Source organism: Molossus molossus, unplaced genomic scaffold (assembly GCF_014108415.1).
Source record: "Molossus molossus isolate mMolMol1 unplaced genomic scaffold, mMolMol1.p scaffold_m16_p_4, whole genome shotgun sequence".
NCBI classification, from domain to species: Eukaryota; Metazoa; Chordata; class Mammalia; order Chiroptera; family Molossidae; genus Molossus; species Molossus molossus.
This window is the reverse complement of record NW_023425377.1, coordinates 77,230,550-77,361,273: the sequence shown is the minus strand read 5'-3', so window position 1 is coordinate 77,361,273 and position 130,724 is coordinate 77,230,550. Positions and strand designations below refer to the sequence as shown.

The 130,724-nt window shown below is 49.9% G+C and overlaps 6 protein-coding genes across 19 annotated transcripts; 3 read left to right on the top strand and 3 right to left on the bottom strand.

Moving 5' to 3' along the window:
• The first annotated feature begins 1,058 nt into the window (after positions 1 to 1,058).
• Positions 1,059 to 13,860, top strand: NRTN (neurturin). The gene is made up of 3 exons (XM_036241812.1): positions 1,059 to 1,114; positions 10,101 to 10,276; positions 13,272 to 13,860. The coding sequence occupies exons 2-3, from the start codon at positions 10,108 to 10,110 to the stop codon at positions 13,694 to 13,696; spliced, it is 594 nt and encodes a 197-aa protein (XP_036097705.1). The 5' UTR covers positions 1,059 to 1,114; positions 10,101 to 10,107; the 3' UTR covers positions 13,697 to 13,860.
• A 2,988-nt stretch (positions 13,861 to 16,848) lies between these two features.
• FUT6 (fucosyltransferase 6) lies at positions 16,849 to 19,966 on the bottom strand. Its single transcript, XM_036282236.1, is given in 5 exon segments — positions 16,849 to 17,039; positions 17,042 to 17,185; positions 17,188 to 17,235; positions 17,238 to 17,526; positions 19,961 to 19,966. Coding segments are annotated over 5 exon segments (678 nt in total).
• A 32,491-nt stretch (positions 19,967 to 52,457) lies between these two features.
• Positions 52,458 to 58,782, bottom strand: NDUFA11 (NADH:ubiquinone oxidoreductase subunit A11). Its single transcript, XM_036241059.1, has 4 exons — positions 58,592 to 58,782; positions 54,059 to 54,151; positions 53,819 to 53,941; positions 52,458 to 52,627 (listed from the first exon to the last, which is right to left on the bottom strand). Exons 1-4 carry the CDS (start codon positions 58,686 to 58,688, stop codon positions 52,515 to 52,517), a joined length of 426 nt encoding a protein of 141 aa, XP_036096952.1. The 5' UTR covers positions 58,689 to 58,782; the 3' UTR covers positions 52,458 to 52,514.
• Positions 58,783 to 59,763: 981 nt separating this feature from the next.
• On the top strand, positions 59,764 to 61,527 carry VMAC (vimentin type intermediate filament associated coiled-coil protein). The gene is made up of 2 exons (XM_036240795.1): positions 59,764 to 59,954; positions 61,071 to 61,527. The coding sequence occupies exons 1-2, from the start codon at positions 59,764 to 59,766 to the stop codon at positions 61,387 to 61,389; spliced, it is 510 nt and encodes a 169-aa protein (XP_036096688.1). The 3' UTR covers positions 61,390 to 61,527.
• On the top strand, positions 59,961 to 66,486 carry CAPS (calcyphosine). 4 transcript variants are annotated; one of them, XM_036240794.1, is made up of 5 exons: positions 65,130 to 65,323; positions 65,396 to 65,494; positions 65,569 to 65,746; positions 65,911 to 66,117; positions 66,193 to 66,486. In XM_036240794.1, the coding sequence occupies exons 2-5, from the start codon at positions 65,412 to 65,414 to the stop codon at positions 66,292 to 66,294; spliced, it is 570 nt and encodes a 189-aa protein (XP_036096687.1). In that variant the 5' UTR covers positions 65,130 to 65,323; positions 65,396 to 65,411; the 3' UTR covers positions 66,295 to 66,486. The 4 variants fall into 4 exon arrangements, with proteins under 4 accessions (XP_036096685.1, XP_036096687.1, XP_036096684.1 ...); XM_036240792.1 differs by lacking the exon at positions 65,130 to 65,323 and adding an exon at positions 59,961 to 59,975 and having other exon boundaries at positions 65,911 to 66,486; XM_036240791.1 differs by having other exon boundaries at positions 65,911 to 66,486.
• A 184-nt stretch (positions 66,487 to 66,670) lies between these two features.
• On the bottom strand, positions 66,671 to 128,650 carry RANBP3 (RAN binding protein 3). Of its 11 annotated transcripts, none has more exons than XM_036281699.1 (20): positions 128,498 to 128,612; positions 106,706 to 106,761; positions 100,374 to 100,562; positions 99,734 to 99,811; positions 96,743 to 96,937; positions 92,016 to 92,052; positions 91,837 to 91,923; positions 89,553 to 89,624; positions 83,569 to 83,634; positions 82,557 to 82,649; positions 81,570 to 81,688; positions 80,348 to 80,467; positions 77,693 to 77,796; positions 77,182 to 77,260; positions 75,720 to 75,822; positions 75,066 to 75,190; positions 71,677 to 71,797; positions 68,967 to 69,109; positions 68,468 to 68,651; positions 66,688 to 68,272 (listed from the first exon to the last, which is right to left on the bottom strand). In XM_036281699.1, the coding sequence occupies exons 1-20, from the start codon at positions 128,595 to 128,597 to the stop codon at positions 68,229 to 68,231; spliced, it is 2,115 nt and encodes a 704-aa protein (XP_036137592.1). In that variant the 5' UTR covers positions 128,598 to 128,612; the 3' UTR covers positions 66,688 to 68,228. The 11 variants fall into 11 exon arrangements, with proteins under 11 accessions (XP_036137601.1, XP_036137600.1, XP_036137602.1 ...); XM_036281700.1 differs by having other exon boundaries at positions 66,691 to 68,272; positions 128,576 to 128,644; XM_036281702.1 differs by lacking the exon at positions 96,743 to 96,937 and having other exon boundaries at positions 66,687 to 68,272.
• Positions 128,651 to 130,724: the final 2,074 nt, after the last annotated feature.

The following is a 130,724-nucleotide window of genomic DNA, read 5'->3' as shown; positions in this document are numbered from 1 at the left end:
TCTGTGGACGGCAGTCGTCAGTCTTAGGGTATTACTTGTCTTAGGGAAAAACTTTGGCTCTCAGTTCTCTGGAATGGCTTTCTCCGGAGAGGTTTCTTTAGCTTTCTAGAAAGAGGACCTGGGGACGGACAAGGGGACCCCACCATCCTCAAGGGGATGGAGTTCTGTGACTTTTTATTGTCCTGAGGGGAATCTGGGCGTCATCTTGGAGCCCCGGATTTACCGAAGATGTGCCGTCGGGGTCACTGGAGTGGGCGTGGGAAACAGCAAATTGAAGGGAGCACTGCTCTGAGAATTCCCTTCAGGGGCTTCCTTGGTGAGGGGACTTCTTAGGACCTTGCTTTGCGAAAGGGGACCAGGCAGGACCCGGGAGTCTGACAGTAAGGTCAGGTCCTCAGTGTAATGAGAGTGTGGGGGTGGCGCGCTGAGAGCCGCGGACACTGGCGTCGGGGCGCTGTCCTTTTTATCTCAGGAGGGACCCTTGAGGAGGGGATGTCTTGGGACCCACTTTCCCACAGCAGCGCTGCCGGGCTCAACAGGGCCCGGGGAAATCGCCGTCTAAGGGGGCGCTGTAGCCCTGGCACCCCTGCCACCTGCGCTCCCGCGACCCCATCGGGCGGGGGCGGGGCGAGGGCGGCTCCCGTCCCGGGAAACCCGAGCCACCGCCCTTAGCCCCACCCCCAGCCCCGCCTCCGTCCCGCGCCGGCCGAGCCGTCCGCGGCGGAGGCCGCGGGAGAGCGCGCCTTGAGGCGGCTCAGAGTACCCGGCCCCTCGTTCTGCCGCCCCGAAGCCCCGCGCCGCGCACCGAGGCCGCCCGCGCCGTCCGTGCGCCCCCCGTGCGCCCCCCGCGCCTTTTGAGCCGCAGGCCGTCCAGGGCATCCCCAGCTCCAGTCCCCGCCGGACCGGGATGGCGGCAGCCCGCGGCTGAACGAGCCCGGGGGAGCCCCATGGGCCGGCCCGCGCCGCGCCCCCCCCGCGGCCGCCCCCTCAGGCCCGGGCCCCCCCAGGCGCCGCGGGCCCAGGCGGCCCGAATGGCGGTCGCAGCGGCAGGGGTTGGGGCCGGCGCGGGCGGCAGGCGAAGCCGCCACTAACGGGTAGTAGGGAGCACCAGCAGGTAAGCAAGGGCAAGCGGGGGGCCCACAGGGGACCGAGGTGGGGAGAGGGCCGGCTCCATAGACTGGAGCCTGGAGGGTTTCTAAGACTTGGGGTAGAACAGTAGCTTCGCTCCCGGGGCCGAGAACCGGCGTCTGTGCGAGGATAGGGTCAAGGGGCAACAGGTCCCCGCGTGGTGGAGGGGCGGGGTGGGGAGGGCGATCTTAATTAAGCGCCTCTCCAAGTCAGGATCTGGGGGGTGGGGGGGCGGCTCCCGGTCCGACGGGGCGGGCGCACCTCTGCCTCCGACCCCCATGTGTGCGCCTGAAGAGGAGTGGAAGCGGGAGGCAGCCTTCGGAATCCCCTCCCCAGCCTTTAGGAAAGAGAGCTGCAGACACCCCTTCTGACTTTTGGTCTACAAGGGGCCGTGAGGGGCATCCGGATCCCGCAGACCCTGGGCGGGGGGCTGCCGTCGCGGCCCAGCTGCGCGAAGTAAACATCTGTCAATGGTGCGTTCCAGCCGCGTTCCCTGCGCGCCGCCGCCGCCGCCGCCGCCGGGGACACGGTGTCCTCCGGTAAGGGCCGGGCTCTCTTGGCTCCTGGAGCCACTTGTTCAGCCACAAGAGGGCGCAAAACCCTTTTTTGGGGGGTGGGGGGCTGTCCTAGGGGCCAAAACCGGATTTGAAGAAGAAGGGGCTGTGCCTTGCCTTCTTGCTTTTTGAAAGAGGCATTATCTTGTTCAGGATAGTCTCAAAATTCTCCCAGGAGGAGTGGTTTGGGAATTAGGATTCTTCTGGCCAAGGAGCTGTAGAGAGTGGGCAGATTTGGGATGGGAGGAGGGAGAAATGGCCCCTCCCAGGAGTTGCTGTCACTACTGCCCCCTCCCCAGGAAGCACCAGCATGTATTGTGGTATTATTGGTCCTGTTTAGGGGCCTGTGGTTACCTGCAAGGCTGGGCCACCAGCCCAGATCCTGGGAGCAGGGCCAGGGGCCTGTAAGGGGGGCATAGGAGGCTGGACCCCTGATTTCCTCACTCCTGCCTGCCTGCCCTGCCCTCTCCCTGCCCAACATCCTTCTCTCTGTGTTCCATGACACTCTTTGTCTGTCTTCAAGTGCCCCAGGCTGAGGAAGCCCCAATGGGGCGTGACTGGTCTAGGCGGATGTCAGTGGAGGGAAGACTCCCAGTTTGCCAGCTTCCCCCCTACCCTCAGTCCCTTGCCTTAAGGCCTTTTGGACACCCCTCTCAACTCCCTTCATCCCAGGACTCCTGAGGATTAGGATTTCGAAGCCACTCCTGGGCCTTCCAGCCTACTGACAGCGAGTTGCAAAGAGCTGGTTCTAGGGTTTGCAAGGAAGAAAACCAAACAAACCCCCTCTGCAGCTGGGCGCAGTGTCTAAAATTCCATCATCAGTGCTTGTCCCTCAAGTTTCAGGCTTCAGTTTTCAGGAAAGGAGCAGAGGTTATAAATAAAGAGTCTAGAACAGGAGAAGGAACCAAACAGTTTGTAGCCAGGCACAAAGACACAATCAAGAGATTGTTTCAACAAATGTTTGTTGGACAGAAATGGTATGGCTGACTGTTTGGTGTCAGGGCTCCTGAGCTCTGTTCTTCAAGGGCAACAAACTTAGACCAAGGGTGGAGCCCAGAGCGGGGAACAAAGGCTCTATCTTAGGGTAGGGTAGTCAGGAAGGGCTTCTTGGAGGAGCATTGGAGCTGGGGCTGTGAAGGATGAGTAGGAGTTTTCTAAGTGGGACTACAAAGGGCATTCCAGTGGCAGGAACTTCACAGGCAAAGATGTAGAGTCAGGAAAGAATAGGCTGGCTGGTTGTGGCAAATCCAGGGTGCCGGGTGAGTATGGGAAGGAGAGACTCTGAAAGGTTAGCAGAGGGAGCTCTGGGCTGGGGCATTCAAAGATAGATTACTTGAGGTGGGGACTGGAAATACAGAGGAGAAAGGAATGAGTCTTTAATGCATGTGGTAGCAGTGGGCCTAATCATCTCTGCTGTGGGATTCCTCTGCAGATGTATCTTGACTGGTCTCCCAAGGTAGGGCAGAGGGACCTGGGGCAGGTAGAAATGAGAGAAGGGAACTTTGCTGGCAGCAGGTGGATCTCGCTTCCCAGATGGAGAAAGTGAGGTCCAGAGAGAGAACACCATTCATGCATAAATAGCTCAGTGTGTTGGGGACCTGGGGCAGCATTTGAACTTGGGGAGATGGAAGAAGTGACTCAAATACCATGGTTCCCAGGAAACTAGTGTTAGGATTTAAGCTGTGCCTGGGGCCTGTGCCTCACTGTCCCTTTCTGTCCATTGACCAGCTTTGTGTGATGTCCTGGCCACTCTCAGAAAACCCACATCCCTCATGCCACCTTCTGGGCCCCGTGCCAGCTGCTCAGCTGTGTGCTGTGCCAGGCCTCATTAGGCTGATCCTGTTATCCTACCCTAGGGAGCCCCTGCCCGAGCTGCCTGCAGGGCCAGCCCCAGACCAGCCTGGTGTGGTCAAGATGGGTGGGAACTTTACGGTTTAGCCACAGAGGGTTGGGCTAGAAATGGTGGGTCCGAAAAGCTGTGGCCCCAAGCTACACACACACACACACACACACACACACACACTCCCCAGCCCAGTCTTCCAGAGAACACAGCAGTGGGTGCAGGAAGAGGGCTCCAGGCACTGGTGGAGAATGGATGACTGACCCTGCAAACAGGTCACAGGGCCCCTGTGACCTCTCCCACTTCATCTCTCTGTACTGTCCCTGGTTCCATTGCTCTAGTCAAACTGGTCACCTTGAACAGGCACAGTCCTGCTTCCCAGCTTTGGTTCCTGCAGATTCCTCACCTGGAATGCTTTCCTCAGATTTTCACTGCTGCCTCCTCTGAGAAGCACTCCTTGACCACTCAACCTCAAAGCAGTGCGCTCCCCCCCCCCCTGCATTATTGCTTCACCTTGTTTTATTTTTTGTTGTTGTTGCACTGTCAACATCCAAATTACCATATTTATTTCTTATTTATCACCCATTGACTTGATTGGACAGTGAGTTGGCCAGGGTGGGGCCCAGAGTAGCCTTGTTCATTCTGAGTTCTCTGCCTGGTCCAGCACACAGTAGGGGCTCCATAAGTGTTTGCTGAGCTAATGTGTTAGGGGCAGAGCCCAGCCTGGTTCTCTGGGCTTTCTGCCATCTGGCCTTTTATTTACTTGGTTCTGCTCTGCTGTGTGTTTTTGAGGAAACCTCTTACTTCCCTGAAGCTCAGCCCCGATTTTTCCCCAAACAGCAGAGCCTATCATACCCTCCCTATGTCTCCTCTTCCCCTCAGCATTACCCCTGTTACCCAGAGCCCAGGAATTGTGGAGGCATTGAGAGAACAAATCAGGAGTCAGACCCAGGTTCAACTGCAACTCAACCACTTATTTGAACAAGTCACTCTACCTCTCCAAGCCTGTTTCCTTATGTGGAAAATGGGGCTAATAATAGCATCTTTTCTAGGGACTGTGGGGAGAATTAAACATATAGAATGCCCTTAGCACAGTGCTTGACACTAAATAAATGGAATAGCCAACATTGCCGGGAGTTAATGTTATTGTTAGAGAGGCCAGATAGTACAGTGATTAAGAATTTGGAGGAAAGGGTTTTGGGCCTGAGGCTTTGAGGGATGAGTAGGAGTTTGCCCAACCACTTGTATTCAGATCCCACTTAAACTCTGTTAAACCCTAAGCAAGTCACTTCACTTCTTTGGACCTCACAATCTACAAATAAAATAGTCTATACCTTGCTATGAGACTTTATGTGTAAAGTACTTACACCAGTAGTGTTGTTTGCTAGGGTTACTGTTAGCTATTATTTTCCTTTTGTTATTATCACAAAGCAACCAGCACAGTCCTCCCCAGATGTCACTCTCTGTCTGTCTACTTCTCAGCTACAATTTGGCCAACACAAACCCAGAGTCCCTTAAGATAAGCTCAGGGGCTGACACTTGATTCTCAGAGTAGCAGGGAGCCAGCAGGGGTGCTAATAGTTGGGCAGCAGGCAGCTCCTTGGTTGGGGGAAAAAAAGGAGAGGCTACGCCCCCACCTCTGGCCAGGACTGGAAAAGTCTGCTGAGAGAGTCTGCTGTGCCTGCCATGAGGCGGTCCCACAGACTGGCCCCCGATCCCTGCAGATGCAGCATCACAACCAGCTGTGCCAGCCAGATGTTCCTGGTTTACCCCCAGATGTGTGTTGCCAGCTCAAGGCTGCCCTGGCCTCCCCATCCCCACCATGGGGTGGGGCTGGGCCCTGGGGCCCTCTGAGGGAGGGGACACATATTTGTGGGCTGCAGAATTTGTTTCTTGTTTTGCAGAACCATTGAGTCTTGCCTTGAGAGAGGTCCAAGTCCCGCCTGTCATAGGGCCTCAGTTTCCCCATCAGTGGACCCCCAGAAGACCCCCCCAGAGACCATCTAGGGGAAAGGAGACAAGTATGGCTGTCCTAGGAACAGGCTCAGCTGCCAAGCCTGGAGCTGTCCACACTGATGGGGAAACAGAGGCAAGGGTGTGCAAGCATGTGTGACTGAGGATTGGGCCCAGCTGTTGCTGTCAGCTGGGTCTGCAGAACTTCACTGAATTAATTAAATGATCCTCCAGATGAGGGAGGGTGAACTAAGTAGTCCGTTGTACAGATGGGAAAACTGAGGCTCAGAGATGGGGAGGAGCACGTTACTCAGTCAGTAAGAGGTAGAGCAGGGATCCAAACTCCACTGTCCGGAGCCCATGTGCTACAGTGTTCACAGACACATGCTCTCTTGAATGTGCCAGCCACCCCCAGTTACTGAAGATGGGGAAACCGAGTTATGGAAGGACCAGGGATATGTTCAGGACTGAGGAAGAAAGGAAGGAAAAGGGTGCACATGGAGGGAGGCATCAAAAACATGGAGACTGCGGAGCTGCAAGCAGCTCATGCCTTTGTGAACGGAATTATTGAGATAACCCAGCCCAGACCGCCCCTCCAGAAACCTCTACTCTAGAAAAGATAGACATATGCTGCAGGGCTTGACAAGAAGGAGGGACCTGTGGCCAGAATGCCAAGATTGGGAGCAAGGAAGGCTTCCTGGAGGAGGGGCTTTAGGAGCTAGAGCTTTGAAGGATAAGTAGGAGTTTGCCCAATGGAGACAGGTCCCAATTTCAGGCCTCGCCCAGTATACAGCAATGAGTGGATTGAGGGAGGGGTCATCTTTCGTCCTTTCTGACCCTGGGAACAAGCATGAAGCAGGTGCCTCCCTGAGGCCAGGAGCTCTGCAAGACAGAGGCTGTTAACCCTGGGAACAGGTATGCCTGGTGGATGTCCCTGGGAAGCTCTGTGGAAAGGCGGAGCCCCAGAGTGTTGCCTGGACACCAGGTTAATGAGCAGCATTTCCTGGCACCACCAAGGAAGCTGCCAGAAACACCCACACACCTTCATCCTGACTGTGTGCTCCTCGGATGCTTGGAAGGACTTAGCTGGTTGTGTGACTTTGGGCCACTCATTGCCCCTTTCTGAGCCTTTCCACCCCAGCCCTAGAGATTATGTGGCCTCTAGCTAGAGGTGGAGGTCTAGCCTCAATCCCTCTTGCTGCAGTTCAGACTGGCTTGGCCCCCAAGAAGGGAGGGTACTCCCTTCCCTTGATAGTGAGGACTCTCCAGGGATATTGTCTGAGGGCTGGGAAAGGAACTGGCGAGTCCCTGTCTGGGCAGTGTGGGTGGCACATGAAATGCCAGCAGGTGTGGACCTGGGCTGGGTACCAGTAGTCAAGGTAGGGCAGTTCTCTCCTGGGTTATTCTGCCTCCTCCATGTCCACGTGCCTCACTCACAGCCCACCGTGTGTGCTGTTCACTGGTCCCCTGGGATCTTTGCAACCGAGGACCCAATGGCACCGAGGGTGTGTTCATGTATGTGCCCCTGTGTGTGTGAGCATGTAGCCAGAATGAAGAGTCACACTACTGTGCGAGCATGGTAGTGTTCAAGTGTGATCATATTTGAGTGTGAGGTAAAATGTCCAAGTGTGAAAGTGCATGAGTGTGAAACACACCAGCACGTGCACGTCATGGTGTACAGGTGTCATGCATGAGTCTAAAAATGCCCAAGTGTGAGTGTGAAACATTCATGTGGTGTGATAATGCTCAAGGGTGTATGTGTGATCTTGTTTGGGTGAGTGTGAAAACATGAGTGTGTGATTATGTTCAAGTGTGTGTCATGTTCAGAGATTAAGGGTGAGAACATCCAAATATGTGATAATGTTGAGTAGAAGTGTGAAGACACCCTAGTGTGTGAGCTTGATTATGTTTGGGTATAAGTGTGAGAACTCCAAAATGTGAGTGATAGTGCTCAAATGTGTGAATGTGAGCGTTCTGATGTGTGTGAAAATGTTTAAATGCATGATTGTGAGTATGAAAACACTGAGTGTGTAAATGGGATAGTGTTTGGGAGTGTGGGGAAACACCCATGTGTGAGTGGGATACAGTGTGTGAAAGAATAAGAATGCTGGGTGTGAGTTTGTGCCCCAAATGTGCTGTGAGGGCACCCACCTCCCCAGGTCTAGAGGCCTCCATTATACAAGCACACCTGGCCCTTCCCCTGTGCCCTCCGCCACACCCGCATCACCCCCTCCCAGTCAGGTCTGTGCCAGAGACAAACCAGTTGGGTGACCCCCTTACAGAAAGACCCATTGTTAACAGATTCTTATCAGCTGGCTTGCTGGGCCCCCTCCACAGTCAGCCCCCCCTGCTTTCCTGTCCCCCATCAGAGCTCTGGTGGGTCTAGCACTTCAAGGCCATGGGGAGGAGGGTGGTTAGGAGGGGGGACTCCTGTGGCCAGGCCATCTCTTGGCTGGTGTCTCATCCACCCTTTCAGGCCCCACTTAAGTCCTAGCAGAGACAGAGGACCACAGCCTGGTGCTGTGCAGGGGCCTTGTTCCAACCTAACGCAGAAATCGAGGCACACCACTCCAAGACTTGGGTGTGAGCGCAAGCAGGGTGTTGGGGTCATGAGAAAGCTGTGCCCACCCAGGTCTTGAGTCTGGATGGGTTTCTCTGCCATCTCCCCCTACCAGCTCTCTGACCTTGGGTAAGTCATGTGACTATAAGCCTCAGTTTCCCCATCTGTGAAATGGGGATTGACTCTTGTGAGGTTGAATGACGATGTGTTGTTTGTAGGACAAGATCTGGCAGAAAGTAGGTGCTCATTAAGAATAAAGGGTGTGGGTTTGGGCATCTGATGAATGGGCTGACCTCTGCTTGCTGCACAACCTTGAGAATGAAATATTCTTTCCACAGCCACAAGGCCCTGCAGGACCTGCCCTGTCACCTCCCCTCCCTCACTCTGCTCCAGCTCCTCCCTATTCCTTCAACAAGCCAAGCCTGGTCCTGCCCCAGGGCCTTTGCAAGTGCTGTGCTCTCAGATATCCAGGCTGGCCCAGGCTTTGTTTATACATCCCCATGTCTGGAGCTCATTCTCTACCACCACCACCAACAGTAATAAAAATTGTGGTATCAAATAATGGCAAGTTCTCTGGGTGACTCCACAGTACAGCACAGCCCATGTGATGTGCGTCGTATTAAAAACCTGCCTTAGAATCTCTGGTCCTTTTCTAGCCAAAGGCCCTCCCTATCTGTTTTTGCCTCGGTTTCCTCAGCTGTAAAATGGAGATAATAGTGCCCCTGTCGGTGGGCTCAGCACTGGGTCTGGTATAGAGCAGGTACTTAATAAATGCCCACTGTTACTGTCTGGTGGTGTAGTCCTGTGCCGTGCATCCAGGCGACCCGGGAGAGTAGGAGAGCACTGTGTAACCACGCACAGCCAGGCCTACACAAATCACAGGCAAATGAAAAAGCAAACAACACGAAAACGAAATACATATCACACGCAAATAACTGCTCTGCGCCTGGGCTAGCAGCCTGCGCTCTGAGGTGCGCGCTTGGGGGCGCCCGACACCCCGTGGCCCAGCCCAGGCGCTGACCCGCGTCCAGCCTGGCTTTCAGCAGTTCTGTGTAAATGTTTACACCGGGCCTGTCGCCAGGCCCCGCGCAGGCCAGCACCAGGCAGCCGGGTGGGGGAATGTAAACGCGGGCTAGGGGCCACCAGGCGGCTGGGAACTGCTCCGACTCGGTGGGGGAGTGGGGGTTCACGAGGGTTGTTAAACACCTACTGTATGCAGTAAGCACGAGGCTCCCAGACAGCACCAAGGGCACTCTCAGGGCAGGGCGGGGGCAGCAGTCTGGGAAGGCTTCCTGGGGGAGGTGCTGGCCTAAGCTGAAACTGAAAGGGGAATAGGAGTAGGGAGGGAGAGATGAGTGTTCTGGATGGAAGCACCGGCTTGTGCAATAGCCTCAAAATGGGTGGTGAGCAGCTTTGGTTCATCCACAGCCCCTTGGTGGGCATCAGTTTATCTATCTGGAGGGTAAACCCAGGCTCTGAAAAGGGGCAGCAAGTCACTCCCAAGGACATCATATGTAGGGAACAAAGTCTCAACTCCAGGGTTCCTGCCTCCCCAGTACTGTAGGGACTATTCTAAGCAGCAGTCTTCTGGCCACCTTTGTCCCACAGTGCCCCCTGTTGGGAATTCCTTCACCTTTCACTCTTTCTCTAAACACACTGGGCTCCAGCCACCCCAGCATCCTGACTGGATTGGCCAACCTTGGTTCAGCCTCAGTCCCTTTGCACTGGCTGTTCCCCCTGCTCGAGATGCCACTCCCTTCTGCCTGGCCAACTGCTACGTTTGTTCAAGTCTCAACTTTCCTCAAGCCTCAGAAAGTACTCTGGGACCCACAGATAGGGCAGTTCCCCTGATACCCATGGCATAGCACCCACCCCTCCTTAGCAGCATTTTTCACAACCATGTTCCATGATTCCTTGCTGAATCATGTCTGATATTATTGATCATTAAGCAGTAGTCATTCAAAATTATGGGCCCCACTGTGTCCCCAGTGCCTGGCCCAGTGCTCCATGCCTGTTTGTTGCCTGGCAGACTGAGGCCATTTGGCTGACCATCCCGTGCCCACAGGCCGAGGATGCAGCGCTGGAAGGCAGCGGCCTTGGCCTCGGTGCTCTGCAGCTCTGTGCTCTCCATCTGGATGTGTCGGGACGGACTGCTCCTCAGCCATCACCTCGGACCCGCGTTAGCCCCGCTGCGCCGGCCACCTCGCACCCTGGACGCCCGGATCGCCCGCCTGGCCCAGTGTAAGCCCTTCCCTTGGTCTTGGGTCAGATACCCCCAACATAGGGGTGGCCATACTAGTGGAATTTGAGGCAGTGGAACCAGGCCACAGAGGCTTTTTTAAAGATGAGGGGAGGAAGGGTGCAAATCCCCCAATGGCCTGGCAGGATGTGTGTGTGGGAGATGGCTCCTGGGAACTGGGGTCTCTTGGCTCAGCTGTCACAAGGAATTAGGCTCTGTCCCTCAGGGGCCAGGGGGCCAGATGGAGATTAGACCTAGGAACTCGGCAGGGTGCCTCCCCTCCCATCCTGCAGAATATCAGGAGGTGGGGGAGGCTGGACCCAAGGCCCCACTGACCTGCATGGGTTGATAGGGACCAAGAAGAGGGGGAGACAGAGACCTAGAAACAGTTAGACATCTAGACATGGGGGGAAAAGACGGATATTGTGAGGCACAGAGGCAGACACAAAGGTGGGAGAGACAGACTTGCAAAGGGCAGTGGGGTAGAGAATTGAAATTCCCACCTGGGGAGCATGGCCACCTGGCCCAACTCCTCACTTGCCCCTGGCGCCTGCCCTCTGCAAGTTCTGTGTGGGCGGCTGGGGTGTGGGTGCAGGCTGGGCGCATGCATGGCGCCCGCAGCTGGGGGCTGTGTGCACACACCCGTGCCAGACCACACAGTCCTTCTTTCTTGTCCTCACAATGGACAAGGGTGGCCTCCGGCACAGACTTCACTTCCATCCCCACCATTTGCCCTTGTAAGCAGAGAAACCCTTCCCAGGACACTGGGTCCTAGAGACCTGGGTGGGGCTCCCAAAAGCTAGCACTCCAGGACCTGGGGACAAAGCACCAACGGTGGAATCCACTGGGAATGGTCTTGGCCCATGGGTGAGTGCCTGCCAGCCCTGTGTCCTGTCCCTGGGACCAGCTGTACTGGGGAAAGGGAGTGGCTGTTGATCCCCCCCAAGGCCCTGGGACTAATGAGCTGATGGTGGAATTTCAGGCTTGGGGCGGCGGGGTTGGTTGGTGCAGATCTCATCTCGTTGCATTCCAGACCCTGTGCACATGGCCAGGCCTGCTGGAGGGATGCAGGGACAGCTATACTAAAAGATTATTCACTGTTTATCTGAAATTCAAATTTAACTGGTCATCTGTATTTCATCTGACAACCCCCCAAATAACTCTCTAGATGCACACCTTGGGGTGTGCACACTAAATGGTGGAGTTTTAGGCACCAAAAGTGAGCCAGGCCCAAATCTAACCTCAGTGCAGACAGTGCTGATATTCCCAGTTTGGCTCCTGGGCTGCAAGAACTTGGAAAAGGCTGCTCACACTGGCCGGTTTGGCTCAGTGGTTAAAGCGTTGGCCTTCGGACCGACCAAAGGATCTCAGGTTTAATTCCCGGTGAAAGGCATGTACCTGGGTTGCAGGTTTGATCCCTGGCCCTGGTTGGGGTCATGCTAGAGGCAACCAATTGATGTGTCTCTCTCACATCGATGTTTCTCTCTCTCTCTCCCCTCTTCCTCTGTACCTTCCACTCTCTAAAAATCAAAATATCCTCCAGTGTGGATTAACAAAAATGAAAGAAAAGGCTGCTCTTTCATCCCTCATTTCCCACCCTCCCAGCCACAACCACAGCGGGGACTCTGCAAGCTGCATTGAGCAGACAGGGATACTGGCAGAGCAGGGCCATCACCTGCCTAAAGCTGTACAAGGAGAGTGGCAGAGCTAGGCTCAGAATCTGGGCTTGTCTGTTTTCTGAGACCTGCTGTGGAAACAAACACCCTCAGGGTAAGCTACTTCTTTTGACAGCCAGGTGCACAAGCCTTAGGGGCAGATGGGGGCTAAACACAAGATATACTCTCCCAACCTGTGACGGCAACCTGTCCAAAGCTGGGAGCCTCCTGCCAGCTGTTCCAAAGTCTGCACTTCTCTCCTGGGGCTGTGGAGTACAACAGGTCCTCGAATAAAGTCATTTCCTTGAACATAGTTTTGTTATAATGATGAGATGCCATAGGAACTTAACTCCTGTTTATATCAATTAGCCTTTGGTAAAATTGGTTTCATTCTTTGTCGTTTCGCCGCAGTTCCGACAATATGAAGTAAGGACTTACTGTACTGGGGCAGGGCCAGCCTCTTAGGAAATAAATTTGGGCTGCAGGATCCTGGGATTCTGTGTCTCTGGGCCCCTCCTGGCAACTGTGGGAGAAGAGGGCTGAACTTGGGCCAAACTTGGGTACTTGATGGAGGTGGGAAGAATGTTGTCTGGGTTTCTCTCTCTCACTGCCACCTGCTAGTGGAGTGGCCTTGGCCAAGTCTCTGCGTTTCCTTACCTATAACTTAAGAATGGCCCTGACAAAGCTGCTGCCACCCCATGGAGTGGGATCCCCCACACAGGCCTCATAGGCAGGCCTCAATGCCTGCTGCTCCTCTGTGTGTTCTGAGAAGCCCCAACACAGTGGAGCAGCAGATACAGGGTGAAGAGTTGTGAGCAGCCCAGGGGCTCAAAGAATTTGGGGCTTTGCTGGGGATCCAGAGAGTGAAATAGAGACTTCATGCAGCTCAGCTAAAGGGTGAGGGGTTGGAGTGGGGGAAGCGGCATTCCAATACTGGTTAGAGGATGTGTCAGTGCCCTGGGGCAGCCCAGCATAAGAATGGGATCCACAGACAGTGTTGGGGGTGCCCACAGGGGCTGAGACACTCAGATCAGATCATCTCATGTGGGACAGGCTGGAAAGTGGTCCAGGGCACCCAGCAAGGGTTAGCCAGCCTCTGAGCAGCTCAACATAGGGCAGGGTCCAGAGAGGGGTGTCCGTAACCTTGGGGGCCCAGAGTGGGGGTCTGGATATGCACCTCTCCAACACCTCCCAGAGAGGGTGCATGGCAGGGAATCTGTGAGATACGCTGGCGTCCCCTCAAGGGTCATTTTTTGCAGGGGAGCAGCAAGGGTGGGGGGGGGGCTCTCTCCCGCCCACCCACTGATTCCCACACCGTTCTCTCCCTCCCGTCCCCTTGCAGACCGTGCACTGCTGCAGGGCGCCCCGGACGCCGTGGAGCTGCGCGAACTGAATCCCTGGGCCTGGCGGTCCCCAAGTCCGCGCCGTCGGGCAGGGCCCCGGCGGAGGCGCGCGCGTGCGCGGTCGGGGACACGGCCGTGCGGGCTGCGCGAGCTCGAGGTGCGCGTGAGCGAGTTGGGCCTGGGCTATGCATCGGAAGAGACGGTGCTGTTCCGCTACTGCGCAGGCGCTTGCGAGGCGGCTGCGCGCTTCTACGACCAGGGTCTGCGGCGCCTGCGCCAGCGGCGGCGCGTGCGGCGGGAGAAGGTACGCGCGCAACCCTGTTGCCGCCCGACGGCCTACGAGGACGAAGTGTCTTTCCTGGACACGCACAGCCGCTACCACACGGTGCACGAGCTGTCGGCGCGCGAGTGCGCCTGCGTGTGACCCTACCTCACCGCCCCGGCCAGACGGTGGCCACTTCCCCTGCCCCGACGGTACCCGCAGTCGCGCCTGTCAAACCCCGCGACAGACTGCCCATGCGCAGAAGATGCCGCCGCGGCCTCGGGACTCTTGCGATGACTGTACAGAGATAAAGTGTGGAAAATCGAGCTGGGTCTTGATTGTGCGCACCAGGGCTGGCCGCCTCTTGGAGGGGCAGGCGGACATGTGGGGAAGTGGTGCCATCCCCACTGGGAAAAGGGGATGGGTGCGGGTGTCAGCTGCAGGGTGGTGGGGAGGTTTCGTTTGCTTTGAGGGAAAGGAAAGATCCAAAGAGGGTCCTGTTTCCTGAGTACAAGTGGGAAAATGGGATGCACGGGGGCAATGTCGACAGGTACTGTCCTTCCCACTTCCCTGCAGACCCCAGTGCTTCTTCCCAGCACGTCGTATCCCAGCAAGATGTGCTTCTGAGGAGGAAAGATGGAGTCACAATGTAGAAGAGGAGACAGGTCCTGCTGGACCCAGGCTCCCCAATGTGTCCCCATCCCCACCTCCACACAATATATGCTCCTGGAAGGGAGAGGGGAGAACTGAAATTGGTAGGGGAAGGTGGAGTCCTCTGCAGAGAACCCCGGACTCCCTCACCCGGCGGGCCGGGTCAGCCCTCACAAGAATGAACTCAAGCCGCTATCTCCCTTTACTAGCTAAAAATACACACGCGCTGTCCATCTCCCTGTGGGGATAGGTCTGGGGAGGGCGCCAGCCCCAAACCGGCGTCTGCTGGGGCAGAGCTGGTCCCCAGGGATCTAGGTCCATAAAAACCCTGGCCGGAATTCGAGGGGGATTTATGAGGAGCCCCTGGCGGAGGATGGAAAAAGCGCTGCGCGGTGTTTAGATTTGCCCGCAGTGTCACCTTGATGTTTGGCAGGCCAAGGAAGGGCGCAGGGTGTTGAGTTTCCAGAGCGCAGGGAGGGATCAGCGGTCCCACGGTCTGAAGAGGGGCAGATGAGGGCGTAGACCCTTCCTCTCCAGCCCCTCAGACTGGGGGCTCCCAAGGGAACATCCCCCTTTCTCCTTCACTATTTCCCTAGACACACACCCCCGCCCCTTTCCCACACATCTGAGTTCAGGATCACTCTCTAACCACCACATCCTTTCCAGACCCAATCCACGTCCAGAATCTGGAGGGCTCACCTCAGAAGCTGCCCCCAAGGAAGATCACCGTGTCAGGCAGGAACATCTCCTAGCTCCCTGCTCCCCAGGGTCCTGGTTGCAGCTAAAGAAACTTGAAGCAGCTAACAGGCAGGACTTACATGGAGCTCCAAAAGCATGTCTTGGTATCCAGGCCCCACCCAGCCAGTGGGTGGTCTGCTTGGAAGGCAGTTTCAGGATGGAGGCTGGCTGGGGTCCCCGCCCGCCCCCGCGGTATTGACTCTGAGGTTTGGGGTGGTGGATTCCTCCATTGTTTGGGCTGACTCAGCCCCGTGTGGCAGAGAGGCTGGAATCCCTAGACACTGCAGAAGCAGAGCCTCAGTTTCCCCATCCTTGATGGCCCTGGGCTTCAAAGAGGGACGTTGCTGAGCTCAGAACACATAGCAGGAAAATTGGCCTTGGAGCATACGTTTTTGGCCCCTGAAGCTTGACTGCCTGGGGATATGTGTGTGTGTGTGCGCGCGCGCACTTCCCTGGCCTCTTGGGACCTCAGCTTCCCTGTCTCCCACCCAGACCCAGCATCCCAACCACAGAGCTCTGGCTTAGCCCACCAAATAATTGAAACATAAACAGATCTGCCCCCACAGACCCCTGGGGTGGGGGTTCTCAGCACATCACACACACACACACACACACACACACACACACACGGCACAGAGATTTCCACTCACACGGGGCTTAGCAGACAAGATCACACCCAGACCCTCAGCCCACGCTTACATGCTCAGTTGTCATTCACACTCAAAACTGCACACTCAGCCCTGGCCAGTTTGGCTCAGCGGTTAGAGCATCGGCCTGCGGTCCGGAGAGACCCGGGTTCGGTTCCCTCTAAGGGCGCGTACTTCGGTTGCAAGTTTGTCCCCGGCCCTGGTTGGTCATGCGGGTGGCAGCCACTCGATGTGTCTCTTCACGTCGATGTTTCTCTCTCTCTCTCCCTCCCACTCTATCTGAACAAAAAATGGAAAAATATCCTCGGGTGAGGATTAAAAAAAAAACTGCACACTCAGAGAGGGGCACCCTCAGTCACTCATTCGAAAATAAAAGGACACAGGGTCACGCATTCTGTCACACACAGCCATCAATACCGATGCTGGTGGTCATGCTCTAAGCCCTGCACACACACACAGTGTCACACTCTTCCCCGCTTCCTCTCTTCGAGGGGCAGTCTGTGCCCTTATGCCAGCCCTGCCACATTAACCCCAAGACAACCTGGTCCCCATTTTCTAGTGTCTCTGGGCCTTGCTCTCCCCACCTGCTTAATGGGCTTGATCTCAAGGGATTTTGCACCTCTTGACATTTGTAGCCAGACCATTCTGGGTTTGGGGGGCCATGCAGGCCATTGAGCAGCATTCCTGGCTCCCACCCACTTGATGCTATCAGCTCACCCCAAGTCTTGACTACGAATGTCCCCAGACATTGCTGACTGTCCCCTGGGGGGCAAAGTTGCTTTGGGGTGAGAACCGCTGTCCTAGAATAAGGGAGGACACATCAGTTTTCATCAGAACATTCCCATCTGGAAAATGGTGCCAATATTGCCTTCCTACTGGCCCCACAGGCAGTCATACCAGTGATAATAAGCGCAAGCAGATCCAGCAGAGCCATCACCAGTGGGAGGACCCAAGGCAAGGCAATGAGTGCCTTGGTGGGTGATGTCCCCAGGAGCCAACATCTCCAGCAGGTGAGACACTTACCCCCCAGCAAGTGAGGCCCCTGGCAGGTAAGGTCCCCAGATTCCTGACAACAGAGGTGCCCAGTAGGTGAAGTCCTAGGTAAGTGAGATCTCCAACAACCAAGGTCTCCAGCAGGTGAGATTCCTAGGAGGTGAGGCCCCAGCATGTGAGACACTCCCTCTGCACCCCAGTAGGTGAGGCCCCTGGCAGATGAGGCCCCAGTCTGACAGCCTCATGTGAACCAAGAGGCTGTGCTGGTCACTGGTAATTGGGCTCCTAGTACAGCTGCCAGCAGGCCTTACAGAACATCAGGGCCCGCCTGAGGTATCGAGGCTGCGGCATCTCCCACCAGCGGAACTAACTCAGGTAGCCAGCGTGGTGTTTGTCCAGCACCAGCAGATACTGGGCCAGCTCCTCGGGGCTCTGGAAGTTGTCCACATGGGTTAAGGTGTCGAGCGGCAGAAATTGTAGTTTCTCCTGCTGGGGCCCAACACCATGGGCATGGTACAGGCCTGCAGGGCATTCTTCCATAGCTTCTCCCTGACGTAGTTGGGGTGCAAGTTCCCAAAAACCAGGTAAAACTTGTACTGGGATAGCCACTCGGTCATGCCGCCTGGGGCAATGGCTTGTGGGAGAGCTCGTGCATGTCCACTTCGAGGTGAATTTAAAATATCTGGTCAAACTCTTTTTCCAACTGGACACTACTCAGGTCACCAGCTCTGTCTTAACTGAGAGTTTGACCCATGCGTTGGCCAGCTGGCCAGGCCATGGCTCGAGCCAGCCACATCACATGAAGATGTCCGAGTCTCTGTGGTAGGACATGGTGAGATTGAAGTACCCATCCAGGGCCTTCAGCAGGCGCCAGTGGCTGGGTGATTCCATATTAAATCAGACCCGGCACTGGCCGGCTGGCCTCGGGGAAGGTGGAAGCTGTGCCTGCGGTCGGTAGCTAACCTCTCAGGGATGCACAGGGCTGCATCCACCTAAGGGGACAGTCAGCTGTGCCGGGCCACAGAGCTGTGGGGTGCTGAATGTCCATGTCCACAGTAGGAGAAGCAGGGGTAGGTTGGGTGGGTGGGGCCCGAGGTGGCCTGGCTGGGTCCCCCCAGAGGATATTGGCCCTGCCCACCCATTAGGAGCTGTGATGAGAGAGTCCATTGTCGTTTAGGGGACCTCATGGGCTCATGGGACACATACAGGTTGGAGAAGGAGCACAAGGCCAAAAGCAGCTGCAACAGCACCCCAAGGAGATCATGGTGCTAGGGACATCGGGTCTTGGCCCAGTCGAGTGGATCCATGAGTCAGAGCAGCTGGGAGGAGGGAAAGCGGAGATAGTATCATTGATAAAAATAATAACCCATGCCTGAGGCACACATGGGTCACCAAAGTTAATAGGCAGGAGTCCTGAGGTAGGCACTATTATGATTCCTATCTTACAGATGAGAAAACTGAGGCCCAGTGACTCAGAGTGAGGACATGGCAGAGCTGGAATTCCAACCAAGACAGTCTGACCTGAGTTCACTTTCTTCCAGCCACTAGGCAACATGACCTCTCTACCTGGGTAGGGGTCCCTAGGGAAGGGGGGATAGGTCCCAACAACTCTCAGGTCCTACCTTGACCCTACCCTTTTCTCAACTTTCACAGACTCTTCCCCAATCTGGGGAGAACTGAGTTGGTTACAAGAGGCTCCCAGTGCTGTGGAGTTGAGGCTTAAATCTGGGTCTCTGTCTGGGCGGGGTACAGGGGGATTGGGTTATAAAGGTTATGTAGGAGCTCACCAGGTTCAGTAGGAGTCAGGGGAAGAATGATCCTGGCAGAAGAAACAGCCAATGCAAAGGCCTGGAGGTGAAAGAGTCTGGCCTGTTTGCAGGGAGAGCAAAGAAAGTGTTTAGGAATGCCAGTGTGAACTTGATTTTATATTTACTTAGTGTCTCACATTTAATAAGTGCTCAAAAACAGCTCTTCTGGGTCTGTGCTGGCTTTTTGCCCTCCATTCCCAGTCCCTCCAATCCCCACAGGTGGTCAAAAAGTCCTCCCAGTCCCCAAACCTCAGACCCCAACCACTGGAGCAGAAATCTATGACCTTGAGTCTGCAGCCCTGGAGCTGCCCATTTCACAAATGAGAAAACTGAGGCCCAGAGAGACACATCTGTCTCTTGCCTAAGTACACACAGCTAGAGTCATTCTGATCCAGAACCTCAACTCTCCCCTCTTAATGTAACCCTAAACTTCTCTCCCACTTTGCAGGTGAAGCTTGAATCTACAACCTGGCACTGCACAATAGAACTTTCTGCGATCATGGAACTGGTCTACATCGCCATCCGATTCACTGGCCACCAGCCCGGTATGGCTACTGAGCCCTTGAAATGTGGCTGATGTGTCCAAGGAACGGAGTAGTTAATGCTCATTTACATTTAAAGATGGATATTCTCTTCTGTAAATTGAAAACAACTTGAAAATAAAAAGTAAAAACAAACCAAAAACAATGTATGGTTCTCAATTCAATGATTGGAAATGTGTAAGTACATTTGGAACACCTTGGATGTGCAAATCTGCTTTTTCCAACGTACATTTTATGGAGTCTACGTACAGATCAAGTATCTACAATGAAAACTGAGTGTTGGCATTAGGTGTGCTGCCATAAAACATACCCTGGATTTCCAAGACTTAGGATGAAAAAGAGAATGAAGATATCCCAATAATTTTTATGTTGATCAAACATTGAAATAATACTAGTTTGGATCTGTTGGGTTAAAGAAAGTATATTATTAAATTTCATTGCCCTGGCTGATTTGGCTCAGCAGTTAGAATGTCGGCCTGTGGACTAGAGTGGTGGGTTTCATTCCAGTCAAGGGCAGTACCTTGCTTGCAGTTCATCCCCGGCCCTGGTCGGGTCATGTGGGAGGCAACCAGTCGATGTGTCTCTCTCTCACATTGATGTTTTGATCTCTCTTTCTCCCTCCCTCCCACTCTATCTGAAGATAAATAGAAAAATGTCCTCGGGTGAGGATTAAAAATAATTAATTAATTTCATAAAATACACTTCGGATTTTGAAAACTTCATTTGAAAATGTGGCTACTAGAAAAATAAAAACTAATTTAAAAAAAAGAAAAATATGAACTATACATGTGGCTTGCATTGTATCTCTATTGGACAGTATTTGTTGCTCTAGAATTTCTAAGAGGGGGAAACTAGTGATAGGAATAATAATTTATGTAAAAACTGATCTGAGTATTTCCTTTTCTTTTTTTAAAACTATATTATATATATCCCATCATCATTTATCCCTCCTATACCCTCCTCCATCTCCACCCACACCCCTCTGTCCCCCACAATCACTACACTACTGTTCCTGTCTATGTGTTCTTTCTCTTTTTTGCTCAATACCTCCATCTCCAGTCCCCAACCTCCCCCTCAAGAGCTGTCTGCCTGCTCTCGATCTATGAATCTATCTATATTTTGCTTGTTGGTTCAATTTGTTCATTAGATTCCACATATAAGTGAAATCATATGGTACTTGTCTTGCTCTGACTGGCTTATTTTACTTAGCATAATGCTCTCCAGGTCCATCCATGTTGTCCCAAAGGGTAAAATTTTCTTCTTTTTTACAGCCAAGTAGTATCCCATTGTGTAAATGTACCATAGCTGTTTTATCCACTCATCTAGTGATGGCCACTTGGGATACTTCCAAATCTTGGCTATTGTAAATAACGCTGCAAGGAACATAGGGGTGCATGTATTCTTTTGAATTAGTGTTTCTAATTTCTTTCAGTAAATTCCCAGAAGTGGAATTACTGGGTCATAAGGCAGTTCCATTTTTAATTTTGTGTGTGTGTGTGTGTAAATCCTTACCCAAGGATATTTTTTCCATTGATTTTTAGAGAGAGTGGAAGGGAGGGAGGAAGGGGGAGAGAGAGAGAAACATTGATGTGAGAGAGACATTGATCAGTTGCCTCCCGTATGCACCCTGGCCAGGGCTGGGGATAGAACCTGTAACCCAGGTATGTACCCATGACTGGGAATCGACCCATGACCCTTCAGTGTGCAGACTGATGCTCCAACCACTAAGCAACACTGGTCAGGGCTATTTTTACTTTTTTGAGGTATCTCCATACTGCTTTCCACAGTGGCTGCACCAATCTGCATTCCCACCAACAGTGCACAAGGGTTCTCCATTCTCCACATCCTCACCAACACTTGTTTGTTGATATATTGATAATAGCCATTCTAACAGGTGTAAGGTGATACCTCAATGTAGGGTTTTTTTTTTAATAATTTTTTTTCTTTATTGATTTTAGAGAGAGAGAGGGAGAGAGAGAGAGAAACATCAATGAGAGAACATCAATTGGCTGCCTCCTGCATGCCCCCACTGGAGAATGGGCCCACAACCTGGGCATGTGCCAAACCGGGAATCGAACCGGCAACCTCCTGGTGCATGGGTCGATGCTCAACCACTGAGCCACACCGGCTGGGCAATACTTCAACGTGGTTTTAATTTGTATTTCTCTGATTAATGATGTTGAGCATCTTTTCATATGTCTGTTGGCCATCTGTATGTCCTCTTTGAAGAAATGTCTATTCAGGTCCTTTGCCTATTTTTTTAAATAAACATTCTTTAAAAAATATTTTTATTGATTTTCAGGAAGGGAGAGGGAGAGAGAGAGAAACTTTGATGTGAGAGCATAACATCAATCAGCTGCCTCCTGCACCTCCCACTGGGGACTGAGCCTGAAACACGGGCATGCGCCCTGACCAGGAATTGAACAGCAACCTTTTGGTGCATGGGACATTGCCCAACCAACTGAGCCATACTGGCCAGGGCTGCCCATTTTTTAAATTGGGTTATTTTTTGGTGTTGAATTTCATAAGTTCTTTATAAAGTTTGGATATTTACCCCTTATCAGATGTATTGGTGAATATGTTCTCACATGCAGTGGGTTGTCTCTTCATTTGTTGATGGTTTCCTTTGCTGTGCAAAAACTTTTTAATCTGATGTAGTCCCATTTGTTCATTTTTTTAAAAAATTTTATTTATTTTTAAAATCATTTTTTATTTTCAATTACAGTTGACAATCATCATATGATGTATTACCAGATGTACATCCTAGTGATAGACATTACATAACTTAATAAATCGCACACCCATCCAGCATCACACCTAGTTATTAGAATACGGTCAAACCTCGGTTTTTGAATGCCTCCCATCTTGAACAATTCGATTCTCAACCTGACAACCCTTTCATGCTAATACTTGTATGATCAGTCACACGTCTCTAAGGCAACAAACAAAAGAGAGAGTGTATGAGTATGAGTTAGTTTACCGCTGTTCAAGCTCAGAAAATTGTGCTGTGAATATTTTTGTGGTTTTGATTTTTTTTCTGCTTATTATTAAGTTTTCATTTTTTACTGTACATTTCATTTCCTTTTTGTTTTATTTTGTTTGTTTTTGTTAATCCTCACCAGAGGATATTTTTTCCCCACTGATTTTAGATAGAGTGGGAGAGAGAGAGAGAGAGACAGAGAGAGAGAGAAACATCGGAATGAGAGAGACACATCAATTGGTTGCCTCTCGCATGACCCTGATCAGGGCTGGGGATTGAACCTGCAACCCAGGTACATGCCCTTGACCGGAATCTAACCTGTGACCCTTCAGTCCATGGGCCAATGCTCTAACCGCTAAGCCAAACCAGCCAGTGCTCCTTTCCTTTTTGTTAAATTTTCATTTACATTTCATCTCCTTTTTGTTTTTAAAGTGTTTATTTATAGATTAAACAGTACATTGGACATGTACTGTATATAAGAAAGATTAAAACAGACAATCATTTTGGGGTTCTGAAATGGATTAATCCAATTCACATTATTTCTAATGGACAAAAATGTTTCGGTTCGAGAACTGAGATTCCACTGTATTACTGACCATATTCCCTATGTTGTACTGTACATTCCTGTGACTATTCTGTAACAACTAATTTGCACTTCTTTTTTTTTTTTTTTATCACCCGAGGACATTTTTCCATTTTTTGTTCAGATAGAGTGGGAGAGAGAGAGAGAGAAACATTGACGTGAAAGGGACACATCGAGGGGCTGCCACCCGCATGACCAACCCGGGCCGGGGACAAACTGCAACTGAAGTACGTGCCCTTAGTGGGAACCAAACCCAGGTCTCTCAGGACCGCAGGCCGACCAATTTGCACTTCCTTAATCCCTTCACCTTTTCTTCCTTCCCCCAAACTCCTCTCCCATCTGGTAACCAACAAAAAGTTATATGTATCTATGAGTTTGTTTCTGTTCTGCTTGTTCATTTTATTTCTAGATTCAATTGTTGATAGATATTTATTTATTGCCACTTTATTATTCATCTTTTTTATCTTCTTCTTCTTAAAGAACTCTTTAACATTTCATGTAATACTGGTTTGGTGGGGATAAACTCCTTCAGCTTTTCCTTGTCTGGGAAGCTCTTATCTGTTCATCGATTCCAAAATGATAGCTTTGCAGGGTAGAATAATCTTGGTTGTAGGTCCTTGCTTTTCACCACTTTGAATATTTCTTGTTACTCCCTTCTGGCCTGCAAAGTTTTATTTTGAGAAATCAGCTCATAGTCTTATGGGAGCTCCCTTGTAGGTAACCAACTGCTTTTCTCTTGCTGATTTTAAGATTCTCTGTTTGTCTTGAACATTTTGCATTTTAATTATAATGTGCCTTGGTGTGGGCCTCTTTGAGTTCATCTTGTTTGGGACTCTCTGTACTTCCTGGACCTGTATGTCTGTTTCCTTCACCAAGTTAGGGAAGCTTTCCGTCATTTATTCAACCAGATTTTCAATTTCTGGTTCTCTCTCTTCTCCTTCTGGCACCCCCATGATGTGAATGTTGGCATGCTTGAAGTTGTCCCAGAGGCTCCTTATACTATCCTCATTTTTGGATTCTTTTTTTTTTATCCTCACCCAAGGACATTTTTCCACTTTTTGTTCAGATAGAGTGGGAGGGAGAGAGAGAGAGAGAGAGAGAAACATCAATGTGAAAGGGACACATCGAGTGGCTGCCACCCACACGACCAACCAGGGCTGGGGACAAAATGCAACCGAGGTATGCACCCTTAGCGGAAACTGAACCCGGCTCTCTCTGGACCGCAGGCCGTCGCTCTAACTGCTGAGCCAAACTGGCCGGGGCTCGCTCGCTCTCTCTCTCTCTCTCTCTCTCTCTCTCTCTCTCTGTCTCTCTCTCCAAATGGCTGATTTGATTCTTGGCTTCACCTGCTCTGCTGTTGATTCCCTGTAAATTATTCTTTATTTCAGTTAGTGTTTCCTTCATTTCCAACTGGTTCTTTTTTATGCTGTTGAGGTCCTCACTAAGTTCCTTGAGCAACCTTATAATCAGTGTTTTGAACTCTGCATCTAGTAGATTGCTTGTCTCCGTTTTGTTTAGTTATTTTTCCAGAGTTTTGTTTTGCTCTTTCATTTGGGACATGTTTCTTTGTCTCCTCATTTTGGCCTCCTCCTTATGTTTGTTTCTATGTATTAGGTAGAGCTGCTATGTCCCAGGCTTGGTAGTGTGGCCTAATGTAGTAGGTGTCCTGTAGGGTCCAGTGGCATAACCTCTCTGATCACCCTAGCTGAGCACCTGAGGTGTACCCCACATATGGACGGTACACCCTTTTGTTGCAATTGAGTCTTGATTGCTGTTGGCACATCAATGGGAGGGATTTACTCAAGATCATCAGCTGCAAGGACTGGCTGTAACCACTGAGGACTGACCTCTGACTACCTTGGAGAGTCAGCTATGCAGGGGCCCCCCACACAGAGCAAGACTTACTTCAGCAGGACTCTGGTACCCACTGAGTCTGCCCCTTCAGTGTGTTGGTGGTGGAGGTGGTGGAGTGGAGGTGCTTCAATGCGGTCTGAAGCTGTCCACTGGGTGTGCTATCTCTGGGGCTTCCGGAGAGGTGAGACCAAGGTCAGCCACGCCCTGTGTTCTGCCCGGCATAAGCAGCCATCTGCAGGTATAAGCTACAAAGAGATCTGCAGATGGCTGCTTGTGCTGGGCTTGGAGGTGCCCAGGTGAGGCCATGCTGTGAACCAAGGCTGACTGCTTCTAGTGCCAGGCCTGGGGCCACTTCGAGAGGTATGGGGTTCGCTGAGACCAGATGCTGCTTGTTTGAGAGATTTTAGGAAAATCTGAAGCATGAGCCAAGACAGGCCATTCCTATAGTAAAGCCACTGGAAACAGCTTGGGTGGGCCTGAAAGTTGGGTGGGGCAGGGTCTCAGGGAGTCCCAGGGTGGGGCAAACTGTGAGCCAGGTTGATGGAGACTCAAATATGGTGCCCGTCTGCCAGCTCTGTAGGTGAAGGGTTCAGAAAAGAAATAATGGCCTTTGTTGGCACTTCTGTCTAGGAGAAGGGTGCCCCTCTAGCTCTCGTCCTGATGCCAAACAATTCAGTTCCTCCCCTTATGTCTCAGGTGCGTTTCTAGATGCTGCCCCTGTGCTGGAGCTCAGAGGGAGTGAGTCAGAGTAAGTCTGTGTGTGGGCCCTTTAAGAGGAACTGCCTGGGACTGCAGAAGCCTCAGCCTCCCTCAGTCTCAATCCCTGCTGGGTTTTTCTTTTTCTTTTTTTTTAAATCCTCACTCGAGGATACTTTTGAGGACACTTTTTTTTTTTTTTTTTTATCCTCACCCGAGGACATTTTTCCATTTTTTGTTCAGGTAGAGTGGGGGGGGGGGGGAGGAACAGAGAGAGAGAAACATCAACGTGAAAGGGACACATCGAGTGGCTGCCACCCGCACAACCCCAACCAGGGCCGGGGACAAACTGCAACCGAGGTACGCGCCCTTAGCGGGAACCGAACCCGGGTCTCTCAGGACCGCAGGCCGACGCTCTAACCGCTGAGCCAAACCGGCCAGGGCTGAGGACACTTTTCCATTGATTTTTAGATACAGTGGGAGGGAGGAAAAGAGAGAGACTGAGAGAGAAATATCGATGTGAGACAGACACATCCATTGGTTCCTCCCACACATGCCCCAACCCAAGGTATGAGCCCTTGATGGGGAATCAAACCCACGACTCTTTTGTCTGTGGGCTGGTGCTCTACCCACTGAGCCAAACTGGACAGGGCTCCCTGCTGGTTTTCACAGGCAGAAGTTATGGGGACTTCTCTTCCGAGCACTGGATCCCTGAGCTGGGGGGCCTGGTGTGGGATGGGGACCCCCTCATTCCTCAGGGAGGACCTTCACAGCCAAGGTAGCCCTCCTGATTTAAAAAAAAATTTTTTTTCTGCCCTGGCCGGTTTGGCTCAGCAGTTAGAGGGTCGGCCTGCGGTCCAGAGAGACCCGGGTTCAGTTCCCGCTAAGGGCATGTACCTCGGTTGCAGTTTGTCCCCCGCCCTGATTGGGTCGTGTGGGTGGCAGCCACTCGATGTGTCCCTTTCACGTCAATGTTTCTCTCTCTCTCTCTTCCTCCCGCTCTATCTGAACAAAAAATGAAAAAATGTCCTCAGGTGAGGATAAAAAAAAAAAAATTTTTCTTTATGGATTTTAGAGAGAGAGGAAGGGAGAGAGAGAGAGAAATAGAAACATCCATGAGAGAGAATTGCTCTCATGGATTGACTGCCTCCTGCATGCCCCCCACTGGGAATTAGGCCCACAACCTGGACACGTGCCCTGACTGGGAAACAAACTGCCGACCTCTTCGTGCAGGGGTCTATACTCAACCAGTGAGCCACACCAGCTGGGCCTGATTTTTATCTGCTATACATGGGTATGGGACCAGCCCGTCCACACCTCCGTCCCTCCTGCCAGTCTCCATGTGGCTTCTTTAATTTCGTGCTTGTAGGACTTCCATTCAGCTCCATGTCAGGTGGTTCTGAATGATGGCTGTTCTGTAGTTGAGTTGTAATTTTATGCTGTTGTGGGAGGAGGTGAGACTGTGTTTACCTACGCTTATGTCTTGGCCGGAGGCCTCCATTTTTTCCTTTGTTTCTTTCACCCAAGGAGGTATATCAGAAAAAATATTGCTACGAAAATGTCCGAGATTTTACTGCCGTGGTGTTCTTCTAGGATTTTTATGGTTTCTAGTGTAACATTTAAGTCTTTAATCCATTTTGAGTTTATTCTTGTGTGCAGTGTAAGAAAGTGGTCTAGTTTCATTTTTTGCATGTATCTGTCCGATTTTCTCATGACCATTTATTGAATAGACTATCTTTAATTCATTGTATGTTTTTGCCTCCTTTGTCGAATATTAATTGACTGTAAAGGCAAGGGTTAAGGGTTTATTTCTGGGCTCTCTATTCTGTTCCATTGATCTATATGTCTTCTTTAAAAATATATATATATTTTTTTCTTTATTGATTTTAGAGAGAGGAAGTGAGAGGGAGAGAGAGACAGAAACATCGATGAGAGAGAACATCTATTGGTCATCTCTGGTATGCCCCCTGACTGGGGATTTGGCCCACAATCTGGGCATGTGCCCCGACTGGGAATCGAACCGGTGACCTCTTGGTGCATGGGTTGACGTTCAACCACTGAGCTACACTGGCCGGGCTAAAAAATATATATATATATTTTAATTTATATATATATAAACATATATATAAACATATATATATATATATACACACACACACACACACACACACACACACACACTTTTTTTTTTTTTTTTTTTTGGTGGTACGTGACCCTTAGCGGGAACTGAACCTGGAACTCTCTGGTCCGCAAGCCGATGCTCAACCACTGAGCCACACTGGCCGGGCTAAAATATATTTTTATTGTTTTTCTTTTTTTAGAAAGAGAGGAAGGGCGATGGAGAGAGATACATCAATGTAAGAGCACAACATCAATTGGTTGCCTCCTGGATGATCCCCAGTGGATTGAGCCTGCAACCGAGGCATGTGCCCTGATCAGGAATTGGACTGGTAACCTTTTGGTACATGGGACAACGCCCAACCAATTGAGCCACACTGACCAGGGCTATGTGTCTGTTTTAATGCTTGTACCATGCCATTTTGTTAACATGGCCTTGTAGTGTAGTTTGATATTAGGTAGCATGATTCCTCCAACTTTGTTCTTTTTTCTCAAGATCACTGTTACTATTTGGGGTCTTTAGTGGTTCCATATACAATTTTGGAATTTTGTTCTAGTTCTCAGAAATATGCCATTGGTATCTTGATAGGAATTGTGTTGAATCTGTAGATTTCTTTGGGTAGCATGGGCATTTTTAAAAATGCAGAAGTGCTTTTTTTGTTTATTAAATGTACTTTTATTGAATTTTTAGAGAGAGAGGAAGGGAAAGAGAGATAGAAACATCGATAGGCTGCCTCCTGCACGCCTTCTCCTGGGGATAAAGCCCACAACCCGGTCATGTGCCCTGACTGGGAATCAAACCAGCTTCCTCTTGGTGCATGGGTTAATGCTCAACCACTGAGCCACACCGGCTAAGCTGGACATTTAATGAAGTTAATTCCTCCTATTCACTTATTTGTATCTTCTTCAATCTCTTTCTTCGGTGTGTTATAATTTTATGAGTACAGGTCTCTTACATCTTCAGTTAAATTTATTCCTAGGTATTGTATTCATTTTGAAGCAACTGTGAATGGGATTGTTTTTCTAGTTTCTCTTTCTGGTAGTTCATTATTGGTGCATAAAATGCAACTAATTTCTGGATCTTTATTTTGTATTCTTCTACATTTCTGAATTCATTCATCAGCTCTAGTAGTTTTCTGGTGGAATCTTTAGGGTTCTCTCTATATAGTATCATGTCATATGCAAATAATGACAGTTTTACTTCTTCCTTTCCAATTTGGATGTCTCTTATCCTTTCTTCATGTCTGGTTGCTGTGGCCAGGACTTGCAGTATTATGTTGAATAAGAGGTAAAAGCAGACATTCCTGTCTTATTCCCAATCTTAAGGGGAACACTTGTAGTTTTGCCCATTGAGAATGATGTTGGCTGTGGATTTGTCATATATGGCCTTTATTACATTGAGGTATGTTCCCTCTATTCCCACTTTGCTGAGAGTTTTTATCATAAATGAGTGCTGGATTTTAGCAAATACTTTTCCTGCATCTATAGACATGATCATGAACTGTAATTTAAAATGCATCGACCTACCCTGGCCAGTTTGGCTCAGTGGTTAGTCTCAGCCCTCTGACCGAGGGGTCATGGGCTCCATTTAATTTATTAAATATGTTTTCATTGAACTTTTAGAGAGAAAGTAAGGGAAAGAGAGATAGAAATATCGATGTATGCAATTAAGGTCACTTACATGGGTTGCAGGTTCAATCCCCGGTGCCAATAGTGGTCACACAGGAGGCAACCAATTGATGTGTCTCTCTCACATCGAACTTTCGCTCTCTCCTCCTCCCTCCCTCCCTTCCACTCTATCTAAAAAATCAGTGGGAAAATATCCTTGGGTGAGGATTAAGAAAATAATAATAACAAGAATAATAATAATTAGAAAAGTAAATAAATAAAAATCAATAAAAATATAGCCTTGGCCCTGGCCAGTTTGGCTCAGCGGTTAGAGCGTAGGCCTGTGGTCCGGAGAGACCCGGGTTCGGTTCCCGCTAAGGGCACGTACTTCGGTTGCAGTTTGTCCCCGGCCCTGGTTGGTCGTGCGGGTGGCAGCCACTCGATGTGTCCCTTCATGTCGATGTTTCTCTCTCTCTCTCCCTCCCACTCTATCTGTACAAAACATGGAAAAATATCCTCGGGTGAGGATAAAAAAAGATATATATATATATATATATAGCCTTGGGTGACGGTTAAAAATATATCTCATTACTAATTTTCTATATTGATTACACATTGAAATAAATCTCTGGATGTATTGGGTGAAATAAAATATATCATTAACAGCCCTGGCCGGTTTGGCTCAGCGGTTAGAGCGTCGGCCTGCGGTCCTGAGAGACCCGGGTTCGGTTCCCGCTAGGGGTGCGTACCTCGGTTGCAGTTTGTCCCCGGCCCTGGTCGGTTGTGAGGGTGGCAGCCACTCGATGTGTTCCTTTCACATCGATGTTTCTCTCTCTCTCTCTGTTCCTCTCTCTCCCTCCCACTCTACCTGAACAAAAAATGGAAAAATGTCCTCGGGTGAGGATAAAAAAAAAATATATATATATATATAATATATACTAATTTTACTAGTATCTTCCTATTCTTTTTAATATGGCTGTTAGAAAATAGAAAATTGCATAGTATGTAGCAGAAAAAAGTTTGGTGGTTCCTCAAATAGCTAAACAGAATGACCACATCACCCAGCAATTTCACTCCTAGGTATCTACCCAGAGGAATCGAGAGCAGGGACTCGAACGGATATTCACACACCCTCGTGCACAGCAGCATTACTCACAACAGCTGAAAACCGCAAACACCCAAATGTCCATCGAACGATGATGGACAAGCACAATGTAGTTCATCCAGACAATGGAACAGTATTCAGCTTTCAAAAGGAAGGAAATTCTGACACCTGCTGCAACATGGATGAACCCTGAGGACATTATGCTCAGTGAAATAACCAGTCATAGACGGTCATAGACCAGTCATAGACCAGTCATAGACGTATGTTTCACTTCTATGAAATGTCTAGAATAGGTAAAGTCATAGAGACAGGAAGTAGATTAGAGGTTGCCAGGGGCTTGGGAGGGTTGAAAGGGGAATGGGGAGTTTTTGCTTACTGAGTACAGAGCTGCTGTTTGGGGTGATAAAGTTTTGGAAATAGCGGTGATAGTTGCACAACAATGTAAATGTACTTAATGCTACTGAACTGCACACTTAAAAAGGATTAAAATGAGCCCAGCTGGCGTGGCTCAGTGGACATCGAACTAGCCCACGGACTGAGAGGTCTCAGTTCCATTCCCGGTCAGGGTACATACCCAGGTTTCAGCGCAATCTCCAGTAGGGGCGTGCAGGAGGCAGCCAATCGATGTATATCTCTCACATCGATATTTCTGTCTCTCCCTTCCTCTCTCTCTAAAAAAAAATTTAATAAAAATCATATTTTTAGCCCTGGCCGGTTTGGCTCAGCGGTTAGAGGGTCGGCCTGCGGTCCTGAGAGACCCGGGTTCGGTTCCCGCTAAGGGCGCGTACCTTGGTTGCAGTTTGTCCCCGGCCCTGGTCGGTCGTGCGGGTGGCAGCCACTGGATGTGTTCCTTTCACATCGATGTTTCTCTCTCTCTCTCTCTGTTCCTCTCTCTCCCTCCCACTCTACCTGAACAAAAAATGAAAAAATGTCCTCGGGTGAGGATAAAAAAAAAAAAAAAAAATCATATTTTTAAAAAATGATTAAAATGGCAAATTTTATATCATATATATTTGGCCATAATTAAAAAAAAATAATGTAATATGTCAAAAACCATTGAATTATATGCTTTATTTTATTTTATTTATTTTTAAATATATATTTTATCGATTTTTAGAGAGAGGGGAAAGGAGAGGAAGAGAGAGACAGAAACATCAATGAGAGAGAAACATCGATTGGCTGCCTCCTGCACGCCCCCTACTGGTTGGGGATCAAGCCCGCAATCTGGGCCTGTGCCCTGGCTGGGAATCAAACCAGTGACCTCTTTTCTTTTTTTTAATCCTCACCCAAGGATAATTTTCCATTTATCTTCAGATAGGGTGAGAAGGAGGGAGAGACAGAGAGAAACATCGATGTGAGAGAGACACATGGATTGGTTGCCTCCTCCAGGGCCCCAACCATGGCCAGGGACAAAACACAACTGAGGTACATGCCCTTGACTGGAATCAAACCTGTGAGTCATTGGTCCACAGGCTGATGTTCTAATGGCTAAGCCACACCGGCCAGGGCTCGAACTAGTGACCTCTTGATGCATGGGTCAATGCTCAACCGCTGAGCCACACCAGCCAGGCTGAATTGTATGCTTTCAATGGATGAACTGTATAGGATGTAAGTTACATCCCAGTGAAACTGTTTCAAAACTTGACATCAGTGGCTGGCAGGCTCCTTCGATGGGGTGGAGCCGGTGTGAACCTCCAAGTGCAGAGTGGAGGACCTGGCAGGTGGCCTTGTGTGATTAAAAGGGAGCAGGATGTGGAATTACATGTTCACACTGATGTTTCTGGAAAGATGGGCCTCCGGGGAGACGGCGCAAGGCAGGCAGGGAAAGAAGGCTGAACTCTGACCACCCTCCACTTTGTACAGTAGGGCTTTTGGGCTGCGCACACAAGGTTAATACATAGAAATGTAATTGAAATGAATATAGTTTCTCTTTTCAGTTGGGCTTTGGGTTTATAGCAGCCCCTTCTAGGAGACATGGAGGCCCTTGGCAGTGACCTTGAGGAGCACAGACTGGGGGTGGGGAATGGGAGACCAGCACTGAGATCCCACCCAAGTTGAACCCAAGATATCCAGAAAAGGACTGAAGAATGCCTCGGTGAGGAGACACCACAAAGATCAGGGAAAAGCCCTAAAACTAAACAAAATACCCTCTGCATCCCAAGTCCTCTTTTCCCACCAGACAGGGGCAGAGAAAATCCAAACTTGGGAAGGATGAGGGCGCTCGGGTGCCACGGGGTCCAGGAAGCAGTGGGGCTGCTGATCCAGGACTTTCCAGATAAATGCTCAGTTATTATCTGGCAACTTCCCTCACCTCCCTCAACCTCCCTCCACCTGGTGCCCAAAAAGACCCTTGGGACTGCAGCCAGGAGGCCTATCCCAGGCGGCATCCGATGCATTTGCCCCAAGAGCCTTACCTGGGGGTCAGTGTGTGGATATAGCAAGCAGCTGACCAGCAGGTTCAGCATTGAGCACAGCTGGTCTCCCAGGGTGTGGATAAGGTGACACTAAGGAGAAGAAAAAAATATACCTCTAGCTGCAGCACAACTTAGTCCAGCCGTCACACCTGCCATCAGGTGATCGATCCAGGGTGTCCTTTCCCAGAGGCCAGGACATCATCCAAAAGCAAACTGCGGGACTCCCCTAATGGCCATTGTAAGGTCCGATGGCGTGGTGCAGAAAGCTGGGGACTGGAGTCACCATCCTGGCCTCACCTGTGGCCTTGAGCTTGTGTAGCTTTGAGCATACCATTGACTCATCCATAAAGTGAGAGGGCTGATCTAAGCTGCTGCTTCTCAAAGGGGGTTCTATGGAGAGGGGAGGCACCAGGAGTTCCTTGGGGTGGGGAGGGACAGCAGAGCTGAGTTTCAAGCTTCCCACCTTCACTTCCACCAGATCCCACCCCTCGTTCAGTCCCTCAGTCAATGAGCATTCCTTCGGTCATGCTATGTATCAGGCCCCAGGTGCATTGCCAGGAGCAAGTGGGTGAGACAGACAACACACAGAGGCTCACAAGTGGACATAAAATTATAACATGCACAAAGTGAGGAGGGTGTGATCTGGTCTGGACTTCCTGGACATGGGGTCTGTGAGCTAAAGCCCTGCGGAGTTCTCACAGCAAAAAGAGGGAGGGAGCCCTGGCCAGTTTGGCTCAGCCGTTGGAGTGTTAGCCCGTGGACCAATGAGTCGTGGGTTCAATTCGGTCAAGGGCATGTACCTCGATTGCAGTTCATCTCCGGCCTTGGTCTGCATTGTGCAGGAGGCAGCTAGTCGATGTGTCTCTCTCACATTGATGTTTCTCTCTCTCTCTCCTTCCCACTCTATCTGAAGATAAATAGAAAAATATCTTGAGTGAGGATTTAAAAAAAAGAAGGAGGGAAGAGCATTCTAGGCAGAGGAAACAACCCATGCAAAGGCCCTGAGGCAGCAAGGAATGGAAGAATTGGAGGAAATTCAATATGGCTGGGTGTTCATGCGCAGGAGATGTGGTTGGAACCGGTATCAAGGCCACGACACATGGAGCCACATCTGGAGTATTTCACACTAGGGCGATAGTGAGCCGTGCAAGGTTTCAAACAGAGCAGTTTGTTGGGTGGGAGCAGAGGCCAGGAGGCCGGAGAGAAGGAGGCTGCTGCAGGCAAATCAAGGCCCGAGGTCCAGCCCCCAGGTATCCCCACTTCCCTGTTCCCAGACAAGCAATCGTTTCTGTGAGGATGCAGTCATGCTGCCAGGAGTCCCATCCGCATGTCCAGACAGTCCCAGGCCAGCAGAGGTCCCAAGAGGCTGGGGGCCTTCCAGGGCAGGGCATTTACAGAAAAGGCTGACCCAGACCTCATGGCTCGCTCCTTGGCAGGTGGAATTATCTGGTGACTTATTAAAATATAACTCATGAAGCTGTCAGTCTTCATGTTGCTGTGTCCTGGGCCTATGGCCAAGACTAAGCCTTCTTCCCCCAGCCACCCTGCTGATACGGAACCAAGGTCCGGAGACGGGGTCTTTGCCACAAGTTACTCAAGGGGTCTCCGGCAACACAAGCTACTCTGCCAGGAACACTCTTTGCCCCCTGCCACCTTGTTAATGTCCAGTCATCTTCCAGGGCTCAGTACAGGCCCCTCCCCTACAATGCCTCCCTGCCCTCCGGGCCAGATCAGGCCCCTCCTCGGGCTCCCACAGCTGCCTGTGTGTCCCCCCTCAGAGCTTTGGCTATTCTCTGTCACACGCCCTGCTGGGCTGTCAGCCCTCTGAGGACAGAAAAGCTGGAAGAACAAGAGAACTGGGAAGAGAGGATTTCAAGCCCCCAAGCAGCTCTCTGGTAGAGGGCGGTAGGGCTGGCCTAGTCCACACCTGTGATCAAAATTTGGCCGGCTGCCCGGCTGCCCTGGCCGGTTTGGCTCAGCCGTAGAGCACCGGCCCGCCGATCAATGAGTCACAGGTTCAGTTCCGGTCAAGGGCACGTACCTCAGTTGCAGTTTGTCCCCGGTCCTGGTCAGGCCCTGGTCAGGTCGTTGGGAGGCAACCAACCACTTGAGTTGATGTTTCTCTCTGTCTCTCTCCCTTTCTCTCCTCTCCCTCCCTCCCACTCTATATGAAGATGAATGCAAAAATATCCTCAGGTAAGGATCAAAGAAGAAAAAGAAAATTTGGCTGGCTATGTCTGCAAGTGTGCTGAGTGGGGAGCCTGGTCCTGCCTTTTACAGAGGGATCTGAGGCGAGGACTGCTCTTCTCGGAGCCTCAGTTTCTCCCCTCTACCCTGGGCTTGCGCCAGCGCCACTGGGAGCGCTCACCGTCACTGTCTGCATCGGGAGTGAGCTCCCTGTCAAGGGGAGGAATCAAACAGGATTGAATTAAGGAGTTGCTGCTCCACACCATTTTGAGATGCCCCAGAGGAACCAGGAGAGGCTTTATCTGCCCTGGTGCTGAGCTAGGAAGGTTCCAGGAGGCCTCTGCCTGACAGCTTCTCATGGGCCAGGACTGCAGCCAGAGGGAGGCCCTGGTGCTGCCCCTCTTGCACCTGCTCCTGGGCCTCTGGTTCAAACCCACTTGTCACCATAGGGCCAGAAGGGTGGTGTTGTCCACAGGGCATCCCCACACAATTGTACCTCAGGACCCCAAGGCCCCTGCGGTCCCCAGGAGCTCTAGCCATCCATCACTAGGCCATGGGTGGGGTGTGGGCTGGGGCAGAAGCAGCCAGGCTGGGGGCACTGATGGAGATTTTTCATTCACCAGCCCCCAACTCTGCCTGAGTGGGCCCCCCACAGGCCTGCTTGGGCCAGAACTCAGGGCAACAGAGAGCTGACCAACCCAGCTGGCCTCAGCGATAGTGTTCCTGGAATCAGGAAGTACAGTCAGGCTGACCCCAACCCCAAGTCACCCCCACCCTGGTTGAGCCCCAACCCCAACTGAGCTCTGATCCGGGCTGCCTTTGGGGCTCCTGATCATAGTAATTCTACCCACCCAGACCCCTAGCAAGCCCTGTCCCTCCACAGGGACGGAAATAAAACTACGCATGTGTCGGGGATTAGGGAAGTCAGGTCACCTCCTTCCCACCCAAACCACCCCAACTGGCACCAGGGCCAAGCCCCTGCACTGGCCAGTGTCATGCCCGGCAGCCACCAGGCACACTGACCCAGCTCACCCTGCTCCTCCCCATGCCCTTTGAACTGCATCCCCTGCACCCAGAACATCCTGTCCTGCCCCCAACCTCTTCCCGCTGAGGGCCACCTTCTGCAGGAAGCCTCTTGCCACTGTCCCTCTCATTATTTAGTTTTGTGGCCTCAAACCACCTACAATTTTATTTCAGACCATTCTGACTTTTTTTTTTAGTCCTTACCGGAGGACATTTTTCCCCTCAGATAGAGCAGGAGGGAAAGAGGGAGGAAGAGAGAGAGAAACATCGATGTCAGAGAGACACATGGAGTGGCTGCCACCCACAGGACCCCAACCAGGGCTGGGGACTATCTGTAATCGAGGTACATGACCTTAGCGGGAACCAAACCCGGGTCTCTCTGGTCCACAGGCCGACACTCTAACCACTGAGCCAAACCAGCCAGGGCTTTCAGACCATTTTGACATTTTTATTGTCTGGTCAACACGGATGGGAAGAGGGGAGAAGGGGGATGGGTGTTTGGGATTTGAACTGAGGTCTCCTGGCATCAGGATGTGCAGGTTGACCAACCACCAACCTCTGGGGGCCAGGTTTAAGGGTCAGAACACCCTCTTGCCCCAAGCCAGAGTGAGCCAGAGCTTAGCCTGAGTTTGCCGTGTGACTTGAGACTTCCTGACTCTCAGCGGAGGCTGGTCCAGCTGATGCCAGGCAGGACCTCTCTGGAAAGGGGGCTGATACCAAAGCCCAGAGTATGGAACAATGGGGACACTCTCTCTCTGAGGGTGAAATGGGGTCCTTTGTGCCCCTCCCCCGAGTTGGGAATGGGCGTGAAATCCAGGCTCCCCAAGCCTGTGCAGATAGTTTCCCTATTTGCACAGTGGACCCTGGGGATCCCCGTGATGCCTGGGACTGGGACTGAGGATGGAGGGGGCACCAGTGGGTGAGGATATTCGATCTCTACCTACGTCGAATCCCCCCAAGAGCCTTGTTCAGTCTGGGCTGGGTGGGAGGTGGAAAAGCCACCTGCTGGAAATTCCATCCCTGGGGCCTCGGGCTGCCAGCCAAGGGGCGGAGCAGCCCAGAAGGAGGGCAGGGGCTTCCCACCTGGGTGGGTGAGAAATTAACCACACGTGCAATTTGGGGCACATGGGAAGGTGATGGAGTAGGAGAATGGTGCTTGGATATGGAGTGGGGGGAGCCCTGGCATCTCCCCATGTTAACCAGGTACCCAAGGCTCAAGTAGCGTTCCCACTCTCCTCTGAGCCTCAGAGAAACTTTAAAAAAAAAGGGAGATGAAGAGGGAGAAAGGGCGAGAGGTTCAGTGTCAGAATGCAGTTCAGTTGGAGGGGGTGACTAAGGGACACAGTGGCTCCAGGCCCCACCTGTGTGCCACCCTCACTCCTGGGACGACCCCGCCCCAGTCTGCAAAGAAGCCCTGGCCTGGCCTCTCCAGGACGCTTGCCTGCCTCCAAGACCCCTGGCTTGCAGCAGCGGGTGGGACGAGGGGGCCCAGGTGTGTGGTGTGGGTGGCAGTGAGTGATGGGCCCAGTGAGGCTGGCTCAGGCCTGGGGTCGCGGGTGGGCTTGGCAGAGGCCCTCCAGGCCTCCATATGCTCACCCACTGGTGCCCCCTCCATCCTCAGTCCCAGTCCCAGTCCCAGGCATCAAGGGGATCCCCAGGGCCCACTGTGCAAATAGGGAAACTGTCTGCACAGGCTTGGGGAGCCTGGAATTCATGCCCATTCCCAACTTGGTCTCCTTTGGCATTATCCAGAGAGAAGCAATTCCCCACCCCAGACTGTTCTAAACCGTTCAGGAAATCCTCATTCCGGGGCAGAAATCCACCTGCAGCCCCAGTGGTGGAGCTGGGCTGGGAGCTGGGCCTGTCTGACCTCAGAGCTCTTGACTGCAAAGCTTCAGAGAACAGACTTCGACCTCTGGCAGCTGTGTGACCTTGGTGAGTTATGTCACTTCTCTGAGCTGCAGTCGTCTTGCCTGCAAAATGGAGCCAACGCCAGCTGCGCCTCGTGGAACCCTCTGGGGTCTCTGCTCACCCTCTTGGCGGGGCATGATTGTGGGCAGAAGCTGGAAACCCACAGGCCTGGGCTCCTGGACCTTTCTGGGCCTCAGTTTCCCCTCCTATGGTATTTTAATTTTTTTCTTTATTGATTTTAGAGAGAGAGGAAGTGAGAAGAAGAGAGAGAACATCGATTGGCCGCCTCCTGCATGCCCCTCACTGGGGATCAGACCCACAACCTGGGCATGTGCCCTGACTGGGAATTGAACCGGCGACCTCTTGGTGCATGGGTCGATGCTCAACCACTGAGCCACACCAGCCGGGCTCCTATGGTATTTTATTTTATTATTATTATTTTTTAATACTAACCCGAGGATATTTTTTCAATCTATGCTTAAACAGAGTGAGGTGGGGGAGAGAGAGAAACATCGATGTGATAGAGCCATAGGTTGCCTCCCGTACGACCCTGACCAGGGCTGGGGATGAACCACAACTGAAGTACGTGCCCTTGGCCGGAATCGAACCTGCGACTCTTTGGTCCTTGGGCTGATGCTCTAACCGCTGAGCCAAACCGGCCAGGGCTCTATGGTATTTTTAGAAAGACTGTCTCCCTGCCCAGGAGATGGTACTGGGGGCTGTCGTGTGGAGAGGGAGTAGGGGAAGCTCGAGGTGACAGAAACCTGGCACCCCGTGCTGCCCGCCCTCTGCCTTTCTTCACTTCAGGCCCCTGGCACGTGGGGTCTGCCCACCCCTGGCACCTGGGCCTGACCAGGTTCACATGGCTTAAATTTCAGCCTGCGGTGGGTGAGGAGGCGGGGGCCAGACACGCTTCATTTTCTAATTTCTGGAAATAAAATTTGTGGGGCCATCTATTGTTGAGTGGGAAAAAGTCCATTGCAAAACTGTGTGAGAAAACAACAGCATCTAGGTGCGCTGCTGGAGACAGAAAATTCCAGGAAACCTGGCTCGGGAACAAAGGGCCTTTCTCTGCCTCTGGAGAGGTTCTGTGGAGCGCATGTGTGGCAGCTTTGGAATCAGAAAAGCCAGTGAAGGTATTTTATAAGAAAGAAAAACAGTTCCGAGAAGATCTGTTGGGACATGGAGACAGAAAAGGAGAGGTTTTGTTGGTTTGTTTTTGGAGGATGTTTTCCAGTTTTCTGAGATACCTGTCCGTCCACTGGCAAAAACCTGAACCAGGAATGCGGGCGAGCTGGGCACTAGCCTGGCCCTGCAGCAAGCCTATGGAGATGCCACGTGTGGAAGACGTGCCCAGAGTTTGTCCCCCGCTGTTCGCACCGGCGGGCTCGCAGAAGTCCTCATTTATAGCTGGAATCCACCTGCAGCTGCTCTGGTCCCTGGGCCAGCTGTGGCCTCTGGCCTCGCCCTCCGCCTAGAGTGACAGTTCTGGGGATTGACCTTGGAAGAGGGGGAAAGCCAGATAGGAGAGTTGTAGGCTACATCTCACCCATCCTCTCTGCTCAAGACCCTCCTAAGGCCTTCATCCACCTCAGAGGCAAAGCCCACAGATGCTGCTGCCTCTCCCCATGGGCCTCCTCACTGCTCGTACTTGGGACCTTTGCACATGCTGTTCCCTCTGCCTGGAACTCTATCCTCCTGATATGCACATGGCTCCCTCAAATATTTCCCGTTTTTTGTTTTTTTTTTAATCCTCATTCGAGGACATTTTTCCATTTTTTGTACAGACAGAGTGGGAGGGAGAGAGAGGAAGAGAGAGAGAGGGAAACATCGATGTGAAAGGGACACATCGAGTGGCTGCCACCCGCACAACCAACCAGGGCCGGGGACAAACTGCAACCGAGGTACATGCCCTTAGCGGGAACCGAACCCGGGTCTCTCCTGACCGCAGGCGGATGCTCTAACCGCTGAGCCAAACCAGCCAGGGCTCCCGTTTTTGTTTTTTATCCTCACCTGAGAATACTTCTGCATTCATCTTCAGACAGAGCGGGAGGGAGAGAGGGAAGAAGAGAGAGAGAAACATCCATGTGAGAGAGACACATTGACCAGTCGCCACCCACACAACCCCAACCGGGGCCAGGGACAAACTGCAACTGAGGTACGTGCCTTTAGCGGGAACCAAACCCTCTGGACCGCAGGCCGATGCTCCAACCACTGAGCCAAACCGGCCAGGGCAGTATCTCCCTCTTGAATCATTTTATTTCAAATCGTCCCCCTCCCACCAACACTGCCCATCTCCTCTCCTGTTTTATTTTTCTTTATAGCAAGTACTACCAAGTACTACCATTTTACTAGACTGCATATTTGATTTCCTCACGTCACTTATTGTCTCTTGCCTCTGTCCCCACCAGAACGTTAGCTCCATGAAGGATCTTGGTCTGCTTTGTTCCCTGCTGAGCCTTGAGCACCTTGAACCATGCCTGGCACACGGGAGGGGCTCGACAAACACACCTTGGATGAATGAAGGAATGAAGGAATGAAGGAATGAACAAATAAATGAACAGTACGAAGCATGCTGGACAATTCCCCTGTTTTCTGACTTATCATTGCCTTCCCTCGAGACAGACAGCCCCATGGGGTAGGGCCTGGGTCCCCAGTAGGACCTGACACCCCACAGGTGTTCAGTGAACAGGTGCCGAATGAATGGCAGCATCTGCCAGTCACCACAGACAGAAGCTCTGAATCTTACTTGGAGAATTAGAAACAAAGACCCGGGGACTCTGGACTTTGGGGCAGCAGTGATCTTTGCCCACCCTCTTCCCTGCCCCCACCTTGACTGCCTGGTCAAGGACTGTCCCCGAGGGGCCTCCAGGTGAGGGGGTCCTGAAGCTGGGTGACAGGGTGAGCAACAGAGCCGGGTGGGCATGGGATGGAAGGCACAGGCGGACAAGGAATGCTCCAACACAGGAATGAATAAACAGGCTCCTTGGATGTCAGAGTTTGGGGGCCAGGGGACGCTTTGAACCTCATGCTTGGCTGAGGATGTTTGGACAAGGCAGGCAGCCAGGGGGTGTCATCAGGGCTAAAATTAGCCTCCGATTCCCGCTCAGCCCCTCCCTTCGGGGCCAGACGGGAGGTTGGATGGACCAGCCATCGCTTAAGTGAGCACTAACTTTGTGCCAGACCAAGCTCCTTGAATATATGAATGCATTTAATTCTCTCAGTGACCCCCACAGTCAGGCACTGTTGGTAGTAGTGGTATCCCCATGAGTGAGGCCGCCTGCTGAGAGGCAGAGAGAACGCACTTAACTCAAAGTCACACAACACAAGGGCAGGATTCGAATCTGGGACTCGGGGACTGTGCCCTTGCCACTGGGGCCTTGCTGAAGGCCAGAGAGAAGACAGAGCCCACGCAGCTGGTACTTGAGGGAGGCGACCGGTGACCCCTCCTTTCCTCTCCCCTGGAGACCTCTGGAGTCACAGCTCCAGCACCAAATTCAAGTTGGTCCACTGCACAGACATGGCTCCCTGTCTGCTTCACTGTGTGTGTGGGGTGGGGGTTAGGGGTCAGTGCCTGGGGAGGACAGCAGTCCGAGTAAAGTTATTGGGTATTTAAAAAAAAAAAAAAAAAAAGGCAAATACATCCACTGCTGTTGGCAGATAGATGTGGCCTCAGCTTCCCCGGGTGCCTTCCTGGGCCCTCAGGAGACCCGAGTCCAGCACCTATGGGTGGCACAGCTGACAGGGAGGCCCCAGCATCCCATGGGGACAGGGTCCCGCTGACGGGTTAATACTGATCAGTACCTGGACATGCACCCATAACACAGGAGGAAAAACGGAGGCCCATTGTCCCTCGGATCAGAAACAGGCACCAGAGAATCCAGCTGAATCTGAATTTCGGATATACAATGAATCACACCTTAGTTTAAGAATGTCCCACATATTGAATGGGACATAGACTAAAACGTGGTTTATTTTACATCTGAAGTTCAAAGGTAACTGGCCGTCTGTACTTTTATGTGCTTATTTTGACAACCTTAGGTGGGGGGGGGGAGGGCAGGCAGGCGATGCCGGCTGCCAGCAAGGTAGCTCTTGATCTTCCCAGGGGCTGGAGTGGAGGGCGGGGCGAGAAGCAGAACAGGGAGGGGTCTTGGGCCCCTCGGTAAACCCCACCCCCCCTCCAGGTCTTGCCTGCTCTGGCTCATTATTCATTTTTAATGGTGGGCAGGCACACCTGGGACTGAAGCTCCCACAGCAGGCGGCCTCACTAATGGGGGTGAGAGAGTGTGTGGGGGTGGGGAGGGGGTCCTGGTCCACCAGGGGGCTGGCCCAGGGCAGGAAGTGTCCAATTTGGGGCAGGGGCAGGAAGACAGGCTGCCAGGGACTGCATCTCTGGCTGCCTTCACTGGTCCCCACTGTCCTTCTGAGCCCCTGAGCCCCTGAACACCCAGACGCAGGAGTGGGGGCTGCTCCACCACTCCTGCCCCACCACCCTCCCCTCTGGCTCCCCAGATGCCTGCCTCTGCAGGAGCCTGACACCCTTGGGAGGTGACTGAAGCCACACAACCACCTGAGGAGCAGAAATTGAGGCCCAGAGAAGGGGCTGAGTGACCCCCAGTGGCAGAGCTGGGACTCTGGGCTTTGCCCCTCTCTTTCTTACCTGAGCTGTCCTTTACGCTGTTCCTCCTTCCTGGCTGGCTCTTTCTCCCTTCTCCTGGAAAGCTCCTGTGCATGCTTCAGTGCCCCTTTCTCCAGGAAACCTCCTTGGACACCCAGGCCATATCAAGTGCCTCCTCTGTCCCCTTCTGCTTGTGTGACCCCATTGCAGCTCTGGTCAGCCCGGGTTGTAGCTGCCTGGCTGTGTGTCTGTTTCCTCCACTGGGTTGTGAGTCTTGGGAGGGTGGCCTGGGTCTGTCTTGGTCACCACTGTGTCCCCAGCATCCAGTACAGGGCCTGTGATACTGCAGACCAAAGTGTACTGGAGTCAGCCACAGGGCCCTGGCTCCACCCTCATTTGCTGTGTGACTCTGGGGAAATAGCTGTCCCTCTCTGAGCCTTTGTTTCCCCATTTGTAAAATGGGGTGCTAGCACCTCCCTCCTATCCTGAGTTGCAAAGAAACCACGTTGTACAAAAGATGTTGAAGCCCTGCTTGGCTCGTGGGGGAGGGCTCTACAAATATTTAAATATGTAGGCAAATTAAAACTACAATGAGCTATCTAACACTACACACCTAATGTAATGGCCAAAATTCAGATGACTGACAACACCAGATGCTGGCGAGGATGTGGTGCGTCAGGAACTTTCATTCATGGCCGGTGGGAATGCAACATGGTGCAACCACTCTGGAAGACAGTTTGGCAATTTCTTATAAAACAAACATACTTTTACCATACATTCTATCAACTGTTTCCTGTGGTATTTACCCAAAGGAGTTGAAAACTTACGTCCACACAAAAACCTGACTTAAATATACATGGCAGCTTTACTCCTAATTGTCAGTACCTGGAAGCAACCCAGTCCTTCAGTAGGTGGTGGATAAACAAACTGTGAGACATTCAGACAATGGGATGTTATTGGTGCTAAAAAGAAATGAGCCCAGCTGGTGTGGTTCAGTAACTGAGCGTCGACCTGTACACTGAGAGGTCACCAGTTCGATTCCCAGTCAGGGCACATGCGAGGTTGTGGGGCTGATCCCCGGTGGGGGGCATGCAGGAGGCAGCCAAGTGATGTTCTCTCTCATCGATGTTTCTATCTCTCTCTCCCTCTCCCTTCCTCTGTCTCTCCAATATATCAATAAAAAAAAATTTATTTTTAGCCCTGGCCGGTTTGGTTGGGCGGTTAGAGCATCGGCCTGCGCACTAAGGGCACGTACCTCAGTTGCAGTTTGTCCCCGGCCCTGGTTGGGTCGTGCAGGTGGCAGCCACTCGATGTGTCCCTTTCACATCGATGTTTCTCTCTCTCTCTCTTCCTTCCACTCTATCTGAACAAAAAATGGAAAAAAGGTCCTCAGGTGAAAAGAAAAAAAAAAATTTTTTTTCAATAAAAAGAAATGAGCCAGCAGCTGCAAAAAGACGTGGCGGAAACGTAAATGTATGTCCCTCAGTGAAGAAGCCAGGCTGAAAGGCTACAACTGCATGATCCCCACTCCTCGACTCTCTGGGGAAGGTGACACTGGAAACAGCAAAGGATGGGCGCTGGCCAGAGGGAGGGAGGGATGAACAGGTGGAGCACAGAGGACCCTTCGGGCAGGGGGACTGCTCTGTGTGATACCGTAACGGTGTCATTACACAACTGTCTAAACCCACGGAATGTACAGCCCCAAGAGTGAAGCCTGATGTCAGCTCTGGACCCTGGGCGACGGTCAGTGTACGCTCATCGATTGTAACAACTGCAGCCACAAATGCAAAGTCTTCAGGCAGTAACAGGGGAAACTGTGTGCCTTTGCGGGGGGGGGGGGGGGGGGGAGCATCTAAAACTGCTCTAAAAATAGTTTATTAATAATCCTGGCCAGTTTGGCTCAGCGGTTGTGGTTTGTCCCCAGCCCCCACCCGGGGCCGTGTGGGTGGCGACCACTCAATGTGTCTCTCTCGCATCAATGTTTTTTTTTTTTTTTTTTTTTTTTTTATCCTCACCCGAGGACATTTTTCCATTTTTTGTTCAGGTAGAGTGGGAGGGAGAGAGAGGAACAGAGAGAGAGAAACATCGATGTGAAGGGACACATCGAGTGGCTGCCACTCGCACGACCAACCAGGGCCGGGGACAAACTGCAACCGAGGTACGTGCCCTTAGCGGGAACCGAACCCGGGTCTCTCTGGACCGCAGGCTGACGCTCTAACCGCTGAGCCAAACCGGCCAGGGCTCGCATCGATGTTTTTTTCTCTCTCTCTTCTTCCCTCTCTCCCTCCTGCTCTACCTAAGGATAGATGCAAAAATGTCCTCGGGTGAGGATAAAAAAAAATAATTTATTGCCCTGGCTGGTTTGGCTCAGCGGTTAGAGTGTCGGCCTGCGGTCCAGAGAGACCCGGGTTCAGTTCCCGCTAAGGGCACGTACCTCGGTTGCAGTTTGTCCCCGACCCTGGTTGGTCGTGCGGATAGCAGCCACTCAATGTGTCCCTTCCGCATTGATGTTTCTCTCTCTCTCTGTTCCTCTCTCTCCCTCCCACTCTACCTGAACAAAAAATGGAAAAATGTCCTCAGGTGAGGATAAAAAAAAAATAATAAAAATAAAAAAAATAATTTATTAATAAAAATTTATTTCAGAGAGGTTGAGAGTATACTCACTCATATACAAAGTGACATTTGCTGCACTATATATAGCAGCAAAACCCTGGGAATAAGAGTGTGCTTTAATGGGATGACAGCCCAGCTTCAGGATAGAATATTATACAACCGTTCAAAAGCAAGAGAAAATTCTTTACAGGAAGAGACCTGAGACATATTAGGAGGGAACCAGACTAAGATCTGCAAACCAGCAGGGAGAGTGTGGTATGTTTCTGCAGGGGCAAAGGAAAGTGTGCAGACATGTTTGTTTGGGTGTGGAACATGGCTGGAGGGGAAAACTAAAAACTTGGCCACGGCCTCCGGGAGAGCCCAGGGTGATGGTGGGAGGAGGCTGGATGGCAGATTTTGTTCTGAATACCCTTTGGTATATTTTAAATTCTGTGGCCTGGGTCTGTTTTACCTATTGAAAAATCAACTGTGCAGTATAGACAGATGACTGCGGAAAAAAAACAATGGACAAAATTAAAGCATCTGGAGGTGTAAAAAAAGGAGGGGGGCATTTAGGCCTGGCCATGAGTCTGCCAGTGGCCCCTCTGTTTGGGCTGAGAGCCCTCCCATGGACTCCGAGCCCTGCCCTCTCCTGGCTCACATCATTCCTGCTCTGGTTCATCCAATGTTCAGAGCCCAGCAGGGCCCCCCGAGGTGAGATGTGGGCTGGGCTGGGGCCAGGCCCAGGGGGGCCCTCAGGACTCAGCCGACCACCCAGCTTCTGGGAAGCCACTGGGAGGCTTGGCTGGCTCCTCCTCCGAGGAGCCCAAGCAGTAAGATGGGGCTGAGGGCTGAGCCAGGCCTTGCTTGGCGCCCAAATCCAAGGAGGACCTGAGGGAAGGGAGGGAGGTGACTGGAGCATAGCTGGGGGTTGGGAAACTGCTCCATGCCTCAGTTTCCCCACAGGCAGTCTCCTCTGGCAGGGGATGCCTGAGATGGCCTGCGTCCAAGAAACTGGGGTCTCCGCTGAGTTCTGAGCCCTAGACGGCAAGCCAGGCTGGGCAGGGGTTGGGAAGCTCCGCCTCCTCGTCCAGACCCCGAAGTGACGACTAACCCGGCTCTGGCTTCGAGCTCTGAGGGTCAGGAGGGAAGGTGGGTTGGGGCACCCCCCACAGAATCCAGCCAGAAGATCAGAGGGTCCTCCTTTCCTTAAACCTCCACCCTCCCCTCCAGGATGGGAACCCTGTAGCACAGTGGAATGGAGCCTCCAAGGCACTCAGGCTCTGGCCCCTCCTGGAGCAGCCCTTTGGCCAGGACAAGTGAAATGTTTTTGTTCAGAGGGGCCCACAACAATGGAAGGATGGATTTTGTGAATCCTGCCCTGCCTCGCTGTGTCCACCTGCGCAAGATGCCTGATGTGGCCCCCCCTCTCACCCATGCCCCGCCCCCCAGACCCCTGCCACATGGCCTCCGAGCTGTTATGGGGACGTTGTGGGAGTTCTACCAGCTTGTTCCAGCCCCAAGGCCTTTGCACTGTTCCTCCAGCGTACCCCGAGAATGGCTTCTTCTGGTCCCTCCCTGGCTACCCCCAGCTACGGACAACCTCACCACCTCTCACCTGTGTCTTTTTTGTTTTTTTTTATTTATTTATTTTTTATCCTCACCCGAGGACACTTTCCCATTTTTTGTTCAGGTAGAGTGGGAGGGAGAGAGAGGAACAGAGAGAGAGAGAGAGAAACATCGACGTGAAGGGACACATCGAGTGGCTGCCACCCGCACGGCCAACCAGGGCCGGGGACAAACCGCAACCGAGGTGCACGCCCCTAGCGGGAACCGAACCCGGGTCCCTCAGGACCGCAGGCCGACGCTCTAACCGCTGAGCCAAACCAGCCAGGGCACATTTGATTGACTTTTTAAAAAATCTTCAGCCAAGGATATTTTTCCATTAATCTTCAGATAGAGTGGGACCGAGGGTGGGAGAGAGAGAGAGACAGAGAGAAACATCGATGTGAGAGAGACACATTGACTGGCTACCTCCCACACAACCCCGACCAGGGCCAAAGACAGAACCGCAGTCCAGGTATGTACCCTTGACTGCAATTGAACGTGCAACTTTAGTCTGTGGGCTGACGTTCTAACTGCTGAACCAAACGAGCCAGGGATATTTGATTTTTTTTTTTTTTTAAATTTCAGATTGAGTGGGAGGGAGGGAGAGAGAGAGAGAGACATTGATGTGAAAGGGACACATCGAGTGGTTGCCACTCACACGACCCGACCAGGGCTGGGGACAAACTGCAACCCAGGTACGTGCCCTTAGCGGGAACCGAACCCGGGTCTCTCTGGACCGCAGGCCGACGCTCTAACCGCTGAGCCAAACTAGCCAGGGCCATTTGATTGATTTTTGAGAGATTTGTTGTTCCACTTGTTTACACATTCATTGGTTGATTCTTGTATGTGCCCTGACTGAGGATTGAACCCCAACCTTGGTGTATCGGGAGGATGCTCTAACCAACAGAGCGACCCGGCCAGGGCTCACCTGTGTCTTTCACGTCACCTTGTTTTTATCTCTCAAGCAGTTCATGCCCATTTACATGTTTGCTCACATTTTTTTTATATAGTCTGTTTCAGTATTTCTCCCTCCAGAATGGACCGCGAGCTCCGGGAAGGCAGGGACCTTGTTGGCTGATGCAACCCCAGACCCAAGACTATGCCTGGCACAGAGCGGTACTCAGTAAACATGTGTAGGTGAACCCTGACTCTTGACTTGAGACTTGCGTATCGATGGTTTCTCTCCCCGGCCCCTCCCCACAGCCATCATCTAGAGCAGTGGTTCTCAACCTTCCTAATGCCGTGACCCTTTAATACATACAGCTGCTCATGCTGCATGTGGGCGGACCCCCTGGAGCCGGATAGAGGAGCGGTGTCTCGGTTCCTGAGACATTGGAATTATATGTTTTCCGATGGTCTTAGACGACCCCTGTGAAAGGGTCATTCGATGCCCAAAGGGGTCACGACCCACAGGTGGAGAACCGCTGCTCTAGTGGGACGGTGGGGAACGCTGCCCAGAGCTGGCACCCAGGAAGCAGGGCCGGGCCACATATTTACAGATGCCTGCTGTATTTCTAGGCTGGGTGCTGACCCAGGGTGGCAGCCGGGATGTCCCAGCCTTCGAGGAGACCCACGTCCCACTAAACAGTGTATGTGATGGTGGCACAGGAGTCAGAGGCTGGAAGTGCTATGGGCAAGAGTGGGAGAGGGTGAAGGAGCTGCAGCGCCCTGTCGGCTGGGGGTGGCATGTAACGGGCTGTCACGGAGGTCTCACCAGGGTGTCATTTGAGCTGAGAACTGAAGGACAGGACGTGAAGGGGAGAGCTGTGGGGACTTCTGGGGAAGGGCAGTAAGGCAGAAGGAACAGCAAATGTAAAGGTCCTGGGGCAGGTCTGTCTGGTGTCCTGGAGGAACAGCAAGGAGACCTGCGTGGAATAGAGCAGAGTGAGTAAGGGGGAGAGAGGGAGCAGGTGAGGGCAGGTGCAGGGCCTTGTGGGACACCGGGAGGACTTGGGCTTTTACCCCAGGAAGGTGAGAGCCCTGGAGGGCTGTGAGCAGAGGAAGGGCAGGACCTGACTCGGGCGCTCATAGGCACCCCCTGGTGGCTATGGTAGGGAATAGAGCCTGTTGGTTGGGAATGAGAGGAAATAGGGGACACCAGGGAGGAGGCTGGCGCAGCAACCCAGGGAGAGATGGAGACTGCCTGGCCTAGCTAGGGATGGGGCAGTAAGATGTGGGGGGAATCTGGACACACACACACATAACATCTTCCACTGAGGAGACATTTTTCATGGAGGCCAAGGGTTACCAAGCAGTAAGGGCACTGACTCACATGCTCACAGGTGCTCTCTAGTGCCTGCTGAGGGAGAACAGACTGGGGGGTGGGGAGGATGGGAGCCAGACCAGGGTGGAAGTGAGCGTGCTGGCCCAGCAGGTGATGGTGGGGGCTGGGCCCAGGGGAGCCATGGACGAGGGAAGAGGGCAGATCAAAATGTACTCTGAAGGCTGAGGGGCTCACAACGACTGAGAAAGCAAACCCAGCCCACATCCAATAACTTTTTAAAAATACTTTTTCTTGCCCTGGCCAGTTTGGCTCAGTGGTTAGAGCGTTGGCCTGCGGTCCGGAGAGACCCGGGTTCGGTTCCCGCTAAGGGCACGTACCTCGGTTGCAGTTTGTCCCCGGCCCTGGTTGGTCGTGCGGGTGGCAGCCACTCGATGTGTCCCTTTCACATCGATGTTTCTCTCTCTCTCTCTTCCTCTCTCTCCCTCCCACTCTAACTGTACAAAAAATAGAAAAATGTCCTCGGGTGAGGATAAAAAAAACCAAACTTTTTCTTTTCTTTTTTATCCTCACCCGAGGACATTTTCCCATTTTTTGTTCAGGTAGAGTGGGAGGGAGAGAGCGGAAGAGAGAGAGAGAGAAACATCGATGTGAAAGGGACACATCGAGTGGCTGCCACCCGCACGACCAACCAGGGCCGGGGACAAACTGCAACCGAGGTACGTGCCCTTAGCGGGAACCGAACCCGGGTCTCTCCTGACCGCAGGTTGATGCTCTAACCGCTGAGCCAAACCGGCCAGGGCTCTTTTCTTTTTTTTAATCCTCACCCGAGGACATTTTTGCATTTATCTTCAGATAGAGCGGGAGGGAGAGAGAGAGAGAAACATCGATGTGAGAGAGACACATTGACTAGTTGCTACCCACATGACCCCAACCAGGGCCAGGGACAAACTGAGGGCAACCAAGGTACGTGCCCTTAGCGGGAACCAAACCCGGGACCCTCTGGTCCGCAGGCCATCGCTCTAACCGCTGAGCCAAACTAGCCAGGGCTAAAATACTTTTTCTTTATTGATTTTAGAGAGGAAGGGATAGGGAGATAGAAACATAGATGAGAACATTGATTGGCCGCCTCCTGCATGCACCCCACTGGGGATTTGGCCCACAACCTGGGCATGTGCCCTGACTGGGAATAGAACTGACCTCTTGGTGCATGGGTCCACACTCAACCACTGAGCCACATCAGCCGGGCTCCAACATAACTTTGTAAACAAATTTGTGGGGTATAATTTTGCTTTTTTTTTTTTTTTCTTTATTGATTTTAGAGAGAGAGGAAGTGAGAGATAGGAATGTCAATAAGAGAGAACATCGACTGGCTGCCTCCTGTATGCCCCCTCTGGGGATCAGGCCCACAACCTGGGCATGTGCCCTGACCGGGAATTGAACCGGCGACCTCTTGGTGCATGTGTTGATATTCAACCAGTGAGCCACAGCAGCCGGGCTCCAACATAACTTTGTAAAGAAATTTGTGGGGTATAATTTTGCTTTTGACATCCCCTTGTTCCACTGGGTTGCTTTTGTTCCAGTCACTGTGACCACTCCCACTTGGAGGGTCTTCTTGAGAGACAATTTAGAGGTTGCACCCCAACAGTAACTAATAAAGAGCAGCTCTGAGTGCCCACTGCGAGCTCAGCCGCCTCTGGGCCTGTCCTGTCTATGAAACAGGACAACAGGAATAGCTGGCAGGTGGGTTTTTCTGTCTTACTTGGATTGCTTACATTTTCTTGGGTGACAAGAGCTGAGACCCCCTGGCTGAACAGTCCTTATAGGCTTGTCCCCACTGGGAAGTGTCCCAGGACGATGGTCCTGGGGTGGGAGTGAAGCCGCCTCCCCCGGCTGTGCTCTCCCCCATGCCCTTCCCCCTCATACACATCTGAAAGACCTCTTCACCCCCAGCCAGGGCAGGGGCTGCTAGGACAGGAGGCGGGAGTGCAGGCAGACGGGCGGGGAGACTGGATGCTCTGGACAGGCGCCTGTGTGTGGGGTGAGGATGATGTCAGCCCCTCACAGCCTAGTAAATGTTTATGAGCAAGGGGGCCTGGGTTTTGGGGCTCCCTGGAGCCAGCAGGCAGCTGCTCCCTCCTGCTCCATTCTGGGGAGCCTGGCAAGGCTGCTTCAACACTGGCAACCAGCCTGCCTGAGGGGTGGGTGGGCGGTGAGCAGTCCAGAGTGGAAACCAAGGCCGGGAGGCAAGAAGGGGCTGGCTGGCTGTGAACCTCCACTTCCACCTGGCACGGGGCTTGGGCTTCAGGAGAGGTAGTGGACAGGCTGAGGAAGGGTGTGCAGGAGAGGGAGGTGCAGGCACATCTGGTTCGGGCTGCAGTTCTGGGACTGAGTGGCCAGGTACAGGTCCTTGGACAGGTCCCTCCCTGCTCCAGCCCTCAGTGTCCTCCAGGCAAAGGGTCTGAATCTGTGGTACTTACTCCTCAAGTTTATCACCCCTGCTGACTTGGGCGACATGAACTGGAAGAGGAAGAAGTGGCCAGGGAGGCAGGGACACATTGTAGAGACGGAAGGGCCAGGGTCCTGGGGGTGGCCAGCCATCCTGCTGAGTGCGATGGGCTCTGCCCTCTGCCGGCCACTGCAGGAACAGACCAGGCTGGTGCAGGAGCAGAGGGGCTAGTCTTCCACAGGGTGTGGGAAGGGCACTCACCCCCAGGGTACAGTTGTTTTCCTCCTCACCGAACATCTCTGAGGAACCATGTTACCCCCACTTGCCAGGCAGGAAAACTGAGGGTTGAGCCAGGAAAGAATCAAGTGCTGGAACTAGAAGGCAGGTCTGGGAGCCCAGCACCCCAGGGCTCAGCCAGGCATCTAGGCCCCACATCTCCTAGCCCATGGGCAGGGTGGGGGTGTCTCCATCCTTTCTCAGGGAACTCCACGTCCAGGCTCGGGATGCCTGTGTCCACTCCAGTAAGGGTGTTCTTGGCAGGGGTCCCTCTTCATGGGGGTGGGGAGGCGGAGGGGGCAGGGCCAGAGGGGACCTGGAGGGCCACACTGGGGTGGTAGAAAGTCAGCAGGGGCCGGCCAGCAGCTGACAGCAGCAGCGCTTGGGCTCTGCTCTGCAGAGGTTTAATTTTAGCCCATCAACGCCCGGCTGAGTTATTACCTGGGGTGGACAGAAGAGGAAAGCAAGGCTCCAAGTTTGGCTTTCAACCATGTCCAGGCTCTGGGGGGCGTGAAAGAAGGGATGGGAGGGCACGGGTGAGGAGGGGGCATGAGGGTGGCAACCAGCCCAGCCTGCTCCTGTGGCCCCCAAGGCCACCTGCAGAGCCCAGACCCCGCCAGGGCACAACACTGCTCCCCAGGGTGGGGCCTGGAGGGCCCTAATTTATGACCCATCTCAGCATGTTGGAGCAGGCCAGGCCTTCCTCTCCAGCTGCCAGGAAGCACTAAGCCAGTTCTGCAGAAAGCCTGGGGCCTGAGCCGGCCAGTATTCTGGGGCCGCCTAAATCACTGTGCCTGACAGGTAGCAGGCGGTGAGGATCTCATTCTCTCCTCTTGTTGCTGCCATGGGTCCCTGCCCTGCAGGCTACTGGTGGCCTGTCACCCACCTGTCAGATGGGGACAAGGCTCCGGGGCCAGGCTGTCTGGGGCTCTCTGCTCCAACGCCCAGGAATTTGGAGTCAGGCCGTGCGTGGGCCCTGGGTGTGTTTTCCACATGCTGTTGGCTTTGGGGGGAGGCCCAGACAGGATGGCCTGTGACCCGCAGGGGAGCATCAGGAAGGGCTGTGCGTGGCTGTCCCAGCTCCCACTCACAGGTTCCTGCTCCCCAATGCCCTCTCCCTACCTCAAGGCCCAGCTGGTGCCTCTGGCTCATTGGGGGTACAAACTCAGATGCCTAATCTCCTGCTCCCTTCCTTGCTTCCTCCCAAATCCACCCTGAGTCTCTCTGGCTGGTGCTGGCCTGTCACCATCACCCCGGAGAGCAGAGGCGGAGGAAAGGAAGACACGCACACACAAATATGCACATAATTTAATTTTAGGGCATTTCCACCTGCCCAAGGTTGAGGGAGGTGGTGGGACTCATACCCTGGGCTCTGCAAACACCTTCCAGCCTTCCAGCTGGCCCATCTTGACCAGGGCGGCCGTCATGCCCATGTATGCACAGGCCGCAGCTCCGACCCCATAGCTGTGAGCTGCAAGAGTAGAGAGGATGGTGTCAGGGACCATGCTGCAACCCTCCCTTGAGGGGTTAAGTCACTTAACCTTTCAACTTTGAAGGCGTGTGTGAAAACTGAGGCAGAGAGAAGCAGGAATACAGGCTGTCCGCACCAGAGGGAGGGGGAGGGGCACATTCAAGCTGCTGAGGGGATGCTGCATTGTCGAGTCTCAGCCTGTGCCCTGGTCACAGGCACCAGGCCCTGTGTCTGCCACGTGGTTTGTGAACCAAGGAGTAGGTTGCTTCCGATAGCCTGAAAGCTGCCACCAAGCGTGGGGTTCTGCTCATAGGCTTGAGGGGCACATGTCAAACCCAGACCTTGCTCAAGGTCACAAAACAAAGGCAGGATAGTTCAAGGCAGGATAGTTCTGCAGTGCCCTTCCTTTCTGCCTGGCTGGCACCTTCTACCAACACTCTCAGCCTGCTAGGCCAGAGCAGCTGATCTGCATGTGGCCTAAGGCTGTGGGAGGCAGGAGAGCAGCATCTGCTCCATTTCAGATGGCTCTTTTGGGTCCCAGGAGACCTCAGGCCATCTCAGGCCACTCTCTAAGCCTTAGTCCCTGCACCTGTAAAGTGGGGATGGTGAGTAGCACCCCCACAGGGCTGTGGACACTGTGGAGAGGGGTGGTAGTGCAAGAACCAGCACCACCTTCTTTATGCTCATGGTCCCGAGGTGGAAACAGGAAGTAACCTCAAATTCTCTGATAAAGCGCAACACACAAAGGAGAGAGATAAGGAGTGAAGGTGGTGGGGGTCTGAGATTGTACATAAAGTAGGTGAGAGAGAAAGAGCTGTGCTGACATCTGGAGGAAGGATGTTCAAGCAGAGAACAGCTCGTGCAAAGGCCCTGGGGTAGGAGGGTGCCTGGCATGTTGGAGGAACAGGGAAGTGGCCTGTGTGGCTGCAGCAGAGTGAGGGAGGGGGGCAAGGGAGGAGGGGAGCACTTGGTGAGGTGGGTGTACAGTAGGTGCTGAAGCAGCAGCAGCTATTACTATTATTCAACTGGCTGGTGGCTGAGGTTCAAAAGCACTAGGGAGATTTCAGGGTGACTGCCACCTCCTCAGCTGGAGCAGGCATCCCACACACCTGGCCCTGCCTGGCCCCTGGTCTGGGATGGAACACAGAGGGAGAAGGGTCAGTCGAGGGCAGGGTTGGGGAGCTTACTTACTGCGTGCTCCCAGGGTCAGACCTCCGGCACAGCCTCCAATAAAGTAGTTCAGGGGGTCGTCGGGTTTCTCGCGGACCTTGGCACTGACGCAGGAGGCAATGCCAAATATGGCACCAATGGCAGCTATGGGGCAGATGGGAAGGGGTGGGCACTGAGTCAGGGGCCCAGAGGGGCATGCTGGCTAGGCCAGTGCCAGGAAGGACTCTGCGGGGAAGCAAGATGCCCCCCAGCCTTGCTTACCTGCAGTAAATGTGTACCGTCCAGTCCTGGCCACTCCCTCCAGGAAGGAGTCAGGGGGCTTGAGTGCAATGCTATAGGCGGAGGCGATCAAGCCTGCAGGATGAGATGGGTAGGTGGCTCAGACTTGGGCCTCCACACTGAGGAGTGGCCCTGGCTGGGGAGCAGGTCCCTTTGTCACCCAATAGACCCTCTCTCCCTTGTTCCCCATTGTGCCCCAAGGTATCTCAGCTGGGATGGGAACTGGGGTCTGCTGCTCCGAAACCGAGCTCTCACCCTGCCTCCAGCCCCCAGAGAACATGAGGATGGGCCCATGGTCAGCCTGCTCCCTAGCCTTGAGTGCAGACATAGCCGCCAAAGCTGCACCCCAGACCCCTGGCACCCAGGTCCTGCTTTGATCAAGGGTGCTATTCTCGCCCAGCTGGTGCAGCTCAGTGGTTGAGCATCGACCCATGCACCAAGAGGTCGCCGGTTAGATTTCCGGTCAGGGCACATGCGCAGGTTGTGGGTCAAATCCCCAGTGGGGAGCATGCAGGAGGTGACCAATGGATGTTCTCTCTCTCCTTCGCCCTTCTCCTCTCTCTAAAATTAATTTAAAAGAGAAAAAAAAAAAAAGGCACTCTTCTCCTGTGGGGCCTGAGGCTCTATGGCCTAATCCACCTTGGCAGAGGCTTGGCTCCTGGGGCTCAATGCCTCCTTGTTGCCACCGAGGGCCCCCTCCCCACTGGCAGCTCCAACCCGGGCCCGTCCCTCACACCTGGCTGGCTGGGCGGCCGTGCACACCCACTTGGTCTCACCACCACCATCTGCTTTTCCATCTCTGCCGTCGGCCTGACCATCCTGCCCCTGACATTGGCTTTTAAGCATGAGGGACCTGAGTGAGGGCTGGGCCTGGAGCTGAGTGCCAGGTGGTTGGCAAGGACCACGGTTCTATCCTGGAGGATCCCTAGTGAACACTGATCTGGGCTGGTATGTGGGTCTGGGGTAAGGCTGGGGCAGGCCCTTGGGAAGCCTCTTGCACCAGACATTCTTTAGTGAATGGGCAGATGAGGTCCCACATGGCTGACTGCTTGTCACCAGAACAGCCCAACACAGGGCTCCCCCTTCCTCCAGCTGACCCTGCTCAGGGCAATGACATACCCCTCCTCTCCTGACAGACCCCCAACACTAGTTGCCAGTAGGGACCTCTTGGGAGAAGCAGCCCATTCCATCCCAGACAAAAGAGAATTGTTACCTGCTAGGTGGCAAGCACAGCGACTATTCCACTTACCCTCCTCAGGGCCCGAGGGGCTCAGTACCCTTAGAGCTGTTGCTTCATGGGAGGGTGGGAGCCTCAGAGAGGCAAAGTGACTTGCCTGAGGTCACCAAGCAGAATAGTCTGGAAGCCAGGTAGATCTGACCCTAGGACTATGGTTTTACCCTCACCCTAGTCCCCAAACCTCCAGTTTCAGGCCCCACCCATGGGACCTTCCAGGCTGAGCAGTGCCCCTCACCCTAGCCTGACCTCAGGTTAAGCTCAGTGGAGCCGCTGTGGGGAACTTTTCACTCTGGACAGTGGGGCTAATCTTCAGAGCAACCATGAAGAAGGCTAACACTGCCACCTCACTTCCCAGATGGGTAAACTGAGGCCCAGGGACGAGGGGAAAAGAGTCACATATAAAGAGGGCTCTAGTACACCTTCAATACACACAATGTTACATGTCAAATTTATCTACTAAAAAAATAAAATTGAGGGCTCTCATATGTAAGGCCCCTGTCGGCAGACTCTCCAAATCTTATTTCTCTCTGCTTGACCTTAGAAAGCCTGGAGGCTGGGAAGGGGGTAGTAAGGCTGGACTCTGTTCCAGCCCAGCAAGCACTTCCCTCCAGGTACTCTCTTTCACACATGATTCCCAACCTCTCCACCCCCCTCACTACCACCTTGTAAAGAGACTTAATCAGTGGGGCCTTCCAGTACTGCCTGGTATCTGGTGAGTCTTGATCTCAGGAACTGGGCCAGAAACAAGGGTCTTAGGACATCCTTGGGGGGTGGGGGGACCACTGAAAAGATTCAGTGATGCTCCCAAACCCATCATGCAGTGAGCCCTTGGTGAAACCTTATCAACCTTATCCCCTAGGCTTGTGGTCCTGGCCAAGCTGGACACAGAGAGTGCCCCATCATCCTATGTGCCCTTAGAAGTCCTTGAACTGGGAGCAAATGACCCGAGAACCCCCTGATTATCCCAGCGCCAAGACTGCCTACCCCAACTTTCCCCCAGCAATCATCCAGTATGGTGACCTGACACAGCCCACCCTCCAGGAGCCTGCTCAACTCCTCAGATGCTGGGACCCCCGCACACAAAGATCTCTGACCCAGACTTTTCCACAGCCTCTATTACCACCTCTCCATCCCCTCAGCCTGCTCCGGGCTTCCTCTCAGCCTCTCACAGTGACCTCCAGATACAGTGCACATTTTGTTCATTTGTTCATTCATTCATTCATTCATCATTCACAGTTGTGTGCCATCATTTATTCAATCACTTAGTTACTGTGTACCCATATCCATCCATTCAAAAATTCATTCACTCACATAGTTACTGTGTGCCCTGACACATCATTCGTTCGTTCGTTCATTCATTCATTCATTCATTCACTCATTCATTCCCTCCTCCCTCCCTCCCTCTCTTCCTTCCATACAGTTACAGTGTGTCCAAAAGGTGCTGGGCTCTGCTGGCCGCAGAGTAGGTAGGCAAGGGAGGATCCAGGAGCATGTTTAAGCTAAGTTCTGTATGTTGAATGGTAGCCAGTGAAAGCACACATGCACAATCCCACTCACAAACACCAGCATTAATGTCTTTCTGTTTCAAAATCCCTAAAGCAGCAATTTTCAACCAGTACGCTGCAAGAATTTTTAAAATGTGTAATACCTGACAGTTTAGTTAGTGGCACTGACTTCTTTTCCCTTAGATTGTCAAAAAAAAAAAGACAATAACCAACACAACAATAGCCATTCAGTGTCAATGAATCAAAATTATACCTTTTTCTTTTGGTCAGATTGGGGGAAAAAAAATTTTTTTTTTGGTATGCTGCATAATTTTAGTGATTAGTTTATTTGTGTCACGAGATGAAAAGGTTTGAAAATCCCTGCCCTAAAGTATCCACTTCTCTAAATCTTTTCCTTGAAGGCCCCAAAAGCCCCTCAGTTGACTCCCTCCAGCTTTCATTTCTCCTGAGACACAACAATGACCCTCCAGGCATTCACCAATGTCAGCATCTCCCCATAAGAATCCCTCAGAATAACTTCTCCAACAGTGAGCCGATCCCACACTATGCAGCCCCTCCCAGACTCCCTAAGTACCCCCACAGAGATCCTAGCACACACCCTAAATTGTCCCGATAACTTGCCATTCAAGCAGATTCTAGATAACCCAACTCCTGGGACTCCCTCTTCAGCCCTTTCTCTGGATGACCCTCCATAAAGACCATGCACACACATTCTTTGCCCCAGCCACCCCCAGAAGATCAGCAGACCTGAATTTGCAGCCTGGCTTCAAAAGACCCCGGGGCAGTTAATACACCTCTTCGACCTTCAGTTTCCACCTCTGAGAAATGGAGATGATAATGGTCTTACTAAATATGCAGATAATGACAGCAATTATTAGGTCTGCCCTAATGGAAATGCCTCCTAGTGTTGACTCAACTTCTGCCATGCCCCGTTTCAGGAGCTTCTCAGGGAGACTGAGAATAAAAGGGGCCTGGAAGGGGTGAGACTCCCCTGTGGGACAATGCCAGTGCCCTCACACCCCCCAGGCTTTCCTGACTCACTTCACCTATGATCTCCTCAGCACCCCTTGGATCCCTCTGGTGGCCCCAGTAAACCTTCCGATGTCCCTGACCACTCAACTCTTCTGGGTCCTAAAAAGACCTCATTCCACTCCAGAACTTCCTCAAATCTTCTATACCCCATTCAGACATCCCAATAATATCCCCCCCACCCAAACAATCTCAACCTTACCCCGTTGGAAAGTCTCACGATCCTGCAGCTCCTTTGATCCTGATAATGGCCCTGTCCCACTCCACGACTTCCAAACTTGGTGATAACTTCAACAGTAACTCCCCAACCCCAGCACCCAGGGACCGCTTCTTATAATCTCAGTGACCAGCCTGCAACATGTACCACGACCTACCGGCGCTCTCCAACCCTGCCAGACCCCCACCCCCAAACGTCTCTCTCACACAAGAGCTCCCTATGACTGCCCCTGACACTCCGTCGAGGACCAGGTACCACCCGCGAGATTCCCAACCCTGATGTGACCCCCTTGGGACAACTCCCACTGACCCTATGGCCTCCCTGCGCCCTCTGAATTAGTCCAACACCCCACAAGGTCTATCCCATACAGGAGCTCCCCCGCGTCCCAGAGCGTCCACAGACACCCTGACGACAACCATACGCCATCCCGAGCTCCCCAGCCCCCCAGGCCACCCTCGGAGAGCATCCAGTGACCCTATGACCTCCCTGCACCCTCCTCCCTCGGAGCTCGGCCGGCCGGCGCTCACCAACGGCACCGCTGATACTTGTGCTAGCGTAGGCCTTGCGGTGACACTCGGTGCCATCGGGGATGTCCCAGTACCGCTGAAGAAGCGTCCGCGCCATAGCTATGCCCCCGCAGACCCGCACCGCACAGCCAAAAGAACTCCGCGGCCAAGGGCAGCCGCCGCTCGCTATCGCGAGACTTCCTGGGCGACGCGCGCAGCATCCCTTGCAGACCGGCCAGCAACAAGCGTGCAACTTTATTGAGTGCCGCGGCCATGGACACCGGCTGCGCGCACGCACCGACTTCGGGACTGGCGTAAAGAAAGAACATGTGCTTCTCCGGCGGATTTCTGGAGAGGGAACTAGGGCCAACCAGGATCAGTGAAGGCGGATCTCGCTAGTGCTAGCTCAGAAGGCCCTAGGTTAGGTATAGCCTGACCCTCGGAGGCGGAGCCTAATCTACGGGCTGGACTATAATAGGTACTAGGCGAATCGCCCTGCACAGATTAGGGCGCGGGCGGGGCGGGGCCGCGTTTGATAGGAACAAGAGGTAATTATGGGGCCGGACATAGCAAAAATGTGGCCACTTGCAGCGCCATAATCTGCATGGGGGCGTGGTCACGCACTGTGGTCAGTACCCAAATCGGAGTCTAAACCGCGTGCGACTATTTTGGGGCGTGGTCAGGGTCAAGGGCGGGGCTTAGCGGGAAAGTGACCAACCCTAGTGCTAGGATCTTAGAGGGACAGGGCCTGTGCCTAATTTGCGGCTGGCCCAGATCTTGTGCTGGATGAAGTACGCGCTACGCTTGGGGACGTGGCAAGGGCCAGAGACATAACTAGTGGGGGACCTGACCAATCCGGAGCTGTACGATTGCCTAAGGGGCGTGGGCATGCCCGATCGTGAGGATCTGAGAGAAGCGCCGCGGGTTCCGGGGACGTGGTCGGACTTGCTCAGTAGCGGAATCCGGACCAATCCTCCTGTTAACTCCTAAGCAGAGTGACCAATCCCGTCGCCAGAGCCTGAACGGGGCGTGCCGCCGGAGGACAAGATCGGGCCCATCGGCGTATTTTCGAGGTTCCGGAACCAGTCTGAGTGTTTGGGCTTGAGGGCCTCTCGGGGCGTGGCCTATCTGGGGGCGGGCACGGATTCCAGGCGGCCCGGGGGCGTGGCTGGGCCTGGACAGCCGCCGGGGCCATGTCCACGCCACCGTCCCTGCAGATCCGCGAGGCGAATGCACACCTGGTGGCCGTGCACCGGCGCGCCGCGGAGCTGGAGGCGCGGCTGGACGCGGCGGAGCGCACGGTGCGCGCCCAGGCCGAGCGCCTTGCCAGCCACGATCAGCAGCTGCGCGCCGCCCTGGACGAGCTGGGCAGCACCAAGGACCGGTGAGGCCCGGGGCCCGCCAGGTGAACTTCTGGAGGAGGTGGGCGGAGGCGGAGCCAAGATTGGAAAGGGAGCGCTGGCAGGGGGGAACCGAATCATTCACGTGGAGGCTGGACTACTGGAGGGACTGAGAAAACAAACACCAAAATAATTAGTTATAAACATGTAAAGAGATGTCACACAAGTGTGGATTTTTAACTTAAAAGCTTCCCACAAGGCAAAACCAGCTGGTACTGAGTGGTGCAGGGTCCATCAACTTCCTCAAGTAGATATTGGGAGCCATGGCAGGTTCTTGAACAGAGGAGGATATGCTCTATCAGAAGTTTTTGAAGAGTCCCTCTAGCAGCTGAGAATTGAAAGGGATGAGAAAGTGCCCAGGGGGAGGTACTGGGGCTCAGGTGGGAAACAATTCAGAGCTGGTTGGAGTCATCTGTCTTTACTAAGCACCTATTATGTGCCAGACACTGTGCTGGATACTGGATCTATGCAGCTCTGTCCTTAGGCAGATACATCACTAGGCAGTTACAACATGGGGTGATTGGGGTTGTGATGGAGGTGCACACAGGGTTCTAAGGGGACCCAGAGGGAAGGCTTCCTGGAGGACGAGCCATCTAAGCTGAACAACAAATAGGAAAATATATAGGGGAAGAGGTAACTGTAGGAAGAGCTGGGGAGAGTCACCATTCTGGAGGCTGGGAAGTCCAAGATCAAAGTACTGGCAAATTCAGTTCCTGGTGAGGACTCTTCCTGGTCATGTCATTGTGTCCTCACAGGGGAGAGAGAGAAAGAGAGAGAGAGAGAGAGAGAGAGAGCGCAAGTTGTCTTGGTGTCTCCATATAAGAGCACTAATCTGATCATGAGGGTCCTACCCTCATGACCTCATCTAACCTTACCTTCCGAAGGCCCCCACCTTCAAATATTACGCTGGGATGTAGGGATTCAACATGCATTTGGGGAGGACACAACCATTCAGTCCATAGCTAGGGAAGGCCTTGAGGCAGTGGTGAGGAGCAGGGCCTTTATCCTGGTAATGGGGAGCCCTCAGAGGTCAGGAGAAGGGAGGAGTACCTCTGGTCCTCCACTACTACCATTACTACCAAGTTTTGTCTTTCTGCCAGTGAGATTGCCGCTCTCCAGGAGCAGCTGGTGACCTCCGAGGCCACTGTCCACAACCTGCAGGCTGCCTTGCACCAGAGGGACAAGCTCATCAGGCAGCTGCAGCCCCGGGCCGAGCTGCTGCAGGACATATGCCGCCGGCGACCACCTTTAGCTGGGCTGCTGGCAGCCCTGGCTGAGGCTGAGCGCCTGGGTCCCTTGCCAGCCAGTGAGCCTGGCTACCCACTCTCTGGTGGGCCCAGTTTACTTCTAGCCAACAGCACTGGGGAGGAGGGGGACAGGGACAATCTCCAGCCAGCAGTGTTTGGGACCACTGTGTGAGCCCCAGAGCACAGATTCCGGAATGGAGACAGAGAGTGCCTGTGGAGACTTTTCCCACTGCTGTGGGCATCTTCCAGGGGGTGGGAGGAGTTGTCACCATTGTCCCAGAGGGGACCCCATAGCAGAGCCATAATCCTTTCCAAGGATTTAAAGTCATAGGTTTCAAACAGGCAGCCTGCAGACCAAATGAAAATGTTTAGCCCAGACAGATTTAAAAAAACAAAAACCAGGACAGAACTATGAATCAATTACCCTTGTTGAAGATTTGGCAACATTTACACACAAAAATCTGGATTTCTGTCTTGGCCATGCCTGCCTGGATCTGAATCCAGACTACCCTCTTTAGCCAGGGTTTTTAATTAGTCCCTTCATCTCTCTTAGGGCCAGATGTCTGGGCCCTGAAGCATGAGTTTGAGATCTCTCTTTCTCTGGTAGAGGCAGAGGGCATCAAGTTCCAGATTATTTGACTGTTTCTTACCCCCTTCTCCCCTGTCCAGATTTTTGTTCATCCTGAAGTATCCTCCATCCCAGGCTAAAGCTTTTCTTACTCCATCCCAGGTCAGAATTATTATTATTATTATTATTATTATTATTATTATTTAAAATACTCACCTGAGGACATGCTTATTGATTTTCTAGAGAGGAGAAGGGAGAGAGAAAGAAACACATTGATGTATGAGAGAAACATCAACTGGTTGCCTTCCTGTATGCGCCTCAACCAGGGATTTGAACCCATAATCTAAGCATGTGCCCTGACCAGGAATTGAACCCACAACTTTTCAGTGCATGGGACGATGCTCCAGCCAACTGAGCCACACCAACCCCAGACGAGAATGAGGGGCTTCAAGCTTCATGCTGTTTTGCATTAGTTATTTTGAAGACAAAATTTTAATCCTAGACATTTTTCCCCTTAACTGTCCTTCCCTCAACTTTTAACCCAGAAGGCAGTGCCTGTGAGATGCTGGAAGCCTGGCTGTGCTGCCCAGGAAAACTCAGGCACCCCTTAACCTTTTCTTGATAATGTGCTGCCTCAAGTCTCTTACATGGGCTGCTCTCTGCCTAGAATGTTCTTCCCCTAGGTGTCATATGACCGGTTCCTCGTCAAGCTGTTGCTCAAATGTCACCTCCTGAGAAAGGCCTTCCCTGATTACCTGAATTAATTCCTCCCCAACCCCTGCCATTACCATTGCGTTTATTTTTTCTTTATGGAACTTCTTACCATCAGAATGTAAGCTCCATGAGGGCAGGGATTTTGTTCTGTCACCAGTGCCTGGTACACCCTGAGACCCCAGTAGGAACAGGATGGGTCTGTGGGCCCTAAAGGAAGTCACAGGTCCCTAGCACTTATGATGGAACCCGTCCCTGCCCCCGCCCTACCCCCCTTCCCCCCAGTCCAGCTTTTGTAGTAAGCAGCTGGCTCTTTTTTATAGTCCCTAGAGAATCTATTTTTTAACTCCTTTTTTCTACACTGCCCTCTTGGCCAGAGCCATTCAGGGAGTTTTGCTTTTTATCAAAAAAGGAACCCTGTGCTCTTCTCAGCTCAGCCTGAGCTGCTTCCTGCCTCCTTACTCAGGAAATTGTCATACCAGAAACTGCTGTGGGGCAGGGCCTATTCCAGCTTGGAAAGGTTGGCGCCCATCTCCTCCTCGGGATGGTGCCTGTTGTCTGCCTGGTATTGAACACTGACCCCTCAGTGTAGAACAATATCCCCATTTTCTCTTCTGAGTGAGTAAGAAAGCGGGGCTGTTTGTATGAGAGAAGGCTGGCTGGGGCCTGTGTGAACTCAAGAATAAATGGGGTGATTTGTCTTTGGTTCTTCTCCTTTATTCCAGGTGTGGGGGCTGGAGAGGTGGCCCCTTTGCGATTCCTGGTCTAGGGCGGGGTCCTGCTGGGTGGGGGCTTGTTATAGTCACAGAAGCTGGTGCCACAGGCACTCTACACACACAACTGTGTTTAACCTTTGCAGCCACCTGTGGACACAGGCTTGTCCCCTTTCACAGCTGGGAAAGAGGCTAAGAGGTGAAGTGAAAAGGCCAGGTCAGGAGGGCCTGGGCCATTACCAATTTTTGGAAAGTTATTGTTGAAATTCTGATTCTCTTAAAGATGTCAGAGCCCTGGCTGGTTTTGCTGTTAGAGCGTCGGCCTGTGGTCCAGAGAGACCCGGGTTCGGTTCCCACTAAGGACACGTACCTCGGTTGCAGTTTGTCCCCAGCCCTGGTTGGGTGGTGCGGGTGGCAACCACTCGATATGTCTCTTTCACATCGATTTCTCTCTCCCCCTCCCACTCTATCTGAACAAAAAATGGAAAAATGTCCTCGGGTGAGGATAAAAAAAAAAAAGATGTCAAACAGAGCTACAGTAATTGTGTATATATTTTATATTTTCCATAGAAAAAAAATTGATGTTTGTTACCCTAATTAAAATACACAATGCAGTATTTCTTTGACTACTCAAAGAATTTTTGGATTGCAGCAAGCCATCGGAATTTGTGCAGTAGACTGTCACTGTAGTTTCTCAGAGCTGACAGTGTGTGACATCAGCTGTGGCTTGAATTGCAACGCTGGGTCAGGAATTCCTGACCACACACCATTGTGCTGTGTGCAAGGCCAAAATTTAAAAACCTCTGATGATCTCTGGATCTGTGCAGGCCAGGAAGTTCCCAAACAGGGCCCACATTTTAAGTCCTGGGAGTTCCAACATCCTTTTTGATCCTGCTGGTTGGTGTAATGCTCTCAGTTGGCAAAGGTGTCCAAAATCTGGATAGAAGGCCTTCTGTGATGGTGGCCTCAGTTCCCCTTAGATTATGTCAGGGGTCGAGGTCACTTCTACGTTTGGTACTGCAGCCCCCTGGCTCACCAGCTTGTCAGGAGCGAGTGAATCCACTAACTGATGTTTGAGAACTGAAAACCACCCACCAAAAAGACCCACAACAAAAACACCATGGCTGGCCCCGAAATAACTGCCAGGAACTGCTTTGTGCGACTGAACTCTGCTGTGTCCTCGCTCAGCTAGCACTGGTCTCAGGACCTCCCACTGGACATGGGCCTAGGCCACCTCTAGCCCCCCACCCTTCTATGTTTTTATATTTAGACAGAGGAAGGGAAAGGGAGAGAGAAACATAGATGTAAGAGAGAAACATTGGTTGCTTCCCATAAACACCCCAACTAACCAGGGACTGAACCCGCAACCTGGTCATGTGTTCTGATTGGGAATCAAACTAGCGACCTTTCGGTGCACTGGACGCTGCTCAACTGAGCCACACCTGCTGGGGCCATCCAGCCCTTTTTTTTGGTTTGTTAATCCTCACCCAAGGATATTTTTCCATTGATTTTTAGATAGAACTGAGGGAGGGAGAGATACACACATTGATTGGTTGCCTCCCACAGGACCCTTGACCAGGAATTGAACCTGTGACCCTTTGATCCAAGGGCCGATGCTCTAACCACTGAGAAAACTCCAGCCCTTTTTAACTCAAATCCCTCAGCAGCTTTGGTTGCTGCCCTGTGAAAAGGGGTAGGGAGCCAGTGAAGCTGAGAGGAGAGGGGACCTGCCTCCGGTCACAGAGGAATTGGGTCTTGAGCTCCCTCCGTCCAGGACACTGCGGTCCCCTAAGGGCTGTGGCCTGCCCTTCCTTATTGTGGCCAGAAAGAGACCCCCAACCCCCGTGCTGGTCTGGGCCTGGCTCTATCCCAGGCCTGAGCATTGCAGGGCTGGGAATGAGCAGTGCAGGGGGTGCCAATGAGAGTGCTGCTCTGTCCCTTCTTCCTGGCCCTGCCATTCAGCAGTCTGGGTTACAGCTGAGGCCCCGCCCAGTCTCCAGAGCCACTGTTCCTTAGCAACAATCCTACCAAGCAGGACGCACTGCAAACACTGGACAAAGAAGGCAGGAGCAAGCGGAAAGCCACCTAGAAGAATCCAGGACAGACAAGGCCAGGTGAGTAGGGGGCACCTGGCTTGTAGCCTGGCAGGCAGAGTAGGAAACTTACTTGACCTCTCTCTTATCCAGAAAACCTGAATCTAGCATGGACACGGTGGATGCCACTGTGGAGAGGCTCCGGGAACAGTGCCTGTCCCGAGGGGCCTCTGGCATCCAGGGTTTGGCCAGGTGAGCTGTCCCCTCACTCCTTTCTGACCACTTAGCCCCAGGGACCACTCTCCAACTGGGCCCCTTGTTCCCAGGTTTTTCCGCCGCCTGGACCAGGACAGGAGCCGATCCCTGGATGCAAGGGAGCTCCAGCAGGGCTTGGCAGACCTGGGGCTGGTGCTGGACCCGGCTGAGGCAGAGGGCATGTGCAGGCGATGGGACCGTGACGGCAGTGGGAAGCTGGACCTGGAGGAATTCCTGAGGGCACTGCGGGTGAGGCCAGTCCCTTCACCCAGCTATCTTGGGGGTGGTGTCCAGCTCTCGGCGGGCAGACATCAGACATCCAGAATCAATCACTAAGACTCAGGGATTCCTGTGCTCTGCACTCTATGCCTGGAGGGGTTGGGGTCCCTCAGTCACCACTGCCCCTCCTTCAGCCCCCCATGTCCCAGGCCCGGAAGGCAGTCATTGCAGCTGCGTTCTCCAAACTGGACCGAAGTGGGGATGGTGTGGTGACTGTGGATGACCTCCGGGGTGTGTACAGCTGCCATGCCCACCCGAAGGTGCAGAGTGGGGAGTGGACTGAGGAGGAGGCGCTCCGCCACTTCCTGGACAACTTTGATTCCTTTGAGAAGGATGGGCAGGTAGGTGCCTACAGGGTACCCCTAACTCCTCCCACCCCAGGTTTCCATCCCTCCTTAGAGCCTATCTGCCCCCAGGTCACCCTGGCTGAATTCCAGGACTACTATAGTGGTGTGAGCAACTCCGTGGACACAGATGAGGAGTTTGTGGCCATGATGACCAGCGCCTGGCAACTGTGAGCAGCGCACACTCACTCAACTGGCACCACCATGGCACCCATGAACTTCCAGCTGGGTAGCCCCAGGGGTGGGGGCTTGAGGGGGGACAGGGAAGATTGAGGCCACAGAACTGGTTGGACCGGGTCTGAGGCCCTTGCTTGGCTACCAGGCCCAGGAGGGACAAAGGCCCCCAGGCCTCATGAGGCTGCTGAAGATGCCCCCCCTAACCCCCATGTGTGTGTGTATGAGGGAGAGGGGGAGGGAGAGGAAGAAAGAGAGAGAATGTACTGGGGGTAGGGGTAGGGGGTGGGGGATGGGAAGCAAATGGCTTTTCTGTGAAGCCAGGCTCTGCACTGAAGTGGCAGGTCTTGGAAGGCATCTGAGTTTGGTGGCTTGTCCAGGCACGGAATGTGGGGCAGGGGCCCAGGGGTTTAGTTAAAAGTTTTAATGTAGTTCCCAAATACATTTCATATGACAATCTTACATAAATGTTCCAAAACACATGGGCATTATCTGGTTTTACTTGTCACTAGTTGGCTAAGGCGTAAAGCAGAGAAGTGTGGCCAGATCTGCTGGGGGGGCGGCAGGGTGGGGGGCTTTGGTGTCTTCCCATGGCTCAGGCTGCAAACAGTCCCAAGGTGTGGGTGGCACAGCTGCGGAGACCAGGCTGTTTTCCTCCCTGTGAGAGTGGGCTGTGTCATTTCTTCGGAAATCCCTCAGGGCCCATGCAGAGGGGACCTTCTTTGTCAGCAGGCAGTACCCAGCTGGGCTCTTGGCCTTTCTCTGGGGTGGCGTAGGCACAGCACCCATTCCTGTGCTTGCTTCGAGGGTTGGGACAGCAGCCTGTTGTCTGGAACCAATCCCCTGCCACTCCTTAAAGGCCCTGCTAGGGACCCACTCTGTCTGTCACGAAGGCCACTGGCTCTGGATGAATAGTATTGGGGGTGGTGACCATCCAGGCTGGGCAAGGAATGGCCAACAGCAGGAAGCAGGTCTGTGCCCGGGTACCTGATGATGGATGACCCATGAGATGGGGACAAACAGGAGGGGAGGATGCTACGTACTTCTGGTCATCTGCCCATCCCTTTGTTCTGAGTGCCTGTGGGAAGTAGTGGCCTTGCCATCAGGTCCCCACTCTGGAAGGCACCCCATCCCTTGGAGTCAGGTTTCCACATCAAGATGTCACCCTCCAGGCAATGGGTGAGAGGGGATCTAGGAAACCAGCCCCCTTGCGCCGAGATCCAGTGACCCTTTTCTAGATAAGCTCTCTCTAGGCATGAGGCCTACCCCTCAACATCCCATGATAGCCTGGATGAACCTTGGGTGGGGAACAAGTTGGGGCCTTCAGAGCACCCCTAGCTCCTCAGTAAGGCTCCAGCACACAAGCTGTGACCTTAGGAAGAATGAGGATGCTGGAACTGTGCCTCCTCAACACACAGGAGCATCTTAATCTAAGAAATCCAAAATAAAGCCTTGGGGGGAAAAAATCTAAAAATATACACCCCAAATCAGAAGGTGGGAAAGGGGAGATAAAGATAGTAGTTAGCATAACGTCCAGCAGGGCCAGTGTTTACACTTGTGGAAACAGACCTGGTAGCCTGGGCAGGTGGCAGGACCCACGGGTGTGGCGGCGACATGAGAGGGGTGAAGAAACCAGGCGTTCCAGTCCCAGTGAGAAGCCGTGACAAGTCTTAATGTGCCATTTCAATTCAAAGGGGGGAGGGAAGAAATGTTCTTTTTGTTTTGCTCATCAATATGATGAGGTCTCGTGTCCCAAACCACATTCAGGCAGTTCCCGAATCTGCTTCTGAACGGGCCGTGCGGATCCGGACTGTGGCCAACCCAGCGGGGAGTGTGGTTCCCAGGCCCCACGCCTCAACACTGCCGAGGAAGGGCGGGTGGGTGGGTGGACAGACGGATAAAGCAGCAGGCTCCTGGGCGGCCAGCTCCCGGCGCTATGTGCTCCCGGCTGTCTGCCCATCTCCTTCGTTGTCAGCACCTGTGGGAAACAGTGGCCTTGCCATCAGGTCCCCACTCTAGAAGGCACCCCATCCCCTGTGTGACCCATGAGATGGGGACAAGCAGGAGAGGGAGGGTGCTATGTGCTCCTGGCCACCTGCCCATCCCCTTTGTTGTCAGGGGATCTAGGAAACCAGCCTCCATGCGCCCTCCAGGGCAAGGACTGCTGGCTCACCGCCTCCTGTGGCCCCCGATGGAGCTAGGACATCATCATCATCACTGTCATCCTCATTAGATGGGGCCGCACCAGGCTCAGGGACAGGTGTTCTGGTCTCCTGTTCCTGCTCCACACGGCTGCGCAGGGCTAGGATGCGGTGGTGCAGGGCAGCATACAGCTGGCCTGTGTCCTTGGAGCTGGCCTGGGGGAGGCAGAGGAAGTGCTGATTATGAGGTCTGGTAGGGAAATTGCCCCTTGGGGTTCTCCTCAACCTGGGACCACCGACCAAAACTGCTACAGCCCAGAGCCCACCCCTCCAAGAGGCTCCCCGAGCCTGTGGCTAGACCAGCCCTCGGTGACAGTAGTAGTCCTGCCTCTCTTATTTTGGGGATGGGGCCCACCTACTGACCTCCCCTGCAGAGGGCACCCCTCCATCCAGCCCTGTGGTGACAGAATACTTGTGCCAAGAAGCTTCCCTCTTGCGGCAGCTCGGGGTCGCTGCCCTAGGGCTGCTCACCGAGATAAGGAAGACCTTCACACCCTGGTCCTCGGTATCCATGGCTGTGATGCGAATGCTCTTCTCACTGGCTTTGTCAATCTGCATTTGGGCCCAGAGCTTGGTGTTGAGGATCAGCCGCAGGCTACCCTGGGTCCGCATCACTGCAACCAAGAAGGCCACTCAGCCTGGTCCCTAACCCCCACCCAACAACCACCTAGAACAGACACAATCTGGAAGAAAAGCAAACCCCAGTGGTGAAATGCCATGATTCTCCCAAGGTTGGTGAAAGCCACCCACTGAGCAACAGCCACCCAGATGCTGGCGCTGGCCCAGCACCACTACCTGGCTTACCAGGCCCAAAACCACCACCAGCACTGGTAGGGTCAGAGGCCACACATAAGAGGGTTTTGTTGGTGCATACAGCATGTGCCAGGATGGCGGCTGCCTTGGGGAAAGGGGTGATTAGGCAGAAGCAAGAGGCAAACTGCAGGGAGGTGGGACCAGACAGGGACATTTGTGGGCTGCACACTGGGTACGCTCATACTTAACGTGATACGAATCATATGGAAGTCAACACCATCTTACCGTCCCCCAGTCAGTAAGTCTGAGTCCCTATGTTTTTCTTAGAAAAAGAGTTGAAGCCAACCTGTACTCAGAGCTTCCAACAGGAAGGAGATAGAGAGACTGAGGGAAGCTTATGGTAAAAAGTCTGGGCACAGACCTTCCCTCTCTGGATGTACATGTGACACCCCCAGTTCCACCCCCAGCAGGCCCAAGGCCACAGTCAGCCTGCCTAATTTGTCAGAGCCCACCTAGCCCCCCTATGCCCTGACCCCATGGACATGGGTGACTCCTGCCTGCCAGTCCAGCTCTCCCCGTCAGAACAGGCCTGGAGAGGGTTATCCCATCCTGGGCCACAGATGGCCACACAGGACAGGGAGCAGCTTGGGCCAAACTGAGAAGGCCTGTAGAGTCCTGGGCCCCAAAGGACCAGATCTCCCCGTGTCCTCTGAGCCCAGCTTCAAAAGCCCTAAGTGCCCACGTCTGAGGCAGTGGAGCAGTTCAGAGGGCTTGGAGGGAAGGTCTGTGACAGGGTTAAAGGTTGTGTGGGTTGAAAGAAAAGGTGCCTGGGATGGTTCTCAGTGAGGGAGGGGAGGATCGTAAGGCAACAAAGCTTGCCCTAAGCTGCTGCCTGAGGAGGTGGGTGATGAGCTGTGGGGCTGGAAATACTGTGCTCTGTCCATGCACATCTGAACATTTCCCTAAGAAAACATGGAAAAGGAATGGAAGAGACAGTCACAGGGGAAAAGAGTGGTGCCCAAACAGAAGGGCCCTGCTCCAATTTCGGGGATGATTCTGAAAGGATACGGGAGCTACTACTGGGTCAGGGATTGCTGTTTCTGTAAAGCCAGAGGACAATTTTAGTTTGGGAAAATTAAAAAAAAAAAGTGAACGTATACATCTCACAATATAGACACATGTACATGCTGGTTCTCTTCCAACATGTATATATGTATACACCCACCCCCCACATCCATTTTTATAATCAGCATACTTCTGGGAACAAGATTCATGTACAGACAGCCCAGGACAACCATTCATGACACTCAGAAAAATTAGGGACAAACTACCTGTCCATCATTAGGGAAATGGTGACATATATTCACTGTCAACAGAATATATCAGTTTTCCCATACAGTCATGTTTTTAAGGAAAATTTAATGACAAAGGAATATGCTCACAAAATAGTGAGTGAAAAGAGCAGAATATAAAACTGCTCCAGCCTGGCCAGTGTGGCTCAGTGGTTGAGCAATCGACCCATGCATCAAGAGGTTGCCGGTTCGATTCCCGGTCAGAGCATATGCCCAGGTTGTGGGCCAAATCCCTGGGGTGGGGGTGGAAGACTTGCAGGAGGCGGCCAATCAGTGTTCTCTCTCATCAATGTTTCTATCTCTCTCGCCCTCTCCCTTCCTCTCTCTCTAAAATCAATGAAGAAAAAAAAATAGTAAAGCAATAATACCCATATATTAAAAAAAACAAGCAACAAAAAAACTTCTCCATTTCCTTGCTGGCTGGTGTGGTTCAGTAGTTAAAGCCTTGGCCTGCACACTGATTCCCAGTCAAGAGCACATACCTGGGATGCAAGTTCGATCCCCAGCCCCAGCTGGGACACGTACAGGAGGCAACCAACTGATGTCTCTCTCTGACGTCAATATTTTTCTCTTTCTCTCTCTCCCTCCTTCTTTCCCTTCCCCTCTCTAAAAAAAAAACAAAACAAAACAATGGGAAAAATATCCTCGAGTTAGGATTAACCAAAAAATAAAAATAAATAAATAAAATTAAAAATTGCCCCATTTCCTTAACAAAAAAAAGACCCACAGAACAGGAGTGGACCACCACAACGTTATTAGCAGAGATTTCTCTTTTTATAAGGAGAAAGCAGTTGATGTTTGATTTCTTTTTTCCATTCTACCATAAAATAGGCACTTTTCATTATCAGAAAATAAGTTTAAAAATTGCTCAGAACTTTTATCCCACTTTCACATTCAGAAAGAAGGAAGTCATGGGAGGGCTGGCAGCTGGATGCTCTCGGTCAGGCCTCAGGGTAGATACTGAGGGCTCTATGGTGGGGACCTGCTCCCCTGCTCCTTGGGTTAAGGGGCCATTAGGACCTTGCCCTTCACTGCCTTGGGAACTCTTCACCAATCCATGCCCTACCACAGCTCACCTAGTCGGGACTGTAATGTCCCATCGTCAGTTGATGCCATGTCGTTGAGTCTGAGCAGCCCCCGACCTCTCTCCACCCACGACTGCGTGGTCTTGTCAAAGACAAACAGCTTACACTGGATCTGGAACACAAGGCAGCCCTCTGGGTGAGCAGGAATCCTGGCTGGGTAGATGCCACTGAGGCAGGACCCCTGGGATCCTCCATCTAATTCCCAGGAACTATAAGGGTCAGCAAACTACGGGCACACATCTGGCCCTTGGCCAGTTTCCTGTTCTGCCCTTGAACCAGAGTGGATTTTATATTTTTAGAGGGATATTTTAAAAATTAAGGAAATGCAAATCAAAACCACGCGATACCACTTCACACCCATTAAGATGGCTACAACCAAAAAGACAGATAATAACAAGTACTAGAGAGAATGTGGAGAAATCAGAAGCCTCACACATTGCTGGTGGCCTCTATGGAAGACAGTCCCTCAAAATGTTAAACACAGCCCTGGCTGGGTGGCTCAGTTGGTAGGAGTGTTGTTCAGTACACCGAAAGATCATGGGTTCTATTCCCAATCAGGGCACATGCCAAGGTTGCAGGTTCAATCCCTGGTCAGGGTGCGCGTGGGTGACAAGTGACTGATGTTTCTTACATGGATGTTTTTTCTTTCTTTCTCTCTCTATAAAAATATCAATGAAAAGCCCTGGCTGGTTTGGCTCAGTGGTTAGAGAGTCAGCCCATAGACCAAAGAGTCGTAGGTTTGATTCTGGTCAAGGTCACGTGCCTCAGTTGCAGTTCATCCCCTGCCCTGGTCAGGGTTGTGCGGGAGGCAACCAATTGATGTGTCCCTCTCACATCAATGTTTCTCTCTCCCCCTCCCCACTCTGACAATAAATGGAAAAATATCCTCGGGCGAGGATTTAAAATCAATCAATCAATCAATCAATAAATATATCAGTGAAAAATATCCTCAGGTGAGGATTAACAATAAAAAAATTGAGTAGAGTCCTGGCCCATGTGACTCAATTGGTTGAGCACTGTCCCATAACACTAAGGGGTTGCTGGTTCGATTCCTGATAAATGTGCCTGGTTGCAGGATCAATCCCCAGTAGGGGGCGTGCAGGAGGCAGCCGACTGATGATTCTCTCATCAATGTTTCCCCCCCCCTCCCCCATCAATAAAAATGTATTAAAAAAGAAAAAAATGCCCTGGCCAGTTTGCCTCAGTGGTTAGAGCATCGGCCTGCGGTCCAGAGAGACCTGGGTTCGGTTCCCGCTAAGGGCACGTACTTCGGTTGCAGTTTGTCCCTGGCGTGGTTGGGTCATGCAGGAGGCAGCTTTCACATCAATGTTTTTCTCCCTCTCTCTCTGTTCCTATCTCTCCTTCCCACTCTATCTGAACAAAAATGGAAAAATGTCCTCCTGTGAGGATAAAAAAAAAAGTTAAACATGAAGTCACTACATGGCCCAGCAATGCCACTTCTTTTTTTTTTTTTATCCTCACCGGAGGACATTTTTCCATTTTTTGTTCAGGTAGAGTGGGAGGGAGAGAGAGGAACAGAGAGAGAGAGAGAAACATTGATGTGAAAGGAACACATCGAGTGGCTGCCACCCGCACAACCGACCAGGGCCGGGGACAAACTGCAACCGAGGTACGCGCCCTTAGCGGGAACCGAACCCGGGTCTCTCAGGACCGCAGGCCGATGCTCTAACCGCTGAGCCAAACCGGCCAGGGCAGCAATGCCACTTCTAACTATCCACCCAAGAGAAATAAAACAGTTGTTCACAAATGTTCATAGCAGCAGAATTCTGTAAGAATCTAAAAGAGTAAACAAACCAAATGCCCTTCAACATAAGGGAATATTACTCAGATATGAAAAGGAATGAAGCACTGACATACACTATAATGTGAATGGACCTTAAAATCATGATGCTCAGTGAGGGTAGCCAGACACAAAAGGCCACATAGTGTGTGAGTCCATTTATGTGAAATGTCCAGAACAGGCAACTCCACAGACAGGAAGTGGGTTTGTGGTTGCCAGGGGAAGGAGGAGAGGGTTGGGGAGAGACTTCTAATGGGCACAGAGTTTCTTTTTGGGGGACAAAAATGTTCTCAATTAGATAATAGTGACAGATGCACATCTGTGTCAGTAAACTATAAAAACCACCGAAGTGTATGCTTTAAAGGGGTAAATTTTCTTTTTTTTATCCTCACCCAAGGACATTTTTGCATGTATCTTCAGATAGAGCAGGAGGGAGAGAGGAAGAGATAGAGAGAAACATCGATGTGAAGAGACACATCAAGTGGTTGCTACCCACACAACCCCAACCAGGGCCGGGGACAAACTGCAACAAGGTATATGCCCTTAGTGAAAACCGAACCCGGGACTCTCTGGTCCATGGGCCAACGCTCTAACCGCTGAGCCAAACCAGCCAGGGCTAAAAGGGTAAATTTCTTAGTGTGCACTATATTTCAATAAAGCTGTTATATTAAAAAAAAAATAAGGAGTATCAACAGAGACCACATGTGGTCCTTTACAGAAAAGGTTTGCAGCTCATTGTGTCAATATCTCTTAACGTGGACAGATTAAAAAACAATGTTGAGTGGGAAAAGAAGTATCACTAAAAACTACATTAAAAACTTCCCTAAACCGGCAGGTGTGGCTGAGTAGCTAAGTGGTTGAGTGTTGACCTATGCACCAAGAGGTTGCCAGTTCAATTCCCAGTCACGATACAGGTTGTGGGCCAGAATCCTCAGTGAGGGCCATGCAGGAGGTGGCCAATCGATGTTTTCTCTCATCAATGTTTCTCTCTCTCTCTCTCCCCCTCACACTTCCTCTCTCTCTAAAATAAAAAACCCCACAATTTCCCTATATTATATATACGTGGTTTATAGAGACACACATATGTGTGAAAAATGAAAAGCAGATGAAGAGGTACACAGACCTGGACATGTTGCCCCAGGCCAGGGAGGAAGATGTGGAAAGAGAAAGGTGAAGTTTGGGCTGCATCTGACTTTGTCCCCTAATAAAACAACATGAGGTGCCAGTGTGATAAAATAACCATAGCTAAAACTCTGGACAGTAAGAAAAATCACAACAGTCTTGTAATTCCCTAAACTATGAGAATGTTTCAAAACAGAACCCTTTTGTTGGAAAACAAAGCAATATAAGAAGACTCCCAAGGCTGGTTAAGCTTTCAACAAAAGCCCCACCAACAAGATCCTAAAGGGTGGGGACTCGGGCCTCTGTTACTTCCAAAGGAAGTCTCTCTCCAAATGCTTGGAGGATGTGGGTTGAGCCCTTGTGGGCTGGACCCTCAGATGCACAAAGAAACTTCAGGCTAATGATGGCCCTCACACTTCCACCAAAGGGCCAAGAGGCCCACCTGCGGCCACCTCACCTGTAACACGTTGCTCTCTGCCTCCTCCCCGGTGATGACTTCCACTTTTTCCAACAAACACTTCCGTGCTGTTGCCTTGGTATAGGCAGCTGCCGATTCAGCCAGGGACTCTGTAATGTTATTAGCTAAACAACATTGACTATTTACTTGGTGGGGGAAGAGTGTGTACCTCAGAGGAGACAAAAAGGGTTGACTTGGCTACCCCAGGCAGGCTACACCCTGAGATGTGGAGTGGACCCCGAAACATGCCAAGTAGTTTGCCCTAGGGATCTGCAGGGAGGCCAGCTGGGAGCTACTGGCATGGCTATGGGTCTCCCATTTCCCATTCAGTAGGGGACAGACCTCGAAGAGAGCACTGAAGAAAAACTCCCTCTGCGGCCTCAGGGTGTGAAGGGAGAGGGCAACAATGACCTCAACCACCCTAGCCCCAAATCACCACAGCGCCATGGGCCTGTTTCTGGATGAACATGTCCTCTTTCTGCTTACTGAACAAGCCCCCGTGGCTTTTTGGCTCTGTCCCAGTAGCTGGTTCATGAGGTTATTACTGCTGTGTTGAGGTGGTCCTTACATCCCTCCCAGGCTGGGGCGTGGATGGCCAGTATCCCATCACTTGGTACCCCCACCCTCCCATGAAGCAATAGGATTGCGACATACCTTTCTCAGGGGTGGCCTCCTGGGACGAAGACTCAGACCCGGACTCGACAGCTGAGTTTTCCCTGTTGGCATCTGAAGTGACCTCATTTAATTTGGGTGGGCTCTGCAGGGAAACAAAGGCACATGGGGAGAGGAGCGTGTTTGGGTGATCCTGGTGGGTCAACCACTGTGGAACGGGAAGTCCCTCGGCCCAGCAGCAGCTCTCGGAACTTCCCTGCTGGGCAGAGGGCTGCTTTCTGCCCACAGCTTCTCCTCTGTAGCTTTGGGGACCCTCCTAGACCTGGCAGACAGGCCTACACAGTCTTCCACGGGGTGGGTCCCAGCTAGCCACCCTCAACCCCAGCACCACACAACGGTCCTCATGCATCATTTGGTATTAAAACCTTACACAAAAGTGACACATGAACTGCCCTTGGAACCCCCAAATGGGGCCTCTTGTGGCATTGCCAGGAGGTGTGTGCCACCAGCTAACATTACACTGGGCTGCAGCATTCACCTTCATCAGTGTGGGGTAGCTCTTTGACTATTTCATTTTTTAAAATCCTCCCCAAGGATATTTTTCCATTGATTTTTAGATAGAGTGGGAGGGAGGGAGGGAGGAGAGAGAGAAAAAATAAGAGAGGAAGGGAAGGAGGGGGGAAGGGAAGAGAGAGAGAGGAAGAGAAACATTGATGTGAGAGACACAAATCAACTGGGTGCCTTTGGCATGACCCTGACTGGGACTGGGGATCAAACCTGAAACCCAGGTACGTGCCCTTGACTGGGAATTGAGCCTGATACCCCTCTGTCTGTGGGCCAACGCTCTAATTACTGAGCCCAACCAGCCAGAGCTATTTCATTTTAACGGAAAGGTACTGATGCTCAGGAAAAGAAGCAGGAGGCTTCTGAATGTAATGTCGACTGAAATGTGGACAGAATTGGTTGGGTCCACAGTAACAATGGACACAGCAGAGCTGTGGCATTTGATTGGGAAGGAAAAGGGACGAAGTAAGGAAGCATGTAAACAATTCCAGAACCCAACCCTGGCTGTGATGTGTCCCTCTGAGACCACCACACCTGTCCCTACTCTGTGCTGCAGCCATGTGGTCAGGTGGGGCTGACCACCCTTGGCTCAAGAAGTGGCTTGGGGGGCCCCAAAAGCGTACAGCTAGGGACTGTGGTCTGATGGCTGTCACTGAAGCTAGTCTTAGCCAGGAAAAAGCATGGCCTGTGACTCAGGGAAACCTGTCTGAGGATGAGGAAAGATAGGAAGTGGAACACCAGCTCCTGGAAAGAAGATAACCCTGCCCCTGGCTTTAAGCTGAGTCTAAGCTGGGTCTTCTTTCTCTTATTTGTAACTGAAATCATCCCTAATTTTCTAAGAGACAAAGCGACAGACACACCCATGTCCCTTTGACCCGGGCTGAGGAGCTCTAAAAGCCTTCTGGGCCCTAGAAAGAACAGTCCCCCAGGGGCCACTCACCAATACGCGTTCGCTCATGTTCTGGCCAAATACAAATTTGTTGCTGGTGGCATCGGCACTATTGGTTGAGTTCTCTAAACTGAAGAGAAGATGGGCTGTGAATTCGGGGGGTGAAACCTGGTGGGTAACAAGAGGCAGCTGAGCTGCCAACAGCCCATGGGGTTCTGCTCTGGGCAAAAGGTCTAGGTGACAGAGGTCACTCTGAGGGCTGGACTGGACAACCCCATAGAACTCAGGCCTTACCTGAGGTGTCCATCAAAGTCCACTGTCCTGGCCCCTCCACAGCTGTGCCAAGTAGGAACGAAGGGGGAGGGGCTGGAGAGCAACTAGGATTCTGGAGGATTCTGCCTCCCTCCCCTCCATCCTGTCCCCCAAGGAAGGACAAAGCTAGCTCCTTGTCTGGATTCTACCTCTTCTCTGGGCCCAAGTCAGGGCAGATGAATGACTTAAGACGCCTCTGAGGCTGAGGCTCAACCCACACAAGGCTGGGCATAGGATCCAAGATACATACCTGGAGCTGATATACTGAAGGAAATAGTTGGTTGCGGTTGGTGTTTCTGAACTGGGAGGACCGGCATTCTCCATGTCAGCTGCTTCAGTGTTCTCATTTATTAACTAGGAAACAGAAACACTTATACTCAGAGTATGACACATTCTGGACCTCTACATTGTGGCCCAGCTGCACAGCTCAGCATGCAGGCCTATCAATATGCACCTGAGGGTCTGGTGTGAGTAATGGGCGTGGGAGCTGTAATCAATTCCAGAACCTTTTGCTTTTAATGGTTAAGATACAAAATCAATTCGTAAAGTGTTAGAGAGCTTTTTCTACCTTTTTTTTTTTTTTAATGCACTCGGGTTGCCCTGGCCGGTTTGGCTCAGCGGTTAGTGTTGGCCTGCGGACCAGAGAGTCCTAGGTTCAGTTCCCACTAAGGGCACGTACCTCGGTTGCAGTTTGTCCCTGTTCCCGGTTGGGGTTGTGTGGGTGGCAACCACTCGATGTGTCTCTTTTGCATTGATGCCCCCCCCACTCTTTTTCAAGATAAATGCAAAAATGTCCCCAAGTGAGGATTAAAAAAAAATGCACTCAGGTTGACATCTTGTTAGCATTTTCATCAATACTTTTGTACTGAAAAGACAGAACACTTATAAATCTGGTGTTTTAGGGAGTTTATGATGAACATAAAAAAAGCATTGTTTCATTCTGGCTGGTTTGGTTCAGTGGCTCGAGTGTCAGCCTGCGGATCGAGGGTCTTGGGTTGGATTCCCATTCAAGGGCACATACCTAGGTTCCAGGTTTGATCCCTGGCCCCAGTCGGGAGGCAACCAATCGATATGTCTCTCTAACATTGTTTCTCTCTCTTTCTCTCTCCTCTTTCCTTCCATCCTCCCATTCTCTCTCTCAAAAAAAAGGGCATTGTTTTTTGAGAGCTTCATTGATGCCAGCTGCCATTCATCTCCATTGCATATGTGACTTAACACACTGCTCCTGGGAATCCTGAGGATGGACCTGGTCCTGTGAGCGAGGAAGTATAGGCTCAGAGGAGGTAGGGGACTGTGATCATGGCCTGAAGTCACCCTCCATACAGAGGGTGGGATATGACCAAGACCTCAGAGATCACGTGAGCCCCGGACCTCTAGGAGACACTGCCCTTGCCCCAGTGTCGGGGCAGCATTCCCCTGAACTTGAGACTCAACCTGCCAACCGTCCTGTCCCCACCCCAAGTGCTGGTGGATTTGGAGCGCGTCCCTTCACATCCTCCTCCCTGGAGGCAGCAGTCCCCAATGGACTCATTATTTTGGCTAAAGTCAAGCGACATCAACACCTATTTTTGTCTCCAGGGGCATCTGTGCTTCTCTTGGACAGTGACACCGTAGGAGCACACAGATGGCACAATCTGCTGTTTTCTTTTTTTTTTTATCCTCACCCGAGGACACTTTCCCATTTTTTGTTCAGGTAGAGTGGGAGGGAGAGAGAGGAACAGAGAGAGAGAGAGAGAAACATAGACGTGAAAGGAACACATCGAGTGGCTGCCACCCGCATGACCGACCAGGGCTGGGGACAAACTGCAACCGAGGTACGCACCCTTTGCGGGAACCGAACCCGGGTCTCTCAGGACCGCAGGCCGACGCTCTAACCGCTGAGCAAAACCGGCCAGGGCCAATCTGCTGTTTTCTATGCAGCAACTTTTGTTTCCTTATTTTAGGGTGTCTGACTCTCAGCATCATTGAGATTGGTGCTGAACTGTCCTGGGCACTGTGGGGTGTTGAGCAGTAGCCCTGGCCGCTACCCACATAATGCAGTACCACCTACCCCCTAGTGTGACAACCACAGATGTCCCCAGACATGGCCGCTGATACTGCCTCTCAGTTCTCTAAAGAGATTACTGAGAAATGAGCTGCTGAAAATGGCACAGAAGAACATTCCGTCCTGTGGCTGGGAAAGGTAGTGTTGCCCACTCTAGTCTTTCTGGAGCGCCAGCACACAGGGTGCAGAGCTGAGGCCCCTGCCACTACCAGATGCACCTCACCCTGATTCAGTCCCCAGACTGGACCCACCTGCCTAGGGGGGCAGCCAGAGGTGACAAATACTGTTGCTCCTATGGGAAGAGAAAATGGTATCTTTCTACCTGCCCTACTTTTGAAAAATAAGGTGACGGTTCTCAGTTGGGAGCGATCTGGTCTCATGGGGAATATTAAGCACTATTTAGGGAGATGTGTGGTTGTCACAACTGGGAGGGTATACTCCTGGTATCTAGAGGATATAGGCGAGGGATGCTGCTCAAACAACCCACAGTGTTGCACAGGTCAGGCCTCCAACAACTAAACACAATCTGATCTGAATGCTGCTAGTACTGAGATAGAAAACCCTGAAGGAAACAAAAATCTCTCACTGGATGCCTCTGTCCCCACAGCCAGGAGCCCACCACTAAGTCCCACTCAGGATAGAGGGGTGGCAGGCAGCCTGGGTGACTGAACAACAGAGGGTGGGAAGTATGTATATTAGGCAGCTGCTGGCTATGCTGTGAGTCACAGGCCCACTCACTCCACAACAGTCTGTGTGTCTGCTGTACCCTTAAGAAGCAGACTCCTGTTGTTGAACCTGGGGGATGCATTAAAAAGATCTATACCCAAGTTCAACAGGTCATGCAGCCCTCTGGGCACATACCTTAACTCTGTCCCTCAAGTTCTGCCCAAACACAAATGCTTGCTGTGCGACTTGCTCTTTTTTCTCACGTGTATCCTCTTCAGAAGTATTGTTAGACTCGTTTTTCTGGGGCTCTTTCTCCTAGTTAAACAGAACAATGACAACTGAAAAAAGGGACATATTAGCCCTGATGAGCAAGCTAAGCCATCTTATAACATCACTGCATATCCCTTGGCAGAGCCCCAGATTGGATGGGGTGAGCTCTTGGCAACTGGGAACACGGGGAGAACAGGATGGCTAGGTCACTTCTGGGTCTTCCTCCAGGGCAGAGCTACGCATCTGACTGCCCTGAGATCCAGCTACCAAAGTTTCCAAGAAGCATATGTTATGGAAACAATTTCGATTTCCAATTCCGCTAACTGGTTTGAAGGGGAGGGGAGCTCAAGGAAGTTTCAAAATGGAATGGTAGATGATCATTTTCACCAATTGAGCCTGAACATCTATAGGGGGGTGGGGTTAGGGGAGAGAGAGGATAGAGAACCTCTGGCAGCAACATCTCTGCTGAAGTGGCTGAGTGCAAAGACACAAAGGTGCAGTCTGGCTTGTGTACAAGGCGTGATGTAGTATTGCAAATTGAATTCCAAATCTGTCTCGGCCAACCCCAAGAGCAGGTGCTTCACAAAATGCCCATTTCCCAGTGGCTCTGCAGCACTGCTGGAAAACAGATGCTCCTGGCCTATATAATTCCAGAACCCCAAAGGACTGTTTTTTTTAAAACAAACTATTTCTGAGCTGACTCCCCAGGCACTGGAAAGGGCACACGTGTATGAATCCCCCGAGTTGCTGGGGTGTGGAAACAGGGAGGGAAGACATTTATCCACATAAAATGGTGTAAGGACTTCATTAGTGAAAGCCATCCCCTCTGGTTCCAGCGGCTCCCCATGGCTCAAAAGTCAGTCCCAGGAACACTGCCTCGGGACATGTGGAAATGATATGCTAGACTCAGGCAATGTAGGACTCTATGGCAGAACTCTGCTCATGGCACCTTTCTCTCAGAACCATGGAGATACCCCTCCCCACTCTTGGCATTTGTCCGCTGTGGTTCTGAAGTAATCTGCTGAGCAAATCCAGAAAGTCTGAACACAGAACACTGACACTGCTCAGAGCAGGTAACAGTCTACGTGCTCAGCGAAGCCCAAGAAGTCTCCTGTGAGGTGTGCTCCCTGTCCGGGCACAGACGGACCTCAGGTGCAGGAGCCTCGTCAGGTGGACTTCTCCGTGTGGGGTTGTTGGGTGATGTCGATGTCGCTGTTCCTGTGCAGTCTGCTGGGACACTGAGCCCATTGGTACCACTGCTCAGGACTGTGGAGACAAATGGAAAGAGGGAGAATCGTGGAGTTAGTGCTAGACCACCTCAAGTGCTTCCTTCTGCCACCATTTGGACCAACAGTATATAAGTTCTCCTTTTTAAAGAAGAGGCCTGGCATCACTACTAAAAGCAACAAATTCTTAAATTGAAAGAACAAATATTGGGGGAACAATTATAAGTTTTTAAAACGAGTTTTATAAATACCATCTTTATTCTATGTATTTTTTCCCTTTAAATAGTTGAGATTACATGACACACACATCTGTAAATCTGGCTTTAACTGTTGAGCATTACATAAAAAATTTCCCCATGTAATTAAAAACACTTCAGAAATATTAACTATTTCCCTCATGTGGGATGTTACGTTGCTTCTGATGAAAAGTTCTTGAATTACAGGGAAAGATCAAGAGGAAGACAAGAGCCCATTCACTTGAAGAAAATTAAGGATTAGCTGAAAACCACTGCCTATGCAGATGTAATGGAAATGTGGTTTCAGAGTCATGTCTCAAGGTTGGCAAATAAAATGAAAACAAACGTGAAAGTAACCCTTAGAGTTTCTAAGACTGCAGGGCTGAGTTCTGCCTGCAGACATGTAGGGATGGATCCGAACTGCTCAGGGAATGGAGACAGTGTTTATGAGGTCAGTGCGTGCACAAGGCACATTTGCACCAGCAGTCAGGCTAGGCTCACCAGAAATATAAAGGGTTGTTTTCCCAGCATTCTCTTTATTTTTTTTGTTTCCAAGTGCATTTGACAGACATGACCAACGACACCTTTGTTGAGACATGGCTGTCCCCGGAGCAACTTCTGAAATGCTCTACCCTACCATGTGAGCCTGGGCACCAGGGCTGTGTTTCTTACCGGCCTGTGAGAGTGCCTTTGGCTGTGGGGCTTGTAACACTGCTGGGCGAAGTACGCTCCGCTGCTGCTCCTTGGGCTTCTGGCTTGGCAGACCTGGGAACAGAGGTCGGTTTGCCCAGCGCCCTTGGACCTCATGGGCAGAAACGCAACAGCTCAGGCTCTCAGGTACTTTACAAATCAAACCCAGCAATCCATTTCATGTCCCTCACAGGCTAGACTCTGTAGGAAAGCACGTTTGTTTTTTCTAAAAAATATAAAACAAGCTTTTTCTTTACAACTAGATATACAGAGTCTGGCTATTGCTAGTTTTATATGTGATTAAATATCCCCATGTAACTGATCATGTCTGTGAATTTATACAGTGAATATGCTAATGCTTCAGGGAAGCCTAAGGTCAGCTGTTTACAAGGGTCAAGCACAGATGTGAGGGGAAAGCGGCGAAGCCATAGGCGACCCCGAGTTTAGGATGCTGCTTGGGGTCACAGGAAAGGACACCTTTGCACCTGCTTTTTAAAAATGCCACATTGAGAAAACACTTCTATCAAATACAACTTGGGCAAGGACCACAAGAACGTTTCTGGCCCTGCCTGGGCTCCTGTGGGACCTGACAGATGTGGATGGCGCCCACCACTTGGCCCCATTCTCCAGCAGTATGCCACTGGATTGAGGCACTCTGCCAGTCAGGATTAATCTATGGCATGCTAGGGCTAGAATGCTCTGGAGAGACAGCTAGAACCAACTGAGCTATCGCTGGGCACAGAGCCCAAAGTCCCACACCAAGGCAAGCCTGTTCCCTTGCCACCTCCACTTCAGGGCAGCAGAGGGCTTACAGGTGTGAGAAGCTCCCTGGTCTAACATGCTCTTTAAAGTAGCTTTCCAGAGCTCATGTGTCAGGAAACAGCCCAGAGCACACTGGTGGGGCTGCTTTTGGCAGCTGTGCAAACAGACACTGCACAGAGGCCTGGAAGGGTATGAGAAAGCCACTTGACTCTCCTCCAAAGTAGGCACCTACCTGCGCTGGGTGCCTGGCCATGGATCAGTGTTGGTGGCTTCAACCGGAACCCACTGCTCTTTTCCTCTACAAGCATAAGACAAAAGATAAAAGAACACCTGCCGGGGGGGGGGGGGGGTTGATATTGGGTGGGAGCAGGGGCAGGAGAGGACTGTTGTCTGGGCCTCAGTGGTCATGGGCCTGGTTCCAAACTGAAACAGAAATACAGACATCCTGTTCAATCACTAAGGCTGTAAGGCAGCCCAGGCGAGAAGGCAGGGGTAGCAGGAAGTACAGCTCTGGGGCAAAGTGCTGACAGTGGAAAACCAGGGGATGTCAAGGTGCAAGACAGAAGTGAGGGCAACCACTCCACTAAGGAGCCCTTCCATTTGAAGGGTGAGTGCAAGGCTGGTCAACCCATGGACCACCTCACCTAGCAGCTGCCAGGACCTTGGATACCATGCTGTACCTGCAGGCCCTGGAGAATGTCAGAGGACCACTGAATAAAAGTCTCTAGGGATGTATCTCCCTTTCCTAAAGGACTTGTCAGGAGAGGTCTCTGTACTACCAGCAGATGACTCTGGAAAATGAGGCATGTTTTCTGTGGCAAGAAATCAAAGGTAGCAGACAGTGGGCTTGTTCTCTTTCCAGATATGCCTGGAAAGCTTTGTCTCATCGCTTAATGAGAGCACTGTAAGGCCCGGAAGAAGGAAGCAGGGCTGTTTGTCCTGGCCACAAGCGAGGAGGCGGGGCCTCCCCCAGGAATCAAGTTTGGGCTGAAAATACAGGGACTCCTGGGATGTTCAAAGCCTGGTTTCTGTTCAGCCACGTGTCCAAAGATCACTTAATCCATGCATCTTGGTGACTCTGCCCATCTCAGAAGGATGGAAGAGAGAGTCTAATGCCATCCTTGGCGGGAAGGATCAACATAAAAAGCTTTGTGACTCTAACAGGCCAGGCTGTGGCTGGGGAAGCAGAGGGACAGCAGCATTCTGGGCCACCAGAGGCATTCTTGCTTTTGTGCTAAGGTCCAACCCATCGGAAAAAACCCTGTCAGGTTGCAGGGAACAAGATCATTATAAAAATACAGTTGTGCGCTTCTATACACTGGCAATAAACAAACCAAAAATAAAGTCAAGAAAACAATTCTATTTACAATGGCACAAAAGAGAGTAACATACTTGGGAGTAAATTTAACAAATAAAAATTATAAAATGTTGTTGAAAGTAAAGACTTAAAGGGAAAGATACCTCAAAAGTTCCTATTATATGTGATTTCATTTATATGAAATGTCCAGAACAGATAAATCCAGAGACAAAAAGTGGATTTGTGGTTGCCAGGGGCTGAGAAACACAGAATAAGGAGTAATTGCTAAAGAATATGGGGTTTCTTTTGGGGGGTGATTAAAATGTTCTAAAATTAATTATGGTGATAATTGCACAGCTTTGTGGATATGCTAAAAGCCAATCAATTGTACCCTAAAATGACAACATAAATGCTTTGTCAGTCCAAGCTTTCAGGTAAGAAACAAATCAAACCAGAATTCTGAATGAAACAGAAGGGCCCTCTTCCTACTGTTAACATGGTGGTGAGCCAAACTGCTCTCCTTAGGCAAAACAGGATTACAGAAACTCTCATTGCTAGTTAGTGAAAAGGAGTGGAGCCTGCCAGCTTCTAAGACTGTGTTAGTGGGCTGGTGTCTCTCCTATAAGAGAGCTCTGGGTCATAAAAACCACACTCAGGAGAATCAGACAAAACAGGATGCAGGGGAAGACATGCTGCCAGATGTTCCTGTTTAGAAGGAAAATACTGAATTACATTTCCAAAGCTCAGGGTTATTCAGAAGATGATTGGCAGTTTAAAAACTAAACAACTGAGATAAAATTCACAATTTAGATAATTTTTTAAAGCCCTTGGAGCTGGCTCTGCAATGCTCACATTGTGGCTACAGGTTGATGTGCACCACTGTGCTCTGTGCAGAGCCAATGCTAGCCACTGACCTGTGGGGCTGACCTAGACTGATCAGTGTGGGTAGTGGGCCCATAAATCACTGCCAGTGAACATCCACTAACTCTGCACCTGGTGCCAGGTCAACTCTGAAGATGCACAGAAAATCTACGCTGAATGCTGCAGTGAACCGATGGACAGACAGACAAGGTGTACAACACTTCTAATGGCAACTGGGACTCAGGGCAGAGAGGCTCAAAGCAGCAGGGAAATGTGCTTGCAAGGCAGTCAAACCCTGGAGGACCCTGTTGCAGGCCCCATCTTTACTAAAACAAGTGTGATCTCTTCTCATGACCTCCAGAAACTCACTTTTCTGGCAAGATGGTCAGGGTATAACAAAGAGGCACTGCTTGAAGGTTGGAGTTTCACCACACGTAGGTGGCTGCTCTGGTGTCATCTTACGGGCACATGCATGCCCTTCTGTGAGCTCACTGGGGGAAGAAGTTTCTCCCTCTGGGGCAGCCTCTCTCCTCTTTCAAATCATGTCTGAAGCAAGCTGACTCCTTTGAGAGTGCATCCTGCCCCACCTCAGGAAGATTCTGAGTGATTTCTGAAGGAGCAATGCTCACCACCCATGGAACTACACTTAACAGAAAAATATATCAGAATGCAACCTGATATATATCAGAAGTTGAAAATAATCCAAGAGAAGGCAGCCTAAAGAGCTGGAGTAAGGGTGGTGCTGGTGCAGGGTAGGAAGAGTGCTTGACCACATACGGGGGATGGAGCAATGAGTAAATGCACTGAGGACAGAGTGAGTCAGGTTTCTTACAGTTAGAAAAGAGAGGTAGAAATACAGAGGGGGGAGGCTAAGATGAACCATGTTGGCACTGAACTGAAAACATCCACATGAACCTGGGGTTATCCATACATGCAGATAGACAGAGACATAGAAATATGTGTAAATCTAAGCATATGTATGCACATAGTTGTAAGTGTATATGTTTCTAGCTGTGTTTACGTGTTCCCAGCTCTGGGCACTGAGAGGTTCTGGGAGCAGTGGCAGCCCAAATGGTGGTGAACACATGGAGCACCCAGATCTTGGTTTCTCAAGACCATGCTCCACTGAGAACCAGGACTCCTGTGAGAAAAGGGGAAAGATGATGACCCTGGAACCTCTTATTATGGCAGAAAGTAAAGAAAGTACCTAAAAGAATGACAGGAACCTGGTAAAAAGACACAGGAACCTGCCTGATGGGGCCCATTGGTCAAATCTGGAATGATTAAGTCAATAATCAAAATAAAATCTGAATATTAAAATAAATACTAACAGATTATAACCTACTGCCTAAAACAGGAATCTGTAAATCCTTATCAACAGAAATGACTAAGTGGGGAAAAGAAAGCTGTTCCTTACAGTAGAATACCAATGAATAAATGTTGGGGCAATAATGGGGCAAAAATCTCCATTTGGCCATCATCAGAGTAATAATTCAAGCAAGAAAACATCAATGGATGCTAACACAGGAGGAAAACATGAGAGATTTCCTTGTGTCTCAAAGTATTTCTCCAGAAAATAGTAATGACAAAGGGGGAAGAAATAATTTTACAGCAGAGAAACTGGGCAGATTCCACCCTAGTCAAGTGATCAAAGTCTACCCCACCAGGACCAGGATGAGCACACATCGTATGCCACCACTGGGTGCACTGGGAAGAGCATGGCTACACTTCAGTAGTATTCCAGCCCCAAATACACAACCGGGGTGGAGGCACCAGGAAACAACAGACACACCCCAACTGAAGGACTTCTTCAAAATAACTGGCCTGTAATCTTTTTTTTAATCCTTACCCAAGGATTCCTTCCATTGATTTTCAAATAGAGTAGGAGGGAGGTTGGGAGGAAAGGGGGGGAGGAGAGAAAGAGAAACATCGATGTGAGACAAAACGATTGGTTGCTTCCCTCATGACCCCAACCAGGGCAGGGAATCGAATAGTAACGGAGGTACATGCCCTTGACCGAGGTACATGCCCTTGACCAGGATTGAACCTGTGACTCTTTGGTCCGTAGACCCGATGCTCCAACCGCTGAACCGGCCAGGGCTGGCCTGTAATCTTCAAGGTCACAAAAAGAAAGAATGAGGAACTGTTCCAGAAGGAAAGAGAGACAAATGACTGGAATCTGATGTCTTTGCTCTGTAGAATGCATGTAGCCTAGGTAAAGGGATAGAGAAGTGTTTTATAAAAATTTTCCATAAATTATAGGTTTTTTGTTAATCCTCATCCGAAGAAACTTTCCACTGACTTTTAGATAGAGTGGAAGTGAGGGAGAGAAAAACATTGATGTGAAAGAGACACACTGATTGGCTGCTTCCTATGACCCTGAGCAGGGCCAGGGATTGAACTTGCAACCCAGGCACATGCCCTTGACTGGGAGTTGAACCTGTGACCCTTGGTTCACAGGTCGATGCTCTAACCGCTGAGCCAAAGCAGCCAGGGTGAGTCACAGATTTCTTCCTCATAATTAAAGCTAAAAAGTAAAAGGCAGGCTGGCAAAGATATGAGGCTCACTTTGCAGAGCTTATGTGCAAGTTTAGTATGACTGGTATGCCATATCAGGTACCAGGAACCAGGGCTGTATCAGATACTCTGAAGGCAGACTAAGCTGCCCCCTTTCTCAGGGCTGCCCTGCTCTCAATACTGCTGGATAAAGGTTCTGGGGGCAGAGAGGGGAGTGAGGCTATCACTCACAGACCTCAGAGGTGATTGTGAGATTCATAATAAAGCTCCACAGCATAAAGAGATCAAGATGTGTGTCTTCAGCTACTGATCCCTAGACCAAAACAGGCTCACAAAGGCGAACACGTCCCCCACAGCTGAGAATACTTGCTAAGCCAGTGCCCCAGGTACAACTAAAAACCTTTAAAAACCAAGCTTCTTTTCAGAACCGTGAAGGGGGTCAGCTCCAAACTTTGCTTTTAGACTCAGAACAAATTCAACTGTTTGAAATAGTGCCATCAAATCAATCCTCAAAGTTATAAAAACTCGCCTCTTTACTTGACATAGCTCTCATGCCAGAGTATGAATTATCTCGTAATGCTTTTGAAGTCGGCAATGAATTTATGTAAGGCAGGTTGGGTTACAGAATTCGGGTGGTTAAAATTGCTCATTAAATCTTTTATGAGGAGAAATTTTCAGGAATTAACTGGAGTTGGTTCTCCTGTGAAAGACCAAAAAAGGCAGGCTCCATGTTCTTCAGAGGGGAGAAAGCTGTTTTCCTTACAGTTAAGCCATGATTAAATATATGTATTTACCTGAACACATCTAAGCAATACTAATTAATGTGAGAATTTAATACACAGAAAAGGGGTCTGGGAAATTACATTTCACATTAGTTACCTCTGGGATGGTAGTGAGTGGGAAAGAAGCAGGTTAATTCTTTAAGTCTATATATTTCTTTTTCTTTTTTTTTTTTTTAAGTCTATATATTTCTAATTTGCCTTTAAAAAAATGATATGAATGCATTACTTGTATAAAATTTTGAAACATGAGTAATACACTTCTTTCTTTTTATTTCCAAAAAGGATGTAGAAATCCTTGTAGCCTGGCTGGAGTGGCTCAGTTGGTTGAGTGTCGTCCCATGAACCAAAAAGATCATCAGTTGGATGCCTCGACAGGGCATGTATCTGGGTTTCGGGCTCAATCCCCAGTGGGGGGCATACAGGAGGCAGCCGATCAATGTTTCTCTCTTACATCGATGTTTCCCTTCCTTTCTCTCTCTCTCTCTCCATTCCCTTCCTCTCTAAAATCAATAAAAACATATTTAAAAAACTCCTTGTAAACAGGTCTTACTAACAGAAATAAGGGCTTATGAAACCTTCCACACTGGATTCCAAATGTACAAACTGAAGAGTTGGGAAAACATTTAGGAACTGAAAAAGAACACTGATTTCAAATTGCCCATTCCTATTAAGATGTTATTTTACAATATCAATTGCTTTTCATCCCAGGAAAATCCCCCCATGACTGGCTGTGAAAGGCAAAGGGACATGAGGGCTCACCTGGTTCTGAGTCAGAATTGCCTGCAGATGGCTCGCAGAAGGTTGATGGCATAAAAACATTGTTTTTTGATACTGTCAGCAAGGAGGTGCAGGCAGGGGAGGGAACAAGAGGAAAAACAGAGTGAGTAGGCAGGGCAGACATGCCCCAGATCACCTCTCCAACCTGAGGGGTTGATCTCCAAGCCCTATTGTGGTGTGGGAGGTGGGGGTCAGCATTATGAATAAGGCCTTTAGATACTCTGGACTCTCTCTAAAGCAAAAAAGGGGAAGTCTCCAGCCTAATGGCCTCTGTCAGATGTCTACCAGTAGACTCAGATCTATTGTGGCAACCTCTCTTGTCCTCGTGCTTCTGGCTTTTTCTTGGCACCCTGGTCCCCTATGAGGGCAGCCAGGAGGGAAATGGAACACACCAGATGTTCCTAGTCATACCTGGGGCCGAACCTCAGCCCCCGTTCTTTGTGACTGGTCAGGGCTCAAAAGCTGGCCGCACCCCTCCACCTGTTTAGGCTATTACTGGCACTGCTCATCTTCCCATTTCCCCCGAGGACTGGGAGGTGATTATCTCCTAGACCAATGCACCAGAGAGAAAACTTTTGGTGGTCCTTTGCCTCTTCAGCCTAATGCCATAGAACAAATCATCTTGTACCTTCTTTGTTACATCTTCCTGATCAGAAAACATGGTTCAGCAGTAGACAGTAAACGGAAGAAACACAATCATAGCCAGGAAGCAGACACTTCCTCATTGCTTAGAAACACCTATGCAACAAGCGGGCAAAGACCCTTAAAAAAGGATGTCCAGCCCTGGCCGGTTTGGCTCAACGGTTAGAGCATCAGCCCATGGACCAGGGAGTCCCGGGTTCAGTTCCTGCTGCAGTGGTTCTCAACCTGTGGGTTGCAATCCTTTTGGGGGTCGAACAACCCTTTCACAAGGGGTCACCTAAGACCTAACAGTAGCAAAATTACAGTTATGAAGTAGTAATGAAAATAATTATGGTTGGGGGGTCACAACAACATGAGAAACTGTATTAAAGGGTCATGGAATTAGGAAGGTTGAGAACCACTGTGCTAAGGGCACATACCTCGGTTGCAGTTTGTCCCTGGGCCCGGCTAGGGTCATGTGGGTGGTAACCATTCGATGTTTCTCTCTCTCTCTCTCTCTCCCCCTCCCCCTCTCCCTCCCACTCTATTTGAAGATAAATGCAAAAATGTCCTCAGTGAGGATAAAAAATAAATAAAATATTAAAAAAAAAAAAAAGGGATGTCCACTGCAGCCTAGACTGCAAACAGTCTGGACAGTTCCTTAATGCCTGATTGGCAACTGACAGTGCATCCATTCAGGGGTAGTCTTATGTAGTCATGAAAAAGGACGTGGCAATGTTAAAAAAAAGCAATAAGAGAAATAGGTAGGAAATCAAGTGTGTTCTACAGACAACCTTGAGAGGACACTTTCTGCACTGACTATTCCTGTAAAGTCTGCATTACTTGTGTAAGCAGAAACAAACCTTCTACGAGTGTCTTTTTTCCCCTTAAAGTGATATCCTTAAGGTTTACAGTTGTAAATGTTTTATATGAACTTCGCAAGAATGAACTTCAACTTAGGTAACTGGAGATCCTCTCTCAATACACATGTATCTCTAAGTCATGGTTACAGAGACTAAGACAGAGAACACAGGACAATGCCAGAGTAAACAAAGTGTAGATTAGGTGGGGAGGAGAGAGGGCAGCTCTCTGGAGGCATTGACCCTCCAATCTGCAGAGGTGCCCCCAGATTCAAGGAGCACCTACTAAGTAGCTCCAGTGTCTCTCTCTATCCTGGAATCTGCCTCTTTCCTGCACCAGACTTCATACAAGCCCTGGCTGATCTTTTGGCCTCTGTGCAGGTGCTCAGATCATGTCCAGTCCAGATACTTCCACAGTGCCCAAGCTGGCCCGCCCCTCAAGGCTCCACCAAGCCCTCTCTTCTGCAGCCTTTGGAAGGCAGATATGTGATTAATGGTCAGAGGCCCCAACAGGGCTCAGACAGTTCCTTTACCATTATTTTTCTGATGCATCTTCCTTATTAGTCCACTAAGTCACACCCCTCCATAAGTATCACTGATCCCAGACTAGGGTACCTGGTGTCACACCTCGGGCAAGCTCTAATCTTATCGTGACAGAGACCAAGCCTCAGGCTGATTCTAATGGATCTGGGCAGGAGACAGACAATGAGCAGGAAATGTTGAAAGGGAACAGTGGGCTTATAAACATGGACGCTTTTATTGTTTAATAAGTCTGTAGCTGTTACCTGACTGTGAAGGTGGGAACTGGGTTAAAGAGGACGTCCTTTCTCGCTTGACAGGAGGACAGTAATTTCCATCTTCTCGGTCAGAATCTACAGAAAATAATAAGAGAAGAAGGAGAAGAAAATCAGGCTCCTTCTACCTTTATAATCAAAGATGGTGAATGTTTTAGAGGTTTTCTCACCTTCTCCACCTTCAGGGCTGGAGCCGCCAGCTGACCTCTGAAACGAGAGTACATGTCAGGGTAGAAGAAAGGGCCAAGCTGCCCTTTTAGCTAACAGCTCATGAGCTCCGTAATGAACAGATCCTGAGATACAATACTGAGGGCCAATTCCCTGAGCCCAGCCACCGGAGTCACGGAGGAATTTTCAACCTCATGCTCAGAACTCCCCTGTGAACCTTCTGCATCTGGCTGCCCAGGCCACATGCCAAAGAATCCTCTTAATGACTGAGAGTGCACTTACAGCACAAGGATCAGTTTGTTTCTCCACAGGTTAGCTGTAGCTAACTGGTGTGTCATCCCCAAATTCAAACAGTTATCTGGCCAAAACTCATTTTGCCAAGAGCTGGAAAGTGACCCGTTCTCCACTCTGAAGGGCAGTTGGACTGTTTACTTTTAAAATGGTCACCTTATACCGGATTGTGACAGTTTCCATTCCTTGCCCTGGCACATTCCATGGTATGGAACCCTCTTTCAAGGTAGGCTATTGTTTCCAAAGCAACTCAAAACTTTGTGTGCCTTGGATTAAAGTCTGCTGCCAAGTGATCAGAACAGAACAATTCAGCAGACTACAGAACCCACCCAAACACACACAAGCTGAGAAGGTGGCTGAAGAACCTCCCTCTTAACAGTCTTTAGTTTTAGAATATGAACATCTGGCAATTAAGAGGTCTGAAATGAGTCCCCTCCCAACCCAGGATAACTAACACAATCCCTCCCATGTATTCTTTCTTAGGGATTTGAGCTTCTTGAGAACTAAGCAGCCAATAACAAATGTGGAGGGAACATCATTCCACTTGGGCACTTAAAAGCCAGCAGAGGAGCCAGTTTTCTTAGTTTCAGAAAAGCCTCTAGGAGTCTAAGGCTCAAGGCTAGCCAAATGACGACCACCTGCCCGGAGGAGCGGAGGGATGAAATGAGTTGGTGTATGCACAGTGCTCTTCCCACAGCAGAGCATGTGTGGCGGCAGTAACTGCACTAAACCAAACTCTAGACTAGGGATCTGAGGGATCCTCCTAAGGCCTGGGCAACTAGACTCTTGCTGGTGACTCGACACCCTCTCTCCTGAAGCTGGAATCTTAGACTCTACACTAGTGAGGACCTCCTAAAGGCCAGGCAACACTTTTCTCTTAAAGAGCCAGAAAGTATTTCCAGCTCTGTGAGCCCCACATCATATATTCTATTTTTACAATCTTTTAAAAATGTAAACACCATCTTAGCTTGTGGGTGAGTGTGTGTGGACAGACACATCCTGAAGAATGGTGCCCAGACAGTAAGAAAAGAATCCCAACCTGGACCCTCCCTCCTGTGTGAGCCAATGACTCGGGTTTGAGTCATAAAAACCAACCTGGGCTTCTTGCTCCAAATCTGTGTCCTAAGAGCTCCCTGGAAGTGTCTGTGAAGGGGAGAGGATATGACTGTCCCCAGGTGTGTCTCGGGGGACTGAAGGCTCAGAGGAGACCATCCAAGTGCTAGGGAAACACAAACCCTTTTAACAGGGGCTATTCAATGGCCCTTGGGGCAGCTATAAACACATCGCTGGGCCCAAAGAGAGCATGGGAGTAGAGTGTGAGGCTGCTCAAGCCCCTCTCAAAGGCCTATAGATCTAGTCATTCTCCCAGCTCTGCCATTGCCTAAATGGGAAACCTTGGGTAAATTATATCACTTGGAAAACTGGGTTCTGGTGCCTCCCCCACAGGGAAGTGACAAGAGGTCAATGGGATAAGCAGGTGGTGCCGGCTCAGTCCAGTGCCCGACCTTCTTATGACTGTTTATAGCTCACATCTGGTGGTAGCTACACTGTCTCTACAAGTTCACTTCTCCTGGATGTTACCCCCTTGGGCCGGGCTTGAGAGCTCAGGGACAGGTGTGAACAGGAGAGTTGGGATGTGAAATAATGTCCTGGGGGCAGCCGGGAGGTGAAGGGCCAGGTTTGGGGACCCTTGGGTGAGGGTTAAGAAGAGGGTCCTGAGCCCAGGCCAGGGGGTGCTGAGATGCACTCCCATAGGGCTATGATTCAGCAGAGGCCAGGGCCTAGGGTGACATCTGATCATAAAGAGCAGTGCTATCGGCACACCAATCCTCCTCTCCAACTATCCCCTTCCTCAGGTGACATCATTGAGGTGCAGGCTCCAGGTACCTCTCTCCCATTCCTTCACAGCCGACCCAGCCCACTCCCACGCCTATTTTCAAGTTCCGTAGCTCTGCAGATCCTGTGGTATCTGCCACTTCTTGGATTAACTTTTGGGACCTGGAAATGGCCCCCCTCTATGGCCTCTGCAGGCACTGCCCCTCATCCACTGATATCCTCCTTTCCCTCAGGTCTCTTTCTTAACTTCCTATGTGAGAACAAACCTCTTGGTCCTCTGGCCTCACTGTGCCCTCTTATTTTGATTGTGTGATCTGTGTCAGGGTCCCCTGCTAGACTCAGAGTTCCAGGAGAGGACTGGCCCTCAGCACCACACAGCAAGAGCTTGCTCACCATTTGCTCAGTGAAAGGCTAGGGAGAACCAGTGAAGCCTGTGTTCCTGGGTTATGCACAGGGCAACGGCCAGCAACCCAGTTGTTGCAGAGGAAATTCCTCTAGCACCTCAATCTCAAGAGGCCTCCACACCTAACGTTCCTTTGCCCACTGGCCATGTACATTAGTTTCCACCATGAATCTTCCAGGGCTCCTTCTGCTAAGGATTAGTAATCTCATTCCACTGTGGCTGGAGAAGACTGTATGGTTTTAATCCTTTCAAATTTACTGAGACTGGTTTTGTGGCCAAGCCAAGTGGTCTACCCTGGAGAACATTCCTTACACAAGAGGGGAATGTGTACTCTGCTGGGTTCTGTGCTGTTCAAGTCCTCGATGTCTTCATACATCTGTCTGGATACTCTACTGATAACTGAAAGTGCAGTACTGAGGTCTCCAATTGTTACGACTGAATTGTCTATTTCTCCCTTCAGTTCTACCAGTTTTTATTTCATGTATATTGGGGCTCTTTTAATGACACCTACATTTCTTACCTCTGCCAAAGATACCCCAAAACCTCAGGCATCTAGGTCTCCTTAAGAATTTGAATGGTGCTAAGAGCTTCTCCCCAGACCAAGAACTGGGGCCTCTGAGGATTCAGCCCCACCTTTCAGGGTCCAGGACTGCTGACCAGGACCCTTGGTCCATCCTGCAGCACCCCTGCTTGCCATCATACTCCAGCCTGTCTTCTTGCTGTTTTCTGAGCATGTCAGCAGTGTTCCTACCTCATTGTTCCTTTGGGGCGCGCTACTCCTAAGGCCTAGGATGTTTTCCTGCAGGTCCACTCACTGTGGCCTCTCCCAGGCCTTTCCTAACCACCTCCAGGGGGAACCCATGCTCATGCCTATCTCACTGCCCAGAAAGCAGAGGCAGCTCCTCTCCACCCTACCCTCTTTTGGGCCTCTACCCTGTTTTGTGTATTACAGCTGGAAATGATCTAATGTGTCCTGTCTCTACCTAAGTTGAGGCCCTACCTTGTTTGCTATGCTCATAGCTCATACATGCAACACCCAGGACATGGTGTATAAAACTCTCAACAAGTATTTAATGCATGAATGGAGCTCGTATCCTCCACTGTGGCCCCTTAGGTAACCTGAGAAGAAAAGACGCCTGGCCAGACAAGATTCAGTCCTAGATCCCCGATTCCAAGAGACCCTCAAATCTGTGTCCCAAGTCTCTTGAAGAACCATCTCACAGGCATGTGGTGGGTCTCCTGGTCCTGGAAAAGATGGGAGGCCAAGGCCTGGGAAGGAAAACACAGGAAGACTCCCCCACGAGGAGAACCTTCCAAAAACTGCTGAAACCTCCTGTGGGGTCTGAAATGGCTGAGAAGCAATGAGGAAACTGATGTTGGCAACTCTTCTCAAAAGAAACTAATGCAAGGAAGCAGGAAGACAGAATGTAAGGTTAAGTCATTTCTGCATGCCTTTGAATATGCTGACTCTTCTAGAAATCCTCCATAGCTGTCTATGTAAGGAGAAACTTGCCCCTACACACTGCTGGAGAAGGGCTGAGCTTGCTGTATGGTGGCAAAAGGTATAGGGTACAGCAACTCCCCATCAACCCCCGCCCCCCACCACAAAGCCAATGCCAGCTCCACCAACATTTCCCTTGGATGGTAGCCTGGTGGTCAGGACCTTTTCCATGTCAGAGCAGTCTGGGGACAACCCCTCACCCATCCAAGGGAGCGGCTACTCAGGGGTCATAGAAAGCAATGCCTGGGACTCCCAGCTCCTTGGACCCGAGAAGTCTGCAGCCCCAAGTTCAGGAACCACCACTATTGAGACTCCACTATGTGAGGAGGGTTCTAGAGCAGATTTTCAGGATCTGTGCTTCTTGGGGAGGAGTGAGAACAGAAGTAGGGTGTAGAAGCCCCATTTCCTACTCTGCCTCTCCCCACACTAGAATCCACCTCTGCAAGGATGACACCTGGGGGATGCTGGGGTCAGCACCCATTGGGACACCATGATGAAAATAAACCCCATCTAACACTGACATAAGGCAGCTGAAGAGAAAGTAGAACAAAGATAACCCTCCAACTGATTTCTGTGGCTTCAGGACAGTATGCGTGAATTAAGCAGGCTCACAAGGGTGGAAAAGTCCTCGGATACGACAGAGGGGCTGTGGGCTGGTAAGCAGGCCAGCCTGCAGAAGAATCGAAGGAGCTGCTCACCGAGTGCTTCAAGGTGGCACTGGAAGCCCTGCCAGCTGGCAGGGACAGGTAGCGGCAGTCCTCTCCCCTCAGAAGCCACTGGGTCCTCCAGGGAAGCAGCTCATTCTGGGAGGCGTGTAAGTCCCTGTCACCAAGTACAAAATCGGGGATAACATCTAACCCAGGATGGGAATGCAGGTATGGAAAGCTTCTGTTCTTTGTACAAAGGATGAAATAGTAAAAATTACAATCATTACATTCATTAAGTATCACCCTCCTCCAAAAAACCATGGCTCTTATAAGGCTGCCTGGTGTGGCCTTGAGGGAGACAAAAGGTGCCAATCCAGGGAAGGGGATGGAACTAGAGACTGTGTCTCAGAATCTGACAGACACAGGCACACAGAAAGTAAGCAGAATAAAAAGACTTCTTTCCCGACCTCCCAGAAAAGACCAGAACGCAAGACCAAGTCAGATAAATTCCTTCCAGAAAACACCAGATACCATCTGGCCTGCCTAGGCCTCAGTAACTCTGGTCTGGAGTGACCAGTTAGAAAGTCTAGTTGGCTATGGGATGAAAAATCAATTAAGAGCAGGGCCTGCTGCCCTGGCCGTGTGGCCCAGTTGTTTGGAGTGTTGTCCTGTATACCAAAAGGTTGCGGTTTGATTCCCAGTCAGGGTGGGTATAGGACTGATGTTTCTCTCTCTCAAAAAAAAAAAAAAAAAAAAAAAATCAATAAAGCATTGATTAGGTGAGGATTAAAAAAAAAAAGAGTAGGGCCTGCTGTTTGTATCCTCCTTGTCTTCAAATCAACTACAGGCCAGTTCAATTGCTGTTTATTTTGTGACTGAGGCAACCTGCTCAGAAATTCTTACTAAAAAGGCACACTGAAAAAGGAAAAACAGAGTGGCCTCCAAAGACATGAAATAGGGCAGGGGTGGAACAAAAGTCAAATCCTGTTCAGAAGATGGAAGATGAGGAAAGCCGTCCAGCCAAGGGGCTCATTCCAGAATCTTTCTAAGCTTCCTGGTGGGTCTCATAAACATAGTTTAAACTCATCAGCGCCTTGGCTTGGAGCTTCAGTCCAGCAGACTTCAGCCAGGATCGGGGTAAGCACAAAGCTGCTCGCTTCTTCCGGATTAGAGAACTGAATATGAAATGTGGTTTGGTCTTCTTCAAACTGCCTGGTGAGAGTCAGAAGTCTGATATATAGACTTTTTCTTGTACTGAGTCTTCCATGGCTAGAGTGCTGATGGGACTGAAAGACAATCAGGGCCCTTTAACAATTCAGTGAGCCTCTATTTGCCATAAAGAGCTTGTGCTTTATAGTCCCCCAAGGGATCACAGCACAGAGAAGAGACTGAACATGATGGATGATACCTGCTGAGCAACATGTGGGCGGTTTCCTGAACTCCGGTGTGGTATAGAGCAAGATCCAAATTTGTTCTGATGCAAAAGCAATGAGTTAACCAAGGGAAAATCTCAGCCAGAGAAGCTGCAATCAGGTTCCTCTGCCTTGATTTATGCCCTAATTGACCTAAAAACCAAAGTGAACTTTGCCTGAACATGCCCTGCAGTGGGGAAAGCCAAATGACAAGGGCCATAAGCAACCCACCAGAGTTTTTTCTGCTCACAGCCCCATGGAGTGAGCCCTGGGTGAGCCCTCAGAGCTGTCCCCAAATGATATGATGGTGAGGCTGCTGGGACTTGTGACGGAACTGAGGATTTTTATAGCTATGAATGTTGAAACGGGTCTGTGTGTTATGTCAGATGCAGGCCTTCATGGCTGTGCTGCTCCATTTATAAACCATTCCCTTGAGTCTTGGCTCCCTCCTATGGTGACTTCACAACCCATTCTGAGGTTCCCTGCTAGAACACTTGACCTTGCATGTGCCAGTCTGGGCAACAACTGAATTTCTTAGGACTAGAGTCTCCAACTCAAAGTCCACAAGAACAGAAGAGTTTCTCAGAGATCAACATTTGGACTGACCACAGGTGGAAGATGAGGCCCTGCCACCCGACGCAAGGCACTTCATGCACAGGTCTCTTGGGAGGCAGGGACCCATCGGTCTTACCAAGTAGGCACTAGAAGTGAGAAGGGCCTGAAATAGCCCACATGCCTCTGGATGAGTAGCTGCCATGACACAACCTCTGAGATCTAGCTGTCTGCTACTCTCAGTTGAAAACTCTCAACCTGCCCTGGCCGGTTTGGCTCAGCAGTTGGAGTGTTGGCCTGTGGACCAGAGAGTCCCGGGTTCGGTTCCCGCTAGGGGCATGTACAAAAAAAAAAAAAAAAGAAAACTCTCAACCTTCCCAGTCAGAGATGTCTCTATGTAGGCTGTGCTTTTCAAACTAGGCAGCAGCAGAAGGCTTCAGAGCCTCTGAGGCAGGTCTACATGAAGGTCATCTGTTCTCATGGCACTAGGAACAGATGACCTGTGTGCAAAGGTTGAAGATACAATAACTAATAACACCCAATTCAGGAGGAGGTTCCAGGAGCTGCTCTGCCCCCAACAAAAAAAGTGACCACCTCCTAATTACTTCCCTGTCAGCTCTTGTATGAGGGTTATGATGCGAGAACACTGGCAATAAGTGCCTCCTGGAATCTTTGCTGAGCTTCTGAGTACACTTCACTACCCCAAACTCACTTCTAAACCATGAATAACCGACTCCCTGCAGCTTCCCACCCATGGTAAAAACTACTTTATCCACCACACACTGATTGTTCCAAAGTGTGAAAATATGACTCCAATATCACCTTGGCTGAACATGACTTCCTCCTGAGTAGCCTACGGTTTGGTGCCTTTAAATGAATTTTAATGGCTTCCTGAAGAACACAGGGTACTGGTGATGCGACATAGGAACTACCAAAGATTTGGGGTTGTGATGCCCTGGAAGGCTGCCCAGCATTCTGTATGGCAGAGTGCGGTCCTTTGTTTTGTTGTCATTTTTCTGTCATGACATTGGGGATTAGAGGATGGAGTTTTCAATCCTGAATGTATGATGATGTTTACCTTTCCCAACTTAATCAAACTCCAAACTCTCAAGACATTTCTTGTTCTTGAGAGTTCACAATCTTCTCCACCTATAATCTTCAAATACAAAGATAAAGGGCTCAGGGGTTCCCTCTGGATTCAAAGAAGAGTCTTCTCTTCTTCCTGCTTTGATTGAAGACAAGCAGTTCACAGCCTCACCACAGTTCAGACACAATCAGTCTTGCAAAGCAATCTGTGTTAGATACCCCCTCTTCCTACAGATTAAGGAAGCCAAAGCTCTTGTGTTTCTAAGACATTGAACTAGAAGACCCAGATTCAGAGAGAGGAGGAAGAAAAAATGGGAGTGAGAAGGGGTCAAATATGGAAGGTTCTACTCAATTCTTCTTTTGACCCCTTGCATCTCTTTTAGGAAACAGGCCTAACTTTTTGCTATGGGTCTATATTTCCCCAACTAGAAAAGTCTCCATGTAAGGGGGACCTAATCTTCTCTGACTTTCTGGCAGCAGGAATTAAAGAGAGCTTAAGAGATCCTGGTCATCTTTTCAGTTATTATCAGCTGATTATATTCTAGAGCCTGGAACTGAGGGACCCAGAGGGAAAGGGGCCAGTCTGGGTTGGGACCCCAGGGCCATGGAATGCTGGGTGGAGGTGGACTTACCCCTGCCAGTTCTCGTGGAAAAGGAGGAAGCTGGGCTTCAGGAGCGCTGGCTGAAGCGCTAGCAGGGGCAGGAGGCTCTAGAGCATGCTCACCAGCTGACTCGGGGTGACCTGTGCCATGGTGGGGAGCCTCAGCCTCCCCCCGAGGCTCCTCTCCCGAATCCGACAAGTCTTTTTGCTCTGCAGAGGACTGGGAGCAAAAAAGACAATTTTCCTTCAATGTAAATAAAGGCTACAACATGGAGCAGGGGGCGGGGGTGGGGATCAAAGGGCTAGAAATGGCTTGACCTTCAGCAGTTGCTGCCCAGGAGGATGGGCCAAGAAAGCCCTGCCCAAAGTGAAATAAACATGTCTTTGTTGCTGTTTGACTTTGCAGGGAGCTTTAAGGTGTGCAGGAAGTCCCAAACTTCATTTTCAAAAGTGCAAGGAGGCCTGGCATGGAGCTACTCTGCTTATGAGCCACGAGTGAGAAAAAAATACTCCTGGTGACCAAAATGGGGATGGTGCCTTCTATCAGAGGGGAACAAAGATGAATCCAGGTTAATAACACATCTCAAAGATACTGATGAGGGAAACTGCCCTCAGCACCATTTCTGTCTGCTAGGAAAGGTTGGGAAGCCAAGAATGAGGCGTCCAGAGTCAAAAGCTTCTACACCTCACTCTAGTTCTTCCAGTACCTTTCAACTTGTTCTGTTTAAACCTTAGATGAAGAAAGAGCTTTCTCATCTCAGTGAGTGCAGGTGTGGGGTGACCAAATGAGCTGGCAGAGACACACAGAGCTGGTTCTGTATTGGTAAGAGGGTGGGGATTTAGCTGGAAGAGAGAGCCCCTTGGCCTGGGATTTCCCTAGGCTCACACCAAACACCTTGGGCAGGGGCTTAACTGGAAAACAGCCAGGATAAGAGAAAGCTAGCTCTAGAAGTCTTCGTTTACGAAAGCACAACAGCCCTGGCATTCTTTGAGCTGGTTCTTGGTCTTCTGGGGGGGGGGGGGGGTGCTTCAGTGGGCTGAGAGCTCTGTGGCCAAGACTATTCTTGAGAAATGGGTTATAAAACCCGTGTCCTGGGAAAGATTGGCTCCGACCCTCAAACCTCCCTCTTGGCATTGTCCATAACACAAAGCCATTTCTTACTTTGTGAACTAAATTAACATGGGGTTACCCTACCCTGCCTCACTGCAGACGCTGCTTTGTTTTTTTGAGTGTGAAGTGTTTGAGACCTCTTTAGATAGGGTGTGGGGGCTATTTCTTAACATGTGAGCCTGTTGGATGAAAGGAACCATATAAAAAATATTTAAGAGAACTTTAAAACATCCTTAGGACAGCAAAAGCAACACAATGTTAGCTCATGTGTACATCTAAAAAGTCACCAAAATCAATTCTTTCTATCCAGGGGAGATCAACAGACACAAAGGCCTTCCTTCCCAAGCTGTTCCTACAACCTGTCTGGGGCACCAAGGTCAGTTCGCACACTAGTTGGCTGTTACTTTATGGCTAGAGATTTAACACTTGACAAGAGAAAATTAAACCCAGAGCTTTGTGGGAAACTGCCTCTCTCTCTAATTAGAACCACTTGGATATTTTTATCCCTGCTTTTAGAACATAAATGTTCAAATGTCCTCATAGCATGGTAGACTCAAGATGAAGTCTAGATCGGAGGACTAAAAAAGAAATACAAATGCTATTTCAGCATTTTCTCCTTGGGGTTGAGTGTTTCTGCTGGACAAGTAAGTTCTAATGAACCAAGATAGGACCTGTAGTTTTTTAATATGTTTATTAAAACCAGATCATATATCCTAAAATATATGTGGCTGACAAAAATAACAAACAAAACAAAAACATGCATATAGTGTACATTTGTTACACCAATAAGCTTCAAAATTAGGTTTAAACATACTAAACAGCATTTTCAGCAAAACTGAACTGCTCATAAGCATTTCTGTAACTGCTTTCTGTCTTTTTACCAAATGGGCATTATCCTGCCAGTGAACCTCAAAGCCACTCCCCTTCAGGTTAACAAATGTTTGGAAGATAAACTAACTGAAAGAAACATTTAATCATCATAAACAATAAGACAACCTACAGAAGAAGATTCAAATTCTCTTCACATTAAAAAGAAAAAAACTACCTCCATTCAAGGTAGTTAATAAAAGGTTTTGTTTTTGCTTTAAAAATACAAATGCACGTAGCCTTGGCCAGTGTGGCTCAGTAGGCTGGAATGCCCTTCTGTACTCCAAAAGGTCTAGGATTCGATTTCCAGTCAGGGTACATACCTAGGTTGCAAGTTCAATCCCTGGTTGGGTTGTGTACGAGAGGCAACAGATTGATGTTTATCTCTCACATTGATGTCCCCTCCTTCCTCTCTCTAAAATCAATAAATATATCCTTGGGTGAGGATTTAAAAAAAACTGATAAAAAAACAAACAAAATAACAAATGCATGTAAACCCACACATTTCATGAAGAGTGCCACCTTGAGTAAGCCTGGAGACCTTGAGTAAGCCTGGAGACATGGAAGGAAGTGAAGACAATTCCTGTGCATGAGGACTGGAGTTCAGACTGTGAAAACTTTCTCTAACATGGGACAATAGGAGGATTTGACAACTTGACCTATGACGCCACCAGCAAGCCACTAACATCAATTTGTAGTTTGCTGTGAACACACGGACAATCAGTGGGACCTACAGAAAACACTGTGTGGCCTCACCACCAAACAAAAACACAAAATACCTAGGCTGGCAGCTTAATTTTTTTAAATATTTCAAATCTTTTTGTTTTGTTTTGTTTTTTGTTAATCCTCACCTGAGGACAGTATTCCACTGATTTTTAGATAGAGTAGAAGGGAAGGAGGGAGGGAGGGGGAGAGAGAGAAGCATCGATGATGTGAGAGAGACACATCGACTGGATGCCTCCCATATGACCTCAACTGGTGCCAGGGATGGAACTTGCAACTCAGGTATGTGCCCTTGACTGGGTATTGAATCTGAAACCCTTTGGTCCGCAGGCTGACGTTTTAACCACTGAGTCAGACTGGCCAGGGCTTAATTTCAAATCTTTTATCTCAATCATGATTGAGTAACAATAGCTGGGTGTGTGATACACTCTCCTTTGAAGTGGGGCACATGAGCTCTTTGAAGCACACTCCACTGGGTGGTTTAGAGACCGTTCCTTTACTGACAAAGAAGTTAACGGTTCCATAGTGACAATGGGAATACTTGATCTTTGTGGATGAAGAAGTGGCTCAAAAATAGCTTTAAGGGACATTTTGGTGACAATTAGAACAATTTATATTGGAGGAGACTTTTGAATTAATGATCATTTTCTTAGGGGTGACAAAGGTACTGGAGCCATGGAGAGGAACCACACAATATTTCTAGGAGACATCTGCAGAAGTATTTAGAAAAACATCAGATGGGAGCAAATTACAGTAAAGTGCTTCTAGCATTTATGACAAAGATGTTAACAGTGAAGCCAAGTAAAGAATACCCAAGTGTCCTCAGTATCATTCTTCTAACATATCTGAGAATTTGAACTTTTCAAAATAAAACGACAAAGAGAAAGAGGAAAAAGTTTGCTCAGAAAAAAAAGCAGCCCCAACAACTTTTTCCCAGTTCTGCTTCTGCAATGTGAGAAGAAAATGTGGTGGAAAGAGAATGAAACTGGAAGGCTCTCAAACTCTCATTTTTGTCAGGAAGTATTGTGGCTGCTCCTTGAGGGTCTGCCCTTCCATCTTCCTTGAAATGGGCAACTAAAAAAACAAAGCTACCTGAGTTACTGTTTACTTTCCACTTTCTCTTTAGCTGTCATAAGCAACAGAGAAAAAAGATTCTGTGTCATTTGGCCACTATCTATCTATCTGACAGTTCAGAAAGCTGCACTAAAGGACAGTCACAAAGGCTCCCTAAGCTTCTGCTGTTAAACACAGAGGCTTCCACATCCTTTTGATGATCTTGTGACAGAAGTAGAGAGCTGAATTCTAAAGAGCTGGAGATCAGTTATTTTTAGAATCCCATTAGTGTTGGCTCTGAGTCAGTATTTTGATAAGAACTACATTTTCACATTTTAAGATGATGATGACCACCTCCCTAGCCACTCTTCTGGTTCAATGTCATCCATTTACAAAACATGCATTAATTTTATGAAGTCAATACATGTAAGTTATCCTTTGAATTACAAAGCAACAGAACCAGAGGGAAAAGGGAGTAAGGGGGAGGCAGGAGATAAAGGGGGAAATAAATGATGATAAAAGGAGACTTGATTTGGGGTGGTAAACACACACTACAATATACAGGTGATGTATTAGAGAAATGATACCTGAAACCTATATAATTTTATTAACCAATGTCATCCCAATAAATTCAATAAAAAAAAACAAAAAAACCTACCTAACAAACAAACAAAAAAACAAAGCAACAGAACCACCTCAACTGTGAAAACAGTACTGAAACAGGAATTAGAAATTTTAAAAGCATTTTAAATTCAGCTGAACAAATATTATATTTTAGTTTTTCATCCTGCTGGCTGTCCAAAAGTCCTCAGGTTTAAAGAATTATTAATTCCTATTGCTCATTTTAAATCTGGAGTCAGCAAACTTTTTCTGTAAAGGGCCAAATACTAAATATTTTTGACTTTGTAGGCCACTGGGTCTGGGTCCAAATTACTTCCCTCTGCTGTTATGTGAAATCATCCTCAGCTACTGTGAAGGGGATGGGCATGGCTGTGTGCCAATAAAACCTATTTACAAAAACAGGCTGTAGTGCCAGGTCTTATTTTGCTGACCCATTTTAAGCTAAAAGTGATTCAAAAGATGATCATAAGAAAACTCAAAACTCTAGAAAACTCTGATTTAATGGAAAAACTCCAAAGTGACTTTTACATCTAAAAGAGAAATCAAACATATCCATTTCTAAAAAGCTACAAGAAACACATCAGCCCTTCAGTGACTGACCCTTTTCCAAGGAGGGATAATTCAAAACACAGGTAACTAAGCTGTAATTATGTGTCAAGGCCCAGGGGAGAGGAGACAGCAGAGGTTGATATAACTTGAAAATACCACCTGGAAAACCAAAACAAAATGGGAAGAACATTTCTTCAGGTTTTGTGGTTCTTTCTTCAGCAAAGAATTAACAATGAGAATGTTTAATGTGAGAACAAGCCTAGTAGATAAGCCCCTGCCAGTACCAGGAGGTGTGGATGGGTGGGTTTTAGAGTAGTCCCCTCTCCTTCCTGTCCCCTTTGTATACACAAACTCTTTTCCTGGCATAGCACATGAATGTTTTCCAGGAAAACTGGGCTGCACAGAAAAAAAAAGTCTGGTCTCTCTTCTCAAACCAAAGGGCAAAGTCTACAAGCAGCAGCTGGACTGCTGGAGTCTCAAATCACCAGACCATGGATCCCCAGCCCTAGCCAATTCTCAAATGCTCTTCTTACCAACAAGACTGCAAATGGATTTCAGATCACAACCTGGTCACTCTCAAATCTTGCCACGGGCATTAAGTTACCTGCTGTCCTGGGCCATGGGTAGGGAAGGATCATCCTTTTTTTTTTTTTTTTTAAACAAATGGAGTCCTCACACAAGCTTGGGAGGCTTCACCACAAAACATCAACTAACTTTGGACATAACCCCACCTTCCACAGTGATTTGTTCGATAAGGATAAAAAACCTGTGACTTCAAGATAAACAACATGCAAAGATAGGGATGCAAATGATGCACCAATCAGGCCTTTTGACAGGCTGCCAGCTTGTCACTATTAATTAGGCAAGGTATTTCTAACAGTATGATCAAGACATTTAAAATCGAAGAGGGGGAAGGCAATCCAAGAAAGATAGATGGTAAATATACAATGCAAGCTAACTAATAATTATCCTAAATGCATTTATACCAAGTTGGTTGGGGCCAAAAAAATCTCCCTAAAATCTTTTAAGGTCCTGTTTCCCCCCCTTAACCAACATTGCTCTCTCCTTCTCTCCTCTTTCCTCCACTTTCTCTCTCTCCCTGTCCCTCCTTCTCTTCCTCCTCTCCTTCCTTCTACCTTTTTTTCTCCTACTCTTTTCTCTCCTACTAGTTTTCCTAATGTATAGTAGTACTTCTAAATCAAATCATTAAGAATGAAAAGAAAGCTTTTTACCACCATTTTTAAAAAGCAGGGTCTCTGAACCCTTTCTACACACACCTATCTCAACCTCTTGCCATGGTAACCTAAAGCCACTGGACCTTTTTCCTCCAAGCTCGATGTCAAGGCTTAAAGGGCAAAATTATCCCTGGCCATGTGACCTGGGAAGAGATTTCTCTGGGAGAAAACCAAATATGAAGAGAGAACATACCAGCCCCTTACCTTTTGTCCTTTATCCTTCTGAAACACAAAGACGGGCGGAGCAATGGCAGGCTTTTCTGCAAAAAGAAAAATTGGTGTTTTTCCCCCCAACACTATTTCATACAGTAAACAAAGCTACATTTGTTTGTAATAAGTTAAAAACAAACAAACAAAAAACAGTGTAAAACTAGTAACTCCAAAGAACATCAAATCACTTAGAAAAGTTTCATGATATGGAGGAGTGGGGTTTCAGTTTGTGACAATTCGACACAACTGCAGGATACGTATGCATATTAGATACCAATAAAAAGGCTTTAAGACTCACTTAGAGCAGGCCATGTCACTGATCAAGGGAGAATGGTGGAGAGTGTGGGGAGCTGCAAGGCATCTGAGGTGGCAGCTATTCAGCACCACCAACCGTGGCTTTGAAGGAATTCAGTGCAGGGATGTCAGATATTTACATGGCATCTCCTAAATTTCAAATGCTGGAGACTAGTTTTTTTTGTTTTTGTTTTTTTTTTTTAAATCTGCAGGCCAGTTGAGGCCACGGTGCAACCAGCTGGCAACCTTTGCCTACATGGCTCATGCTCTTTAGAGAACCCCAGCCCAACATTTCACCTGTTTTTCTTAGTGAGCAGCCATTAACAAAAAAAGAACTTATGCCCTGGCTGGTTTGGCTCAGCAGTTAGAGCATCAGCCTGAGGACTGAAGGGTCATGGGTTCGATTCCCAATCAAAGGCACGTACCTGGGTTGTAGGTTTGATCCCCAGCCCTGGCAAGGGTCAAGTGGGAGGCAATCAATTGATGTGTCTCTCTCATATCGATGTTTCTCTCTCTCTCCCTCCCTCCCTTCCATTCTATCTTTAAAAAAAAAAATTTATGGAGTTACAAAAGTCTGTGAGTCCATCCTGCATGGCTTCTGAAGGAAAAAAATCCTTTGGGATATCCTGTCACATGACAGGACCAGGGTTATTTTGCCTGGTGTTCTCGGGCAATACCATTTCTCTCCTATCTATTGGCAAGGCAGTCCAGGAAGCCTCTGCTGCCAGCTATGGGACTATAAACGAGGACCACTTTAACCCATGGGGGAGGCCTCTAATTGTCTTAGGGCCTGGGTGTGGTAGCTCTGAGTGTACTCATGAACCCTGTGGGGTCTCCTTCAGCACTTAAGGACAGAGAGTGGAGGGAAGCCAGGGGAGTCATGAATTTGGGGAGCACCTGCACAGTCTTGCTGTCACAGAGCCCCCAGTCATAGGAGGCTGAGATTAACCAAGAACCTATATTCACACAGTTTTGCTCCAGCAGAACTGCCATACAGAAGGGAGGCATAGTTCACAGTTCATAAGAGTGCTCAGGTGGGGAGCTGGTATGAGTGTCTGGTCTGGAGTATCAGGGAAACCTCCCTAAGAAGAGGTGGCTGTGCCGAAGCCTCAAGGAGAAGAATCTGGCAGGGAGAGTGGCAGGTGTGAAGGCACGGAGCCCCTGGTGGATGGTGGCCATGCTGAAGACTTGGGAAGTGTTGTAAAAGGAGTGGGGGAAGCATGGTGCTTGGTTTGGGTTTAAGAGAACAATTTGGAGAAATGGACAATGTGCGGAGACCAGTTAGTAAGTGACAGTGATCACCCACAATAAAAATGGAATGAAGACAGGGTTTGAGGAGTATAACAGACAAGACTGAGATGGAATCAAACAGATCCCATTCCACTCCCCATCCCCCCAAACTCCCCTTCCCTGCAGAAGCAGGACAGATGCCAATCTTCACTTTGAGTCAATGGCCCACTGATGGTGACCATTCCCTCTACCGTGCTTACTGAAGCTATACCATACCTGAGTCAGATTCACGGAAAAAGTCCTCACTGCACACAGCCCACAGTGAGCACAGGTGAATGACGTGTGAGACCAAAGTGTTAAAGGGAGGAAGGTGGAAGGGTCGCCATCAAAGTTTCCATGCTTCCCTAAGCAGCCATCTCCTGGCACAGTGTGTAGTTGCTGCCCACAGACCAGGATGAATGGATGAATGAATGATCATGCCTAAGCCAGGCAATAAATGACAGCAAGGGAATGCTGGAAGGACTCTGGCAGCAGCTTAGTGACACTTGTCTACCATGGGAAATCCCAGAGACCTTCTGTTGCTGCCCTATACACCACAAGCCCAGCCTCAGTGCTGGAGGTCCAGGCCCCAGCCTTGCTTCTGTGTTCAACTCCTGTCAAGCAGCAAGGCGCTAAGGCACACAGAAAGAAGCCAGGGTTGGACCAGCCCAGCACCTCCAAACCCCCATTTTCTTTAGGCAAGCACCTCCCCCCACTCCATGTTTCAGATAGAACCTAGTCCTGGCTACAGGCCTAAGGAGAACTGCATGCCCTGACTTCAGGGGACACTGTGACACATGAATAAGGCCAGATTGTTGATGGTGAATGAGACTCAGGTTCAAGAATTTTGTTGGAGCTACTGGAAGGGGAGCTCTCTCTCTGCTGAACTGGTGTGAGGTAACCCTGGGGCTGCCAGCAGCTACCTGTCATCACAAGGGACCTTGGACTGGAGACAATCCAGCAAGAAGCAGGGGAGGAAACTGAATCCTACAGCTGGAAGCCCAGAATCTAGCAGGCCCAAAGCTAACCCGACCCCCAAAACTTTTCTGCTAAGTCAACAGATGCTGATTTTTGCTTAAGGCACACTGAGCTTGATTTCTGCCCTTGTCTCTAACAGCCTCCAGCTTGAGAGGTGGAGCCTTGATGCTGCAGACTTACACTATACTCCCTAGAAGAAACTTTGGACTGGTCTCAAAAAAAAAGCAGATACTTCTTTCTCTTCACAGCAGGGATCAACAGCTGATACACTATGTTTTTATGGGTTTATGGTCTGTCAATCCAGGAGACTGGAGACTGCCTGGTTCCCTCTTGCTGTCCTGTGTTGTGAGAACAGTACTTGGCAGCCTGCAGGGATTCAACAAGTATTTGATGAAGGGATGAACAAGGGGAGAGGGCACTAGAGAAAATAATTGTCAGGCTAGCAAGAAAAGACTACACAAAGAGAGAACCATTTGGACGGCAGAGGAAGGGCTTTCTGATCTGCAGGTACATAGGAGGGCAACTATGGAAAGCCTGGGCTGCCTGGGGGCCCCTGGGACAGGACAGGACATGACTATGTGGCAGAGTCCAGGTATGAGCTGGGAGAGGTTCCATCTGAAGGGGGAACAACTAATTCTGCGTTGCAAATGACATGATGCTCAGCTAGCGGCAGAGGGAGGTTATAGAGGGGACCATGGGGGTCTGAGCTCTGAAATCAGCCACCCCAAGAACAGGAACACCAGGTGAGATCCAAGCAGATCCACCCTTGCCACCACCACCATAGTTCAGATTTTCCTTCTCTGCCTCTACTTTTACCCCCTAAGTCTGGCTTTTGCAGAGCAACCAGAAGCAATTGTGCAAAATGCATGCTTAACTTAAAACTCTGCAATGGTCGGGGTTGGAGCTCCTTCAAACAGGCCACCCTCCACCTGACCATTACTCTGGCACTGTCCCTTGCACATTCCATACTTCTGTCACACTTCTGGACTTCTGCCTGGTTTAGTCCCTCTGCCTAGAACACATTCTCATCTTCTCTCTCGTGGTCAACACTCATCCATGTATAGACACCGTCTCCTTCAGGAAACCCCAAGTTTGAACTATGCTCCCAAAGCATGCTCTGGTTTACATCCTGCATGGATCCCACCCAGGCTACTTGTCAGGGAGACTGGGAGACTAGGAATATAGCATCTAAAATAGCTCTGTGCCCTGGCCTACCACCTGATGCACACCATGTAAGAATCATCCAATGTTTGAAATAAACTCCTTCTGTACTTCTTCATGTGTGTGACATCAGCTGCTATGTAATCACAAATATCTATTAAGCCCTTATTCTGTGCAAGGCATAATGAAAAAAATGGGAACAGAAAGCTGGGGGCAGAGAACTTTAGGGTAAACCACCTGATTAAAGGGAGGACTGTGTTTGTATACAAGGCCTGGAGCTTGTAACGGGTTGTTTATCTGCTCACTGGCAGCATCTACCCCTGGAACATAAGCTCTGCAGGAGTGAGACCTTTGTTGTATTCACCTCTATCTTCAGAGCCACACACGAAACATGTTCAATAAGCAGTTACGGAGTGAATGAAATGTCCTACATTGTAAGGGCTATGAATGAGGAGGCAAGGGCTTTGGCAGTCCACCTTGGGTCCCACTGGGACCCCCAATGAGGGTAGGTTTGGCATTCATGACAAACAACTGCTGCACTAAAACGTTAGCAATAAACTTCAGTCAGTTCTCCACCAAAAACACAAACCACCAGTTACACACATTTCATTTCCACTCAGCTACAATAGGTTTAGAAAGTCATAAATTGCAAATTAGTACTGATATTACAAAATGACAATAGATATGCACCCTTTCCAAATAGGATGGCTCCACACTTATCAGAGCAGCACAGATTTTTTTCTAACTGTCCCCCAACACCAAACAACTTCTGGTTGTGAAGCAGTAAGGCTTCTATGATCTGTCTGAACTCCCAGCCCAGTCTTTTGCAAGTGAAGAAAAATCACCACCAGAAATTTCTAGAGAGACCCAGGCCATCACAAAGACCTAAAATATTACAATGTTAATCACTTGCAAACTATTTGATCCAGATTCTGCCAACCAGGTGTGTTTTTGGTTCTTTGAAATGCTCTCTGATCAAATTAGTTTGTAAAAAAGCAGCTCACCTGGAGCACTGGCTTGACACATCAGCACAGGAAAGGTTAAGAAAACCAACAGTAAAGAAATATGTTTAACCAAATTTTGCCCAAAGCTATTTGACCAGGGAACCTCCCCACCCTTTCTAGAATACCCTTGACAAGGCCTGAGAACTGTGTTTTCCCTGGGGGACTGTGGCCCACACTATGTGTGCAGTAGGGTGGGATTCAGAGCCCCCAAGTTGCCTCAAACAACAGCCCTGCCTCTGGATGGCAAAGGCTCTATTGTCTGGAATGTGTCAGGTGCTTTAGCTTCTTTGCAGCTATCCAAGTGTCACATGCCATGTCCAAGAGGACTACTGCTCAATTCAAATGCCTCCTGCATCTCCTGTGTGCCCCTCCTCATTTCTTGTGCCCGAACCCAAGCCCAACTGTGATCCCAGATAATGATCACACAACCCATTGGGGCAAAGTCCTGGCCTTCCCAACCCCCCTAGGCAAACTGTGTGTAGGGGGAGTAGACTCGCCAGAGGCTGAAAGGGGCCCTTGATGACGTCCTGGCACACAGCACCGGCTCTCTCGCCTATCCTCTGCCACTCTCCACCTAACTGTGAGGTTCAGATGCAAAATGGGACAGCCTAACTCTGTTCCCCAAGGGCAGGGAACTGCATCCTGAATCTGGTCTTTGCAAATTAGGTGATGAACACAGATAAGTAAGCCAGGGCTCAGAGAGTTGCTGATCTCTGCTCTCATTCCAAACCTTTGAAAGATGTCTGGGTCCCCTCTGCATAAACACCTAACCCCAGCTCTCAGGACCCTGTTTCCAGAGGCACTACTGACGTGGCCATGACTGTCAGGGTGCTCCATCCCAGCTACACCTCCCCAGCTACACCTCTTGCTATGTTCACAGATTCAATCATAACATTCATTGGCAACTACAACCTTCAGCAATTCCATACACCCAAGTAAGTGCACACCATGTGCCAGGCATCGTATTGGCTTATAGAGTGTGGTGGTAACATGGAGAGACATGTCCCCTGCCTCCCAGAATGTGATGTCAAACTTTAGTTGACTGTTACAACAGAGGGGACGCACAGAAGGGACTCAGAATACCAAGTGGGGGCACTCAACCTGGTGAGCCCGCAAAAAAGGAGTGACCTGGAAAGAGTTTCTTGGAGGAAGTGCCACTTAAGTGGCAGGATGAATAGCATTAACCAGGTGACTGGAAGCAGGGATAAAAGATGCAGCAGAGAGCAAGGAACACTGGAGAAAATTGAAGGTCAAGGTGGCACCAGTGGACAGACTCCAGAAAACAGATAGGAAAACAGACCACTGCGCCCAGGGCAATAGCAGTAAAGTGCACCCCCCTCCCTTTGCCAGGTCTGAGGCCTGAACATTCACACTGGCATGGTGGAGTGTAGAAGCTCTTGGAAGGTAAGCACCAATCACACTCAACCAATTCCTTTCTTGAGGAAATGAGCCAAAAGTGGCTTTAAAGAAGGCTGCCCTGGCCAGTTTGGCTCAGTGGTTAGATCAGCCTGCGGTCCAGAGACCCGGGTTTGGTTCCCGCTAAGGGCACGTATCTCGGTTGCAGTTTGTCCCCGGCCCTGGTTGGGTCGTGCGGGTGGCAACCACTCGATGTGTCCCTTTCATGTCAATGTTTCTCTCTCTCTCTGCCTCTCTCCCTCCCACTCTATCTGAACAACAACAACAACAAGCCCTGGCCAGTTTGGCTCAGCGGTTAGAGCGTCGGCCTGCGGTCCGGAGAGACCCGGGTTCGGTTCCCGCTAAGGGCACGTACTTCGGTTGCAGTTTGTCCCTGGCCCTGGTTGGTCATGCGGGTGGCAGCCACTCGATGTGTCCCTTCACGTCTATGTTTCTCTCTCTCTCTCCCTCCCACTCTATCTGTACAAAAAATGGAAAAATGTCCTCGGGTGAGGATAAAAAAAACATGAAAAAAATGTCCTCAGGTGAGAATTAAAAAAGAAGAAGGTGAGGGTTCTTTTTTTTTTTTTTTTATCCTCACCAGAGGATATTTTTTCCATTTTTTGTACAGATAGAGTGGGAGGGAGAGAGAGGAAGGGAGAGAGAGTGAGAAACATCGACGTGAAGGGACACATCGAGTGGCTGCCACCCGCACGACCAACCAGGGCCGGGGACAAACTGCAACCGAAGTACATGCCCTTAGCGGGAACCGAACCCGGGTCTCTCCGGACCGCAGGCCGATGCTCTAACCGCTGAGCCAAACTGGCCAGGGCAAGGTGAGGGTTCTTGAGATACAGGTGCCCTCCTCACCCAAAGGGCCTGCAGAGAGTGCAGGTCTCTCTCTCTGGGTGGAAAGAGGGTTTCCAAAGGAGGCTGTCCTTTCTCCTAAAGCAAAAACTACCGGGGCCTGGAACCTCGTGAAAGTCCTCAGATGGCTTAGCTGCAAGCATGGGAAGTACTAAAAGCCCCACCCAAAGACATGTCCATAATTTTGGTGGACAATGTCTCTGTCAGGGAAAGGGCTCATAAACTGCCTCCTCCAATAGTAGATAAGGAGGGTTAACAGGAAGAGAAGTTTTAAACAACCCCACACTTGAGAGAATTAAAATAGTGGGTTTCGCCCTGGCAGGTCTGGCTCAGTAGTTAGTGTCGGCCCGAGGACTGAAGAGTCTTGGGTTCGAGTCAAGGGCATGTACCTGGGTTATAGGTTTGATCCCTGGCCCTGGTCAGGGTCACAAGAGAGGCAATTAATCAAAATGTCTCTCTCACATTGATGTTTCTCCACCCTTCCCCATTTTATCTAAAAATCAATAGAAAAATATCCTCGGGTGAGGAAAATAAATAAATTAATTAATTAATTAATTATAATAAAATAAAATAGTGGGCTGCCCAGTACTACCTGTACCAGTACGCCAGGGACTGGACTTAATGGTTTTATCTGTGTCTTTTTTTGCTCAGAGACTGATTGCTGGCAAAACCCTTAAGATGAAAGGAGTTATATATTTCAGAGGCAGTAAGGAAAGATGGAGAGGGCACTGCCCTAAAGCCAGTCTAAGAAAGAAGAAGAGCCCCAAAGGAAAGGGTGGCTGAGGAAAGGAGGCGGAGTCCCCACTATAAGCAAGGAAAGGACAGCCAGGATTTGACCTACACCCTAGAGGTGGCCCTGGATAGAACAGTGTTTCCCAACCTCCAGGGTAATAGAGGTCTTGGGATCCCATCTTTAGATTTCTCTCAGTCTCTGCTACGTTATTCAGAGCAAGGGTATTCCCAGATGGGGTTTTCCAAACCCCATTTCATACACAGGCAAGCAGTCATTGAGCTCCCAATATTTATGGGCTAGGCAGGTGCTCAGTGCTTTATCTGCATTATTATCCTGAATCTTCACAACCACCTTAGGAGGTAGGTAATCCCAATGTCCTTATTTTATAGAACAGGAAATGGAGATTCAGAGAGGCTGAGTGACTTGTCCAAGGTGGGGCTGGGTCTCCAACCCAGGTGGGCCCGACTCTGAAGCCCATGCAGCTGAACTACACTGCTATCCATGCACAATTGCAAAAGGGAGAAGTCATGACCGCAGTTTGTTTTCTCCCATCTTTTCTGTTCAGGTGGGTCTCCAAGCTAAGGACCACTTTTCTTCAGAGAAATAACATCAGGAATAAAGAAGCTATCAGTTAACATTCTGTATAAACACCTACAGAAGAGTACAAAAGAAACTACAGGGCCATCGATGAATTTTGGGGCGAGCCCAAGGCTTTTCTTTAAAAAAAAAAAAAAATTTTTTTCTTTACTGATTTTAGAGAGAGGAAGGGAGAAGGACAGAGAGAAACATTGATGAGAGAATACAACGATTGGCCGCCTCCTGCATACCCCCAACTGGGGATCGAGCCCACAACCTGGGCATGTGCCCTGACTGGGAATCAAACCAGCGATCTCCTGGTGCATGGGTCAACGCTCAACCACTGAGCCACACTGGCTGGGCTTCTTTACTTAAAAAAAAAATTTCTTTTTAATTCTCACCTGAGGATATTTTTACATTAATCTTCAGATAGAGCTGAAGGGAGGGAGGGAGGACGTGGAGGGAGGGAGGGAGAGAAAGAGAGAGAGAGAGAGAGAGAGAGAGAGAGAAACATCGATGTGAGAGAGACACAAAAACATTGATGTGAGAGAGGCACATCAATTGGTTGCCAACTGCACAATCCCAAGTGGGCCTGGGGACGAGCCGCAACCGAGGTACGTGCCCTTGGTCGGAATTGAACCTGGGACTCTTTAGTCCGTGGGTGACGCTCTTACCATGCTGGCCAGGGGAAGCCCAAGGCTTTTCAACGAGTAATTGGACAAGTGTGCACTTAAGCCAATAGCTAGCTGATCCTTTAAATCCTCAAGAAAAGAATCAAGACACATTCCAAGATGCACACTCTGTGGTGAAACAAACTGCACTGTCTTCATTGGTCAAATGTTTAACCACGTAATGCTTTGCATAACATTCAGATTCCAAGCTGAAAACACACACATTCTCTCTACTCCTCCCTTTCACATAAACTTTCCTTCTGTGAAGGGATTAACAAATACCAAAGGCAGACCCTGTGACAAGCTTTGGCACCCCCCTGTGGCTGCCTCCAACCTTTGTCTCTGAGGATCTCTGTTAAACTAAATAGAAGGAAATATGCAGACCCAGGAAAACATACAGAGAAGGATATCTGGATTATCTTTGCTATTCTGTTTATTCCCCTTTTAAATGATGGTTCCAACACCTGCCAAGAAACAGCCTCTTTCTGGAAAGCCACTTGGAATTCCTGTCTAAAATGTCAGCAAGGTACTTGTGTAAAATGAGTTTTAATCCAGGGCTGATGTATCTTTAATCTCCTTATCTGTGCAAAAAATATGGAAAGCATCTTGCCAACACAAATAACAGTATTAATACGTGGCAACTGCTTTAATCCTATGACACCATCTCAGCCCTTCAAGACATTTTTTTCAGGAATTATTATAAACAGTTCTGTGCAGCAATATAAAGGTGAATTCATCACTGATGTGTCAGCTCTGTTCGCAAACTAATTATTTGGTGAAGAATGACACTGATCTCAATCATGCTGTTGCTAGGTGATGCCTCTCTCAATGTTAGTGTACTGCATGCTCAGTGGCCACCCAGCCCAGCTAGTGGAAAATGGTGGGCACCTGAATTCTTTTTTTGGTACCCGAATCTATTTCTCCTCAGGCAACTCTCAACTGGTCTCATGGAGATCATAGGGGGCACGGTTTCGGGAGATGATGCTGTCTTTTATTTTTATGTGTTATTTTTTCTGGAATGTTCTTTGGAGCATTACCCTCATCTACTGAAACTGAAGACAATTTTCTCCGCTCTCATCTTACTGCCTGACCCCTATACTTCTAACAATGGTGAGGGCAATGAGCAATTCACAATTATTGAATGGCCTTTACTAGGCCCAACAGTAGGCGCTTCACACACCCAGTCTCACTGAATGCCATCGCAACCCCCATGGCACAGGTATTATTTATCATCTCTGATTTGCAAATCATAAAACAAAACTGAGAAGCCTTGGACAGACAAATGCCTTACCTGAAGTCACAAAGCTGGTAAGTGGCAGAGGTGGGATCAGAACCCTAAGCCTGACTTTCTAAGGGAGTTGACATGCCCTGAACCCCACCTTGAGTCAAGCAGCAGTCTGCCTTCTTCTACTTGTCCACCCCACAGCCAAACCCTCTACCCCTGCCCTACCCTCCTAGACTAAGATGCTGAGGAAAGACCTTGTACTTTGGGCACTTCTGTGTCTTAACTTTAAGAGAAACCCCATAGCCCTGGCCGGTGAGGCTCAGTTGGTTGGGTGTCGTCTTGTGCACCAGGAGGTTGCTGGTTTGATTCCTGGTCAGGGCCCAGGTTGTAGGTTCGATCCCCTGTAGGGGGTGTACAGGAGGCAGCCAATTGATGTTCCACTTTCACATTGATGTTTCTTTTTCTCCTACCCTCTCCCTTCCCCTTTCTCTAAAAAAAAAATCAATAAAAATATTGGGAAAAAGGGAAAAGAGAAACCCCACAAACCTATTAAATAAATTATACAAAGTCAGCTACTTCACCTAAAACTGCTGATAAATTCAGGGATTCAGCATTGACAGCAATTCTCTATTATGCCACTAGATTGTATGACACCAGTACAGCTTAGGCAAAGTAAAAGTGACTGAAGACTGGAGAAAAGACAACAGAAATCCCCTCAAAGGAACAAAATCTAAGGACTATAGAACTTCTACTGAGGCTGCAGACCCAAACTGATAAAATTCGGGAACGCAGGTTCTGGTTTTTGTGTGCATTCAAATTGGTCTCAACCATTTGTGGTTGGGCACGTTAACTCACTCTTAGTATACTGTCCTTTGTCCAACAGGGATGGTACCTACACTCCAGGCAGTTTGGGGAAGGATTGAATGAGATGATGTGTATAAAGTGATTGGGAAGTGGCTGGTACAAAATACGAATTCCACGTTGGCATTATTATCATTACTATAATTATACATAGAAGACTGCAAATACTTTGATGCCACCTTAACACATGGGACCTCAGGCCCCCAGCAATGATAAATGCTTCACATTTGAAGGAAAGTCTGGCTCCTTCTGAAAGCTGCATGGGTGCGGCGATACCTCAACACAAATGCTCAGTAGCTCAGAACTCCTCAAACCCTTCTCAGGCTGAGGGATTCACTGAGGTGAGATCCGTTAGAGGGCCAATTAGCCGAGCCTTGCTCCCAGCAGCATGATTTACTGAGCACCAGCTCTGTGCCAGTCACCATGCTTAACATAGTCACAGTTCTCTGTGACAGTCAAGTACCCAAAGGTGTAAGAGATAATGAGACAATCCTGCAGATTGGTGCTATAAGGAAGCTAAAGCAGGGAGTGAGGATGAGTGACTGGGTGAAGGGTACAGGGTGAGTGGGTGGGAAAGGCTTCTCTGAGATGTCATCTGAACCTCAGACATAAAGGATTGAAGGCTGAATATACTGGGCAGAGGGAACCCCAAATATGCAATTCCTAAGGACAGAAACAACCTGGAGTTCAACATGACAGAGTTACCACAGAGAAGAGGGGGGGGTGAGACTGAGGAAGGGGTGCTGTGGTGAGAAATCTAGTTCTCTAGTCTAAAGGGAGGCTGGTAGAAGACTCCAGCAGGGGAGTGACATGATCTGGGGTGGGGGGCATGTGTGTATGCTTCACCTGAGGATGTTTATTGATTTTTAGAGAGAGGAAGGAGAGAGAAAAACGACATGAGAGAGAAACATCAACTGGTTGCCTCCCATATGCACCCTGACCAGTGATGGAACCTGCAACCCAGGCATATGCCTGACTGGGAATGAAACCCACAACCTGGTTGAGTATGGGATAACGCTCCAACTAATTGAGCCACATGACCCGGGCCTGGTTTATATTTTTAAAAGATACACCCTGGCAGTGGTCCTCATGTGATTCTTCCTCTCACATGTGTTAGAAAAGTTTTGTAATAAAATGTTGGGGAAGATCATCTGGGGAGTGGTGAGAACAGATTTCAGGGAGGCAGGAGTAGATGCAAGGGGACCAGCAAGGAGCCTCCAGGTGAGATGTGGCAGTGACAATGGTGGCTCAGTGGCTCAGGCTAGTCTTGTGGCCTTGGAGACAGGGAAAAATGGACAGAGTTAAATATTTTGGGGACAGAGCCTGCCAGTCCATTAGGTGTGGGGATGGAGATGACTGTAATGATGTTGTGAAGGCACGTCTTGCTCTCTTAGTGGCAGGTGCTAGCATCTGTAATAACTTTTGCTGCTTTGACAAGACTCCACAAGCAGGGTGTTCCTCCCCCCCCCCGGCCCCCCAAATGGCAATGATGATGAATAACCCAGACCCTGGACTCTTAGATCCCCAGTGGCTTTACTCCACTGAGCAAGAGCCAAACTCTCAAGAATTGTTTTCCCCACTCCTGCTCTGCTGTTACAGATGCAGTACTGGCATTAATTCTGAGTCAACAAATTCCCGCGTCTCTGTGTGGCAAAACATGGGGGAGTTTAATTTAGCCAAGGCTTTTTCAACTTCCTGTGAAAACAAGGCTTGCCTTCTAAACATGTGCATAGAGTAACTACTACCGTCTCTGCAATTTTCTATTTTCCTCTGACAAAGAGAGCAAATGTAGTGCCCCATGAGTCAGTTTTCGGAAGAACAAATTCCCATTAAGTCAGTGGTACTGATCCACTGGAAAGGATGACCATGGGCTCTTTGACTCAATGGCTGGAGGTAGGCACACTGGTACCAGCCAACACTCTCTGCTTCAGCTCTCGTGAAATGGAACGGCCTGGACCCAGAACATCTCTCAAGGTCCTTTTCAGTTCTGACATTCTGTCATGTCCTCACCTTGGACTTGAAAGGTCACGGAAAACACTGTTTTTCCTTATTAACAGGGATATGAAGTCCAAGATGCCTACTTAGCTGCCAAAAGGCCACAATGGAAAAGGAAGGTTAGGACAATAAGCCCTAAACTCTAGTTGGCGAATAATTTATTCCTGGATAGTTTTATTTAATCTTATTACCTAGTAGTTCTCACCAGGGCTGATTCTGTCCCCTCTGGAAACAATGGACAATGTCTGGAGCCATTTCTGGTGATCACAATGGGGAGAAGCTGCTAATAGCATCTAGAAATGGAGACCAGGGATGCTGATGAACATCCTATGGTACATAGGACAGTCCCCCAATCACAAAGTATGATCCAACCGCAAATATCAACTGCTCTGAGGTAGAAAAGCCCTACATTAATTATTTGGAAATAGAAAGCTTTAGATTCCTAACTCACATTATACACCAGAGTAAATTCCCAATGTGTCAAACAGTACAAACCAGGGTGACCCCCCAGCTTCTGTGAGTTACCTCTTTTCTTCCTCCCCAATCAGTTTGTGTATTTAAATGTGTGCAGGACTAGGATTTTAGTAGGCCAGATGATTATAGAACACTGAGTCTCTTTGGGGGTGGGGTATCAATGGAATCCCTTAAACCAGGGTGGTCTCAAACAGGGATGGATTCTGTCCCCAAGGGGACATCTGACAATGTCTGGAGACATGTTTCCTTGTCATGACTGGGCTTAGGTGGGTACCACTGGCATCATGTGGGTAAAAGTCAGGGAGAGATATTGCTAAACATGCTACATGCACAGGACAGCCCCCACTAACCCCAATGTCAATAATGACGAGGTAGAGAAACACAGCTATAACCCCAAAGGAGCTTTTTCTCTACTCAGGCACCCAATCAGAAGAGTTACAGCCAGCCATAGCTGACATGTACCCACACATGCCAGTGAGTCAATGACCCAACATATGCTCTCTCTCATACAACTCTCCTCAGACTGATTAGCATTGTCCCCATTCCACAGATACAGGAACTGAAGTCAAACAACTTGCCCAAGATTCTGGGCAAGTAAGTGGCAGAGATGAGGCACAAATTGAGGATAGTCAATCCAGGAGCTTCCAACTATGCCACAAGTTATCTACTGGAGCCTGCTGGTCAGTCCCACTTTAAAATTCCCCTGGGGCTGGAGAGACAGGAGAAACCCATGTGGATCTCCCTACAGGCCCCACTCAGACCCTTTACACTGGGGATCCACATCACATGCCAGGGGTTCTCAAACTTTTTGGTCTCGGAACCCCTTTTCCCACTTGTAAATAATTGAAGATCCTCAAGAGTTTTTATAAATGTGGCCTATAGCTACTGACACTTACCATATTAGAAACTAAAACTAAGAAAATACAAAAATATTAGTAAAAGATATTTTTAAATATATCTTTAAATATATTTTTAAATATATATATTTTAAAGATTTTTTAAAAGATAGTCATTAAAAGTTTATCTAAATAAAATTTTTATGAAAAATAACTTTTTGAAAACAACAACGACAAAAATCTAGTGAAAAGGGGGGCATTATTTTACATTCTGACAAATCTCTTTACCGTCTGGCTCAACAGAAGACAGCTACATTCTCTTATCTGCTTCTGCAGCCCATCTGTTGCTATTATAATCTCTGAAAAAACTACACTATCCATTCACAAGAGAATGAGAGTGAAAAGGGCAAATGTCTTTGTATTGTTATGAAAATAGTTTTGAACTGGAAGTCCGTTTGAAAAGGTCTTGAGGCCCTGGCTGGTTTGGCTCAGCGGTTAGAGTGTTGGCCTATGGTCCAGAGAGACCGCCCGGGTTCGGTTCCCGCCAAGGGCATGTACCTTGGTTGCAGTTTGTCCCCAGCCCCGGTGTGGGTGGCAACCAGTCGATGTGTCCCTTTCACGTCGATCTCTCTCTCTCTGTCTCTCTCTCTCTCTCTGTCTCTCTCTTTCTCTCTTCCCCCCTCCCACTCTATCTGAACAAAAAATGGAAAAATGTCCTCAGGTGAAGATAGAAAAGAAAAGAAAAGGTCTTGAGGTCTTCCAGGAGATCCGCTGCCATATACTGCTCTGAGTACTAGCATTGGAGGACACTGAATCCTAAATTAACTGCAGACAGTCAGAGCTTGCCGCTGAGATTAAAGAGTGTCCTGAGTAGGAAGAACATTGTGTCTAAGAGGGGTACAACAAGGTTGAAACCCAAATGCCAACCCAGGTCAGGAAGGCACCAGAAACGGAGAAAATAGGAACTTGCTGCTTGCTGCCTGCACTACCACTAGGTCCTGAGTAGATAATGATGCAATTGCAAAACCATCAGATCTCTTTTAAGTGTTGGCTCCTAATTAAAACAAAGAAAAACCTAAATAGGTCAAATTAAACATGTCTGCTAGCCCCTGATGCAACTTTGTAACTCCTGCCTGTGGTTTCAACTCTAGCTTCATGTCATAAAACATATGTGGGGCTTTTAAAAACTACAGACGCTCTGGACCCCCTGCAGCAACCTCTGATGGTACAGAACAAGCAGCAGTTTTTATTTTCCTTCACAATCTCTTTAAACAATAAACAAGAGGGATGGGCAATCAGGGTTAAGATTCACACTGAGTGCTATGCAACAGCACAGTGTGCCAACAACCAAGCAAACTGTGGACATGCAGGGATTTACTCTGAGGCCCTGTGCTACAGTTTGCTACCAAGTAGTAATGCACAGTCATACCAAACAGGAAGGAGTCCATGAGAACACAGGAAGGTTACTGCACACAAGTGGGAAAAACAAATACTGTTCAAACAAAACGAAGAAACTTGCTGCTTGCTGCCTGCACTACCACTAGGTCCTGAGTAGATAATGATGCAATTGCAAAACCATCTGCCTCTCAACTGCTTTAAAGTACCATGGAGAGCTACCAAGCCTTGGCCAAGTCAATACTAGCCACCTCTGCCACCTGCCTTTCTAATGTACATGAGGTCCTCCAAATGTATTCCACTGCTCCCCAAATGGCCATCTCCCACTCTACTCCAGCCTATTCTCTGCTGAACTCACTTACTAGGTCAGAATTCAACTGGTACCTAAAACGCTCCCTTCACCCAAACAGTCCCTTCTCTAAACTCCATTCTAACCTTACCTCACTCCAACTCCTTTGCACACACCAGATCCCAACTAATCCTAACATCCAATGAAGATGTGAGGGTAATGGGACTGCTGGGGTAATTCCATTTTCCAGTTAATTGAGAGGCAGACTGAAAACTTGGTTGAAAAGGTTATACTTGCAGAACCACAAGCTGCTCAGTCTGTACACAGAATCCTGGGCAAAACTGAAAGTTTCTTCAAAGTATACAAAGATTTTGCAGCCTCTGAGGTAGCATGGCATACATCATTACCACCAGGCTCCATCTGCTACAGACATGAGAGGCAGTGGAGAGTCAAATGTACATGCTCTGACCTGAGGGCAAATCCCAGAGTTAATGTTTATCACAACTTAATGAAAAACTTCAAAATAAGTGTTTATTACTTAGCCTAAAATTTAAGTTTAGGGCAGGGGTAGGGAATGGTGAGAATCATGTGGGAGTCCAACTGAGTTCTGGCTCATCAATAAAAATTCAGTTGCAACTCATCTTCTCAGGGCTTAGGTTTTAAGTCAACAAGGTAAAAACTGAGAAAAGCAAAACCACCCTTAAAAATCTCTAGACTGACAGTTGGTCAGGCTAGATCAGTGGTTCTGAACTGGAATCAATTGTGCCACCTGCCAGGGGACATTAGCCAACATTAGACAACCATCTAGAGACAATTCTGGTTGTCATAAGTGGAGGAGGGTGGTACTGGCATATAGTAGATCAAGACCAGGGAAGCGAATCAACATCCTACAATGCACAGGGTAGCCCCACAATTAAGAATGATCGGTCCCAAATGTCTATAGTGCTAAGGCTGAGAACCCATGGCTAGAAAATCACACAATGAAAGGCAAGACAGAAAACTTAGGAGGACCAGCTCCTGCTGGCCTCCATTACGGGCTGACCCCAGGGCTATCTCATTCAGTGGGGAAGTGTCACCAGCACTATTCAGATTCATTTCTTTTTTTTCAGGCTCATTTCTTAACTCTCTTTCTTCTGCTGAGCATTTAAGCTAAATGAGTCTACAACATGGGTCCACTGTAGTAAAAATAGCTACCATTTACTGACTGTTTACTGCTGTGTGCTGAGACAGGTGGTAAATAATTTATATGTATTAATTCAGCCAATGGTCCCAGCAACCATGAGATAGATATGATCATTACTGGTGGGAAAATTGAGGCTCAACAGGGTTAAGAATTTGCCTAAAGTCACTCAGAGAGTACAAGGTAGAGCCAAAACGCAAATCCAATTAATAGGGCAAAACCTGTGCCTCACCATCACTTTATATTTAGTGGGTCTCAACTACCAATGGTTCACCTCACCCCACTGCCCCAGAACATTTTGCAATGTCTGAAGACATTTTTGATTGTCATGACCCTTGGGGCAGGAGTACAGGAAAGGGTGTGTGCTACTGGCATCTTGTGGGGCAAAGTTAGGGATGCCACTATCCCGCTTTTAAATATCCTACAAGGTATAGGGCAGCCTCTACCACAAAGACTCATACAACCTGCCCTGGCCAGTTTTGCTCAGTGGTTAGAGCATCAGCCCATGGACCAATGAGAGCCGGGTTTGATTCCGGTCAAGGACACGTACCTCGGTTGCAGTTCATCCCCAGCCTGATTGGGGTCGCGCAGGAGGCAACCAGTCAATGTGTTTCTCTTGTATCGATGTTTCTCTCTGTCTCTCTCTCTCCCTCCCTCCTACTCTAAGGATAAATGGAAAAATATCCTCAGGTGAGGATTAAAAAAAAAGAATCATACAACCCAAAATGTCAATGGGGCCAAAGTTGAGAATCCTGCTTTATACCGTATCTCTGGTTTCTATCACACATGTCCACAGGCCAGTAAGGATTCAGATGTATATGGTAATACATTTGGTAATGCTGGGATCTAGAACCCAAGATTTCCTACAGCACAAATACACTCTGCTCACCTTTTACCCATTCTTCTTTTACTTTACCATGGTGAAAATGCTACCATTAAATCCTGATGTCACTCTATAATGAAGAGTAACTCCAGAGATAGGGTGACAAGAGTTTGGGATGTATCAATAGCAAAACGCCCAGCACAAGAGAATATCCCGAAACACAAGTGGAAAACACGCAGACAGAAACTCTTTTAGGAGAGAAACATTCCAACTGGACTTTAAAAATCATGGACTACAAGAGTACCAAGAAAGGGCTGTGGGAGTTGCTGTCAGCATCCCTGAAGAGATCACCATGGCAACAAGGCCCAATAAGATGCAGTACTGGATACATCACTGGAAAGATTTCTTTGTAGAGTAGCAGCACTCTAACAGGTCCCACTCAAACCAGTGGTTTCTCAACCCTTACTGCATTATTAGGATAACCTGTGTTGCTTTCTAATTATACAGATGCCCAGGGCCCACCTAACACCTAATAGAATCAGAATGGGTGGGATTTAGAGACTGAGCATTTGTGGTTTTAAGAAAGCTTCCTAGTCTCCCAGTAAGTGTGGCTTGGTGGACTGAGCGTCGTCCCATGGACTGAGAGATCCTGGTTCGATTCCCAGGCAGGGCACATGCCTGGGTTGCAGGCTCGATCCCCAGTAGGGGGCATGCAGGAGGCAGCCAGTAAATGTTTCTCTCTCACACTGATGTTTCTATCTCTCTCTCTAAAAAATTAATTAAAAAAATAAAGAAAGCTCCCTAGGCAATCCTGATGCCCAGACTGGGCGGCCAGCCAATGCCTTAGACTCATACTGAAGTGGCAATGGCCCAGAGAAGAGAGACAAAGGGTTTGAGGATGGATCAGTTTAGGATCCCTCTCTGGAGAATCAGAATCCAAGAGAGCATCTGGAGCTTAAACAGCAAGAGGGAAAGCACATGGATGGGGGCAGTCCTTAAAGCTTCATCATGCATAGGCAAGGAAATCTTAGCTTACAGTGGATAAGAAGTTAAACATCCAAGCCAAATCCAGAAATGGAGTCATGAAATACATAATGACCAATTAAAGGATGGCAGAAATATATGAGGCATAAAAAGCCACTGAAAGTTGATTTCCTGAGGACAACTATGCCAGAACTAGTGCCAAAGGCAAAGTACTAGGTGAATGCGGCATTTATAAAGCAAAAACATTCCATTTCTCTATTTTACATTTACCCATTCAACTGTGTAATTTATAATTGACAGTTGCGCCCTGGCCGGTTTGGCTCAGCGGTTAGAGCGTCGGCCTGCGGTCCAGAGAGACCCGGGTTCGGTTCCCGCTAAGGGCACGTACCTCGGTTGCAGTTTGTCCCCGGCCCTGGTCCGTCGTGAGGGTGGCAGCCACTCGATGTTTCTCTCTCTCTCTCTCTCTGTTCCTCTCTCTCCCTCCCACTCTACCTGAACAAAAAAATGGGAAAATGTCCTCGGGTGAGGATTAAAAAAAAAAAAAAAAATTGACAGTTGCTGTGTCAGGTATATGCCAGAAATGGTATCCCTGGAAAACAGGAATCCATAACTTTCTTTTTATGTTAAAAGATACACCTCACAATGAAGGTCTTCACTGAATTCATCCATCTGACAAACATTTCTTGGATACCTATTCTGTGGCAGGCACTGTTCTAGATGTTAAGAGCTCCATCAGTAATAACGACAGATAGAAAATCTTGCCCGTGTGGAGCTTATATTCCAGTAGAAGAGTAGTTGAACAAACAAGCAAACTTAGCATGCCAGATGGTGATTAAGTGCTGTAGAATAAAATAAAGCAGGATAAAGGGGAAAGGGAATGTGGATACAATTTAACATAGATGGCCACAGAAAGTCTCAATAACAAAGTAATCTTTGAGTAAACACCTAAAGGAGGTGAAGGAGTGGGCCATGAGGATATATGGGGGAGTAATTCAGGCAGAGGAACCAGCAGGTACAAAGGCATAATGGAGGAGTTTATGGACTATTCAAGGAACAATGAGAAAGCCAGAGTCAGGGAAAGAGTGGTGGGAGAGGAGAACAAGGAGGTATCAGGGGACCACAATGGCTTCCAGGTCGAGCAGTTGTTAAATGGGTAAGAGTGGAAGAGAAGCCCAAGGGGCAGTTGGTGGTAAGTGGTCACCCTCTGGAACTATTTGTTAAGGTAGAACAGATAGGATTTGCTGTAGCCTATAAGAGAAAGAGAGGAGCCAAGGTGACTTCAAGGTTTGGGGCTGATTCAAAGAATGGACTTGCCATTTACTGCAATGGGGTAAAGACTGTGGGACGGGAAGATTTTGGGGGAAAAGACAGGGATTCTGTTTGACATGCCTATTAGACATCAAATGGAAATGTCGAATATGATGTTGGATATATTAGTCTTGATATCAAAAAACTGAATGAAACGAAGATGTAAATACATAAAGTATGTCATATTGATTCTCATTTATCCAGTCCCTCTTCTGCCTTTCAATGGATCTTATCAATGGAATGCTCAACCCTCTATGGGCTCCCTTATCTTACAAAAGAGATGTGGCATAAAATGGCCAAGGTAGCAGGGGTTCTGAAGCCAAATCTCATTGATTCACATCCCTGCTCCTTACTGGCTGTGTGACCTGCTTTGCACAAATAACTTAACCACACTCAGTTTCCTTACCAGGAGCACAGGGCTACAGTACCTACCTCATGGAGCTTTTGTGAGTAATACCGGAGATAACACAGGATGATCAAGACATTGAATGAACATTACCTGGTACCATCCCAATGCTCCACCAGGGTGAGCACTTATTACCAATTCATGCATTCACGCAGTTCACTATGGAAACCTCAGGACACCCTCCGATAGCAGGGAGCATGGTATTGGGAACCAGGGCCAGGCAGGGTGAGACCTCGCCTGTAGCTGTGCACCTAGAAAAGGAGGGAGCTAAAAATAGGCCTCGGAAGTCCTGAAGCTACAGCGACATCAACAACACCGTTAATTTAAGCAGACATCTGCTTATGGAGTGTTTTCTCCGGGGATTCGGAACTGTAACCTTGTCAAAAACATTCAGGTGGGATGTCAGCGCTCCCCAGAAGAGGGGATCACAGTCTCTGTCTCTCTCTAGAAGTGCAGCAAAAAAGGGCCAAAGAGAAGCCAGGACTTTCAGCGACCCACATCCTGTGGCCGGGCCTAAATGCGGGTAGATGAGGCGCTACTCTCAGGTCGCCACGAAGGATCGCGGGGAACTGGCGGGAACTGGGGGCCGAGTTCGGCGCGGGGGGTGAAAACAGACCGGGCGTCCTCCGTTTCTCGGAATGGGGAAGGCCCGCGGAGGACGTGAACTCCACGGGACTAGTGGGTGGGTCGGCCAGACAGCCAGGCCGGGGGTGGGTGGTTGGGGGGTAGGCCGGGTCCCGGAGAACGAGGGGGCGGGGAGGGAGTGTGGCGCGCTGGGCCCACCACCAGGCCCTGAGATCTATTTACAACCGAAGTTGAGGCGATGAGGCCGTGCCTCCCATGCCTATCAGCCCTCGGCCTGGTCCGCGAAGCACAAGGTTGCCACCAGGCTCCCAGCGGCCTTCTGAACCCTCTAGCCGAACGGTGGCAGGGTCGGGGCTGCCGGGAGTGATGGGCCGAGCCGGTGAGCCCGGCCTGAGGGGACGCAATGGGGGGCGGCTGCAGGATCCACTGCGCTACTATTCCAGAACAGATGGGCCCCCAGCACTCCGGGGTGCTCACCCCTCGGGCCTGTGGCCTCTGGACCTTCCCCCGCCCGTTCGCTGGCCGCCAGCTGGTCCCCGACGGCGCCTCCCCTACCTTCGTTCGCCAGATCCGCCATTTTACTTCCTTAAGCCCTCCCACAAGGCCCCGCGCCGGCCGCCGCTCTCCAGCTTTCTGCCAGAAACTCGCGCGCGTGCGCACTTCCCAAGCCGAATGCGAGCGTGGAGGGCAGCTCGCGCCTGCGCGCTCAGCCCGACCGGAGTCGAACTCAGTATTGCTGTTAGGGCCGGGCCAAGTTCCGAGCACCGGCCTGGGCACTAACCGCCCCCTCCTCCTTTTCCCGCCGACCAAGGGGCGTGGACAGGGCAGGGCACATGCGCAGTGCCCCTTGCGAGCGTCGCAGGCTACCGGGAACACACGTTCTGTAAGGGGGCGCGGCGGGCGCGGGATCTTGACACCTTGCTTACTGCTTGTTTTCCGCGGGGATCCCAGTGGTGGGAGAGTGAGTCATGCAGAGCGCTGCGACGGAAGGCTTCCCTCTAGGTAAATACCTGGGTCTGCCGGCGTTGAGAGGTGAAGGAGGAAGGACTTTTCACACACGCAGGTCTGAGGCCCGAGGGGGTGGCCTGCTTCGTGGTTTTTGCTCTCTGTCAATTCGGGCTTCACTTTCCCCTTCTAAGGGGCAAGTACAGTGGGCAAATGCTTTCTTAAGGCGACATGGGAGGTGGGGAATGTTTGGGGGTGGGAAGCAGAGATCAGAGGTCTAACAAAACTGGCCGAAGGGGGCGTGTCAGTGGGGAGGGACACAGGTGTTGGCTGGAAGACCCAACCTAAGGGACTTGATCTCTCTGAGCCAACACAATGGGAGCTCCAGGATGGCCACACCCCGGTGCCATGAATGGAACAGTGCCCTGGCACAGATAGGGGGCCTGGAGTTTCATCTGTAAAATGGGCTGATCAACCCCAGAAGCTTGATGTGAGAATCTCTCAGAACACCTGGTGGGGCTCTGCCTTGCTCTCCAAAGTCCAACCCAGACCACCGGTTCTCATCAGTTTGGCTGTCACCACCCAGGCCACACCATCTTCCTCTTTCTCCTGGAAGACTAAATAGCTCCTCTCTCTCCCCTCTCCTTCCTTTCATTCTTCTAGAGCTCCAGGCTCCGTTCTGCACACAGCAGCACGCAGAGGATTCTTTTAAAAATGTAAATTGGGCCTTGGCCAGTTTGGCTCAGCGGTTGGAGTGTCGGCTTGCGGGCCAGAAGAGTCACGGGTTCGATTCTGGTCAGGGACATGTACCTCGGTGGTCCCTGGCCCTGGTTGGGGTCGTGTGGCAGGCAACAAATCGATGTGTCTCTCTCACATTAATGTTTCTCTCTCTCCCTCTAAAAAATAAATAAAGATATATTTTAAAAATGTAAATTGGATCAAGGAAACATCTTCATTAACACTTCCAAAGGGCTTTCTGCTGAATCAATTCTAAACCTCTTATTCAGGCTTACACAGCCTCCTGTGCTTTGCTGCCATGCTCCCCCTTGCTCATTGCAGTTCAGCCACATGGGTTTTTCCGTCCTTGTGAACTAGGCTACTTGACTCTATTCTGACCAATTGTTCTGGCACGTACACACCGGACCGGTTTCAAAAACCTGAGACTGACACCCAGAGGAACCAGAAAGATAAAGGGATTAATGATGGCCTTGGGAAACTTGGAGGGACCATAAAAAAGAGAAAGAGATTAACGATTGCCCTTATCCTGACCTCTGTAACAGCCCCTCTTGCCACCTCTTGTACCAGTTCCTCCCTTAACGGTACCAAAAGCAGCACCAAAAGAATGTAGTTTGAGCCTTTATAAACAGGCAGCAAAGAAGGCTCGGGGCTGTGACTTGGGAAGATTATGCCCCCACAGCCCGCTGGTGAATAAAGTGCTCCTTTCATTTACAATTTGGCTGTGCATCTCTGGTTGTCTGGTTGGCTCATCGTAACATTTGGAGGCCCCAGCAGGATCTCTGGTGCTTTGTGACACCAGGAGCTAGATGCCTAGAATGGGTGGCCTCTCCTGGGGACTAGCTGAGCCTGAGAAAAACCTCTAGGAGAGGCACCACCTGAGACATTCCAGAGCCCTGGATGTTATTCTCGGGTCTTGGAAGGGGGGCCCAGGATATGTCGTGCAGTCTCTAAATCTACAAAGGAGACCTGGTAAGAAAACCTCCAGAGGTAAGTTCTGGTGACCAGTCTATCTGGATGAGAG

What these genes read in the sequence shown, in the direction of transcription:
- NRTN (XM_036241812.1), top strand. Translation starts at nt 10,108, where the DNA reads ATGCAGCGCTGGAAGGCAGCGGCCTTGGCCTCGGTGCTCTGCAGCTCT. An exon ending in GATCGCCCGCCTGGCCCAGT is followed by an intron (nt 10,277 to 13,271) that starts GTAAGCCCTTCC and finishes GTCCCCTTGCAG; the next exon opens with ACCGTGCACTGCTGCAGGGC.
- NDUFA11 (XM_036241059.1), bottom strand. Translation starts at nt 58,688, where the DNA reads ATGGCGCGGACGCTTCTTCAGCGGTACTGGGACATCCCCGATGGCACC. An exon ending in AAGTATCAGCGGTGCCGTTG is followed by an intron (nt 54,152 to 58,591) that starts GTGAGCGCCGGC and finishes CTCATCCTGCAG; the next exon opens with GCTTGATCGCCTCCGCCTAT. An exon ending in ACGGTACACATTTACTGCAG is followed by an intron (nt 53,942 to 54,058) that starts GTAAGCAAGGCT and finishes TCTGCCCCATAG; the next exon opens with CTGCCATTGGTGCCATATTT.
- VMAC (XM_036240795.1), top strand. Translation starts at nt 59,764, where the DNA reads ATGTCCACGCCACCGTCCCTGCAGATCCGCGAGGCGAATGCACACCTG. An exon ending in CTGGGCAGCACCAAGGACCG is followed by an intron (nt 59,955 to 61,070) that starts GTGAGGCCCGGG and finishes TCTTTCTGCCAG; the next exon opens with TGAGATTGCCGCTCTCCAGG.
- CAPS (XM_036240792.1), top strand. Translation starts at nt 65,412, where the DNA reads ATGGACACGGTGGATGCCACTGTGGAGAGGCTCCGGGAACAGTGCCTG. An exon ending in GGCATCCAGGGTTTGGCCAG is followed by an intron (nt 65,495 to 65,568) that starts GTGAGCTGTCCC and finishes CCTTGTTCCCAG; the next exon opens with GTTTTTCCGCCGCCTGGACC. An exon ending in AATTCCTGAGGGCACTGCGG is followed by an intron (nt 65,747 to 65,910) that starts GTGAGGCCAGTC and finishes CCCCTCCTTCAG; the next exon opens with CCCCCCATGTCCCAGGCCCG.
- RANBP3 (XM_036281699.1), bottom strand. Translation starts at nt 128,597, where the DNA reads ATGGCGGATCTGGCGAACGAAGGTAGGGGAGGCGCCGTCGGGGACCAG. An exon ending in TGGCCAGGCACCCAGCGCAG is followed by an intron (nt 82,650 to 83,568) that starts GTAGGTGCCTAC and finishes CTCTGTTCCCAG; the next exon opens with GTCTGCCAAGCCAGAAGCCC. An exon ending in AAAGGCACTCTCACAGGCCG is followed by an intron (nt 81,689 to 82,556) that starts GTAAGAAACACA and finishes TTGTCTCCACAG; the next exon opens with TCCTGAGCAGTGGTACCAAT.